This window comes from Lathamus discolor, chromosome 9, assembly GCF_037157495.1.
Source record: "Lathamus discolor isolate bLatDis1 chromosome 9, bLatDis1.hap1, whole genome shotgun sequence".
NCBI lineage: Eukaryota > Metazoa > Chordata > Aves > Psittaciformes > Psittacidae > Lathamus > Lathamus discolor.
This window is the reverse complement of record NC_088892.1, coordinates 17380813-17524991: the sequence shown is the minus strand read 5'-3', so window position 1 is coordinate 17524991 and position 144179 is coordinate 17380813. Positions and strand designations below refer to the sequence as shown.

Sequence of the window (144179 nt, the reverse complement as noted above, 5' to 3'; positions counted from 1 at the left end):
GTGAAAGCCTGAGGAATTTGTGCTGCTGCTTTTATTAATAATCAATGCTATGACATATTTGAGATAAAGGCAAATCTTTGAAAAGTTATGAAACAAGTAAAAATAAACTGCTATATCATTTCTTTTTTACTTTGTTATTGCTGAATAGCTCAAATGACAGGCCAACTGCTGGCCAAAGCAGGAAGTCCTTTTTTCAAAGAAATTACACAATAGGCAAATGATAGGAAACTATTGATCCAGAATGTTTAATTGCTTTTCCAGATACTGATTTGAAACTGTAAGACTCTTCCTTGTGTACTTTTAGTATTTTATGTTTTGTTTACTCAGGCAGAAATGTTGTGTTTATTCAAGTTGTGCCGAGAGAAAGGGGAAACGAAAGTTTAAAACAGTTTTGTGAAGTCAGCAGTTCCTCTCTGTTTGACTCTCTTCATTATATTTTTGCTTTTTTTAGAGGAGAATTCTTAATCTTCTATACTGAAGATGCTTTTGAAATACCCTTTTATGTACCGAACAGAATTTAGTGTTCTTTTCCTGTCTTTTCTCCCTCCAGGACACCATTCATTCTTGAGGTTTGTACATATGTTCAGATAGGGTAATATTTTCAGCATGATGCCACAGCTGTGTTGCTCACAGTTGCTCTGAACCACAGTTTGCTGAGGCTGTCAGCTTCAAATCATTCATTTAAACTATGTATTCATCTCTGCCACAGGTCTCAAAATGAGATGTATAGAGATTTTTACGTTTTTTGGATGTCTAATAAGAATGATATAAATATGCACATAGCAGAGAATGACCACATATTTTAAGTGGGATTCATTAGAGACTCTTGTCCCAAAAGACTTCTCACTTGAACTAGCATCTTCTCTGCTCTCAGCTGCTGCAGCTGAAACTGTATGGATGGGGTATGTAAATTCAAGGCAAGCTTCTTGTTTAGTATTTCTGCCTTGCCAAATGAATCGCAGATAGGAAATCACTCAGCTTGCCAAAATTTATCATACTGTGTCTCCAAAAGTGAAAACAGGTTTTTCATATAGCAAAGCAAATGCTGTGTTTTGCCAGAGATAATATTTTGAAAGTTGGTACAAGGTATCTTTGTAGCACAGATATATTTTTTCCCAAACTGATTGCATACTTCAAAGTACCAAGCTTTTTGAGATCCTCTTAAAACTAATTAATCTACTTTGCAAACTGTGTATCTTCCTTTCAAGTAGAACCCACAATCCCTCTACCTTGGGGAATAATTTTCTTGTTTTCCTAGCGTTTTCCCAGTCTTAATTATTGTGCCCCTAAATAGGAGATTTGTTATTACACAATGTGATTAATTCGATATGTAATTTCTTTATCAGGTGAGAAATCACCAAAGGGTTGATGGTAAGCTTATGAAATCAACAAAGATTGTATAAAGCAAAATGCAATTACTTCTCAATTAAAAATCCATTTGACTTATTTGAGAGATTAATAAACAAATTGGATTTGTTTCTAACAAAAATTAATTTTTTTAATGTGAACTCTAAATGTTCGTGGCTGAATCCTAATATGTAACCTGGCCTCTTCTACATTTATTAACTTGACATTTAAACTTGCCATCTAAACTACTAAACTTGCCATTTAATCACATTTAAATTCTTTGTTTGAATTAGGCATTGCGTTCTTCCCCCTTTAACCTCAAATTCCTGAAATGCAAGTAATCTTTATAACTTTTTCTACTTCTGGGACATCTGTGTACTCTGGATAGAGGTCTGTGATGCGGAAGACAGTATATTCACTTTAAAAATACAAGTATGAAAGTATTATCTACTACATAAAGTACTGTGTTCATTCAGTAAATTAGGAGTTCTTAAAATACAAGAAATCAGCTGTTTGCCCTCCTAAGCAGCTGTTAAACAATCTTAGCAACGCTCAGTGTTACAAAAAGTATGTAGGCAGTTGACAGTGTGAACATTTTGTGTTGCCTCTTAAAAAGTGTATGTATGAAACAAATTTAATCTTATCACCAATATAAATAGCGGTGTCAAGCAAAGATCCTCTTGACTTAATCAAACATCCTGCTTCTTTCACTGAGCTCCTACCTGCAGCCTGATTGACACTAGTTCTGTGTACTTGCAACTTCCACCAATGACTTCTGTGTGACACTGGTGACTTTGTGTCACAGAAGTGTGGAAGTAGGGTCAGACTATGCCTGTTCTCTGTTACAGAATCAAACAATACATTTGATACATTGTATCTGAATCCAGAGAGATATTTAAAGTAAAAGGATATTTGCCCATTTTGCAAAAGTCTGTAGGAAATAGAAACCTCTTTTTATAGATGTGGTACTTAAATGTGATAGAGCTTATTTCCACTGTGTTTCAGCAGAATTGAACCTTTCTTCATGCCATGCTGTGGCTTCTCCAGGGAGAGCTGGTTGTTACAGCAAGACTAATTTTTTGACTTGTGAAGAGCCTGGAAAGCACGGATGAATGCTATGGTAGTAATTGACCATCTTCTGCCCCCAAGAGAATGTGTCTTACACAGAAAACTTGTTCTGAGTTTAGTCTTATTAATGCAAGTTTCAGGGTGTGAGGAAAGCATCTGAAACTGTAGGCTTTTCAATCAAAGAAAACTTTCATCATATTCAAACATTATCTGGAGAGCCATATGGATGACTCTCTGGCAATCTGCCATTGATCAAGCACCTGATCTATCAGTTTCTGTGTCTTCTTTCGAAAGCCTTGTAGTAAAGGCCCACTGATTTTTCTTTTCAATCCTTAGCGATCAAGTAGGCTTTAAAACAAGAAAAGACATGATTTCATTATTTTGGATTCATAAACTCACAGTGAATAGCTTCTCCCAGACTTTAGCTTTACAGAATGGCAAAGACTTTAATCATGATATGGACATCATAGCATGTCAGGAGAAAAAAAAAAAAAATCTGGTAGGATTTAATCCTGGATTTTAGTCCTAATTAATCTTACAAATACTGTACAACAGAAAAGCAGTCATATTTGTTTCCATCATTTTCTCTAGGCTGTAGAGCATGTGGAATTACTGACATTCTTCTATTAGACTTATTTTTGGAGTAAAAATGAAGATAGGAGCTGGTCAAAACTGTTTAAAAGTTTGTCAAATTTTAAAAAATATTCTAGATGAAAAAGATTTTTGCTATAGAGAGAATCCAAATATTTGATGCTTTCAAGTAAACTTAATTTTAAAAGGGTTAAAAGAATTTAAAAAGGAAAGGAAAATCTTTGTCACTGATGTGGGTCTTTGTATAGCTTTTTACACACCAGTTAGCAGGCTGTGATGTTAATAATCTGCCTTTTAATTTCTGTTTGTGCTGTATGAAATATTTCAGCTAATGAGTTTCAAATACAGGTGAGCAGTGGAACCAGTCCCAGTTAAAAGCTGAAATGGGGTGCTTTTCAATTCTTCACTAGCTGGAGCTCGACAAATATTCAAGACTAAAATATTCCTCAGTTGTGAATACCTTAGTTAAAAGACAAGTAAATAACTCTGGTAGCAGGCTGTCTCATCAAAACATGAAAGTCCCAGTAGAAAAAGCGTCAGCCTTCCACATTGAAAATGTATTACATAGCATTCACACTTCAGCTGCTGATAGAATGCTTTAGCGACAGCCACACAGTCAGCAGGATAGATAACCTTGGGGAAAAAGCTTATATGAAATTTCCATCCCTCTGCATGAGTCATATTTTCTGAAGATGCACATCCAGCTACACATGCCCACATATTCTCTGGATTTCATCTTTCCAGTATGCAGTAGCAATAATTGGCCATGCAGGAGAATAGGCTCGGACTGTTACTGCGTAACCAAAATGGCCTTAATCGAGAATGAAATGTTAGTGCAAGGTAGCACATATTTTCATGTTGTTTTGTAAAGGGTCCCCTGTATTCTTAGCCAAGGGGCTCTTGTGCTCTTCAGGCTAAGTACAGATATCAGTCAGGAGGAACGATGGTGGAAACCCAGGCATGATGTTCTGAGCTAGCCAGCATTTGACTAGCAGCTCCTGACATGACTACAGGTATCCTGTCTGAGTGTGTGTTCTTCATTAATAATTCCTAAATTCTTGTTCAAGTAGAGAAAATTTCCATGTCTCTGTATATTTCTTCCTTCAAGAATTCAGGCTTTTCCACTGGGACCTGACTGTGGTTTGCATATATTCTTGCGTTACTTTCCTCTATTGTATAGGGTGTCGTTTGAATTTGATCCTGCATTTCACTTGGACCATATTTCACTGGATATGATAGAAAGCCTGTGCCTCTGAATGCTGTTGCTGTTTTAGGTGGCTGTTTGATAAATGGCAACATGTACAAGTGTTTGGGGATTTTGTGTCATTTTGGTTTAATAAAAGGTCTAAAACAAAACCTGTGGAGGCAACAGAAAAGCTTTTGTCATAGGACTGGGCCCTAAAGAATTGCCAGTATCTATTGAAAAGCCATGTTGTACTTTACAAATGATAAGATCAGTCACAGTTCCTAATTGAGTGCAGGAACATATCAATTAAAATCAGATAACTTGGTATTTCCTATTATTATAAAATCAGAATTTTCCTTTTGAAACTTCACAAGGAAATACAAACTTAAACTGACATTTTCTGCATGTGAACTAATCGCATTTTCTGTGTGATCTTAATAGTCTAAAGCTCTGGATCTTTTCTCCTCCAGTTTCAGCAAATGAATAATACCTGGAGGGATAGAAATTTTGGGGTTTTTTTCCCCCAAGGGTTATCAATTCTGCTGACTGTGTGGCTATCTCTCTAAACCGTTCTATCAATTGCTCAAGTGTGAATGCTACATAATATGTTTTATATCTGGAAGGTTGAAGCTTGCTTCTCCTACTGGGAGTTTTATATTTTGATTAGATAACCTTAGTTTCTATCTTCTTTTACCACCTAGGAATTCCTAAAAAATGATCTTGTCATACAAATAATTTGGCAACTACAACTTTATAGTTGCTTATGTAAATCTTACTTTCTTCAGTAAAACAGTAGAACTATCCACCAATTTCAGTTATCTTCCACATCAGTAATGGCAGGCTATGAGTTCCTCATCATTGCAGTAAATATTATACTTACATAAGTATTCTAAAATATTATCTCCTCTGAAGGTTTGGATCTTACAAATATGTTAACCTGTTTATTTATGTTACTTGTGCACTGTTATACTGTTTAAACCTCTTCTTGGTCAGCAGCAATCTAAGACTAAAGAAAATAGTCTGTAATTTAGTGATGCTGGATTGCAGTTGTGCAACAGCTGATCTGAGAAATCTGGTTATTCTGATTTAATACCAGAATAGAGGACTCAGTTATTTTGTGCAAAGCAGAGTAATGAGTATGTGATTAAATGTGATAATGGATTTAGCAGTTATCCAGATAGCAGGAACTATGTTACTAATTCTCGTCACTTATGTAGTGAGTAGATTTCAGTGATGATTTAGACATACTTAAATGCTTTATATCTGTATAATCTCAAAAGCTGCCAAAACTATTTTCTGGCTACGTTTGTAGCTGCTCAGAAGATACTAGACAAGTTCATGCCAAGGAAGTCCTGAGAGGGTTATTAAGAGATGATGTGGAGCCCAGCAGGCTGCTGAGCTGAAAACAGTTGGAGGCAGAGAGTGAACAAGGGGACAAGACTGTATTCATGGCCTGGCCGTGTACTCATCAGAAGACATTCCTTTATGGCTGTTAGGGAGAAAGGAAAATGAGCTCAGTGAACCTTTGCTTTGACTCAGTAATCCTGTGCTTTTGTTTATCTGTGCTGTAATAGGAAATAGAAGATGAGAATTATTATAGTAGTTAATTGAATTCAGTTGTAGGGACTTGTTTGGCTCTTTAGTTTTGAGTGACTTCAGGCACTTGTCTGTGGGTGTTAATTAAGGAAGACATCCCATAAGTGTCTGCATCCCATAGTGCTCAGTACCTGCTCAGACAGACTAGCAAAAGAGCAAGGTCCCTGTTTCAGGAGTCAAGCCACCCTTGCCCAGGGTCCTTCTGTGCTGCTGACTGGTAGATATGCTAGTAGGGGTGAGGCTGTGTCACAGCCCAGAAGTTGTTTTTTGGCCACCAGCAATGTTCATGGTCATTACTGCAAAGGGACAGTTTTGTGTATGGACTGGTGACTGTGAAGGGAGTAGTTTGTGTCTGACAGAGGACTCCATTATGTGTGTTTTGTACCCAGTTTGAATAGATGTCCACATCTTTTCTAGCTGGTTTTACACAGGATTATATGCAATTAGTTGCAGAGGTAGTTGATGTAAGATGGAATGAATAATTTAGTTTTTTTTAATATTTGAATCAGTTCTGTTTACTGTCATCTTGGCCTTGCAATCAGGCCTTTTTGATATATTTTTTTTTTTTTTCATGATGCTGTGATTTGTTCCATGCCATGTCTTCTGTGTATAGCATCCTTTCTGCTTTCCATGGGTTTGGATAGGTTGTTGCCTGTACTTTTTCAAATGCTGTGTAGTTTACAGAGTTAAATGTGAGAAAGAAGAAAGATGCTTTCCATGAAACAACAGCGAAATGTCTCTTTTGACTGATGTGATTGAGAGCAGAAAGACATAATTCCTGAAACACAAATAGCTTTTTAGTTTGCTTTTCTGAAGAAAACAGATGTTAATTTTAGAAAAGAGGACTATTACTTTCATACTTAGTACAGAAATAATAACCCAATTTTAAGGACTGTACTACTTATAAATAATGAAAATTAGAACTCTGAAGAGATTAAACCCACTCATAGCTTCTGCCACAATAAAGGAATGGAATGTAAATTGATTTGATTAAGCAAAATATAATGTTGCATTCTTTTCAAATACCTGTTATGTAAATAGTCTATTTCTCATTTAAAAGCAGATTTTTCACCTTAACAGTGCTTGCGATGGATGTATTTGGTTTCAGTATTTTTGTACTGAGAATGCACTCATGCTATAAAGAACATCTTGTGGGGGAAAAACATAACACCTGGCCGCTTTATATATTTTAACATAAAATGAGCAGTGTGTTGGGTCCTAAGTGTGATTTGAGTTTGCAGACAAGGAGAGCTATTCATCCCAGAAATATGAACCCCAAATATACCTTAGTCAAGATCATCTGAACTCGCCAGTTCCTGAAGCTAGTTCTTGAAACTACTCCTTTGCCTTTTCCAAACATCAGTAAATCCATCAAAGGTCTTATCTGTGCTCCAGCTGCCACAGTCTTGTAGCTCTGTAGTCACAAGTTTACCAGCTTTTGCTGGTATGGCTATGCAAATGAAATGCGTATTTTGAATGGTATCAAAAGACTGTCCAGGGTGTACATGAATTTGAAAGCAGAATGTTTGGCCGTGAAGTAAGTGGGATGGAGATACTTAGCTATAGCTTTTTAGGAAGCTAGCAGTTTAGACTCAGTTATTTCTTTTGAGAGAGATGAAGAACTTGGTAGCCAATGCAACCATGTACTTTTCTGTGCACAAGTGGGATACTGGCATTCTGCAGGAACACGTTGATATAAAGATGCTTGTTTTTTTGGTGCATGGGGAACGTATGATTTTTAGTGAGTGTTTGGCCATTACAGATAGAAAGCTAAAGAACTTGATCAGAAAGTCCTCAAATAAACAAACCTGTTGTTTGTGTTTATGTGAGATCTGACAAAGTGGTGATGCATTTTGTTTTTATTTTTCTCTCCCAGAACCATATTGTTTCACCGTGCTGCTGAGTACTTGTGCTGTAGTAAACCGTCTGCAGGGCTGCTGCTAGATCCACCCCTTCTGAAGCCCAGGTACTGCAATAGGAAAATTATCATGTTGCTCTAGGGTTCTCAGAAGTCTCAATCTCTCAGTTCTTTAGGGCAAAGCTCCTAATGAAATCATAATATTTGGATGGCACAGTCCCCAGGATATGTAAACATGCTGCCTAAACAGCTGTTAAATAATTGTCAATGTTTACCCAGGCTCTAAATCAGGGAGAGGTAGAGTTTAACACACTTTATGGTGGGATTCCCATAGAGAGCAAAGTTAATCCTTCCTGCTATAGATGTATTTCAGAGCTGTCACGCTCTTTTCTGATGTCACTGGTTTACTGTGTGCCATCACAGTGGTTTTTATCCATTTGCACTCTAGTTTGTTCAGAACTTCCGTACTCATGTTGGATGATTATTAGGTACATTCAGAAAACTGTGAAACTCTGTGCTTTCAACAGACGGTGCAATCAAACCTGAAGTCTCTTCACAGTGATCTCTTAAACAAGGCATGTTTGAACCAGTTTGTGTCCAAAATTGCATACAAGAGTTTGCAGTTGTTCAAATGCCATGACACAGCGTGTAATATGGATATTTGCTGTAATACATCTGTACAGTTCTATGCTGCTAGATGCCTAAGGTTAGGCTTGATGCTTCAGACAGAGCATAATTTATTTTCAAACAGAAAGATATTCTAAGTGATAGAGCATGAAGTTGGGAACAATGTGTGAATCCACTGCAAGAAAAACAGTTTTTAGATATGTATTGCACTTTGCAGCTTTGCACTTTGAATTCGGGTTTTGTGATGTGAAAATAAAGAGGGATAAAACCCAAACCATTCCCTGGATTCTGTGGGGAATTCCTTTAAAACAGAAAGATCTATTTTCAACATTAGTATCAAGTATTTGATGGCTATTTTTGGCCAGGTTTGCATTGGTGTAAAAATTATAGGTTTATTTTATGCTTTAATGCACTTGTGAAATTTTTAAGAGTTAAATGAGTACAGAAAGATAAGACGACATGCTTTCATGTCATAAAAGTCAAGATCCAAAAGGGTAAATATAATATGAAAACTGTTACTGAATACGCGATCTAAATATATGCAGTGTGATTGCTCTTTTCTAAATATTAGCTGTCTGACTTAGTACTTTGCACAGTGGCATCATGACAGCATGAGGCCTGATGTGATATAAATGATGCCAATCTATGCACTGTTGGCATGAGCATCTGTCTCCTTGGCAGACTCCAAAGGCAGCTTCTGGCAGCTTTGGAGTTGCCTCTAGGTCTGTCATATGGTTAAGCTTCTGACTTTTCTTCTTTAGCTAAAGTCCACTCCATCTGGAACTTATTTAATGTTCTTTCACCTTTGATTCTGGAGAAACATGTAACACTGTACATTCTGAACTTAGGACTTTGGAATTATTTAAATGCTCATGGATGTTACATTTCTACTGAGATCTGAGACAAACTGTTAATGTTATGTACTAGAACAGACATCTGAAAAAAAGATGGAACCAAAAGCACTGTTTCATATCAAAATAACAAGAAATTACAATTTCTCCTTTTGTTTGTTTGGTTTGGTTTTTGTTGGGGTTATTCTTCAGTCATTTCAGTACTACTGTAGTGGTGTTTTATTTCTCAGTGCTAGCTGGGCTCCCAGACAAAATCTGAAATGCAGAGTCAGCATCAAAGAGCATGAGGAGGGTAAATCCAGGCACAGTAGGTCTCATAGAATTCTGGATTGACCTAAGCAGTTGTCACAGATCAAGGCAAACTGCAGCCTGAGATTTATCCAACTTATGCAGTGGTTTGATTCAACTATGGGCATTCATTCAACCTTAAAAGTTCTAGTGTAGACCAGGATTATATTGTACCACATAATACAAAATTAAATTTCTCTCCTTGCTTCTTGGACCAGTTTCTTTGGTCTAAGGACAAAGTACGAATAGTTTCCCATCATAGCTGTAGTAGGATCTGGCCTTCTCAGAGATAAACCAAAGAGAGCTTTCCAAAGAGATTAAGAAACTGTCAAAATCAAGTGGTCCTTCATTTTTTAGCAAGTCCTTTTCTTTTTTCATGATCCTATTTTGCCATTTAAACCCGTTTCCTCAGAGTGTCCTGGTAACATCAGTGTCTAGCACATGAAAAGGGGGAAGGGTCATCAAAACTGGAATGTTACATACTCATGCTTACTGAAATTCAACACTTTTGATCAGAAGTACAAAACAACAACAACAACAAAAAATGGTATCTATTAGGAAAAACAAAGACAATGGAGGAAGGGAGGAAACAGAACTTCTGCGTAGTAAAAGCAGACAGCTTGTTCACTCATCCTCTGGATTCCAGCATGCTTCTTAAGGTCTCTGTGACATCTGGCTCACTTGGTTTGGTTTCTCTTCACTTTCTCTCTCACACCAGGAGAGGGCTGTACATGCTGCTCCATCCTGCCATGCCAATTACAGCAAGGGGATAATGACACTGACTCCTTTCCAATGCTGTCTCGGCTTACAGCTGGTTAGACAGATGGGCAAAAATGTGGGAAAGACTTGACTGTGACTTTAAGGACTGTGATCTGAAAAGCCAAAAGCTTATTCTTCCTTCTTGCTCAGGTATAGATAGCATAGATTTTCACATGCTTTTCTATGGTGGAGTCAGATCTTCACCAAAATTCCAATCCCTGGCTCTTTTCCTGGCTTGAATAGATTTCATTTTCTCTGTCTGTGAAGATGACTTGTGTAGAGAAAAGAGAAAATGGTCTTGGGAGCTAGTGTGTTGTTAAGCCTTTCCTGAAGTTTTTCATTATGTCCTCCCAGGTACAAACAGTGCATCTGAATGCCTGAACATTAATTTTCTCAGTACAACTTGAACCTCATTTGATTCTTCTAACCTCTGAGGATCATTCAAATCGGTCCAAGCAATCTATGAACCTTGACATCAATTTGTCTGTCAAAGTCACCAGTTCAATAAATAATGGTATTAACCAGGTAAGGGTTATGTCCCTTTAATATTTGTAAAATACTTCCCTATGCATTTTTAGATCATGTTTGAGCAGTCACTTGGAAAGTCAGCAAGCTTGAAAAGCTTCTTTTGAAGAGAGCAGTGCTAGATGCCAGGTTGTCACGCAAGATGTTGTTTCCCCTGCTCTGCTGCCTATCTAGGAGGTGAGCTGCTGCAATGGAGGTGAGTGAAAAAAAAGACAGTAATTTGGGGGTTGACATTTGACAGACTAAAAGAGATGCAAAAGAAAGAATGTTGTCACAGGTATAAAAATAATCAAGAAGTCAGAATGATCAGAAATGGGAAGAAGTAGGTGACTGTCAAAGAAAGGAAACCATTAAGGATAACTTACTTTTGAGTCTTCTCTTGATGTACTTTGGGGCTTTCAAACCACTGCTGATTCCTCTTCTATGTCAGTTTTGATTTTCTTGCTACTTGGTAGTGAAAACCTTTTTCTTATTCCACACTGGGTTTTTATTTACTTGTAAATGTAGCTGCCAGATTATTTAACTGCCAGATCACACAACTCCTACACAAATTCCCAGCACAAGCAGGATTAATTGAGCAGGTAAATACTTCAGCAGTTAATGTCTTTGTAGACCACAACTGGCAAAGGTACAACAGAAAACTTACTCCATAGTTTTTAGTCTCTGCATTGCTGTCTTGTCACTGCAATGTAAGAAAAGATTTAGAAAATTATAATAGCTTAAAGTTATCATATAAATTACCTACCACTTGTAAATAATTGGGAGATCAGAAGAATACGGTTACAAAGCAATGTATGCATACCCTTTAAATATGAAGTTGGCCTGTTTCATGAAAAACAGATATTTAAGAAGGGAAAAATATTGCAAAGAACCTAACAAATAGTGTTAGAATACTGATGACTCTCTCGTACACTCAACCTGGGAATCCTTTTGGGTAGGTCTGTCACTTTTTTCTTGACAGATGTGTTTTGTTTAAGGCATGTTCTGGTAATAGATGCTGTAAGTGCAGCCTGCTGCACAACACGAAGGGCCATCCCAGAATAATAGAAAGTTTAAAGCTTGAATCCATCCATCACAAGGAAAGATTACCTTGTGAGAATCAAATAAATGTCTGAATATGACTCCAATACTGATAGTAACTTCATTTCTGTTGTGCTTTTAAGAAGATTAGGATAACTTTCACTCTAACTTCAGCAAAACAGCCCTAGCCTTTAAACTTGGTATCACTAAAAAGCAGCAGCATAAAATACACAAGCAGGTTTTTGTTCAACAAATAATAGTCCCTTTATGTACCAAGAGGATAAGTCAATTTGTGTTGAATAGGAAAGAGGAGGAAAGGTGCCTAAGGATGTTAAGGTTTATTATTCTGCAATACATGCTCCTGGTCATTTCTATCAAACAACTAAGAAATGTTAATGAAGTATGCTGTCCAGTTTATATTTATTTGTCGATATTCATCTTTTCCCATTTTGCTGGAGTTCTAAACTGGAATGTTCAGATCCTTGCAGTTATTATGGCACAGTTCAGGCATGTTGTGACGTGGTCTGACTAAGACAACTCCATGAAACCACTATCCAGTTAAAAGAAATGGTACAATTTAGCTCAGATTTATGATTTTTTTTCCAAAAACAGACGAGGAAAGTGCTACTTTTCTTCTGTGTGGAGTTATTTTCAATTCTTAAAGTGGCCAGGTAGAAGTAGGACATATTTCAAAACACTGAGAGTTTATTAAGTATCATCACACATATAATAGTACCCACATAATTAGCACAGATTTTTCTATAAACTGGCAGTAGAAAACCTTAAGTAAAATGCAGTAAGCCTCATGGACTCTTGCAGTACAAGAGCAAGAACGTATACCAAACAGACTATACACTTTTTCATACATTGTTTTCTGTCCTGTACTTTAGAATAAAAACCTCATCCTGACTGACTTTGAAGCTCTATGAATTGCCATTTTTAAATGCATTTGTTATTAGAATTTATTATTTCCATTGTCAATATCTGCAAGGAGCTCAAAACTACCCAGTCGTTGCCCCACAGATCTCACATTGTAGATGAAAACCAAGAGAAATAAGCAAAAAAAGGCTCACTTGCAGCAGGGATACAGGAAAAACACAGCACAAGGACAATTTCTTGAATGTGTGTGTTCTGACTTGTTGATTTTATAGTGGTTTGAAAACAGGAGGATCTTAAAGTAGTTATAATTGCCAAAGTGTTCCTCTCTTTTTGCCGTGGAAAACCAGTTTCAGTCTTAAAAAGAAAAATGCCTCAACACACGCTGTTACAATTCCTTAAATATTCCTGATACTTTGTATCTCCTTAACTGTTTCTGATAATTCCAAGTAGTTTACATTTCTAGTTTAGAAGCGTATGAAGAGAGGAAAATAAATATGAAACCCCAAAACCAAATCAAACAATGATATTCTACCTACTGTGTGTTGTTTTGATTAATAATTTAATTGAATAAATTTAAACAACTGGGTTAGTAGTTCTCTTGTCATCACTAAACATATCTATAAAAAAGCTAAGGGAGAGATTTAAGATCTTTAGCCTTATTAAACATGTTTGGGATTGAGAATTTTTACAACAATCTTGACTCTGCCTGGTGTACTGCATTAAGGGTGATATATGCTAAACTGATGAGTCTGTGGCTCGGGTCTTTTACAGAAGAGGGATGCTCTTTCAAACTTACTGTTTCTTCATACTAGAAGTCAGTGGAGGGTGTGTCTAGTCTGAGTTCAGGATATGAACAAGTTTGTTCTGTGATCTTAACTGTGGTAACTTTTTCCTTGGGGTGGGGGGTGGGAGAGGAGGGGTATAAGTATCTCCTTTTATGCTTGTTGAGAATGAAAGAGTAAAATAAATTTTACTGGGAATAAAATCTTGATGCTAAGTACAGGTTTACCTTTGGCAAATGGTCCATTTAGAAAAAGTAGCTTCCCAGTGGAAGGCATTTATAGTAGAAGACAGAGTTCCAATTTTGTCAAGTGTTTGATGAGGAAGAGCAGCGTATATTTGGAAAGGCTGAAGGAGTGTTGCCTCTCTTCTCTTAAATGCTTAGATAAACAGCAAAGATCCTACTAAGCCAATGTTTCTTTCTAGATGTAGGTAATATGCAGTTTTGCCTTCGTGTTTCAAAGAAGTTATGCTGCTTGTCGATGTTAGAATTCCTGGCTTTCTATCCTACAGTATGCTCGTGTCACTGTCAAACAGGGTTGTACAGCAGAGCTCTGCACTTGGGTTATTTCATTCTTTTGAAATTATTTTTATTTCCTTTGAATTGTAAATCCTTTTTTGTCATAATTAATCATTGTTGTAAGGTTTTTTTTTTCATCAAAGATGGAAGAACCATAGGTATAAAATCCATATGTGGTTTTGGAACTTAGAGGGTTTTTTTCAAATTAAGAAAAGTGAATATCCATGTGTCTAACCAGGTCTGTCCTCTAAAAATTAGAGTGGAATTAGAGTGATAAAGAAAGAATTGAGAGGAAGTGTGGAATTTGAAGTGAGGTGAAGAGTGTATGCTAGCATATGGGAAGAATTGTATGCAGAATGTATGGCAATGAACTTTCTGCTAAAAATAGGAGGAAAACATAACGGGGAGTGGTTGAGTTTACTGAACAAATTTTCCCTATGAAAAAGTTACCTAACATGTCAAAAACCAAATCCTTAATCAGCTAGAGAGCCTGCACAGCCTGCAGTTACTAAATGCTCTATAAACTCCCTGTCCGCCAAGGACAGTGGTTTATAGATAGCTTTCACAGAGCCCAGTCACTACTCTCAAGATCATGTATCAGTTTGTGTCACCTTGAGCAGTAAGTCCAGTACTGACCTTGCAGGGAGGGAAAAAGACGGTACATTAGGAAAGGTTCACAGGAGATAGTGACCTCTGTAGGGCCCTTTTATCCCCATTAAGACTTTACATAGACTTCTCATAGCAGTGCTCCAAAATTATCAGCTTTGCATTAAAAATAACATTCTACAGCACCAGTTAGTACCTCTAATATTCCTTTTTTATAAAAAAAAGATAGGTAGTTATTTTTGCTGTTGCATGTTTCTGAACTATGAATTCCTTATTAATCAGTGCAAGGATCATAGTTACAAAATAAGAACCAAAATACTTAGTTTCCCAGTAATGGGACATGAAAAACCCTACGCAGGATCATCTATATGGATAAAATTTAGCTTAACTTTTTCGAGAAGTCTGGTTAGGTCACATACAAATGGCTGTTGCCTAAAAGACTAGTGTCAGTATAATGGATTGGGACAGCAGTGTCAAATTCAATTACTCATTTAGGTTAGACTCAGTTTACTCAATGACTGTTGGATCGTTAGGGAACAGAAACTGGATATGATAATGAAAATATGTTTTGATATAGGGAGTAAATTGACAAATCACAAAAAGATTATATTGTGGCTAGTTGACACAGTGGCCTGTTGTTAGCTTAGTGACCAACTTAATGCAGTTTTTAGTAACTAATCACATTTGGAAATTAGTGAAAAAACTCTTGCAGACAGGTAGCATTTCCCTTTAACTCTAGAATTACTGAGATAACAGACATTTGAGGATATAAACAAAGAAACAGCAATGTTACACAGGAAATACAAAAGCATTGTGAAAAATCTTTCAGTTGTTCCCAGTGTACCAGGAATGTTAAAAGGCAAGGTAAGTCTGGTATGGTGTGGCCATTTTGTGCTGTGGAGAGATCCAGCTAAGTTGGGAAGAGAAAAAAAAAAGTCTCCCAAACTTCACACTTTAGTCTGTGACCTCTGATAAGAGACTTGAGATTTTGACTGAGTACATTTTTGTTGCTGCATATTCATTACTTCATTTCTTTAATTTTGAGAATTAACATACGTGCTTCTTGCTTGCATGGCAGTCTTTCAGCCAGTTCGGAATCAGGACTTCAGAAATGGAGCTTATTCTAAAAATGAGTAAATCTCTAGCTGTTTCTGAGCTAACTATTTTTATGCTAATGAAACATTGCTGGTTTACACTAGCTCTGAAGTGTTTGGGCTATAACTAGCAACCAAGAAGCTAGTAACTAATGTGACTTATTTCTTCTCTGCGCTTAGAAGGCAAATTGTCTTCATGGCTATTTGTGAAATATGTACATGTCTGGGACCCATTCCTGACTTGTTACATATTCCATCCTTTTTTAGTCATTAGAAGATGACCATCTCACATAATTCTGGTGCCAAACTGACCAACCCTTGATCGTAATGAGGGCTAACAAATGCTTGTTTCACAAGAAGGATGGTAAGGCATTCTCTTTTTGATTCATACATTTGAATCCTACTAGCATTTTTATATCCTGGCACTGCATAGCATAGAATGTAGAAATGAGATTACCTGAGAAACAATATTGAGAAAACAAGACAAGAAATGACAATGTATAGAGTGAAGGCCAAGGAGACATTAGAGTGTGAATCGGAAGAGTGGAAAGAGGTGGATATAGCTGATAGATGATGTCATTTTGTATTTCAGGAGTTAGTGGGCTCTTGAGTAGTTCAAAATAAGGTGACTATACAGAAACAGCTTAAAGCCATTATGTTTCCTGAACAAAAAGCTAATTTCATTGTAAAATGCAATCTGCAAGTGTATGCACTGCATATCTTGGGCATATATTTCGCTTGAGTAGTTATTTGCAAACAGAAGGAATCTTCAAGGGAATCAAAGGATTTTTTGATTCCAAAATGAATTCAAGAGATGGTTTCAGTCCAAAATGAAGAAGGAAATTGAAAACATACTGTGAAAGAATTGTGCTTTCGGTTTGGTATTGCTACACTGTTTCATTTCGAAGTGTTTTGCAATTAGCATTTTAACCTGCAAAATAGTATTTTTGTTTTAAAGCTTAACAAAAAGAACAAAACCATATATATATATATATATATATATATATATATATTTAGATCAAAAGAAAATTTTGGCCCTAAAATTCAATTGTATGAGATTTTGTTTTGGATCTCTTAAAGAGAGGGAAAAAATGCTTCACTTCCATAGCAGAATTGTTCTCCGTGGCCACAATTCTCATATTAAACTTCACCATTTAGTTGTTTATATGCAGCATACGAACGTGTGGAAAATCCAGAAAAACTGCCTTTTTCTGGGAAATACTTCAAAAAGAAAAGGAGGATCAGGCTGCTGAATTGTACAAAGAAAGCTAAATGCTCATACATGATATTTTGAGTGCAGTAATAGTTATCAAATACTGTTCTCAATCTTCCACAGTACAATAACATCCTTAAAATAGTGAAAAAGAGCAGGAAAATAGATCGTATTTCTGGGAGTTAGGAACTACTGGGAAATACTTTAATCCTGTCTTTGTACTGAACTTTTAAACTTCATAAAAAAAAAAGAATCATCTTTGAAGGAGCGCAGACTGTTCATACATCACGGCACATTCTTCCTGGTTTCTGTTTTCTCAGTTATTCTAGCTTGAGATGTCAGATCCATACGTGTTTGGAATAACGACAGCAGTTTCTATTATGATTTGCAGTTTATTCTCCATGAGCTCACATAATTGTTCAAGTCAGGAATGATGCACCATTGTTAGTGAATTGAATTGGGTTTTTTGGTTGGTTGATTGGTTATTTTTTTTTGTGTGTGTGAGGCTTTTTTTTTGTTGTTGTTGGCTCTTTTTTTTTTTTTTTGGTGAAAAATACCCGTAATTGTGAGGAAGCCACAGACTCAAACAAATTACTTGGTTTTGTAAGTATTTTACAGGTGTTTATAGTGAGTCTCTCCCCAGGCTCTGCACGCCTGACATACAGCTAAGAGCAGAGTAGGTATCATTAGCTACAGTTCTTAAAGACATTTTAATTGTATCTTCTGGTGGTGAAGGGTCTGTTTTACATAGTTAGGTCTGATCCACTGCCAGAGCAGTCATCTCACCATCATCAGTGCTTCTGGGGGCTTCCTTCTGGAAAGGACAGACAGCATTTACCTGAGAACTCATATATATGTCAGTGAAAAAGAACTTGATCTATCTCCTGTGTTAACTTAGGCATTTAGCTGTTCTAAATGAGGAAGTCACTGTCCAGTGTGTTTTGGATTAAAGCCTTGGTAAATTCTTTGATTTTTATGTTGGCTTCTTAATTAGCAAGAAGTAGTAAGGGAAAAATGAAAATCTTAGTTTCTTCCAATGTAAGAGATCCAGAAAACCAATTCTTCCAACTGTTTTTGTGGATCTCTTGTAGCTTCTTATTTTTCCCTTACACTAAAAATAAGAAAACAGATAGACCACTGTAGTTACATGTGCTTGCTTATAAACTGAGCATCTACACTCACAAAGTCAGAATAAAAAAAATGTGATAAATCTGTCAATTCTAATACCATAGATAAACTAGATGTTCTGATATTAAGCAATTAAACAAATATTTTAACCAGTGTAGTTTCATGGCAAAAAATAGCCATTAAATATTTTCATATTTTATTAAAGATACATAAAACCACACCAGCTAAAAATTTAGAACTATTGTATTAAATTTGCACTTTAATAGCACCTCTTTTTCTTCAACCATGGCAGGTTTTTGTATGGACTGAATACAAACCACTCCTCAATTCTCTTCCTTTGTTCTGTTTTGACAGTATTGATGGTAGTAGAATTTGCCCTTCTGGTGGAAAGATAGGAGAAAGACTGGAGTTTCTTTGTTTAATTTGAAACCTTTTACTACGAAGCTAAATGTACATGAAGCAAGAGTGTAAAGAACAAAGCAGATGAAAGTGGTTTCTCTTTCACCCATATCCTTCATCACTGCTGTGATGGTGAAGCATACCGTCTTTTCAAGCTTATAGAGACCTGGGAAATTTGTTGCAGAGCAAACTTGTTTAAAGTAATAATCCATACTGTCTTTCTAGTAAGGAATTCACAGAGGTCTGGTGAGAGCTGGCTTGCTAAGCCATTAAAATTAGACTGAAAAGAGGGAGGAGTAGAAAACAATAGAGGAGAAATATAGTGTAAAGAGAAGAGACTTGAGGATAAAAGGTGTAAGAAGTAGCATAAGGCTTACTTCGTCTGTTGTTTAGAAAGACTAAGGCAGAGCAGTTAGCAGTGATGCTTGTGTGATACCTCTTTATTTCTGTGAAGGTATCTCTAAACATCATATGATAAATGAAGCAGTAAATTCCAGAGTCACAAAATTATCACAGACCTTGCTGTGTTAGTCCATTCATTCTTTTCCTCCTGAATGCAAAGAGCAGTGATGAGAGGCAACAGAGAATCCTCATATAGTATTTATTTGTGACTCACACATTTCAGGTCATTGAAATCCAGCTCCTCATTCCTTATTTTTAAAAGTTGCAATTCTAAGTCATCTGATGCCCATAGCAGATGGATTTGGATATTTAAAGTTATCTAGGACAAAATATGTAGGACAATTTAAAATACAGACTTGCACTAAAAAAAGCAGACTATTTAACTGGAAACAGATGTCATTATTTTTTTTTTTTGCTAGTCAATTAAAATTTTCTCTAAAATGATCACAGTGTAGCAATAGATTTGACCTACTGAAATCTCTTAGATTTCAGACCATATTTCTTTATTCCCAATCTTATTATACGTGTGTGTGTGTGTCCATTAAATTTAGATTTCTAACATAAAAGTCTATTAAGATAAGCAAAATTTCATCTTTGTGTGTATAATGTATACATGTTTGTAGCAAAGTTCATGAATTATGGAGACATAAGGGCTGGATGGAATCGCTGTTTTTACGTAATCCATTATATAAATATGATAGAAAAAAATCTGGAGCAGAAGGAAAGCAAAATGAAATGTCCAAATGTTAAATGCTGTCATGAAACAAAGTTGTGAGTACATTGGGGAGGATGGCATGAATCTCCCTATCAGTTTGCTGTAAAAAGATTAGACATTTTCACTTAGAAATAAATTAAGAAGTAAAGTAAGGATGATTCACAACGTGCAGATTTAAACTCCTGTTGTTACCAGTGCAGAATGTGCTGCAAGTAAGAACTTTAGCTTGATCGCATACTTGAACATGCAGCTCTGCGGTCTGTGAAATTGTTCAGTGGAAATCATGCCGAAACTCTGCAGTGTGCTATGGGAACAGTGGTGGAGGGTGGATCAGAATGTATATATGATTAAAACTACTTTGTAGTTTGAAGAATGAATGGAATTCAGAGTGGTAAAACAAGCAGTCAAATAATTTGCATCATCCTTGCAATATCTGTGGTACAGCTTCTAACGTTTCTAATGTGTCACAGATGGTCTGGTTGGGCAGGACTGCCAAAAAAGAGTGTATGAAATTAATCTCTTTTTCACCATATCATACCATCTGTTGCCAGTTCATTGTGTCTGTTACTAATAACAAATATTAATAATTGCGCTAATTTAATTAATAAGTTCTGGCTTAATTTAAAACAATTTTTACTGGGGTTTGCTGTTTTAGTCTTATTTTTTCATATGTGTAAGTTAAGTAAAAAAGATTTAACCCATTTTCTGGGCGACCACACACATACGTTGTGTATCTACTCTTAATGCTTATGTATAAGCTCCAGCAAAGTAGCTTTGTCTAGAAAGTCACTGTTGTCACAGTAGCCGAACAACAGACTTTAAAGCCAAGCTGCACAAAGGTGGTGATCTCTGACTAGTAATAACATTGTTTTAATAGTGTTCTTTCAGAGAAAGAATTTTATTCAATTTGCAAAAGATAAAATTCTTTTGAGTTTATTCTCATTCCACAATGTATTTCTAAAATATTCCCTTCTGTTTTCTCTTTTTTTTTGTTTCTTCCCACAAATATACAGTTCTTATTTATTTTTATTGTATACATTATCCCCCTTTCTGTGTTTTCTGATTATTACCATATAGAATCATAGAATAGTTAGGATTGAAAAGGACCTTAAGATCATGTAGTTCCAACCCCCTTGCCATGAGCAGGGGCATCTCACAGTAAACTGTGTCACCCAAGGTTTTGTCCATCCTGGACTTGAACACCGCCAATGATGGAGCATTCACAACTTCCTTGTTGTGAACTCTTATAACTCTTCACCTTCTGTTTCCAAACCATTGCTCAAAAATTTCTGATACCATAATTTTGTATTGGTGCTAGAGGATTTTAGGCATCTAAAATAATTTATTATGGGTAATAACTGCTACTTTTGGCATCTTTTTCTTGTAGGCATGTTTTCAAACTTAATAAAGCATAACCATATTTATAATAGGTTGAAAGGTTCCTATAGCAAGTACAAACACTGTGCCTCATGATTTGACTTGTTCATATATGTATGTTAATTCAGTTATTTCCCCCAGCCATATTTAGTTACTGATTTTATTTCCTTTTACATTAGATTTTTATTTTGCCTACATAATTCTTGATATCCATTTGCTTTTTTTTAATACCAAGGCATTCACAGTTGTGTCAAACTGTAAAATAAGCTGACCCATTGTCTGGGGTGGAGACACAAAAAAGATGAAAGTCCTGCTCTTTCCTGCCTGGGTGTGCACCAGCCACCACTATACTCATGCAGTAAAGAATATTGATTAATTCTGCATTTTTACTCTTTTATCAGTAGGAAAGGTCAGGATTGAACCTTTCCCTCATATTTTCTCATCTTTTATACAGTCATGGTATATTACTGTGGTATCAGTTTTTAATGTCTGAGCCTTGTTTGCTTTTGGCTTATATTAAAAAGTGTTCTGATTGATGTCATGTGAAACTGGTAAATGATTCTTCTTTGATAGCAGCATCTGCTTCTTTTCTGATAAATATTTACATGCAGTAATCATAATCCCATTAAACCCCTCTTTTTTAGAAGACGGAGATTATTAATTTTGTAGTCCATTCGGTGGAGCTTTCTTTGTCGTAATCAAACTCATCTGTTTCAGTTCAAGGTGAAGGAAATGCTGAAGTTATGTATCAGATATTATGTCTGGAAAGAAAGTTTCCCTTCCTCTTTCCTCTGTGACAGCTGAATTTAGCGCCTACCTTGGGAAATGGTGTGCAGGTTAACACCTGGGTGGAAGTTCTTGAGAATGATCAGCAGGAGTTCTGGGTTTGAATTTAGAAGTCCCCAAAGAAAGTTTTCCTGGGATTGTTCTTTTTAACCTTCAGCATTACATTTGCCCTCGGTATAAATGCAGTTTTTAAAATTCCACTTAGCATATGGCCTAGATACACTGCGGCAGTGGATCCCACATGTTAATTCTGCATAAACCAATACAGAAAAAAGGTGGTAAGTGTTCTAGGTGGGGTTTGCATTGCATTTTTCCTCTTTTTTACGTGGTTTCTTAGGCATGATGGTGCAGAAAAATAAGGTGGGGAAAGGGCATTGGCCAGAAGGCTCAAAAGTTCTTGTTTTTATCTTCTGTAACAATGTATTTTAATGAAATTTGATGACCGGTGTACAGGGATTGTCAATCGTATGCACTTTGTTTTCTAATTGAAGTCTTGTAAAACAGGTTTCTTGTCTCACCTTTTGCTTAGGTTTTAGTAATATCAGTCCCACATAATCCTGGTTTTTGTCTTCCAAGTCAGCTGAGTTTTTACCTCTACATGTTCACAAGAAGTGTATGGAGGGGCATATCAGAGTTGAGGAGCAATGTGAATTGGATGTAATTTTCTTTGCTACTTGTGTAATCTGTAATAACAGAGGCATCTAATAACATCCATTTCTCACTGACAGCTCACTGAGCTGCGAATGCAGGTTCTTGCCGCTTGCTGGGAGCTGATTTGTTGGCAGAACTCTGAAGAAGTTGTCTTAGGTTTAAGGGTATGCTGAGTTATAACTGATTGTGCTGGTGGAGAGAAGCTAAGTAGAAGTCCTCAAAATCTGTCTTAATTATAGATTTTACCAATATATGAATGCACTGAGAAAATCCCACTCTTTCCATTTGCTGACGTGAAAAAATACAAAGAAGCCTAGAGTGTGGTCAGTTATTACACTTCTGGGTTCTTCCTTGTGTGGCAGTAAGGTAATTGTTCCACAGCCTGTGTATTGCATTTTGTTTCTGAAGTAGTGTGTCACCATGCCAGCACAGGAAGATGTGCCTTTTGTACTCTGTTATGCCGGTTTAGTATTGGCAATGTTAGCTTTATTTTTTTTCCCTTAGACATTAATAGAAGAAAATTGGAATTTGATTCCAAGTCTTGATAGCAGGACCAGACAGTTCAATCATAGACAGAAGTCCCATCTTGGCGCACAACCATGTATATGTTGTTAGGGTGCTATAGCATCCAGTCAGGGGAAGTGAACAGGAAAATTGTTTAACAAGTTTTTTTGAAACTTTGAGACTGGAACAGGTTATCATTCATAGCAATATTTACTTGGCATAACATTCCCAGCCAAGAGAAAAGTATCAAGCAATATACTGTGATCTGTAGATGTAAATATAACTTAATGGAGCCACAAAATAATGTGTAACAGCACTGTCTTCTGTCAGTTTGAGCTTTTGTGGAGACATCTCAAAACCTGGTTGTTGTCTCTGTAATTTTGTACGGCTTGTTGCATTTGTGATTTGATTCAGGCCAGAGGTGCCTTTGAAACTCGGCATTTTCATTTGTTCCATTGACATGGATGAATAGTTCACTGCATTCTGAGGGCTGTGCTTGTTCTATAAAGTCAAAGTTCTGCCTGTCGTCTGCTCTGTCTCATTCCTTCACTGTGGCCCAGATCTTCAATGCCTGCGTGCCTGGCTGGCTGGGCTATCATATACGTGGCATCCTCAGGGTTCAGGTGCTGAGAAAGTCAGAGTTATGACTGTGCCATAATCATTTTACTTGCATACAATTTGTATTTCTTTTTCACACACTCTTATTTGGTTGGTTTAACAGCTGAGCTGTTCTCTTTCTATTTGTTTTTTTTCTCCAGAAAAGTTAGTAACTGATTATCAGTGTGCCTTTTTAACTGTAGTAGTAATGATGTAGTAATGTTTCATACTTGCTACAAGTATGAATACAACCTTTGGCTTTATAAAGTATGGTATTTGATTTGTCATTCTCAGCTCCTACTGAGACCATGCGCTGCATAGAAATGTTTTGCTAATGTTACAACTGGCAGGATCACAGCAGAGGCTTACCAGTCCTAATAACAGGTTCTAAGATCTGTTACTTGATGTGAAGTAGAGTTGGCAGCAAACCCTAAAATAGCTGATTTGTCATTGTATAATAATAAAGTTGCCAAGTATTACACTGAAGTTTAGTAAAAAATGCATGTTAATCTGTGAGTTTAATGGAAAGATACACATTGGAATGCCATTTGACGTAGCAGCTTTGTTTTTCATTTCAGCTGAACATTCTTACCTATCTCAAGAATCATGGTACAATGTGACATATACCTGACTCCTGTAGGACATTCATTTTACCTTAGGTAAAATCATAGAATATGAAATCATAGGTAGAATCATAGAATCATAGAATAGTTAGGGTTGGAAAGGACCTTAAGATCATCCAGTTCCAACCCCCATGCCATGGGCAGGGACACCTCACACTAAACCATCCCACCCAAGGCTTCATCCAACCTGGCCTTGAACACCGCCAGTGATGGAGCACTCACAACCTCCGTGGGCAACCGATTCCAGTGTCTCACCACCCTAACAGGAAAGAATTTCCTCCTTATATTCAGAACAGATACTTCTAGATACTAACAGTTAGATGATTGAATTCATGGCCACTGTTCCCAGTGTTAATTTTAGATTTATATATGCATTTTATACTTATATGTATGTATGTATACACAGCTTTGTCAAATGTGGACTCCTTGTCATCTTGTACACTGGGGTACTAAGTTATTCAGGTAACGTTTGAACAGTCTGCTGCTGTTTGAAGGAATCTTGCTAGAGGCACTGCTCTTTAACTGCAAAGCATGGCAACTCAGCATAAAAGTTTGGTCAGTTGTCAAGAGAAAAGAGCTCAATTTTTGGCATATGAAAAACAAACAAAAATAATCAATATTTCAAAAGTTTTTAATAGGAATAGATTTGCTGATGAATTTGAATTGATATGGCAGTTCAGTTTTTCTTAGGACTTTTAGCATTGCTCATGGCTATTTTTTGTGTTCAGCCGTGTTTATATGTACATACATTCATTACCATTGAAATGCTCTTGAAATATTTGAAGAACAGGAATAGTGACTCAGGTAGAATGTAAAAAAGGTTTAGTGCTTTTCCAGCTTCCTGTGCCTGTTTTATGTGGAAGTAACCATTCAGTTATTAATTCATAACTTGGTTCTTTATAAGCCCCACCAAAATGACAAATAAATATATAATTGTTATAAATAGCTTTGTGTCATGTAGGTTTTTTTCCTACAGCTTAATTGTGGGTTTTTTTTAGATGTTGCCTTTGTATTGTTTTATCCTATTAAAAACACGTTTTGAAAAGAAATTGCCAACGAAGCAAACACTCCGTTTAAGTCTGTCATGAGGACAGGTGTTGCTCTTATGTTAATGCAGGATGTAATTTGACACACTTCACTTTATGCTAAATCAGAGGAAATCACTATCTTGTTCCATGTTTTATCTATCTGGACTATCCTGGACTTATTGCTAATGTTCCAAAATCCCCCATTCTCTGAAGCTAAAAAAAGGTGTGTGGGGGGAGAGGCACTGTCAGTGAAGGAAATATTTGATCCAATCAACATGAGCAACTTCCAAAAGTAAGGCAGCATACTTAATTTACTTGTACAATAAGTTTCAGAGTGATTGCTGCCTGTTTGATAGGGCTAATAGAACTGTGGATCTGGAAACCCAAATCTTCCTATTCTGGCCATTACTTGTTTTCAGTTCAAATGGCTATTCTTGCTGTATTGATAGGATGAAACTCAAACCATTAAGGTCAAAATAAATGCTTTAATGGGTAAGTTTTCTACAAATTATTTCACACTTAAAAGGTTTTTTTTTTTTTTTTCCTAGGAAGGACTGAAGTGTCACAAAGCAGACAATTCTAGGTTGCACATCCCGTTTGCTTATAATCCTTCATTACTCACAAGTTGCGAAAGTAATGAAAAACTGTTTGTTTTTCCAGTTAGAATTAAGGTAATAGAAGAATAGCAAATCATGAAGATATAAGGAAATATTTTCCCTTACAGGTGACTTTCAGAATTAAATTAGTAGCCATAATCTGTCCACAAAATTATTTCTCACAAAAGCCTCTTTAACATGACCCACTAGATATATTATTCGAATATTATCAAATAATATAATTAATATTATTGCAATTGAAAAATATTATTAATTACTTTAGTGTGAAAATAGGTTTTGCTGAAATACTAACCTGAATGTCCCTGTGCCGTCTCTTCAGGTACTCAAAGATGTTAGTATTCGCTAGATCAGTTCCTTCTGTTAATCCATTTTTTTTACCCCTGTAAAATACACATATAATAGCAATCTTGTAGCAGTGGATGGTTGATTGATGCGGGCTGGTCACTAAGGATCGATCAGTGCTTGCTGATTCTCCTCCTCAGCTGATGAGAGAGAGAATCAGAAGAGCAAAAGTGAGAAAAACTTGGGGTTGGGATAAAGGCCATTTAATAAGTGAAGGAAAGATTAAAAAAAGCATCCGAGCGATATAAAGGCAGTCATTCCCCAGCTCTCACAAGCAGACCACTGCCCAGCCAGTCTCTGAGCAACCTCTGCTTTGGAAAGACTAATCCCAGTTGTACTGCTGGGCAGGATGCTGTCTGATGTCACATGTGATGTTACACAGCTTGGACTAGCCTGTGAGTCAGGTTGAGTCAGCTGTCTGGCCTGTGCTGTCTCCTGCCCTGGCCAGAATCCAATTGCAGTGGGGCAGAGTGGGCAATGCAGAAGGTCTCCAGCTGGGCAGTTGCTGCTTAGCAACAGCCACAACACTGGCATGTTCTTAACACTGTTTCAATCAGAAATCCAAAATACAGTGCTATAGGGATGGCTATAAAGAAGATCAACTTCATCCCAGCCAGTTTCAGTGCGCAGTGCCATAACTCCCTAGCACTGCAACACTGTTTATTTTGAAGTTTTTACTTTTGTGTGCAGGATACAAAGCTGACAAGTTTCATAGGGGTGTTTTAAATATTAGGGGGAAAAAACCCCTGATGTAACAAGGAAATAAAATGAGGTTGAATGTGCAAAGTACGTTTCCTTTGACATGTAATATTGAAGCTGTTTGTTATTACTCTGAATGGGGATGGTAATTTGATCCTTTATTGAGGAAATTATAATTTTTAGATTTTGCAGGAAATCTCACGCATTTTACAAAGACATAATATTGGGTTTTGAGCACTTGTTGTATCTCCTTGAAATTCACTTTTGAAATGAGTTATTGTCTTGTTTTGATGGAAGTAGAACATTTGGTTTCCTTGTTCTTGAGGCATTCTTTGAATGCACTGCCACTTTTGCATAGTTATATTGAAATATTGTTCATATATTTAACATTTGTTTCTGATATTTCAAAAAACCCAGCCTGAATATTCTAATTCTGAAAGGTTTTTTATGCTTATTTGAGCATTTTCACTGGCACCATATTAAAATGCCTTTGTATTTTTACAGATCATCTTACTCCCCCTCGCTTATACATGAGGAAGCATTGCCTTCTAGAATGTCTCTGCTTCCTGGAAGCATCTGGGTGGCTAATTTACATATGCAACTTCAAGTTGATTGATATTTAGACAGAGAATATGGTTTGCAAACTCTTTTTTTCCAGAAGAAAGGGTTTGTTTGGTACCTCTTGATATAATACAGTTTCTATTGTCACATAAAATTACCTCAGTCTGTTGTATATAAAGAGGCTGAGGGTGACTGTTGAGTGGGATGATGAGTGAATTTATCTCTTCAGGTTTCTTGGATCTAAGTGATCTACATGACTGAAGCAAATGTTTGCAGCTGCAAAATTTCGACAACAGTAATTTCTACCACACAGAACTGAAGCATTTGTAAATTATAGCTAAAAATTTGCCTAAAAGATGCATTGTAAATAACAACTGGGAAACAAAATCTTTTACTTCTCAGCTGTTTGTAACAAAGCCATTCCTATACTTTTTTAAGACATACTTTAGTGGCATGACCAATGTGTCGTGCATGGAAGGCAGTGGAAGATATATGTTTTTTTTCCATGCGGAGTTATGTATAATACCCTGATTTGCATCTACTGTTACAGGTACTGAGAGTTTTCAGTTGTATATCCATACTAAGTTGATAGTAATGATGATGATGATGATTTTATGCTCTTTCTCACTTTTAACTTCTGCTTGCCTCTAGCTCTTTCCTTTCCATGTATCCTCCATTTGCTATAGGCATAAGAACTGTTCCTATAATGAGAATCGACTGAATAGTATTTAAACTCATGCATTTGCCGACCGTTATTCCTCTTTGATTTTAGTAACTTCTGTAGGGCTTGGTTGTAATTCTTTTCAACTTAATGAAACATTTATCTTGTAAAGGCAGCAATGGATAGGAACACTGGGGAAAAAATGGGGTTAATTACGGCTGTTTGTAAACTGGGAGTTTTAGTCGTATAAATCTGCAGGAAGTAGGAATTTTAACTGAAACTCCCTTTCAGGAAAGAACCAGGATTTTTTCAGGAGTTATGTATTATTGATTATTATGTTTTCTATGTGACCATTGCTGTATCTGGATTTAACTTTGATATTAATTAGAAATACGAATAAGCAAAGTATTTTTAACCTAAATAGACCAGCACTTGAACACTGGCATCGACTGGCTTAAAATGTATCAATAGTGCTGCTTTCTTGGGATACCTGCTCACCTGCCTGGAAATTTGTGCTGAATTTACTAAGAAATCTGAGAGAAACAAACAAAGCGATTTTCTGTATCTTGTGCTTGCATAAACACATTTCTTGAAAAAGCCCTCTTTCATGCCTAGCAGGGGTTCTGGGCCCAGAATCATCTATGTAAAGCGGTGGTTTTGAAAGGCATTTTAGTAGGTTGAACCAAATACAGGGATGATTGGAAGGGTAAATTGGTGCCATTTGATCAGAAAAAAAAAAATAAAATATGTATCAATGCATGTAAATAAAAGTCATCTCCCCCATGCTGGTGTGCAACAGTACAATTGCACAATTTACATGATGAAGACAGAATTGAGGCTGCTACTGAGAAGTGCTATTGAGACGCTGTAATAAAGGTATTGAAATACAAAACTGCTGAAGAAGTTTGAGTAGCAATAAAACTGCTTATTGTGTTCCATAAGAGGAAAAAATAATGTTTGTTAAAGGGAGTAATTATTTTTATAACGTATATAGAATCATAGAATAGTTAGGGTTGGAAAGGACCTCAAGATCATCCAGTTCCAACCCCCCTGCCATGGACAGGGACACCTCTCACTAAACCATCCAACACAAGGCTTCATCCAACCCGGCCCTGAACACCGCCAGTGATGGAGCACTCACAACCTCCCTGGGCAACCCATTCCAGTGTCTCACCACCCTAACAGGAAAGAATTTCCTCCTTATATCCAATCTAAACTTCCCCTGTTTAAGTTTTAACCCATTACCCCTTGTCCTGTCACTACAGTCCCTGACAAAGAGTCCCTCCCCAGCATCCCTATAGGCCCCCTTCAGGTACTGGAAGGCTGCTATGAGGTCTCCACGCAGCCTTCTCTTCTCCAGGCTGAAAAGCCCCAACTTCCTCAGCCTGTCTTCATACATCATGAAGACACTGAAAGAGAAGTATTATTACAGGAGATGATTCTGTTGGATTTCTTTAGATAATCGTCTACTTAAATGCTAAAAAAAACCCCTTGACTTTTGTCAATGTACTGATTTCGAATCCACATTTCAACATAGGAGTTGCACTCCAGCCTGGACCTTTGGTTCATTTGGCTGTTTAGTGGTAAAGGTCAGAGATACAACAAAACCATAATTAGTGAAAGTGCCTTTATATCCCTTCAGTTTTCTGTCCAAAGACTTAATTCACTTTGTTTTCATTATTGTGTTGTTTTACAGATCCTTGCTGTAATTCACCTCTGCTACAAAACATTCAAATTCTGTGACTATATGCACATTTTTGCCAAACCTAATCGGGGTCCAAGCTTATTTGGAAATAGAACTGTTCCTCAGCAATATCTGATTAAAAAGTAAATGAGGGTGAAGCAAAGTGAAGTTGTGCGTGCACAGTCTTACTTTGTAGCAACAGTATACCATGATTGCCCTATTATTTATTGAACACTAATTGCTATAAAATACAACAAAAAATACACATTCCCACATATTCTTCTGCTACAATCATTTAGTTGAGGTGCTCTTGTGTTATGATTTTAATAATACTCATTTTGATGCCGTCTAGGATTATGGTATTGTTTCTCTCATGCGGTAAATGAACCATAGAATAGTTAGGGTTGGAAAGGATCTCAAGATCATCTAGTTCCAACCCCCCTGCCATGGCAGGGACACCTCACACTAAACCATCCCACACAAGGCTTCATCCAACCTGGCCTTGAATACCACCAGGGATGGAGCACTCACAACCTCCCTGGGCAACCCATTCCAGTGCCTCACCACCCTTACAGTAAAGAACTTCTTCCTTATATCCAGTCTAAAATGACTGATACCTCATCCTGTACAGTCAGGAGTTGTTCCTGTTTTACCTTACTTGTGTGTGTTACAGGAATCCACACCAGCTATTTGCTGTTCCCTTAGTTCAAAGGAGAAGATATGCTGCTATGTGACCATATCTTCTTATGGCCTTATTATACCAATCTTCACATCCCAAATCTTCACTGTGACAAACGCTAGCAGAGAATCTGGCATCTTTCTGTTCTTCACAAACAGAGTGCATGTTGAATGCTAAAATACCCCCTTGGGTTTTTTATGAATTCTTTATCATTGGATATTTGGAAGTTGAAGTATAAATGATGTTAATTGTTGATTTTAGGGGTGACTTAGCAGTTGAGAACATTATGTCTGAAGTCTTTACTGAAATTATAGGCTTGTACTTAATGCTTGAGAACTGCAGCATTTGAGTGCTGAGCGTTGTGGTAGTCAGTCATTCAGTGTACTTTTAGAAGTTCCAGGACTAAGGAAACGAGCAAAGGAGTGAGCCCCAGTAGGTCCAGCATTACAAGATCAATGAAATCCACCTTTCCTCATTTTAAATACCTGCCAATTTTAGTTGGATATACTGTAAATATTTTCTGCTGAAATGTAAAAATATTTTAGTTGTACAGAATTTTACAGTGTCTTTTTAGTGGAACTATTTCTGTTAGATAATGCTAAGTCAGGTAACAAGTACTAACAAAGGATGAATCTAGCAATTCTATACAGAAGGGAATTACTAATATTAGGATTAAAAGAACCTGATGAAAACAAACACATAAGAAAGCCTGGTCTTTTGTTAATTTCAACTAAGCAGTCTTTTGGTGAATAGAATATGAAGATTTAGAGCTAAAGAGTTCAATCCTACCTTACTTCAAGCACTTATAAATATGCAGTATGCTGTAAAGACTGGAACTGTAGAGAGAAGGTGATAAAATGTATTTTTGTAGTGTTTTGTCCTCATGTTATTGCACCTTCTTCAGCAGATTACTTATTATGTTACTTCTTAATAAATAATTGATGGAGAACTGATAATACACAATTTACTGAATATGTAGAGTGTTTTATTGTAACATTAATATGCTACAGGTGTGTTTTATTGGTCAATTAACATATGCCTCAAGGTGTGGTATGATCTATGAGGCTGCTGGTTGTGTGCTGTGTGAAGTTTGGATTTGCAGGCTGGTAAAACACATCCTGGAGGGTCTTAGTGGTGTTGTGTAGTGAGGAAAGATGCCCTATATAGAAATTGCACTGTGGTTTAGATATGTAAGCTAACTTTAAATGAGGAAGCATGAGTTCTGGAAGTAGGCTAACAATAGCATTGTGGATCTTTTATGTAAGTTAATTTACTCTCCTATTTGGGAGAAACTATCTTAAGGCTAAGGTGGTTTCCATTAATTTCCCAGCTTTCCTGGAAAAGTTGTAAAAGTTAGTTTATCTCCCTCATACTTTATTTACAAGGCCATGTGCAACACAAGCCTACTTCTTATCTCAGAGTGCTATTCTTAAGCAAATAAGGGGGGGACACTTCAGCCTATCTGCTCAAAGCTGTTTGTTTCTGTGCTCTGAAGGCAAATGGGCTACTTAGAAACATTATTTTTACTTCAGCAGGTGATTACCCGATTAAATACGATACCTGATTAAATTCTGTAAAAGGTATTTAAGATCATTAGTAGTAACAGCACTAGCAGAAGAGCAGTAGCGTGTAGAATAAAAAGAACCTGTTGTACTATCCGCACACCCCCCCTCCCAACTCTTCTGTGAAGAGACTGATTTAAAATGAAGACTGTGAAACAAGAAACTGGACCAGTATCCAAAGCAGTATTTCAAATCAGGAGCCTAAGCCAATAAGCAGAATAATGACTGTTAATAGAAACTGCTTTTCCCTTTGTGCGATGAGAGGTCCAGAATATAAATGCTATTGCTATGACTGGAGTGCTCACTTCATGTATAGAACTGGACTCTATGTGGTGATTTTTCTGGTTGGTTTATTCTCTCTTTGCCCTGAAATCAGTGGAATTATTTAGCAAAAAGAGGGTTTGAGTAGAAACTGGGGGTACCTGGGGTTTGGATGGGAATACTACCTAACAGCTTAAGTGAATATAAGGCTGAGTCCTTCTTAAAATTAAGGTAGTTGGAAAGAAAACAAATGTTTCAGGGTTCAGTTGAGTGTGGTTGGTTGTGGGCTGCAAGCTTGTGCTTACCTGCTGTGACCTGAATTCTTGCTGCCACGTGTATGGCAGCCGCTGCAATTCTCCACTCAGCTCCTACCAGTCTCAGTTCTGACTCCAGGCATGAAGACAGTTTCTTTAATTTATTCCTTAATGCATTCATTTAGTTTTGTCGATTGCTTGGTCTTTTCTGGGAGTTTTGTTTGCGCCACTTTTGTTAATGATACAAGTTGTGACCACCAAGCAGGAGAAGCTGACCTCTTGGAGTTACGTGTAACTTCTTCATACTGTCAAAAGTTTTGTTGTTGTTGTGTGGCTGAAATTTGCAGGCTCTCTAGGATACAAAAGTCACATACGAGTTACCTGAGTTACTCTGTTCATTGAGATCAAAACTCTACTCAATTAACAAAGTTGTGTTCAGATGATTATTTGAGACTGCCAATTTTTTAATGGGGGGTCTATGTGCCAAAACAAGGTACGATGTAAGGAAGTACTTCTAGCAGAAAAAGAATGCTGCTGTTCATTCATACAAATCATGCTGTGACTAACTTTAAAATGGAAAATATTGTTGATAATTTATTGGGCAGGCAGGAATCTTTTCTAGCCCAAGACTGTCTGAAAGATGAAAGGGCATGATGGGAAGGTGGCTTAGCAGCGGAATGTGAAATCTAGACGAGATGCCAGTACTGCTCCTGACTACAGATGAGCCAAAGTTGTTTATAGCAGATACCTCTGAGCAAAAAGTTTTTTGAGGAAGGCTGGTATTTTGCCTGTCAGATCTGCTTCAGGTCTAGTGATTATCAACATCTTAGCTGCTTCAACTCCCTGATGAACTGCCTTGAAAACGTGAGTTTTATAAATCACCTCACAACACTGTACTACAAAGCCCTGATGATCAGCAATGCAGTGACCACATTTATGGGAAGAAAAGACATCGATTTGGGGAGTAATATGAGAATGTATCAACTCCACACATCTTGATTGCAGACTCTGCAGGTAGCCAGGGTTTCTGTGGCTTACTCCTTGACCTTCACCTTCGCTTTCACAGACTGCAGACTTCTCAGACATGAACATAGTGTGAACTGCATCTTAATAGCTAGACTGCCTGATGGAGAGATTTCCTTCCATTCTTAATTGGGCAATACCTGTAGCTCTGTCACCAGCATTATAAAGATCTGCTCCCAATTTGCAGTTGTGTAATATTTCTGGGGAAAGGATGACAATTTGTAACAATGAAAAGTGACTTTAGGTGCATATTTACATTAGAGTTTTCTATCAGTATTCTGTCACTTTTGACAAATGTTAACTTGTATTGACTTTGCTTTGCTTTCTACTTTATCTCCTATCTGTGTCCTCTCTTAAACCTGCAATAATCTGTGCTACTTATTATCAAATAATAAATAGTAAGTTCAGTCCAGGTTGTTCTCACAGTATGCTTTCCTAAGGAGAAGGCATAGATTAGGTGGCAGACTGGATGCCTTCATTAGACATTCATCTTCACCAAGACAGGAAGCACCAACTAGCAGGTTCCAGATTGGTCTTTTCCTCAACCCCTACAGCACCATACACATTTCATTAGTGATAAGCAGAGTTTGGTACTCTGTCCGTTACTGGTTATTTGGTATATTGCCACTGTTGCCTGGTCTGCTCTCTATACTTCATTCTTATTTGTATATTCTTGCTACTTTTTAATTACATTACTTACTATAGTTACTTAATTGAATGCATATTTAATCCTTTTTTATTTGACCTTCACATGGATGCACTGCTCTGCATGTGTTTTGACCAGTTGTGGCTATGCAGCTTTACATTCTAGTAATTTGAGGACTGAGGTGTTGCTTTAATTCACATCTTTTCAAACCCAATCTCAGAACCTCATAAGGAGAAAAAGAAAAAATCATGGATTTTTGAGAAGAAAAAGATGAACTAGGCATTTGGTGTCATGCCCATGCTGAAGAAAAATTAGGCTGCTTTGTTTTGGTAGTTTGGATGTGGTACCTTGAAATACTGCAGAAAACAGCTATTTCATTTTTTTTCATTTTATCATAGAATAATAGAATAATTAGGGTTGGAAAGAACCTCAAGATCATCTAGTTCGGTCAGGGACACCTCACACTAAACCATCCCACCCAAGGCTTCGTCCAGCCTGGCCTTGAACACTGCCAGGGATGGAGCATTCACAGCCTCCCTGGGCAACCTATTCTGGTGCCTCACCAACCTAACAGGAAAGAATTTCCTCCTTATATCCAATCTAAACTTCCCTTGTTTAACCTGTTAACCTCTTGTCCTGTCACTACAGTCCCTGATGAGGAGTCCCTCCCCAGCATCCCTATAGGCCCTCTTCAGATACTGGAAGGCTGCTATGAGGTCTCCACGCAGCCTTCTCTTCTCCAGGCTGAACAGCCCCAACTTTCTCAGCCTGTCTTCATACGGGAGGTGCTCCAGTCCCCTGATCATCCTCGTGGCCCTCCTCTGGACTTGTTCCAACAGTTCCATGTCATTTTTATCTTGAGGACACCAGAACTGCACACAGTACTCCAGGTGGGGTCTCACAAGAGCAGAGTAGAGGGGCAGGATCACCTCCTTCGATCTGTGTCATACAACATCTCCCATTGAAATTCCTGGACAAGTTGGACAAGTTGCTTTGCTTTCTGTACTTGCAAAAGGGATAGAGTTAAATTTCTTCATAGTGGCTGTTGTCGGGCTGTGTTTTGTATTTGTGATTAAAACAGTATTGATCACACAGAGATGTTTTAGTCACTGCTGAGCAGTGCTTACACAGAGTCAAGGCCCCTTCTGCTTCTCACACCCCCCTAGTGAGGAGGCTGGGGGCAAACAAGGAGTTGGGAAGGGATACAGCTGGAACAGCTGACCCCAGGGATATCCCAGACCATAGGGTGTCATGCTCAGCATGTAAAGCTGATATAAAGAAAGGGGGAGAGTGAGTTTGTCTTCCAAAGTAATGTCTAGATATGATGGAGCCTTGTTTTCCTGGAGATGGCTGAGCACTTTCCAGACCATGGGGAGTGGTGAATGAATTTCTTATTTTGAATGAATTTCTTATTTTGCTTTGCTTACATGTGCAATTTTTGCTTTATCTGTTAAACTGTCTTTATCTCAGTCTGTGAATTTTCTCACTTTACCTTTTCTACTCTTTCACTTATCCCACTGGGATAGAGTGACCAAGCAGCTGTGGGGCCTAGCTGCCTTCTGGGCACAAGACCTTTATAAATCTCTGTTCCCTGGTCACGGGCTGGAAAGAATAGTAGCTGCCTCCTCTGTCAGATGCTGTGAAGTCTATTGATGAAGACTTTGTATTAACGGTAGATAATACTGTTCAATTCATGTATGTGTGCAGCAGAGGCCATGATGCTGTGAGGTGACCTAAATAATATTGTTTTCAATGATAATGTAATTAGTTTTCTACTGTTTTTCTTATTTCTACAAAGTAACATAAAAGAATAAAATTTTTGGAGGTGCCTTAATTAGCTCTGTTTAGTATCAGTATGGCAAACTCCATTCTAGAGATGAAAATGCTGCTGGGCTTCCTGTCTAAATTTAAATGAAAAATTTCTGAGTTATGTTCTTGTGCCATGTGTTACTGAACTGTGGTATCATCACGTATGCCAGATTTCAACATACTGTTAAAAATGCCTCTTGTAAAGACATTGGATATCAGGGGATATTATGTGCATTACAGTAGCTCTCAGTTCATTAAACCCCAAGATTAGCAAAAGGCAATGCAATGGAAAAGCTATAGGGAATAATCTGTTTCATCTTAATCATCTTAAGTTTTTCTTTCTCTATCAACAGTTGTCATAATTTTTAAGTGACACTGTTGCTGCTGGATCAATTACTTTGAAAACAGGGATCAAATTGTGTAGATCAATAAAAGAAGATCTGACACTATCGGCAGGAAACTTTAGAAATAACCTTTCATCCTGTAAGCTATCATCTTACAGGTGGTTTGTCATATTTACTTGCTATGATTTTCTGTGTAAGAGATCTTGGGAAACAAATGTAGGCTATCAATTTGCACTTACTGTAAAAGTTCTTTGGCATCAGTGTTGACTTTTAAAGTATCTCCTCTTCAAAGGATACTGGATCCTGTTTCATTTTCATAGATGAAGACTGTGAAGACTTCTTTGGGTAGAGCAGAATATCTTATTTTGATCACTTCCTCTGTACTAATGTCTGTCTCTACAGCTTTTCTTCAAGACTCAATGATGTTTTATTAATGAAAACTTCCAATGAAATTCTTTTTTCTGCAATTTTTTTTTTAGTAAGAATATATGGTTTACCCATGTTCCTCACTAAAACATATTTTGTAAAAATGTATATACATACACTATAGTGTATTTTTACAAATCATTCTGAAACATACTAATCTACCTGAAAGTATCTGTCTTACATGATCTGTATATAACTGTAAGAGCTGGTGGGTTATTGTCCTCTCAATTTACTCTGCTGTTACTCTCATTTCTCCCCTTTATGTTTAGGCCTAATAAGACTAAGCAGAATCATCTGCAAATGAACCCGGTAAAGTGAAAGAGATAAATGTAACTACATTACCTTGATCTAAGAATAGGAACCTGCAAAAGGAAAGGAGACAGGAAAAGGATGGTTTGAGTGTGTGAGAAATCTTCAAGTCTTCAGCTGAGTGTGTGAGAATTCTTAGACTGGTGGAGCTCCTGAGCAGATGCGAGTTCAGTTACCTGTTCATCCTCATCCCCATGGGATACAGCAGAATTTAGGAAAATGTTTTAGTCAACAAGTGTCAAGAAACTTTAATTGTGTATCTGAACAGCTGTATATTGTTTTTTTTCCAAAAGCTTTATTCTGTCATGAACTGAATGTTTACAGCAGAGCTAAATACCATCTCAACAATAAAGTATCAATAAAAGTGAAAATTTCTGAAGGTTGAAGAGTAAGGCAGGGCTAAGGATATCTGTAAAGAAGCTAAAAAATGTTAAAAATCAATTGTAGAGGCACTAATAAGACAATAAAGACACTTCAGTTCTCTTGTGCTGCAGTCTAACTATGCTGTGCATTTTTGACTAGAAGGTAGGTTAGGCAATGTGGCTCTGCGCAGCTGCTTCTCCTCCTGACAGCTGAGAGAACAAGATTGAATAACCAGGGTCCAACCGCATGGTACTGAGTTATTTTCAAAAGAAACTGTCATGTCTCACCTCTTCTAGATTTTTTTTATTACCAGAATCTGTAACATTCTTAATAGGTCAGGTTACAGTTTTTTGCATGGTTTATTTGTACACAATAGTTAATCAGATCTTTTGGCTTAATGCTTCTAGCCTCTCTAATGGCTCGTCCTACTTCAAAGGTACAGTTCCATATGTTAACTAGACATCAGGTTAATGGACTTTAGCAGTCTGCAAATTACATCTCTAAATCAACTTTACGCTTAACAAAAATGCATCATGTCTGCTTTCTTTTAAAAAAGCTCTGTTAAAAGCCAAGTAGCATACTAAAATGGCAGTAGTGTATTTCAAATGTTCATTATGTTTGTGGTATTTTCTGCATGGGTTTCTATTTAGATAAGCTACAGGCAACACATTCAACCCAAAAAGAGAGTCAATGATCATTACGTGTCAGAACAGCAAGTTCTCTCAGGTTCCCATGGAACTTGTTCCCATGATGAAAGCTAGAGACAAAAATAAACAAGCTCCTGAACTAATCCTAAGTAACAGAATCTTCAGAACCTAATCTTCCTGCTTTTTTTTCTTAGCTTGAAATACATTTTTCACTTTTACAGTTTTTATATCTTAGTATTAATAAGGTTTATTCATGTGTTGTTAGAGTATCCCGTTGGAAGTGCTTCACAGGCTATTAAAAAAACTAAATGAGCAGACCTGCCACACAATGAATGACCTCCTCTGATACATTGCATTTTGTGATTTTCAATCCAGTATTTCCAGCTTGACCATTAAAACCATATTTGTACCTCAAATGGGGTATACTGGCAGCTGTGAGGGGAGTCTCTGGGGTCAACCTCTGTTTCCTCCATGGCACATGGAAATGGGATAATCAGCAGTATGCTTTCAGACCTGGTGCCTCTGCATGTTGCTGGTTGTCAGTTTCTGACATACCGTCAGAAGTGAATGATATATTATTCTTTGCCATTTGTGAGGGCTATGGTATACCACAAAAAAGAGGCACTGGCAGCAAACAGTGATGGAGCCATGGTAAATGATTTAAGATACAAGCAAACTTCAGTAAAGGTATTTGTAGCTTGATCAAAACCAGTGTTTTTTGGGACTGACCTTTGCTGCTCCAAACCAGAGGGTGTTAGGAAGAGCAGTGCCCTGACATCAGAGTGCTTCCCATTCCACTCAGACCTCTGTTGGATACTATCACAGTGCTTCTTCTGTAGCCATATTTTGCTGTTTAAAATGTTGTGTACCTCTCCTGGCACCTGCTGTGATCAGAGAAAATGGGATTATGTGTAATCCTAACTCCTGTGGTACAGGCAATGAGATTATACATCTCCTGGAGCTATACTTTCTTGCACTACCACAAATTATAAAAAAAGAGCCCTGGAGACTAATCAGTCATCAAACTCCTGCAAAAACTAGGGAGAGAAAAAAGAAAATAACAAGAAGATTTGTGCCGCTGTCTTAGTGATAAGCATTAGTAGAATAACAGCTAAATTCTTCCCTAGAATAGTAGCAGAGGGTAAAATAGCTTTCTCTGTAAATGTTTCCTGCTAACAGCAACTGCAGTAGTCCTGTTAAAGGAACAACCCAGAACTTTTTCAGAGGAAAACTTCCACTGCCCTTCTTTCCCTCAGGAAAATTTGTTCTCTGTTTTTTTCCCTACTGGTGTTTTAATTGGAGTTCTAGAAAATATCTATCAACCTGTATATCAGATAATAGCTAGCTTAGTTTAATGATATGAATCATGCACATATCGTTGTGATGTGTAGCAGTGCTGGAAAAGAACACATATACACATCAAACTGAAGAAATTTGGAAATTTAATAGATTGAAAGAAACTTGATGCTGAAGACTGCAGTGAAGACGAGTCTGATGACAAGTCTGTCCCTTTGAGATGCTGAGTTCTCTTACAAAGAGTTTAATAGGAGCTGAATATACAGAATTGGGCACTGAGTGATTTATTCACTGGGTTGTTTTCTAATGAGACAGAAGAAAAGATCATAGATGAGAAAAGTAAAATATTCAATAGTTTTGTGATTGCTCTCCAGAAGATAATCCTCTCAGTTAATAAAACATGGTGATTGCTCCCTATTTAGGTTAGGGAATTTTTTACTAGGCTCTTTCATCCATTTAGTATGAAAAAGCAAAAATTAAACATGAAATAACTTTTTTTTTTTTTAGTAAAAAGTAAGATTAAAATTCAAATTCATTAGGTTTTCTTGTAGAGCAGAGAGGCTTTGAAACTTATTTTGGTAGTCAGTTTCTTATGTCTATTCCACTAAACTGGGGTGTTAGGAAGAAGAAGAAATTATTTTAGGAGAAAAATCTTAAAGTAATCTTTTTAGTTTTCCTTTGTAATAATGTCACAGTTACAGGGCTTATATATATATGTAATTTTATACATGCATATTTAAATATATAATATTTATATGTATATATATTCAGCTGTATCCACAGAAGGGAGTTGATAAGTATTTTGCTGGATCCCTTTGTAAAGTTCTCGGTATAAGATAGTCTGTACTTTCTAAGTGTTCTTTAATTCAAACATACTAGGTAGCCCCTCTGCCAGCCAACATTACCTCACCCTAGGCTGTCAGCAAAGAAGGCTTGTCTTCTGTTTTGTGCCTTTTTCTTTCCTAATGGAAAATCTGGCACTAGAAAAAAAGCAGTGAGGGTTTTGTGGTAGTTAGGTTAGTATGCACAGTGCTGTATGGCTTTTCCCTGTGCATTTATTGAATGGTAGGTACAGATACTGAAATTTTTATCAGACATTACTTTGCAACTGTACCAAAGTCTTTTTTTATAAGACTGATGTAATACCAATAAAGCAGTGTTGCATTATATAAGCAAAACCAGCTTCCTTTGATTCTTGCAATAGGCAGTGGAGATTTTATCTCAACCCGACTTAGCAAAATGATAAAAGTGAAATTGGCTTTTTCTAAAGGTTCTTTTTTCCCTTTATTCTGTGTACAATTTGCAGCTGTTAATGTTGATGAAATACATCTATAGATGAAGAATTGAGGAGGAGCAGCTGCACTGTTGCCCCAGATAGTCGCTAAACTTCCAGAGAAGTTTTCTATGATAGGATTGAAGGCAGCAGCACCTTAGGATCTCTTGCAAAACTATATAAATCATTTCTATCTGGCAGTCACACATCAGCACCAGAAATTCAAATGAATTAACTTCATCTGTTGAATAGCAAGTGCTATGATGATAAATCAGGTAACATCATAAACATTGTTCTGTCTGCCTTGCTGCTGAAAAAGTTAAGCTCCATCGGAGAAGTGCAGTATGAACATGTGAGCTGAAGGGTAAGAAATTCAGCAAATCTTGGGCCAAAATAACTGACTAGCATGTTTACATTTCATTCAGCAGCCTGGTCTGTCGTTCTGCATGCCTTTTTTATATGAATAATGTGAAGAACAAACTTACCAATATTTCTATGAGGATTTACAAGCTCTCTCAGAATCCCCTCAATTTTTTGAAACGCCATCCTGGTATCTGCACTCTGAGCAGCTAATCGTTCATCTGCATCCTCTCATTGAGGCTGCTTCCCAGCAAAGGTGTGTGGTTGCTGGGGGAGAAGGGAAGGAGAAAACCATCTTTTATGGCAATCTGTAGCTGCAAGTATGATAGCTTGTTCAGTCTTACACAGTTCAGTCAGGTCATACTCACTAATCTTAGCTGGAAACTCAGGCAAACCAGACACCAACCCATGAGGATGCATTTCCTGAAGGCTGTTAATGTCTCATTCTCTTCGGGATCCTTCCCTTTAGAAGAGCATTTAATAAATACTTCAAAAGTACAAAGTGATCATGTTCTGTGTTAGATGCACTTGTGAATACGCTAGACACTAGGTCTCTCCAAAATTTAGGGATACATGGGTTATAACCAGGTGTGAAATCATTCTGTCTGCTATCTCTGATTTGAACATTTTATTTATGGTTGAGATCTGACAGATTAGAAAGTAGTTGTAGGAAACCTGAAGGTGCATGAAGAAAAGCTGTTGCCCATCCATTATTTCCATTGCCGCTGTTCCCCCAAATCCCCCTTTCTGCTTTCCATAAGGTATATTTAAATTAAGAACTCAAGACTGAGATGATGATGATGATGTGAATGACCATCAGCACGTCCAGTATCTGACTTGTCAGATCAGTTATTCCTCTACTGCTTCCTCTCTTTCTCAGATTGTCCTGGCAACTGTCACCATCATAGCTGATTTATAGAGTGTGCCCATCAAGGAATACATTTTTGCCCTTAGATAGTATTCATACCTCCATGATTAGACAATTGTGCATCAAAGTGTTTAAAATAGTTGGCAGAAGAGGAAAATAAACTATGTGTGACTGATGAGCCAGCTGAGCAGGTAAAAGAATATAAATGGGAGGCTTTGAGATTATTATGTGATGTGTACTTGTATCAAAGCCAGTTTCTGTTAATGGTGGAATAGCATCTAGTAATGGCAGCACCTTATTGAGTTACTGTCAATCTCTGTGAAATTATCAACATTCCAGCCAAATTTTCAATTTTTGTATGTTATTAGGGAAGCCTCACAACTTGAGTCTATTTGCAAGGAAGCAAAGAAGATGAATTCTTCTGGAAGACAAATGAGTTGGTACATTGTGTCATATGGATATGACTAGAATTTTATTTCTTGTCTGCAAGCAACAACAATAGACTGTATGGGTGTATCTGGCTGAAATTAAGATGTAGAAGAACGAGGACTAGCAACAAAAAAGGACTGACAGATGTCTGGTGTCATGATCTCCTAGGGAGAAAATTCTTTATGCTTTCAAGCTTTCAGATTTTCATTATCTATCCTTCTGTAATTTGTTACATCCCTGATTTTGTTTTCTCAGTATTTCTCTGAAAAGTTTCTGATCCATCAGTTTGGAATTTGTGAACATAAGTGTTGTATCTGCCATTCAGCAGGGTGTTTAGGCTTTGTTAGCTATGGCAGTGTCCTTGCTTCACCCACCCACTCTTATCTTCCCTTGGAGCTGCTTGGGAAAAGAACTATTTCCCTTAAAGACATGTATTTACTACATTGTTGTATAGTTTGATAAGGGTGATCAGTGCCTATATAGACAGCAAATTCACAAGCAGCTACTTTTATAAAGACTATTGGAAAATAAGGAATAGATGAAAAAATAAGAAGGCACTTTGAAAATAAATTGGTGCCTCGGAAAATGTCTTGTGCAAAATATGCCTTTGAAACTGCCATGTCTGGTACCATTCTTTTCTTTAAATATGCAGGGTTTGCATGTAAATGTATAGCTTAAAGATATTAAAAGTGGTAATCAAATAGCATTCCATTTTAAACACCTTGGCAAGTCTTCACAATGTCATTTATATGAAGGAGGAGTTTCTTAATAAAGAGATGCCCTTGCAATAAGGCTGCTAGAAGATCTCAGATTCTACAGTTCCTTATCCTTTTTGCACAACACAGTTCCGTCTGGATTTTTCTTCTTTTCAGGCATGTATGTTACATGCACATCATCAAAACGGCTGCTTGAATAACTCCTTGACACTGTCTCATACAGCAAATAATTTGAAAACCTAGATGTTTTAATTGTTACACTTTTTAATGTTTATGTTCTGTTTTAGTGTAACTTCTGATCATTCAGCTCATCAAATGATAGGAAGTATTTCACTCTATCTCACTCCCTTCATCTGTCCCTCCATCTCTGCTCCTTTACTTAGCTAGATTTGCTGCAGATGCATTTAGCTACTAGAAGAAGAAATTGCAAGTGTATGAATAATTGTTTTTAAGTCCTATTTAATGTACTATATGTAGCATGAGTTTCCTGGAAATCTTTCCATATACTGTTTGGTAGGAAATAGTTTCCAAGCAAGTTAAAATGTTGATTTGATAGCTAAACCCTTCCCAATAGTCATGTACTTGATTCGTTTATAAAAGGAATCCTGTTTTAGGCTGAGTGATTATAATCAATTTGCTGTTACCAAGTGATCAGAGAAAGGAGTCATTCCGTGTAATAATATGAAAACCCCAAAACAATTAATGTTAGCAAAAGCACTCTTAAAATTCAATTCTGGAATACACAATTTAGATCAGTGTTTATCACATATCAGTAAAAATCCCAAGATAGTTTAATATGCTAAAATATGGGGCTACTTAAGCTGTTAATTTCCTAGCCATGTTTAGATGAATATCATAGACTGGGACGCTAAAAGCCATCTAACATAAATGTTTAATGAACAAATAAAGCTGTCAAAGGCAAATGTGCGTTGCACATTATGTTTGTATTTGATTTGGGTAGACTGTGCAGTTAGAATCGTTGTCTGATCTAGGCTTAGAGGAAGTCTGTTTTCCACAACTTGGAGCTTTACTATGTTCTGATTGTTCACAATCTGATTGTGTGGGTAACTGGAGTGTTGTGTGGCTTGGCTTTTAGGCCAGAAATATAGAACCAGTGATCTAATTCTTCAGACTTTCCAAGCTTGCACATAGTTTTATCAATTAGACTAACCTTCAGCTGTAAGCCTTCTACTGAACCTTTAAAAAAACACAGACAAGAGGACAAAAATCTCCTTTTGCATCCAAGCGGCGAATCTGATGATGGGACTTTCTGAACCTCCAATATTCTAAAGGATCTAACATAAAGAAACATATTCATCAGTAGAGGAAAATTTTGTTTCTACAAATACCTAGAAGATCCATCTATTAAATAAGAAAGCTCAAAGTGATTTTTACAGTATGTTGTTATAACTCCCTAGAACCCCATGGTTTCATTTCTGTTTGGATCTATTTCATATAAGGCATTATTGATTTTTCAGCCAGCATGGATCTTTGGCCAAAAAAAAAAGGAATAAAAATGATCAAGTCTTGCACTCTGGATTTTTCTCATGTTTTAGAGGCTTGTAGAATGCTTTTGGAATGCTGACTTGCTGAGGTTTTTCCCAGGGAGGTCTAATCCCTAGCAAAAGCCTATGTATTAGGCAGAAAAAGATTGTGTGCTGAGTGAAAAAATCTGTAATAAGCTCTGGTGAAGGTGATTATATGTATATGCTTCAACACATTAGTGGAAATCTTAGGAAACCATAGTAATTTCAGCAATTCCTTCTGTATAAAAGGGCATAATTTTTATCGCAGCCCTCCTGCAAATGTTTTAATCAAAAGAGGTAACTTTGAGCCCAAGGACTTCATTTAACTGAGACCTTCTAAAAAGAAGATGAACTTTTCTTTGGATAAAAAGATAATGTGACATTAAAATCTGAGAAGTTGATGCTCAACGGCATAGAAATAAATGGCCAAAGCCTGGAAAACAGCATGTTCTACAAGAAAATAAATTAGACAGACATAAGTATAGTGACTGCTGAATTTGTACTAATCATTTGTAAATGAAATCCTCTTTTCATTAGCATTTCCATGCTCACATGCATAATTTACGACAAAGGTTTGCAGGCACTAACACGGCTTTCATAAATTAGTGGTAATTTTGTTGTTGCTGAAACCTAGGAAACTTTTTTGTGCAGTGAGGTTTTATATATGAAGAAAACCATAACCTTGATTGCCTTAAAGTCAGATTTAGCGCTTAAAATATATGTAATGGGCCTGTTTTCCATTCTGTATTCCTTTTCGTAACTGTCTGTTTGAATGCAAAGTAAGTATAAAAAATGAGCAGAGCTACCAGAGCAAGATTGTAGGTTTAGGCCCTATGTCTGTAAAATGCTGGAATAATTTGCTAGGAGGGCATAGGCTGAGTGTTTTATTTGTTTGCTTAATGGCTGCTACAAAAACAATTAGAAGTCTTATGTGAAAGGTGTCTCACTAGCAAACCCCATATATTGCTGTCATTCACCTGGTGCATGCCATTTTTCCTTTTCTTTGTCTTTTTTTCCAATTCCTCAACCCCATCCTGTTCATCCCTCAGAAATCTTTCCTTTCCACTGGATTGGGGCACACTGACACAGTGATGTGGAGAGACGGTAGAGCTTCTCCTAGCTCCTAAATCGGAGAATAGAATTTCCAAAGCAAATCTGACAATATGTCCTCTCACTGAAACACTATGAATTAAATAAAAGTCAGCTCCGTGAGTGAAGTAGCCAGGAATGCAGCTATCTGGAGGCAGAAAAGACATAGGAAAATTGAGGAAAAATAATCCATTGATTGTTGGAATAGTTACATAGCTACTGTAAAACATTTGGAGTAGGTAAGCAGGTCCAGGTGTTTGGTACAGCTTTACCCAATAGGAACCAGAAATTGAAGAAGCTGCTGTGATTTTTAAATTATCTGATGTTGAGAATGTTGCTGGTTTTCTGTTATTCCTGTAGCCATTTTAAACGGAGAAGTTCATTTAGGGAATCTGGCCAACTTTATATTTTGGAAAGAAACCTTGCATTGTGGTTCTCTTCCAGAAGTGCTGGACTGTGCTTACAGAAATACACTGAAAACTGTAACCATGAATATTCATTTGACCATTTTTTGCAAATTAACTACATATTTTGTTTTCATGGGTCATGGTCCCTTTGTGCTGCTTTTATTTGTACAAATGCCCTTGAAATAATGGGGCAGCTTCTCGATGCTGGGTGCTGCACTGTCAACATGGTTCAACAGGGGCAGATGGCTGAGTTGCTCTTTTCTGCTCAGCTCTCTCTTGATGCTCCCAGTAGTTATGCAAGGGAGGAGAAGAGAAAATATTTTCCTGCGTTCCCATTTTCCAGCAAAACCTACAGTAGACCAAAAATGGCTGGGACTAAATGGCTAACCTTATTAGAATGAATAGAATTGCTTTACAGTAGAGAACATATCTAAACCCTCTGTAGTGTTAGAAGGAAATGGCTGCTCATGTGCTTTGTGTGATTAGAGCACTGCTCTGTGAACTGCTCGGGAAAAAAGTGCAAAGTCCGTTTAGAATTTATAGGATGTCTGCACCATTGGTTTCAATGGATTTTTGCTTAGTGGAAAAACAAATTAATACAGTAGTGTAATAGCACTGTGGCTGCTTCTGCATCTTATGAGATAAGAGAAGTATTCAGGCCCTTATGAAGTTATGTGTACATTAAAACACAAAGGAAATTAAAGACTGGAGAGCCTTTAAAATAGCATTATGGTTTGATTCATGAAAGTGAAGACACTTTGGATTATAGAAAGAGCAACTTCCTGACAGAAAGTGCTGTACAGAGTGGTGTACAATGGATTGTGTAGACTGGGAATGCACATGACGTTTGATACAATACCTTGCACAATGTGGGTTTTTTTGAGAACTGTTTGGGATCCTTCTCATCTGCTGCTTTCACTCCTTTTTTCTCAGAAATTTTTATTGGAATAGGTAAGACAACAATATTACTCCAGAAAGAAAGCAAATGTATTTATTCCAAAGCCAAAAGAATTCAAAAAAAATTCCGGAAGAATTTTAATTTCATAAGGAAAGCTGGAGCAAGTCCCGCTCTACAGCTCTGACTGGGAGTGGATGAGGGACAGTTGTAATGCCCCTTAATCCACATCTGTGCTTATCCTCTCCCTGGGAACCAAGTCATCCTGCCGGGCAATGCTCTGCAGTGGTGGTTAAGGCAGGCTGGGGTCTCTCACAGTAGTTATGGTTATGATGTATTGCCAGCTGGCACAAGAGGCTGTGCTGGTATTGTGGTAGTGGTGGATGTAAATTGAATTGTGACAAATACAGAGGGAAGTGCATTGCCTGAGGACTGAAGTCAATGCTTGCATGTTCTCAAGCAAAATTATTTTTCACTTGCACCATTTTTAAGCCAAGTAATTTTAAGGCACTGCATATGTTATGTTTTATATACATGGCATTTTTCCCGCAGATGCATGTCAGAATAATAAATCATCACTAGAGAAGTTTTTGCCATGCTTAGTAATTTCCTTTGAAATGGTTTTTCTACCTATGTAATATGCAAATATTTCTTGGGAATATAAGAAACAAGTAAATCAGCTCATTTTACACTGAAGATGTGAGTGTAAAAATTCACTTTTTTCTTTTGCTGGACTGACTTTACATACTGAAGTGGGTAACAGAAATGTGTCAGTGGAATTTTTTGTGAGGTTTAGAAGTTAAATTTATGCCACTAATTACAATCAGTGAAAGATTTATGGGTTTTGGACATGAAATTTCAAAGTATTATTTGGGCAGACTTAGTATAGGGTAATAAGGAAGGATTTTAGTATAGCGGTAAGATCCTACAGCTAAGGTAACAGCTTTATAGGAAAGACTAGAAGTCGGTTTCTTAAGCAGCATAGTGTAATGTAGAATATTTGTGAGATTTGTTAGAAAATCTAACTTAAAAAACTCATTTTCTTTTGACAGACACTTCAGATCACTATACTATTAAAAAAGAAGTATCTCTCATGAAAGTTAGTAGAAGGAGCTCCCCCTGAAGTGTTCAAGCAGTTTAAACTTGTTGTTTTTAAAATTTATTACTTCAGCGGAGATAAAACAAAGCTAAAAGACCTTCATTCAGGTATTACAAAACCTGAAAAATTAAATTGAACACTGAATCCTTCCTCTTGCTTCCCTTGAAAGAGTACCAGTCTTCGACTTCTGAATAGTTTAGGAACAGTTTAATGGCCTCTTAGTATTCTTTTCTTAGTATTTTAAATCTCAAAATACCTGTCTGAATATTAGTCATGATTAGTTTTCGTGTGACACTTGGCAGACATTGAGCTGAAGTCTGCCTTCAGAATGACACTACTGTACCTGGTGAAGCTGTTAAGCGTTAACGGAGGTAGACCATTTTGGCACTGTGACATTTGCTATGGAAGAGTCCTGGAGAATTTATCATAAGATGAGAATAACATTTTGAAAGCATCTAAGTAATTCAGAAAGAGAATGAAGTGGAAGACAAAATCTCTGAAAACCCACTTTTGGGAAATATTTTTGTTCTCTGCTCAGAATGGACACAGAAGCTTGTCTTTTCATGGAAACCAAATTGTCTTAAAGTACATCTGGCTGTGTTAGTGTGTCCGGGCTCATTGACTTAAATCCTTGAAAAATTTTCCCTAACTGATATAATTCCCCTGAAAGGATAGAATGGCTGTGTAACAGCATCTGAGGTCAGCCCTAGTGCTCTGAATCAATCTGTCCCCTGTCTAAAGGCATGAGAAGAGGAAGTGGGTTTAGCAGAGAAATGGTAACTACATCTTTCAGCCACAGTTAAAAACAAGGGCATAGAGCGGCACAAGAAGTGAGTCAATGTAGTACTTTGCAGCATAAATGCAATAGGATAGTGGACAACAGTTATCATACCAGACATAAGCTCGTACATTTAATGAGTTTTTTGAGTGCGGTGAGTGTTGTTGCACTACATCTGAGAAGCGGGATTCAGGCAATTACAACCTGCACTTAGCAAGACAGCCATCTAAAAAAGACTGATATCGAAGCTAGTATGTAGGAAATTACATCCTTAACATAAAATGCTCCCCTCACCCCATATTAAATTAATTCACTAAGCCAGAGGCTTTTTTAAACACATTCTTTTAAGCTTTGATGCTTCAAGGAGAGGAAATGCCATGAATTTTCTTAATATTCATCTTGTGATTCTTTACATTCTGCTTTTCTGATTTCCTAATATGAAGAGTTGAGTGGTTAGTTAAAATTAACAGGAAAATCCCACAGCAGTAGTGATGATAATTATAGTAACAATAATAGTAATAATAATATGGTTATTGAAATGTCACTAAATTTGGGTGCCCAATTTTAGACTGTTTTGAAGACATGTGTTTCAGTTAAGAGCACAATTGCTTCAAATATCAAGCCTTTTGAGGAAGGCTCAAGGTGCCGACATTAATCTGAAGCTTGTTCTTGTGGTTTTGAGACACACCCCTTACATTAAAACCTGGCATACTGGTCTTCAAAAGTACTCTTTTCCTCTTATTGCTGACCTTGCTCGTAAGTAAGAAGAGTTGAATGAAATTTATTGGCAGCTTTTATAATTGTTTTGAAACCACTCTGCCTTTTGACTTTGTAATCGAATAAGTTGGCAAAGCTTTTCAAAAGAGCCTAGAAGGTCATTGGAAAATAGCTGACCTCAGCCTTACTTAAAACTACATTTGATAACATATGTTAAAAACAAATTAACAGTTTAAAACAATGGTACATTGATTGGCCAGTTATAATGGAATTTCTGTGAAGTATATACAGCATTACCACCTCATTAATAACGCATTAGTTCTTCATTATTGCATCATTACAATGAACATCAGAAGAACTAATAATGTCTGGCCACAGCAAGTGTTACCAAAATCATTCCCAGTCTTTGAAATTATGTGGCCCGTGGTCATTCCTGACATGCATTTTGTTTCAGTGATCCAGGGTGCTCTTAACAGCATGGCAAAACATAGAATAAATTAAAGCACTGCAATCGCATACCTTCTGAGGCATTAGCTGTATCCTACCCAAGGCAAACAAACTGCGAGTTAGTGCTGGGTAACTGTGAAATCTCTTCGACCCTTTCTTTTACTTTAACCGAGGTCCAGCAGGGCTATGTGACTGGAGTTTAAAATGCATTAGAAGGAATTTGGCCTGTCTTTTCCTAGCAGAGGATTTTCATTGGTCTATAAAAAACGAGCAGTGCTTAGACAGCTATTGAAACCAATTCAGGGCAGTTTTTAAAAAACAGCAATTGCTGTCAGAGCCTGTTTTTGTGAGGAAAAAAAAAAAAAAGAAAAAAGTTTCTATAAGCATCAAAGCAGTTGAAATCTCTTGTGCATTCCACAGCATTAGAAATGATTGGGGAGCACAACATTGCATTTGGAAATAATAAATATAACACGGTTTGAGTAAAAAAAATCACAGCACTTTCTTGTGTGAAGATGAAATGATTTAATCTTTTTGGAGTTGTTTTGCCTGGTTTTCTTATAGAAATGTTTTAGCAAACTATTTTAATCAGTCATCTGATCAAAACCCACCATTCCACTCCTCATTCTCCTGTCCACATCCACTCTACATTCCCCTTCATCCAGCTGATGGATTTGTAGGCTGTGCAGTGCTCTTAGAAATGCAGTCTGTGCTGCTACTGATGTGAAACTTTTAGGATATGACCTAATCCAACAGTGGGTGGCAGAGTTAGTAGAGAAGGTAAAAGTGGCAGTGCTAAATGGCTTCCTAGGAAACTATAAAGATGCCAAGGATGTCCCAAACAGCCAAATGTGCATTCTAGGACCGGAGGAAGCTGAGTTTGATTCCTTGGTGCGCTCGCATTCGGTAACCTCAGGTGTGTCACCTGAGGAGCTGAGGCATGGGGTTACTATCTGCAAAACAAGGGAAAGTGTGTTCCTGGCTCATGCATTAGCATCACTGCTTTACATGTGCCAGTTTCCTTGTTAGAACACTGGGGACTGGAAACATGCAAACAGAAAGGAGGACAAACACCACAGATGAGAGGAAAGGAGACCCTGTAAGTGGGGCACAGGACTTGAAAGAAATGGTCCTCCAGCTCTGTGACAGGCAGAGTGAGCTTGGCAGAAGGAGATGAGAGGGAGAATGAGCCTGTCATCTGAGAGGGAATGAGAGCTGACCTGGCAGCCAACAGAGAACAAGGGCAGGAGACCTGCAGATGTAGGAAGCTGCGGGGAAGGGAACTGCCCAGCTGCCTGCCAAATAACACTGCAGAGAGAAACAACCCCAGGTGATCTGTCTGTTTGAGTGTCTGAGATCATTTGTATTTTTATTCATTCCAGGGGGCTGGAATTTATGGAGTTCATAAGGACAGGGTAGTTATCGTGACTCCATTCTCCAGGATGCCTTCTAGAGAAGCTTTTTGAAAAAAAGAATCAAACTGTTTCCTAACAGTGCTTCTAAAAAACTCTCAAATAATGTTTTTTCCTCCCGGCTTCCCTCTTTACTCTCAGCAAACCACCTCTTTGTATCTCTGGTTTCTGTCTTCTGTATCATGGAAATTCTAAGCAGTAAAGCTGCAACATTATCAAATGCATGAAATAGGAAGTAAAGTGCACAAATACGTTCTCTTAACCCGAATAACACACAGATGGAGGATTTCTGCTTAAAAAACCCATACAGAACAAACTCAAGCCAGTGAATTGCTAATCCAAAGCAAACTACTCTTTGTTTTCAGATGTGTTTTCTAAAATGTTACAAACAGAGCCTGGAGGAGTTATAATTCATGAAGGAGTACCTGACACAAATACTTGCTGTTTGGGTTTTTTAATAACGAAGCACACTTTGCTTTTTTTCAGATCTTGATTTAATTTGCCTCAGATTTGATATAAATGATTTGAACTTGTTTACAACTAGCAGAAGTGTCAGAACTGATACATTAGTTGGAAAACCCCCTATATTTTCTCCAGTAGTAATAGGGTTTTATTATTATTTTTCAATTTTTCAGAATATGTAGCAAGAACCAGCGGTATTTGGTGTTAGTAGCGTGGTGAGGCAGTCATAACAGAAATGGTGTCTTTCTTGCTTAAAGGTTCCCAGGAGAAATATAAGGAGAAAAATACTCACCCTAGATATGGAACAAATCAGACTAACTCCAGGGTAGATAAAACAGTTTTGAGTGGTGGATGATGCATAAGCTTAATTAGGTTTTAGAAAAGACAAACTGCAAAAGCACCCCCCAAAAATAATAGAAATATAATTTATTGTCAGTTTATGTCTAGGAAATCTAGTGACAGAAATGCAACATGTCTAATGTAATACTGTTATTTGTATATGCCATGATTATAAGCTTAACAGTTTCATGCTGCTGCAACCTTTTGGTTTGTTACCTGAATTACACAGAGGAATTATGGAATTATTCAACTGTCTGAAAGAATGCTAGAGAGATTTTCAGCTGAGTTTCCTAACTGAAAGAGCATTTGCTAAATCTGGTTAGAATTGAGCATAGCCACGAACATATTGAAATGCCATCAGTTTGCAATACTTCACTTTCAAAAACTCTCCAGAGGTAAAAATAGTTGCGACTTGGAATGCCTTACAGACTCCTTGTTTCCATATGCCTAATTCCCCTAGAGCTGGAGGCTGCATGTTGTAGAGTAATTAGGATTATTTCAGGCTAGATTGACATTGCCAGTGGAAATAAAGAGAATATACTCAGATGAAAAGGCAGTACTAATAAGGTTACAGAAAGTGGAAACCATAGGGAGCATCTTGAAAATAATGGTGTAAAAGAGGGTGATTTCAGATCAGGTTTATGTCTGACCTTTGGTTTTGTGCACAGTAAGAAGTTTCGAGCAATGGCTAACGTAGTCTCATGGTTAGACATAGTTACAAACCCCAAAATCCTGGGAGAACAAGAACTGGTCATTTAATTCTTTCCTTTAGCCTATGGTAGAGGTGGAGAATAAAGAAATAACTCTTAAAGGCGATGCAGAATTTTTTGTCTCTGTGAGAAAGACTGAGGAAAAAATTCTCCAGCTTCCCATGAGACAATGTTATCGGGGCACCCTTTGTATTGGCTGGTGCCCGTAAGGCACCGTCCAGTTGTTATTAATAATAAGTTATCAAAATTAATAATAAGTCGTAAGCAAATGTGCACTAACAGAATTCTATTTATTTATTTATTAATGTTGTGAAAAAAGATGTTGTCATCTCAAGTGACATCCTGAATCGTAGCATCAGTAAACTTAGTGTCAGGTCATTTCCGTAGGCTTCTTATAAATCTGTGGGGGTGAAAACATAAAGACACATTTCTATCTGTCTATACATACGTGTACATAAGTATGCATGTGTATATTTTCTTGGGGGAGACAAGGACATGATAAATCGTTATAGAAACATTGCAATGTAAAACTTCCCGAATTTACCTATTAGAAGCCTGGCCAGACTGATCATATAGTTGCACTACAAGCTGGACACTGAACCACAGTCTTTTTGGCTGCGGGCACTGTCAGCATAGTAAGAACAGATGGAGCAGATGTAGCTGTAAAACCACTCCAAGTGCTTTTGCCAAGGTGCTACTTGCAGATGAGAGCCTGGTTCTGGGATGGCCAGGAAGGAGAACTTCCCTTCGTTTTACTGGGGTGGTTTAAGTAATTTGTAAACCGGAGGAGTACAAATTTTTCAGAATAGCAGGTGCTCTAGACTTCACAGAGTGTGGCCAGAGCCAGCAGCAAACGGGAATGAGGATAAAGAAGCTGGCAGACAAATCTTCGTGTATTGATTTTCGCCTGCCAGAATGTATATTGGATGAGGCTGGAGACCTGCTGACTCTGTCCTCTCCTAAAGACTGCTGGAACATTCAGATTATGACGCCTGTGCAGCAGCAAACTCAGAAAGCCTGATTCTTATCTACAAAGTCATTCTGATTTTAAATGATAAATCACATATGCAGAGATTTTCATTCCTTAGACCATAATATGGGCTAAGCAGTTACTTACTTTTCATTGTCTTTTTGGATGCAGATTACTGTTGATGCTACAGTTCAGGTAATGATGTTGTCTTTCTAATTAGCTGCTCAGGATTGCAGTTTTTCCCCGTATGTGACCGTAAAATTTCCATTAATTCAAATGGGAAAAGATTACGTTTATTGTAGAGAGTACAGAGTTCATGGCTTTGGTCTTGTTATTGTACCCTGCTGCCAAGGACCAAGGTAACCATTCTGGTCCAGAGCTTTTATTTGTGGTTTAGTCAGTCAAGACACAACGTCTTAATGGGACTTTTTCAGAATGAATATTTTCAGTGACTGAAGAGAAGCTGAAGATTTCTGTCTTGATTTCAGTTTTATTGACAGATCTGGTCCACGTCTTTGAGAACACAAGGGGAATTCCTCACAAACCAGAGATTTTTGTGAGTAATCATGAATGGGAGCTTATAATTTTGATAAGCTTTTTTTAAAAAATTTTAGTTTCCTTTTTATTGAGGTATCCCAGTTTAAATTATCCTGTGTTAGAAATTAACATATTAAACTGGGGAATTGTGAAACAGTATTTGCTTATTTAGTGTGTCTTAGGGTTCTGTCAGTGTAAAAGGGCTGTAGTCAGAATGTGAAGGCCACTTAGGTTTCGTTAGGTGTCATTATCTTCTTAACAAGTTAAGTAAACTATCCGATTCCTGTTAATTCATCTGTGTAGTATATAAGGAATAACTGAGTGATTCAGAGCCATTATTTAATTCACATAGTTAGGGAAATTTTTTGAGTAAGGTCCTGAACTACAAAATGGTAAAGGTAACCTGGTCCCATGGATTGCTATTGAAATTAATGCAAACCTAACATTGACCTCCACAGGGACAGGCTACCTGTGATTAATGGGTTTAATTAGGCTTCACTGGCTTTCCTGTCTGCTCTAGGGGTCTTCTTTTTTTCTTAATTCTAAGTGTTTAAAGTCCTGAATAATACTCACCTGTCATCTTCCACGCGGTCTTTTAAACAGCCTTTGTAACACAATCTTAAATGTCAGTCATGTGTGTTTGCATTCTGTTTAGCAATTTCCCTCCGGTCAGGTGGTAAAATGTGTGCTTCCTTTTAAGAATAAAAGCTTATTCACTATGCTCAATTAGGAAGCACAGGTGAGAAGTCTTCAAACAATTTCTGTTTTGGTGGGTTAAAGCAGCAGAGGAAGAGATCCATGCTTGGTGTATGTGTCTGCTTTACACCATCAACAACTATGTATTGATGAGAGCAACCTATGTTATATTTACAAGTTATTTTGTTACACAGGTATGATTACATGATTCTTTCTCAATAGCCATGGATGTTCTCTACTCTAAAAGTGAGTTCTTTCTTACTTTACTACTGTAGACATGATTAAATACCAATGGTGTTTTGTTAATAAAGGGTGTTGTTTTTAAAGGGTCATCTAAGTAAAATAGTTAAAACTTGCATGCTGACATAGCTGAGGTTAGTATGCCTCTTGTTAGCGAAAGTGCTGTGCTGCTCAATGAAGCTACTTGTACTTTAGAACTCTCTCCTTGTAACTGTTTTTGAATAGTCTACCTGGTCAGAAAAGTCAGGTTTCTCTTTATGTCCAGAGTTGCTGCCCAGCCTAAAAGGAGTATAGCCTTTTCCCACAATTAATAGTGGCAGTATGTTGTTCTAAAGAAGCTTTCCTTTTCACAGAGATAAAACTATGTTGCATTGGAGACCAGAAGTTGGACCAATGTGTTTTTGTTTCAGCTGTATCTCCTAATCAAACCTCTGTCACTGAAATAAGGATATTTTCTAAATTGTACAGTACAGGTTTTGTTCCCTTATAATGAATAAGAAAATTGTGTATGAGCTGGAGTTTCAGTACATCCTGTGCTTTTCAATTTAGGTATAAATCATATGCAAATTATATTCCTGCTGATGGACCTTTAGGATGGCAGGGGTATTGTTCATCAGTATTGGGAAAGTAGTGTAATGAAACAAGTATTTCACCCTGGTATCTAGTATGAACAGCTGTCTCTTCTCTAATTCTATACTAAATGACTCCAAATCATCTGACTGTAGTTAAATCATCTTTTGAGTTTGCATTTCTCTTTGAAGATGTCTAATATTTAGTGTCCTACACAGTAAGTGGCCTGGAAGAGAAGTACCTCAGCAGGAATATTTAAGTGGTGTTACCATAGGCCCATTTGATTACTCATTTCTGAGAAGGGGGTTGTGGCAGCTCTTCATGCATGGGACCCTGCAGTATCCATAAAGTCAGATAGGTTCTCTCATGTAGGTGGAAGAAACATGTAAGACACTGAGGGAACCACAATGGAAAATCAGGGTGATGCTGGTGGGGAATATTGCTGGGGCAGATGGCTCCCTGGGCACGAGGGCTGCTTGGTAGTCACCCAGCAGTGCTCAGCATACTGGGTGAAACTCAGCACTGTTGGTCTGCTTGACTTTGCCTGATTGTAAGGCAACTCATAAAAGATCTGTGAAAGCACAAAGAACTGCAAAAACTTGAAGTATTGGGATATTAAGGTCCATCTGAAAAAAATCTGGGATTTATTCTTTTCTCTATAGAAGTTTTTTCTTACAGAACATTACGCAAAAAAATATTTTAGAGAATATTTCTTTGGTGTATAGAGAACTGTACCAAGCTGAGAAAGAAAGTAATTATATTGTGAGTAGAGGATAACAGAAAATGAGTGTTTAATAACATCAGAACATAATGGTTAGTGACCGGCAGTTTAAAACAAGTTTTCAAAGTCGGCATGATTGCACTCTATGATGATATGTGGCAGCATCTGGAAATCACCTTAGAGCAAGATTTGATGAGAATTGATTGTAGCAGCATCATTGCAAGTTTGTTATCTGATGGGTGCTAACTCATGGCAGGTGTTTGTTTATCTTGATTAGATAATGCTGCAAAGACTTTTACATGGCTGGAAAAAGGAGAAGATTGTTTCATCGCAAGAAGGGTATGCTGACAGGGGATGTGTCAGAGCTAGTTAAAAGACAAGGAAAGTTTTGTATTTTGATGCATTTTAAGGAGAAGAAAGGAATACATTTGGAAGTTACATTGATTGGACTGTTTTGAGGGGTTTTTGTCCATGTTTTCAACTTAGGTTTAAACTACTGGTGTGTTTAGTGCATGCATCAAATCCAGTAATACTGTCATATTTCAGTGAATGTTTAGCAGGTATACTTGTGGAGGGGGTTCATGTGCATACATTAATGTTATGATGACCATGGTAAAAGAACTTGCTAATAGAGCCAGAGAGATGGAAAGAGTTGAGAGGAAGTGGATAAGTAAAATAACAATTTTCTTGTGTATTTTTGGCTTCCTTATTAAAGGTTTCTGTACTCATATCTTCTTGGAAAGCATGAATCTGACATGGTGAAAGATAGGAAATGAAGGATACTCTGCAGACTAATGGAAATCTACTTTCAAATCAAGTTTCTGGCGTGGTAGATAGCTGTATTACAACTGAAAGCTGGTGGCCATATTGCACTGCACTAGCTATTCCGATGTGTTTATATACCATAGTTTAAGTAACTGTCTTTTGATGGATAGAGGCTAATTAGGTACGAGGTATTCCTAATCTCTTAATAGATGACCACGTTGTCTCAGAAATTGAAACACAAGAGTTTTATTTCAAAGAAAAAATGTTATTTTCCCTTAAATAGAAAGAGGTTAAAAACTGAACCCATAAAAATGGAGATCTATTTAGATATAGATATAGAATAGACAATTATAAAACTCCCATTGCTTTGGTTTTTTTAAGAAAAAAGGAAGCTGTAGAGCTGCACTTTATTTTGCATGAATTGTAATGATCACAGTTGTTCATTTAATAACTGCAGCCGCTAGCCAGAGAGGTCTTTAAAAAACTAAAAATCTGAGTATTTCAGAATATCCCATGTACTCTGTAACTGTAATTAAAAATGAAGTCTTTTAAATTAGTTCTTAAGGCAAGGTTTTTTTCTATGTTTATGAAGTACAGAGGGGTAGAATTTGGTAAAATTTGATTCATAAATATATTGATATCATTTCTGTAAATGTTTATGTCTTTATAAAGCACTTATTAAAGTAGCAGCTAGGCTGTATTTGGGGCTAGAAGAATGACTCCCATCAGCCTCCTTGGGATTTTTTTTCCTGAGAAAATATCTTTTAGAAAATGTAATGGTACTTGAACCTACATTACTTGCGGAAGTATTGCCTACTTATGCCTGCCTGCTCACTCCCTCCATTGCGGTGTCACACAGATACAGAAAAAACACTTCTCTTTATAAATTCAACTACCACAACACATTTGTCTTAAGTCTTATTTTCCAGTCTCATTATATTCATGTGCTGAATGATATCAGCTATGAATTCCTGATGTTTCATTCTGTGTGCCACCCATAGAAAGCGAAGAACAGCTTCTCCTGAACAATATCCCAGAAAAATAAAGCAGAAAAACTCCAGAAACAGATATGGTTAACCACATGCTAACCGCAGGTTTTCTCAGGCAGTCAGTTTGTAAAAGTAAGATTTAAAGGAATGTGTTGTTTTTTCCTCTGATGGCAGCTGTGTGCAAATCTAATGCTTACTATGTCCATGGAATAAAGTGTTGAGATTCCTGCCAGATATATCTCTTTGTGCCCTCTAGAAATATGTTTGAAGAATGTATTAAAATGCAGTATCTTAGCAGACTTCATAGGAAATAGAAAGCAATGGAGTTACTTTGCTACAGGTCATGTTTGTTGCAACACCAGGAAGACATACTAATGGTGATCTTTGGAATCTCAGGTTGACATAAGAACTAAAAGAACCAAACTATAGAAACCAGATTCCCCTGTGTCGTAAACTGGCATAACCTGAATGGCTAAGGGCAAAAACCATACAAGTGGGTGATGAGATTTAAAAAGAAATGGTGGATATCCCAAAGAGCTATCAAAATGATCTAGAGCTAAAGATCAGAGGGGCAAAATGGTTCTGCTTTGTTCACTGGTGTGCTTTCTGGTTTTGCCAGCCAAGGCCTCTCTGAACAAGTGGGGCCCTTGGCAGAATGCTTTGGATATCAGTGATACTGCCTAGTTGAGCTCTGTTATCTTTTACAAGTCCTTCCAGCTTTGCTGTGGTTCTTTGGTACATTAAAATAAAAACAAACCCCCTAAACCCCAGCTATTTCTCCTCAGTTTGATCCTGCAGCCACTGACTACTGCCCTCTCATGACTTCAGAGTGCAGATAGTCTTGTGCTTTCTTGTTTTAGCTTGATGCTTTCCATTTCCAGGATGAATTGATTGGTTTAGCCAGTGTTTTGTTTTTGGAGCAGCAATGAATGTTATGGGCTCTTTGTTTAGAAAGTTGAATTATTGCTTCATAATAAATAGACCTATATCCCAAACAAAACCTGGATCTGAAAGTCCCCTAATTTTGAGGAGGTTTGTGAACAGGTTCTGTTCTCAGATTAGCTACTTTGTTGTTATTAGAGGTACTCAAATACTTCAGCTTCAGAATAATTACTATTTTCCCCTTTTTAATCCATAAATAAGGGCATTATAACCTTTCTGACTGATACAGTTTCTTCTGTGTATTTCCCCATATGTGTTGTCCATCCACTTCCTACCAAGTATGCTTGTATTTCTATGCAGACTGAGAAAGTGAAGTCCCCAGCAGAGTCTGGATTACAGCAGATGTAGCTTGTGACCTCAGAGATACCTTTAGATACCTCAAGTATCAGCAATCAAAATCTTGACCCATCTTCTCCAGAGAGTGAAACGTAATAGTAGTCACAAAGACTACTCTTCAGCCAGGACATTTGGTTCTTCCTACAGTTAGCAGGGACTGAGAACTTCCTAGGGACAAAAGCTAGCTCCTGAGTCATTAAGGAAGAGATGATACCTATGGTAATTGCAAAATGTCCCAGAATTTATCTTTCTTTTTCCCCCTCTTATAGTCTTTCTATAATCAATATATTTATTATTTATTATTAGAGGCTTCCTCCGAGAGCAATAATATAAGAACTGTACTGGGAAAACCCAAAGTTTATTTAGTCCCCAGAATCCTGTCTCCATCCACAGTAACCAAGAAAGACATGTTTTTGTGGTGAGGTGGGGAGCTCTAATCTATATCCTGTACTGAAAGGTTGCAGGCGCTAAAATGAGTTTTAATTAAATTGGCTTGTGTCTTCCCTGTTAATTGATCATGGAAATCCATGCTGCCATAGTTCATATGACAATGAATATAGCTTATGGCTTTAAAAAACATGAGAACTACTTGAAATGTCAACATACCAAGGTATTTTGTCTGCTGTGTTTATTATTTAGTTACTGATTCAAGATTTTGCATATGGTTTAGATCATTAAATTCAAATAAGGCTTAAATATACCTAATGGCTGGCTAAATTGGTTATATGGTATTTATGTCAATAAAGAGTAAAATTATATTACAGAACAACATGAGTAGGCTGAGAGAGCTCAAATTGTCAATATGATGAAAATTACTCAAAGAAAGCAATTAAAACTCAAATCCATGACTAAATTGCTATTGGTTCTAAGTACAGTGGATCCAATTACACATTATATTATAGTGTACTTATGATCATGGGTGCTGTAGCAGACTGTCTTGTCAATATACTGTCAATAGAGAATTAGAAAAACAAATTATCATGGCACTGAAATAATATGGAAATTTCAACCAGCATTCCTCCAAGCTATTAAATGGCCAGAAAAGAACTGAAATCTGCATATGAACTAATGTTACAGCCTGCAATTTTATATTTTGCCTTCATCACAGAAATGTATATAAACTCATAAACCACAGGTTCTGATTGCACCCCACTGTAAATGAAAGTATGAAAGAATACAGAGGAGAATATTAGTAAGAAATTCTGCAGAGATTAGAATTAACTGAATATTAACTTAGTACATAAACCTTGAGAATCATAGAATAATAGAATAGTTAGGGTTGGAAAGGACCTCAAGATCATCTGGTTTAATTAAGGGTCTTACAGAAGGATATTTATATTGTTTAGTATAGCTACAGTCTTGATACGCCTCTATTCCTGAGGCCTGGTAGCAGAAGAAAAATGTTCGCGGCTGGGGCAAAACTGAATCTTGCATCACAACAGATCAATTTTGGCATTTGATTGTGTTCTGCCCGTACCAATGGAAGGTACTTGCACAGTGCATATTGCCAACCTTGCATACAGCAGGGCTGTCAACTAGACAGTGATTCTTCTCTTTCAGTAAAACATAAACCCCATTGCCATCAGAGTCCTTTTACACATTTAGGGTGCTTGAGCTTTTCAGGGTTGGAAATTATATTAAATACAGGAACCTGAAATGAATGACTTAGAATTCCCTTCTTGACTAAACACCAGGGCTGTTACTAGCTTTGCCGTCAAGATAGGCTCTATTTTTAACTTTATCTTCTCTTGCAATCCATATTTTTGGTATCTTGAGGTTTTTTTTTTGGTTTTTTGTTTGTTTGGGGTTTTTTTCCCCTGTGCTTTACACTCCCAGACTTTCGCTTATGGTCATTCCCATGAAATCTAAGTTCCATGTTAGCAGTGGTACCATGCAAATCAGTGATTGCAGTGAATGGAATTTCATTTCATAAATGTAAACTGTAAAGCTTATTATAAATAATGATGTGACTACAGTTTTTATACACTGAAACTCCAAAAACAGCATGGAACACAGCTGCTTGTCATTTTTCTGTGAGTCTTGAGGACGTAGAACATAATCCACTAAAATTAGCATTTGATACAAATTTTTTGGTATTATTTTATGGATTCTCTTTTCGAAAGCGAAAGAGAAGGACCATAGAGCAAAACGTTTAGGTAAGCCCCCAGTCATCTCTTATTTGATTTATAGATTTTTCTTAATGAAAATTTAGTAATGCTTATATTGTGATTGTATCCAAGCATAGCAGGATATGAAAGGATAGAATCCGCAGGAATTCCATGCAATATCCAAAGAAATGATTATGAAAATTAGTTATCAAATCATAGAATGGTTTGGGTTGGAAGGGACTGTAAAGAACATTTTGTTCCAGCCCCACTATAGCACAATAAATACTGATCATTTCCCCTTTAAATTGTAATGGTCTAAAATACTGGAAAACCTGGAACATAGGTGTGGGTAGTTTTTTTTTTTTTTTTCCAAAAGTGCTTGGCTTGGTTGTTTCTATTTAGAGATAAATGTGTACTACATCAAGGAAGTTGCTGTGTTCTTTCTACGCTTCTGCATATCTCTGACATCTCTAGAAGATATATGGTCATGGTAAAGTAACATTTACAACATTAAAAAAGAAAATTACTTCATGGCAGTAACACTAACAAGAAGTTGGACTGTTGTAGTAAAACAGAAATCTTCCAAAGCAGAGATTGCTGTGATAATTCAACATTTCTTGAGTGTCTAGTGCTGTAAAGTGATGCTGTGAACTTGATCTCTAATCATGGTAGTGTTAATGTGTTTTGGTTTTTCTTCAAAATATCTTATTTTACCATTATTCTGATTCTTCTTATACTACCTCCAGATCAGTCAATATTGGGTTGCAAGAACTACGTATCTACTCATAGTCACTCAGTTTAAATAAAGAAGAATTATGTAGCTCTTAATTTATTTTTATAATGTATATTGAATATATTGGCCTAGGGGATTTACTTTTTTTTGACCCTGTGCACAATATAGCTGAAGCTTTTTGTAGCTTTTTCAAGCAGCACAGAGCCTAGCTGACGAGTCCATTCTGTAAACTGGGTTTTCTGTCTTGCATAGATGGTGTCTGGACATAACCCTGGCATTAGAGCAGTTCTGCTCTAAGTGGTTACAAAGTTCTAGCCTGTCTGCATGAACAGAGGTATTTGGAGTATTCCAGGGATTTGCATTTACAACAATAATGGGAGAGTATCTCCCCATTTGTTTGAGAATCAATAGTTTGCATTCAAGTAGAAATATAGAAGAAAGCTAGTTAGCCTTTATAAAACTAATTCATTAGGTTTGCAAGGCACAGCAAACACTAAGAAAAAACAAGCTACAGGTAGCATGCAAAGGAGAATACCTTTCTTCTTTGTTTTTTGCAGGAAAGGATGAGCTTTGAAAACTGTCATTACAGATGTGGCAACAAAAAATGTTTCATTTTCATTCTGTCTGCTTCGTTTACGTTAGTTCTGTATAGGCTTTTTGAATCTTTATGTTGACTCTGAATTTGATTTTTCCTCCAGTATGGAAAGATTGAGTTATGGTAGAACAAATTTATTTTCTTTTCACCTGGTTTACACAATAGAACCTGGGCAAATTGGATTTCACTCATAGTTCAGTCACAGGAAAAAATTGATGTGCACCTCTATTCATAATGGGCATAAATACATCTCCTGATATCCGTTTTCTCTATGCCTTTTCTTAAGGTTTTCTCTTCATTACCTAGATTCCCAGATTACCTAGAAGCCCAGAAAATAATACAAGTGGGTTTTATATTTTATGGGGAGTCCAAGTTAGAAAAGGATGTGTAGGACGTAGCATGAACATAGAACAGCATTTTGAAATCCATGAGTGCACCCGATTTTGAAAAGCAGTTTTTGATATGAAATGCTAGTTCTTATGGCTCGTTAAAGGAGACAGGAGTTCAGAGGATGTATATGGAGATGTTTTACCCACGATAACAACTTTCAAAAAGAAACTTATGTAGCTGCACTGCTAAAATTAAAAGCCAATTTAATCTTGCTTTGATGTGTTATCTGTCTTAGAATCGTCTTTCTTGGCATCAGGGAGATACTGGCTTTTAGTCTTTGTGTCCAAAGTTCCTGGAAGTGAGTTTTCTTTGTGTGTATCCTCTAGCATGAATGTAAACGTGTCATTCATTTTGTGTAAACTACAGAATACATAGTTTTTTTGAGCATTTTTGAGCATGAGTGCTGTTGAAGCTTCTGTGTGTCAGGTAAGTGAGAAACCTGATTTGAAGTACTGAGAGCAACAGGAATTAAGAAAGGCCTTCTGAGAGTATTTCTTTTACTTACTGATGAAAAAACAAGCATCTTCTGTGGCTTTTTGGTTTAACTTTTCATTAAATTCCTCTGTTTAATTAGCCGCTCAAAGAATTAGTTCAAGACTGTCTTAATTGCGCTTAATGTTTATTTATTTTCATCTCTGTTTGAATGTACTACTGCTATTGAAAAATTGACCTCTGCTGGGGGTATTAGCAGATTGGCAGTTGTGTGATAATTAATGGGTGTTTTGTGGATGTACAAATAGTTTGTTGAGAGAGTAACAAGATTACATTGCTGTTCCTTGGAGTCCTCCAAAACTGTAAATATTTAGCTGGCAGTAGATGCCAAAACAAAGATTAAGAGAATTTGCTGTCCTAAATATCCTGATGAGTCCAGACCTACCATTCTGGTGTTTGATCAAGCAGAACTGTCCCAGCCAGAAACAGGATGATTTGACAGTGTTTACATCCCCAGTGATCTGTTATATATGGCTCTAATTAAAAATAATCCCAACCTATCAAAAATGCTTTGTTTCCTGTTACTAAACGTTCACAACTACATTGAGGTGTCCACTCTTGCCAGCTGATTCTTACAATAAAGAGGCTTCAGTGGATGATGCGCCTAAGGGTAGATTTTTTCAACAGAAAGCGGTACAGCGTGAATCCAATTAGCCAGTTAGGTTTTGGTTCTCTGTTTTCTACCACACACAAACTATTTTGTGTGACTAGATCCTCGTAAAAGCTTGATTATGAATTTTTCTCTCACTTGAGTAATTTATTTATTTTTTATATCCGAAAAAGGTACAGAGCCATCTGTGGATCACAACCAAAATCCTTTCCAGTTGCACATGGCGAAGTGACTGGGCTGGATTTCAAGTGGTTCCAAAGGGACTGTGGAAAGTGCAAATGAACCCTTATAACTGAGGATTAGTGAGTGTTGTCTAACCTTTGATACCCCAAATAGCTTTAGGACTTCATAACCTACTGCACATAGCTATCAGGTGTGATAAAATGCATGTGCAGCATGTACCTTATCTTTACCTTCCTCCTTCATTTAATATCAGAAATGTAAAATCTCTTTGTAAGGCACATAGTGGTGTGCAGGCACTTCTAACACCCTATGGTCCCCATCTTTTCTTTATATTGTGTTGCCACGCTTGCCTGATTTTCGCCATGCATTAATCACACTGAACTGTCCCCGAGTTCATTGCTTGATAGTAAAATTTCTGCTTCAATTCATATTGCCACTGTTTATTGTATGCAGACATGCTGTTTCGCTGGAAAGTAACAACTTTACTGTTTGCTAAAAGTAAATATTTGAGGGATAAAGTGATACAGGATTATTTTCTACAGATTTAACATTGTTGAATAACAGTACATTAGTTGAGGCTGTTTATAGTTGCATTGTGCATGAAATACTTGATGCCCCTTCTGTTTCACCCCTAAAATGTAAGCAAATAATCTGATTTCGTAGATTTAAAAAAAACATACAAAGCCTATGCTACTGTACTGCTTCCACAATGGTCAGAACAGAGCAGGCCTCCTCTCTTGTCATATATAGGAGAGAACTTCTGTACACTGTTTAATCTCCCTTACATTACAATAACCATATAAAAACTATGTTTATCTTAGTTTTATATTGTTAGAGGCTGTGTTCTGGTTCAGTTCCTTAGACCTTGGCTCTGTTTGGAGTCATGTTTTATCAATAGTGTATGATTTGTATGAGTGTTGAGGTTGCAGGGTGTTCCTTCACTGTAGAATTACTTCAAATCTTTAATCTTCAGCCTTGCAGGCTACTGCTGTGAGGACAGTGTTTTATTGGTTCAATACCCTTCTTGATGGAGCTACGTTTTCCCTAGCTGTGACCACTGGATAATTCTCTCAGTCTTCGTGAGCTCATTGTGCAGCTGCAAGTGAGGAGGGGTATACCAGGTGGACAGGAGAATGTCAGCTCCTCCCCACCCCAAAAGAAGCTAAGAATACAAAAAAAATAATCTTGCAGAAGAGGTTAAAAAAAATCATGTGGAAGGAAACAAAGCAAAAATAAAAGAGTATTTTGACCTGAGCTAGAATTCATCATTCTTGTTGCACACACTGCAATAGTAGAGTACTGGTCCTCAATCTGTTTTCGTTCTACAAGAGTCTTGTACAGCGCTGTTCAACATGGTGAAACTTCCTGTTGCAGGAAGAAACCTACTTCATTCATTTAATACTCTTAATAGTTTTAAAATGTTTGGATTAATATTACATAAACCCAGTTCCATCCTGTTCTTGGGAATGGTATCCAAAGGCAAAGAATACATTTTGTTGCCTATATGTATATATTTAAAGTGCATTAAAAATTTGAAACTGAAAATGCTTGTGGAAAAGCTGGAACTAGGTCTGCTTGCATGTATAGGTATGGCAAGTGTAATGTAAGAATTAATGTCCTTGTATACATATATGAATTAGAAATGCAGTAGCATGGAAATTTTATAACTTCTCTTTGAAGGGAAAATATTGTTTCTATCTGAAACTAACCTAGACTGCTGAGTAGTGTGAGGGATTAATACAGGCTGTCATTTGAAAGTGCAAAATACTGGAAGAGCCTGCTGTCTGAGTCCTGTACAAATGAAAATATCCTCGTTTAAAAATGAGCAAGAATTACTGTCAAAAAGAAACGGGCAAGAGAGGAGAGACAGCTGGAAGTGTTTCCCTGTTGAAAAGAATGGAATAGAGTTTTCTGGGTATGAGGAAAGTCTTTCTGCTAGGAGGAAGAGGCACAGTGTGTGTGAATCTGTGGGAGAGATAAAGTGCAATCACCCTTAAGCATGTTTAGAAAGGGATGTGCTGAAGTTTCAGGAGTGCTGCTGTCACAGGGATGTGGATGTGTGTGTGTCCATGAATCTAGCCAGGCAGGATGTTCACAGGGATTTTATGCTGAGTTGAATATGGAAAGAATCAAAATACTGTTTGTATCTGAATGTCTCACTGAATAATTCCAGTCCAGGGTACTGTGTAACCTTACTTGAGCAGTTCACAATCTATTAATTTCTTCATGTGTATTAATAAACTATTTGTTTCTTTGCAAGTGAAGGTGTAATCAGAGGTGAGAACTTCAGGCTCATCTGATTTTAATTTGTTTTTTTAATTCCCTTTTGGAAGTTTTTGCTAACAGCTCTAAAATGCTCCTGTTAAGCTGCATTTCAGAGATTTAAGGTTTGAAGCCCTAGCAATATTGTCTGTTTGCTACACACGAAGGTTAAGTTTGCTTAAAGAAAAGTAACAGGTTTACCCTAGAAACAGCTTCTGAATTTTGTTTTAATTTTGAGGGTGCAGGGTGTTCTGGAAAGCTGTTCTGATCTTGCACATTTGAGTTTGGGAGCAGGGGAGTGGGTAGATTGTAAAGAGGAAACTGTTCTTTTTTATTTATTTTGCATGTCACACTGTTTAATTCTAGATGCCCATGAGAAAAAACAGAATTAAATCAAAGGCACAAGATGCCAAATTCATTTTAATAAGAGTTCACTGAAAGCCTGAAGGTGACAAACTTCAGGAAGTGTTAGGGAATATGTGCAAGCAAAAGGAAACTTGCGACTTCAATAAAGAAATCTCAGCAACATGCCCTCCGAGGAGTCTGTAACAGCTCCTCAAAAGATTTATACCATCCCATTGCTTGAGCCCAGGCATGCCATACAATGTGCTGTGCAGCAGTCACATGGAAGCATTGGAGACGGAAGAATCTTTCCGCCTGTGACCAAACGTGCAGTGTGCTGGATTGTCAGATAGCTCTCAAGCCAGATTTTGTCAGCATGACCACTGTCTGGTTATTGTCCTTGCACTGCAGCTGGTTCAAGCTGGGCTTGAGGAAAATAAAAACCCTGTCCTGCAGTTCTGCTGGTGTTAGATGGCACAGAAGGAGAGATTTTTGGCATGTGTAGCTGTCAGCTCACCACATGGGAAACTTTCATGCGCTGATGCACATTGTGTGAAGGTTAATGTAAAAACTCCATGTCGAATAGCCAAGTTTGTCTGGTGGAAAACCTTAGGGCTCACTGTTGCTTGATAAGGCTGATGTAGATAAACTAATGCTAAAAGACTGCACGGGGGTGAGGGGGCTGTATGTTGTGCATAGTCTTTTTGAACACACGAGTCAGCCTGCCTCTCTTACCAGCTGACACAGGCAATCATTTTATTGAAATAGAAACACTTAAAGAAAAATAGCTGGAAAAAAGCAATTGAAGACTCGTTTCAAAAAAGTGGTTGTTTATTGCTGGAGATTAAATGTAAAATATATTTAACAGGCTTGTTTGGTAAGCAAAACCAGGCTACTTCAGTGGTTCTGAGCACAGAAGATCCGTAATAACAGGGTTATAACAGGGTTTGTTCCAGACCCAGATCTGACGAAATGAAAGTCTCTACGTCACCTTCCATTTGAAAACTGGAATATATTAAAAAAAAAAAATCAGTATAAGCCTTTATATCTCACCAAAGCTTTCAACAGATCAAATGCATTTTCCAAGATAAAGATAAAACAGAATGTTAGTTGTGAAGCATTGAATCATTCTGTATTTCAGCCACTTAATGTACTTCAAACACACATAGACAATCAGGACAAGAAACCAGCTTGGAAATTATAAGCAAATTACAGCTCTTCAAGACATCCTATAAATTTTTTCCCCCAGCTGCATTTAAATAATAAGAGCTCTTCCTTGTTTTGGACATCGTTGTTTTCATGTCTGCTTTGAAACCATTTATCCTAAATGTAAAATTGAATAGGCTAGTAATTAGAGCATTTCAAAGCCATGTCTGAACTTTTCTAGTAGTCCTTAGCTGCAGAATAGCCTTTGCATGTATCTATTCTGCATAAAATTCTAACCAGAATTTCATCAGCAAGTTGGGCAAATGCCATCTAGTGAGACACATAGGAATTATAATTTAATAATGTGACTTTCAGATGGAGACATGAGATACTCACCGAGTACTTCTCATATAAAATAATTTGGCCATTTATATATATATATATATAAATATATAAAAATGTGAAACTTGTAATTTCAGTTAATTTTTCTTTAATGGATCATAACCTGCAAAACTATGCAAAGGCTTTCAGTCAAATGTAATTTTTGGTTACTAAGTAGGTTTTCCATCTGTAAGGGGCAAGGTAAATTCTTAAATGCTCAGTCATTATCTGTGCTTCTGAAAAAATTTGCCACTTAGTGAGAACTGCATTATTTTGAGGGTAGTTCAAATGTTATGACACACAGCGCTGGTTTTAGAAGCAGTAAAATGAGAATTAGTTTATGAAAAAGCTACATTTTGACTGATGAAAACTCATTACACCTTAATTATAAATCTGAGTTTCTTGGACAAATAGTTTTTGTGGGTTTGGTATCAGGAAGTGTAGACAAACATGCTTTGTGGTGGCAGATACGGACATCCCATATCCGAGAAGTGAGGCGAGATTGCTTTGAGTTGACTGTATTTCTGTGGCTTTTGGATTGTCTGGCTTCTTCTGTGATACCCAGCAAAATTACTTTTGTAATTAAGTTTGTTCTTAGTAATTCCTAAGGCCCCTGTAGCAACCTGAAAAATCTTTTCACATTGAGTGTCTCTCCTACATCAACCTTCCACAATGAAAGTATTTGTCTGTGAGGACACTTCCAGATACCAATTAAAACTGGACCAATTTAAGGTTTTCTTTGGGCATTGGGCTGCACACCTGTAGCAGGAGAACCAATATTTAGGCCAGATTTTCTTTTAAATTAGCCGATACAGTACGGTAGATTAGATTTTTTTAATTATTTCAGTAAATTAAACATATATGCACAAATACATCAAATACATATGCAGAGAGAACTCTTGTTCAGTTTGGAGATAGTCCGAAATGTGAAATCCTTGTGATATAAAAGCAATTTACATGAAAAAAACTATACAGACTTTTTCTTCTGTACACTGTGAAGTGTGTAACTATACAACTGTGAATTTAGTGAAAGGCATGAAAGAAGAGAGAATCATTACTTACTGCGGGAGGATTTTATTAGGCAGAATGCAGTTATGCTGCTGGACAAAGTGCAATAGATCCCTATGAACTGTTTAACAGCTATCCACAACAGCAGACACCTTTTAAATTAATAGACATGCTCAAAACACAAAGTGGCTGTAGAGGAAAAGCTTAGAACAGGGTACAAATCAACATCCAATGAAGTGGCCGCTATTTAATATCAGGAAGCACACTTCTGTCTTTGCTAAGAAGCAGAGAAACATCTTTTATTTTTTGGTGGAAAATGCCAGAGATGATCCACTTCTAAGGTGTGTTCAGTAGCTCATTTTACTAAATATTGAGTGTCTAAGTCGGACATAATATTTTCCAATGAGGAATGCTTCATTGTTCTGCAGAGAAGGATGCAGCTGCAGTGTGAAGGGGTAGTGTAAGTGACTGGTGTAGTTGGGATGACCTGATTGGAAACACGTGTGCCACACCTGGCAGTGCTAAAAAAGAGATGATAACTGTAATTCCTGCCTGTTGTTTAAGGTTAAAAGTAGGGACATTAAATTGTCAGTAATTAATTATAGCTATACTGAGGAGTTAATTATTACAACTTTTCTGAGTGCAGATGGCCGCATGAATGTTACATGCGGAGGCTTAGTAACTGAGATGCAGTGTAGCATTCCCATCCTGACACTGAGCACAGTGGAAGATACTGCTTTATAAGCAGAAATGATGATACCCTCCTGTACCCTGCATCAAAATGAATATCCTACTTAGTTCCAGTGACTACTTCCTCAGGGAAAAGGAAAGGACTACTTTAATCAGGAAAAGTCAAAGCAGAGCAAAATACATTCCTGTTGGCACTAGCTGGAATGGTTCTTAGTGTAAAAGAAAGATGAAAAGAATGTGTGTATTTGAATAAACTGTGGAAATACTGAAACTGGGACACTGGATGACACCTCTTAAAACATACCCAATCTCTTATGAGGCAAGGACTACTTGAGAGAAAAGTTAACTCGAGGCAATGGATATTCTGACAAATCAGAAAATGGTTCTTATGCAGTTAAAGGACTCAATCACTTTTGAAGGAGTAATATAGCATTAATAATAAGCTCACAATTAAAAGCATTAGAGCAAATTGATGGTAGTGCATTTCCCATTTGTAATAAGAAGATGGTACAGAGATGCTACTTGTTCATGTGTCAAATCATCTGGAAGAGTTTAATTTATGTTTGTATTGTTGGTCTGACACATTGGGCTGTGTCAGGTTCCTTAGCCATGTGGCCTTGCACCACACAGAACACAGGGATACGTAGGGTGCAGGCTGGCATCATTTGCTTTGTAACATGAGTTGTACAGCTTTTTAGTATGGGGGTTTTCTTTAACTTTGTTACCGAATTTTCAAATCTCTGACTTTATCACTTTATCAGTCCATCAATTATACCATTACCTGGGTTTTGAATATATCACAGAGATGAAAATCTTTTGTAGAGTATTGAAAAATGTAAATATGTAAATGCAAGGAAAGCAGACCTGGAAGTTTCTCCTCTGGGGTGGATTTAATGATTTCAAACATAATTTGATAAAGCAATTGTCTCAACTGCGTCTGAATTGAGAAGCTGCTCTTAATATTTTAATTTCAAGGGAATAATCGTAAGTGGCTAATTTAAGTTTTAGAGTGATTGCTACTCCAGACTCCCAGTTGAGCTCATTTATGTCAATAGAAAGTCTCCTACTGACTGTATCATTCTTCCTGTTTTTCACTTTTTCAGTTTAACTTTAAAGCTATAGTTTTCTAGCTATGCCTCTTTCTAGAACTGAATTTCTTTGATTTATTTGTAGAAATATTGGCCATTATCCTGTCTTAGGAGATGGAATACGTTAGATCTGAAAAAAGAAGCCATTGAGCATAATCCATCGGCCAGGGGAATTTTTTCCGCACAACAGCCGAGTACTGGGGTATTTGTTTCCTTCTGAATGGCAAAAGCCAAAACAGACCCCTGGTCATTGTGTTTGAATTACTTTTCCAACAGGAAACTTGACAAGTTAAATCTTGAAAAGTTCTGTTTCAGAAGGAAAGCTAAAGGTCTCTTAAAGTCAGTTTTCCTAAGGGAAAAAAGTCCTCTCAGAAGAACAGTCAAGCACTTGCTAGGAGAACAGGACTGAGTTAGAGGTCTTAGACTAATTTAGCAAGGAAATTTAGCAAATTTTGTTCGTAGTGAAGCATAAAATTATATGAGACTAAATACAAACATAGCTGCTTTGATTCTTGCAGTCTTTTTTGCTTGATACTTACTCCATCTCTGGAAAAAAAGCACTTGGCTTTAGTAGAACTGATACGTTGCACGATTACAGGATTCCAAACAGGGAAGAATCCCCCTGTGAGTGCCTGCTGGAGAAGCAGCACGCTTAAATGCTGAACTAAGAATACAGTGATTTTGCTGGTCTGCCCCTAGACAAGTATTGTCAAGAAAACTTCAGCCAGACAGTGGCCATGAATGTCCTCAAAGGTGGGTAGGAGTGAGGCAATGTGCCAGTAGCTCTGAGAAACACCTCTGAGGCTGTCGCGCAGACCAGGTCTGTTTGAAGCCAAGAAGCAGGGGAGTTAAAAGAGTTTGGATGGGAAATAGTAGTGAGTGTGTCATCCCCAGCTGCAGGTCATGCTGTCTAGACAAAAAGAAAATTCTAGCTGTCTATTCCTTCTCTCCTTAGTATTTGAATACGGTGTTTTAAACTGATCAGGAAATGCCAGAAAGACAGATGTTTGAGTCTGGGCAGACAGATACGGGTCTAAAGCAGAGAATTAGATCAGCAGATGATCATTGTCGAGATAAAAGTTGAAATTATATTTCTGAAAAAGATGATCTGAGACAAGATTTAGAGCAAAAGAATCAGGGAGCTGAGCCCAGAGCCTGCAGAGCCCCAATGAGTACAGTCATTCTGAGGGCCCTGAGGGTTCAATTAACCTTGACAACCTGGAGTCTCTTAAAAGGAGTGGCGCTTACAAATGAAATGCAATGAAAAATTACTACTTTTAAACTATTGGCAGTTTAAAACCTTGTCTCGACAGCAAAACCTACTCGGCAGACACCTCTAAAATGCTGTACACTAAATGTGCTGTAAATTTATTCTTCTGGCAGGTTTATTTCTTCATTAAATATTTATGTTAGATGGGTTTTAGCATATGCATGACGTTGCTGTAAATTGAGTTAGAAATTTATCAGGTTAAGTCATGTTTGAGTCTAAAGGTCTCATTGTTGAATGTTCAGTCATTCAGCAAAGAGTGGACCTACAAATAGCAGTCCTCAAAGCAAAATGTAATAAATTTGAAGAGACAGCTCTGTTTTTCAGTCAAATTATGTAGGTATCTGTTTGGGGATCTGTTTATTCATTTATCCTCCTTCCCTGTTCCTCTGTGTTGTGCCTGATTTGGTACACTTTACTCATCCTGGTCTGTGAGAACTTGTAATAAAATCACACTTGTGCAGTTAGAGTACAGTAAGAGAATCTAAATTTACAGTAGCGTGTCTCTTCTGTAAGTAGAAAGAATGGAGCTATTAGCAAGTTGTTCTCAAATAACTGTTTGTTTTCTGTCAAATGGAGGACTTTCCAAGATCTTAACAAATAACTCTTTGCCTTGCTATGATATGTACAAGTATTACCAAACATTTACTAGATAAATAGTTCTCTGTCAGTGAGTAGTGCTATGAGTTTTCATTTCTATTGGATCTATTTTCGTGCTGTATAGCTGCCATCATATCTATTGCACTGCACTGCTTATATTTCATGATTTGAGAAATTACATTTATCAAGTACTGGAATAACAAATGGCAGAAACAGTACACAGCCAATTCCAATATGGATTTTCTGCTAAAAAGGCATGAAATGTTGGGAATATATGAAAATTTTCTCTAATGACCAACAGTTGTATGGATATTTGCCAGTAACAAGGAACATGAGCCCCTGAGTAAAAGCACATCAATTTATGTTTTTATGTGGAGGAGTGAAGGGGGAAGGAGACATTCACAAATCAATGCATTTAATATTTGGCCATCTCTAGTTGATACTCTAGTGAATAAACTTTGCAGCTAGGAAACTCCTTACAGGATCTTTGCAGAATGAAAGAATTTTGTAACATCTAGAAATCCCATCTGTGTTTCTGATAATATCCTGGAACAACTTCAGTGGTGATCTTAAGATCCATATGGATCTTGTGATCATCCTCCAGCTTGCTATGGGACACTCTGGGAATTGAGGTAGGTTGTAAAAGATCATTAGCTAAACTCAATGAGATTAATTAAAACTTCAGATTCCTAGCTTTAGTGTCCTAATGTGTCTTGTTAATTAAAAGGAAAAAAGGTTACTTGAATTCTGGTAATTTTTTAAGAAACATGTAATCCTCGTAAGTGGTGCTTTTTTCCCGTTCCTTGGTAGGCAGATATAGGACAACTAGAATAGAATATGAAGCATTTGGTTGTTTGTGGGTTTTTTGGGGTTTTTTTTACATTTCCTTTAACCAAAGAACTTCTACCTCTTATTTGCATTCAGTACATGAATTGTTAATATTCAAATGCATTGGCTGACATTGCCAGCAAAAAACCCTATGGTTCTACCTTGGTAATTTCTACCTGCTTATGATTTAGCAAAGTAGTAAAGTTTAGCAAAGAACCAAAGCATGAACAGAAGGAACTGACTGTAGAGGAAAAAAGGGTTTGTTTAAAGTTACTGCTTGTTGAAATCTGTGCATTTTAATTGTTTCAATTGAAGTTGTTAGAATTTAATTATTTGCAGCTAATACAGTGGGTACCTCACATTCAACTGCAATGCAAAACGTTCCTGTTATCTTCTTAATCTCTCTCCTGAACTCAACCTCTCATTCCCTGCTGGATTCCCACAGACTGTCATGTTGTATCATAGGAGAAAGAATACAGAAATTGACATCATGATGTTCAGTGTAGCAATTCCGTTTCTGAAACATCCAAGCTAATTTTCTGATGAGTATCTCAAATTGGTGGCATTCATAGTTACATTCAGGCTCAAAATCTGAACGTAGGGTCTTTCTTGACTTGACTTTTGGCACTTTTTTGGTGTCATATGAGATGTCATGGTGCATTTATCAGGCAGTAGCATTAAAAGGAAAAAGGACACATTCAATAGAGACACTGGGTAATCTAAATGCCTAGACCCTGTTCTGGATACACAGTTATTCCATATACTGGAGTATATGTGTGATTTCCATCAAAAGCAAACCTTTTTCTGCAGCTAGGAGGTGGAGAAGGGAGTGGGCACCATGAGCATCAGTTATATCCTCCAGTTTCCAGTGTAAATGGCACAGTTATGGGCTAGAATACTTCTGCTGGAAAGTCTTCTCATTTTTGTTTCAAAGAGCTCATGGATAGAGAATCCACTGTATCTCTTGATATGTTGTTCCACTAAGAACAGGAAAATGGCTAATACTTTATCCTGCTTTACCAGAATCCTGTCTCAGATAGCAACCAGGAACAACAAGAGCATTATAAGGTACATCCCCAGTACTTTCACGGCTTTTAAGTATTTGACGTTTGGGAATTTCCTAAACCAAATGGGAGTTCATGATATGTATGAACCTCAGGGGGTTTGTCTGATCTCCCCAGGCATTATTAGTCTCCACGGTGTTTCAATAGATGCCTTAGTTCCTATATGAATGAATTGTGTTCTATAACAGGTACTGCTTTTGATGTTTGAACATTTTCAGACCTCATTTATTAAAATTTCTAATACAGTAGCAACTGAAAATGCTGTATTGCTGCTCTTTTTTGTTATATGAAGCCAAGAAAAGCTTACTTGATACATGAGCCTTCTGAGGAAATTAGAAGAGTAAAAAAATTGACAAATGCAACAATTTTCCCTGTCAGAAAGAAGGGAGTGTTTTTGCGTATGTGCAAAACATTGACAAAATAGGCAGCCAGGACCGTGAGAATAGTGAAATAATGACTGGTTTCCTTTTCATGTGTTTCCTTTGTTGTAATTACACTATGTATGTAACTTACATCATGCAAAATACCAAGTACCAGGAGGTAAAACCCATTTGTAGCTGTAATACCTCATACCTACGAGCATCTCACACTTGCGAAGTGCAACTTGTTTTTAACAAGTGGTCAGAGAACAATGGTTATTGGAGCAACATAGCAGGCCAGAGCTGAAGTGGAAGTAAAGGAATTAAGGAACGGATTAGTGCTAATAAAGAAACATTTTTCAGGCACATAACATTTGATGCTCTACTCAGAATGAACACTTAAATTCTATGAAGCAATCATTTTCTAACTTACTTGAATAACAAGAGCTAACAATGAAAAATAAACATAATAATGATCTAATGTGTGCATCCAAGGAGGTCTTGCATGCATTATTTGCTCCTAATCTCTGTCAAGAAGATAAATGTTACTCGGGTATTATGCCATTCATATTTCTCCACTTACTCAAAACTGTTAGCATTAATTGGCCGAAGACAAGAAGCTAGTGAGTGTGATACAAACCAAATCAAAGATTTGCTTACATGCATTCTTCCAGATAGGCTGTTATTTTTCAGAATTAATGCAGTATCTAAAAAACTGCTATCATTTCTCTGACCAAAATAAGTGTTTTCTTTATAGCACAACTAATGAGTGGGAGTATTTGTCTTTTTGGAAAGCTGATACTCAAGTCATGGCATTTATGATCTTTACATCTTCTGATCTTGGTGCCTTCCTGCTTTTTGGTGCCAATAATGAGTCCTGCAAAGGGAACTCACATGAATGGCGTTTTGATTGGTTGGTTTAGTGGGGGTTTTTTTGGTTGGTTGGTTGTTTGGTTTGGTTTTGATTTTGCCGTGGTGGTTTGGTTGTTCATGGCTTTTTAATTTTTTAATTCTTTTTTTTTCTCTTTTGTTTGATTCAGAAGCAGTTTCAACACTTCACAGTAAATCTAGGCTGGGCATTGTGAGTCCATAAGCAGTTGCATAAATATTTATCAATAAAACATGCCTGACTTTAATTTGTTTTATCACTTAGACGGAATAAGTCATATGAAGAATAACTAGATATATGTCCTCTTTATGAGATTCCTGTTAGCAAGAATTTAGTTATGTCCTGATAGGCAGCATGTTTTGTGGGGTAAGAGATTGAGGCGGAAATCCAGAGACTTATATTATGTTCTGTACTAATGATTTGTCATTCATTTAAGCTGTGACTACTTGATTTACCTCTGCTTATTGCTGTGTTGCCATCTAATTCTTTGTCTTGTCTAAAAAGCAGAAGTGCTTTTGTTGCTACGTATGTGTTCAAAGGCAGCAGTGTGACAAATGGAGCTCGGTTAGACTCACTGTTATTATGTAGGTAAAAGCATTAAAAGACTACAGACTGACTGGATGAATGTTGGAGGATAGCATGTGACACACAATAGCTATTCTTCATCTCTTTCTCACATTAGCCAGTCTGTACCTCCTGTACTACCTGATGGTGGTACAACAGAAAAGTGTTTTCATGTTGTGGTTTTTCTTTGCACGGTTGTCTTTGCCACCCCTGCAGGGCCAGTTTGCTTTCAGAAAGTCCTCTGTACCTTTCTCAACAGCCTTGCTTCATTTGAAGATTATACTTAGAACTAGTTCATTGTATGAAACAGTCATGATAGTAATTCGTTCAGGGGAAATTACCTTTCCAAAGGTGTAGAAGTTAATTAAGTGTGTAACAGGAGGAAGCTAAACCTGACTAATTAGTTGGAAGGGTAACGATTATGGGAGAGAACAGATGACACTTGGCTGAAGACGAACTCTAGAAATTGTTTTAGCCAAAAGGAAGTTAGAAGAGTGAATAGAAGATGAGCTTTAAGAAAGCAAAGACTGTCACTGGGTCCTGACAAATTATACCTCATTTATAGTGTGTCTGCTAGGTATTAATCAATAATATGCGGGGATGATTCTTCACTTCTAGGCACATAGCCTGCTTTCTTTTATATAGAATTTCACTTAAATCTGTGGGCTCTCCCCAGGAGGTTGTACTGAATAAAAAGGTGACAGCTCTTACAAACAAGTGTAAGAGTGTTTCTAGGGAACCTGAACTTCTGCAGTGAGGAAACTGCAGCACCAGTGCTTTGCCCTACCAACCGCTTGGAAAGGCAATGACAGTTAGACCTGGGAGGCATACCAGCAGTACCAGCCATATCATACCAAAATCAGAAGCTATGTGGTCCACAGATTGCTCATCTCTCAGGATGCTATCTTTACCTCTGAACATTAAAGATATTTAACATTCAACAGAAATAATTACAGCCCTTCTGCTTTAGTAGGTCCCATTCAAAACTCACTCTTTCTTGTTTTAGCTTCAGATAACAACTGAGTGTGGTATTCTATAGTCAGGATAAAAATATTTTACATAGATTTTGCTGTTGGGGGGGAAAAAAAGACTTATTCCTTATTGTTCTGCATGGAACTCAAAAGTTTGACCCTTGAGACCATGCTGTAGTTGTTCATCTGGAAGTATAAGAGCAGCATCAATCCACTTGTGTCCTCTTGTAAGGGGGAGTTGTGTGTTTAAGTAAAACATTTAATCAGTTTCTTTGTGCATCCTCCAGTGCTGGGTTAAATTTGTATTGGTGAAGAGGACTAATACAAGGTTAACACGCTGCTAAATCCTTATTTTTGGATTTAAGTGGGTACTGCTTTTATGCTCAACACAAGTTAGGGTCAGCCTTCCTGGTTTACATTAGTTAGACTGCAGTAGTGTATGAGCATCTGTATGTCTCTCTATATAAACATTTATATGTTTGGGATTTTTTTTTACATACAAAAGAAATATGTTCTTTAGCTTAGGCAGAGCTGTCTAATAGAAGTCCATAGTAAAGTTTCAGATAGCTAAGGGAAAAAAATATTTATTTAAAGGAAAATTGTTTCTGTGCTTTAACATTTGCTATTTAATCATAAATCAACTTCATTATCTTTGAGGTAAAAACTTATTGAGCAAGTCTTCAAAAAGGTTAAATACAGACAAATGTGACTATCCATTAAACAAAAATAATGCATAAAATTTATTCTCTTATCACACATTTGCATTATGCTGTTAGCAAAATCAGAGGAAACTTCAAGGCTAAAAGGCACATTGTTCAAGTCTTCAAGAGATTAGTTGTCAAATTATAAACAAATTAATCATTAAAGGAGTAAGAATGTACAACTGGAAGTTTAGGAATGGATATTGTCTCTGTTTCTGGCCTGGTTACCCAAGTGTTGTCCATTACTTTCACCCTTTCTGTTCAGAGTGGTGGGAAGATTGCTTGAAATGTGGGGTATGTGTTTGGTCCAAAGTAACATTTTTACTTGTGGTATGAATTCAGAACTAGTCATCATTCACACCTCACCTTTCATAGGGTTGTTCTGTTTAATACTTTTTTGCATAATATATGCAGTAATGTAAATGTTGAACAGGGAAATAATTTACTCGATTGGCAGAAGATTACCAATGAGAAAGACATGCTATATCTACAGCAAAATCAGACAGTCTTAGATTTCATGTTGTAACTTTCAATGAAGGCTTTTGTATATAAATAGTATTTTATAGTACAATAAAATCTTCCTCAGCATTTTCTTTCTGTTCTCGACTTAAACTCTGTGATAAAGCTTTATTTGTCAAAGACTATGCCCATACTGCCTTCCCATGCTTAGCTGTATAACCAGATGAGACAATTATGAAGCTGACCTACATTGTTATAATGAGAAATCAAATTCAAACTGCTTTAGAAACACAGGAAACCGGTAGCCTGATTTTTGGCCACATGAGTTCAGCCTTCTTTAAGGCCAGTGCTCAGACTCCCATATACCGTAAGCAATTACCATCACATGCTTGCGACCTTTTCTGGTTTTATTCTGTAGCCGAAGGTGCCTAAAAGCAGTTCACCTTTTGGTTTCAATATTTCTTTCCTTTGAAGCAATAGGTCTGGCCTTTCATCACTCCAGCTATTGGTACCTCATACTTCAGACAGCTCTTTGTTCTTTTACAAAGAATTAATTGATTTTCAGTGTCCTGGAATGAATGAAAATAGAAAAGAGAAAATCTTTTATCTTGGCTTAATGTTTAGCTTGCAAAAGAGAGTCAGTAATGTTACAACATGGAAAAAACAGATACTATGTTTTAAACTACTAAATTTCAATTCTCTCTGTTTGGAGGATGTTTTACCCTGTACTCTTTTACAGCATTATCTGTTCTGGATTCAGTAAATTCATAATCTCTGTTAAATGAATAAATAATCTCTACTTAATGAATAGGTTTTGAGAGATATTATTAAATGCCCAAGGTGGCTTGGCCTTGCAAAGGAAGAAGAATGCACTTAAGACTTATCAGTATTGCAGTGCTCTGAGGCAATTGCCTCGGTGAGGTGAAAAAAACTTTCAGGACACACTTTATAATTTAAGTCTAAACCAGTTTCTTACTAGAACCGTTCCTAATGGAATGTGAGGGTAAGGAAAAAGTAGTCAGAATGTATTAATAATTTAAGCTTCCTTGGAGTCTGTAGAACTACACTTTATAAATAGTAATGCCAAATAATACAAAAAAGTTTCTGCATTTGGTATGCATATAGGATGTGGAAAAGCTTTGCCAAACGTAACACATAGTTCAAGTGATGCTTACTATGTCAAGATAAGGAGCTTAACATGGCCTATTTTGTGCCAATCAGTGCATTGTTACAATAAATGACACTTGAAAGGGATTTTTAAGGAGAGAAGGTTGACTTTAGAGGTTCTTTTTCATTTACTGAGGGTTTGTAAGAATTCCTGTTTACTCACATTACCTTGTGTGGCCTGCTCTTTATTTGTATTACTGTAGTGCCAGGAAACTTTTCTCACTTTACATAGACAATATTTTTTGTGCTAGATGCCTAATAAATGATGCTTCTGTGAAGAGAAAAGGATTAAGTATGCATATATGTGTATCTACATGTATCTGTGAAATATTAGAGAAGACTGTCACTTGTGTTGATCTGAAATATGGCTAATGGAATCATTCTTGTTTTTCCATTTCTGTACCCATCTTTATAAAACTCTTCAAACCGTCCTTTGTCTGAAGGCTTTAGTAAACATGCTTGATAACATACCTGTTTGATGAGAGCAGAAAGTGCTTTAGGTGCTAAATACAGTTGGCAAAAGTCCATGGGAGACCACCTGTATGTAATAAGGCTACCATAATTAGTGAAGGCGATTGTGACAAAAGAGGTGCAAATGCAGAAAGTATCTACTCTTATCAGGGTGCATGGTCATCATAAAGAACTTAAAGATACATTACTATCATCTAGTTGAAAATAAGCTCCTAGAAAAATGGCAGAAGTCATCCGTTGCCTTAAGGAAAACTTCTGAAATGGGTTATGAGGTTTATTCTAGATTCTAGAATATTCTAGTATATTCATTCTAGATACGAGCATGAAATCAAAGTAGAAAATGTATTCCGTGTGATTTCCAACAAGCATTTAAAGGTCATGTCACAGATCATCCTGTTATATAGTGAGAGTTTAAAATAGAAACCAGCTATGTTTTACTCTGTGCATACATGGAAGTAAGACTTTTAGAACTGTCTATTTTGAAATCCTTTGCAGTCATGTCTGTCATGAGAAATCTAAAAAAAACCTCATAGCATTTAAACAGTTGCTGTTGCACGATGTATGAAGGAACAGTAAACCTGATTATTTTGAAATGTATTTAGGGAAAAAGTCAGAGAAAGGAATGAGATTAACAAAATAACCTAAATATGTCTGCAGATAATAGGATTGCATCAAGGATAAATTTGGCCTGCTTAATTTCCTAAGCTTTTTATATCTGAACCGTGAGTTCCGATCTATAATAGAGGGAGGTATAAGATGCTTGTGAGTTATAGGACGTTGCAGTGTTACATGAAACGCGTTTATGTGTTTTAATTTTGGGATTGTGTTACAGTTGTAAAAGATGTCTCAAAGTCTTTCACCTCTCTCCTCCGGCTCCCCTTTTGCCTTGTCATAAAGCATCTTGACACTCTTAAGTGCTCTGGTCAGAATTTTCTTCTTCAAGAAAATTCTTCAAGGCTAGTATAAATGGTGCATGTGTAGCCTATTACTGGAATAGTGAACTGGAACAGCAAGTCAAAAGACCATAAACAGTCTTTGCTGCTCTGTCACATTTTCTGGCTATTGGAACATAGCTAGAGGAAGAAATGAGGCTTCTTGCCAATTAAAGGAAGTCAGACACAGCTCTTCTTTTTATGGCCTTGACTGATCTTAGATTTGTCCCTATAAATGTTACATGCCACCCTTGTTCTTTGCCTTTCTTCTCTGGTCCTCCAGAAGGCACAGAGAAGGAAGTATTGACTTTACAGAATGTAAGATAAAGACATCTTTCATTTGAACTACTTAAATCTGAGGTTTGGTCTTAGTGATGATTCCCCTGCATTCTACTTATATTCAAACAAGTTCTTCCACCCATGGCCAATGAAGCAGAGTTTTACATTTTGCACATTAAAAAAAAGAAAGGAGATAAATCTCTAACGCTTTGTTTCATGTTTGCAATAGCTGCCTTTTTCTCTGGCTACAGTTACACACGATAAATTTGCTAACATGGGTGAAAGTAATTCTCAGTACTCTGTGGACTTTGCCTGACCTTACAGGTTTTTTGTTTGGAATCTGAAGACTTCTAAGTCATCTTCCTTTAAAGTGGAACTGGGTGCTTATTTGTTTTAGTTATTTAGTTTTGTTAAACGTTGCCATCTACAGCTATTTGTTTGCAGAGAGGGGACATCTCTCTTTTCCTTGTAAAGATAGCCAGGTAGTTTGCTCCAGGATAATGGAACATGTTTGTCTAACACATTAGGCCATAGGTCTTAAACTGTATTGGAAGAATTCATGTTAATACAAGGGATATATTTGATCTGATGTCATCTTTCCTTTCAAGCATCACTGTTAGTTGTTATTGTCACTTGTTAAACTCAGACTTCAGAGTGGTTTGAGCTACTTGACAGGGGTCTCTCAGATGATTCCTTTCAGCAACCACTTGATCGAACATACTCATGCCACCCCCAGGCATGGGATAGAGAGGTGACCAACCAACTGACAGGTGCTTTACCTGGCAGAGGTGGAAGACAGAAACAAATTGCCTGAAACAGGAGATATCCTCCATCATTCAAGTTGTTATTTAAGGCTGCCTTCTAAGACCTTTGGAAAAAGTAAACACTTAGAACAGCTCTTTCAACTGTAATGAAAGGATCCAACTTGGTTTTTACATGAATATGAGTGAAAGAACCCTTTGTCTCCCAACCATCTACCCTTGCCAGCCTTTCTGTGAGGAAATCTTCCAGGATTAAAGTTCAATAAATACACAGGTAGAATAGCTTGGGTAAACTTGCCCCAATCCTGACTCTCTTCCTGAGAGCACAAGGTTCAGAAGTTCAACATTATGTCTTGCTGAAGCTTCTTCTGTTATGTTTTCTTTTACAAGCATTATGTTTACCTACTGAATAGAAAACAATGGCAAATAAGAAAGAAGAATGAAAAGAAGTTTGACCTTTTCAAAGCTGGAGATGTACAACACATGCTCAGAGCTTTTGAAGGTTATAGACATTACTTTCAATAAAGCTGTAGGATGTAATTCAAGCTTTCTTCATTTTATCACACGAGTTTTCTATGCTGAGAAACTGAATTCTTCTTTACCTGAGGCATTTGAGGCATGTTGTAACCGCAAAACTCAGCAGTATGAGTACAAAAAGTTTGTCCTATGATTGTAATTGCTTTTGTGTTGGATTTTCAAAATACCATTTATCACCAGTCAACTTGACAGCCTGTCATTTCTATTTGAAGAAGTATTTTTGCATTTAAATAGTCATTACAATCACTGAAAACCATAATAACTTAAAAGCAGACATAATTCCTTGTGAAAATTGCCTAGAGATGATTTTGGTGCTTCAGACTCAGAGAAGTAGATAAAATAAAATGTCCAGGTTCTTGAGTCCTTAGCATTTATACCCTTGGAGGAAAATCTGGAATCCTCTGCCAGTGAAAAGTAGTGCTTCAGAGTGAGAGTCCAAAAATCCACCAGAGGGAAAGGTGTATGAAGACACTTGTATCTACTTGGCATCTGGAGATCAGCGCTTTACAGAACATGCACTAATACAATTTCTGAGAAATGATTGAATGAGGTTTAGAGATGTCTTCTGAGTAATGACCAGAAAGGACAGTGGAGAAGATGTCACGTGCTATTCTGTAATGGCAAGGGTCTGAAAACCCAAGGTAATCCATACTCTGGCTGAAGGGGTTGACGTTTTCTACTCACATCTTCTAAAAAGCATCCTAGCATCCTGCAAAAACTGTGTGAAAGTATTCATTGCACAGGGGAGGACAAAATACTGGGCCAGAGAGACAGCAAGGCAGAGTGGGAAGCACTGTGACTCCAGAAGCTAATGCAATGGCCCTCCCTAACAGAGGGAGTCCTGGCTTCTGTGGTAAGATTTCTGGTTTAGCTGTAGTAAGTAGATTGCAGGAAAATATCACAAAGCTTTGTAGTTTAGTAGGTGGATATTCTCTGTCTCTTATAATGTGTGTAAAACTTTCACATATATTTCTTCCAATATTAAGGCCCTTTCACTGGTTTGTAATTATTTTACCCCTTATAGTTGAGCCTCAGACCCACAGCAGCTTTGGTTGTTTCCACTCATTTAAAATATACTGCAAAACTCCAACTGTTGTCTCGTAGCTCGGGATAGGTTTCTGGTTGAAATGATGTGATGGCCTGTCTGAAAAGGCATAAGGAAACAGGCAAAGAACAACTTTGCAGCTTACTTTGATGATCCTGTGTCATGTTTAATCAGTGAAGATTGAACCAGTCACCTTGAGATTCTGAGCGCATTGCTCAATACCATTTAAAACATTGATTTTCTGTAACTATGAATCCTCTCAAGTAGTCATTAGACGGGAAGCAAGTTACATGGGGTTTTTTAGTACAGAAAACGTTAGAAAGATAGAAATCTAGCCTGGAGGAGGCAAGTTGAAAACTGAGGAGCAGTTTGTCAGACCTGAAGCAAAGGTCTATCTCCCAGGACTGGCAGGGGTGATGGTATTCAATTGATTCTCAGAAAGAGCTAGAACAACTTTTTGACCTTACCTCTCCTGATAAAAATACTTTAAATGACTAAGAGTAGACAGAAAGTGGTAAAAAGCACCATATAGATTTATATATATATATATAAAATAAAAATCTTGGTAGCTATGAAGAAGAGCTAAGCCTTGGATCTCTTTTCCAGTGCTAACATTAGTTGTGAATTTTTACTGTCAACAGATGTTTCAGTGTTGAGACAATTACTTGAAAATATTCCCCAAGACTGTAGGAACCTTTACTTCAGCAAAAAATTATTTTCCATAATCTTTCTTGGTGCTTGAAAATGTTGAGCTAAAAAAAGAATGGTTATTAGAGGTGTTTACTGGTGTCAGTCTGTTGGTTAGAATGGTGCAGAAGTACAAGTAAAAACATTGTCAGATGATGTTCAAACTACAGCAAAGACATAAGAAAGCAAACATGCATGCAAAGATACCAGCAATAAGGAAAAAAAAACCCCACGTATCTATATATTTCTCTTTTCTACTATAACTTGTATTAGCATTATTGGCAGGCACTATTCACCTAAATTATCCAGTACCAGAAACTGCTGGAATATTGCTAGTCTAAGAAAAGCCACTAAATAAAATTGTCTACTGCTATAATTAGATGTAATTTATAGGGGTATCTGTGTATATACATCTAAGCTACTGGGATTTTATATTGATCTCGTCACTGTGGTATGAGTGTGGTCTGAATTTGGTATTCTGAAGTAGAGCAGTGTTGACAGAAGCTACTGTTGGTTAGAAGGCTGACTTGTACTATGGCAGAAATAATGGAAATTACTAAAATAGTAGACGTCTGCAAAATCAAAGGATGGTTTTGAGGACAAGGTTTAGATGTAATTAAGTTTTGTATTTCACACTGAAGATGATCTGTTTTGAAATTTATTTTACAATAGTTTTAGTCATTGAAAAAGTAAGCAGTTTGAAAGGTAACAGTTTTATTTCCATTTGCCCTTCCTGGCTATACACACATGATGCTTCATGGACATTTCTGTTGTACTGGAAGAACAGTTTTGGTGGATGACTTCTAGTTATTTTGTGGGTATCTCAGCAGAAATTGTCTAAGCAGAATAGACATAAATTGCATACTAACAAATTCAAACGTTTCTCTGTCTCTGCAGTCAAACCCAAAGTATTTCATATTATGTCAATATTGAAATGTAGCAAACAGGGCCAGTTTATCTGTAATAGGTTCTTATGTGAAACTTGTCACCAACTTTCTTTGCTGTCCTGTTTACTGTCCTGTAGAACCTACAGACCATAGGGAAGACAGCGCGTCATAGTTGGTTTCTGGATTGTTAGAAATGCCATAAATTCACCCAAACCAATTAATTTGTTAAAGATTCTGAACACTTATTTCCCTTATCCAACATGATTCTGGTGATTTTACATTTATCTTTGAGAAGCTGCTTTCCTGCAGCATCTTTTTTTTAGCGTGAGAGAACAAACTTGCATAAAATTAGCTGCAAGGAAATTGGGGGATTAAAAAGTAATTTAATAGTTAATTTAGAAAACTTTGATAATGCAATAGTTTTTTTGTGGCACGCTTAGGTATGCACTGGACAAACAAGTGAAGATACTGTCTGATTGCCTCTTTCTGATTAAGGAGCTTGAAAAGTAGGTTTGGAAAAGCTCCTGGTTATGAGGTCTGGTTATGGGGTCTTTGCTTATTGTGTGTACTGATTCCATTGGCACCAGTGGGAGAAAATATTTATTTCAGTGTCACTTTATCTGTCAATGATCCTCTGTACCTGCTTGAGAATGTACCATAAAACTATTTGTGAGCAAATACAACTGACCTCATCAGGGACTAGTTGCTTAATTAAGACAAAAATTAAGGGAGTACAAAAAAAGAGGGCAAAAGAATGTTGCAGTTACAATTGACAGTGTTTTAAGTGTTTAAAAAACCGCAAAAACTATTAGAGTCTGAGGGGAAAGTTGGCAGTGGAAAAAAGGTTGAGAAATGGAAATATTCTATTTAGAAAACATTAGAATGAAAGGCATTGAGAGTTCTTTTCATCAAAATGAACAGCTTGGTAACAGTTGCATGATTTCATATAAGCATTTGTTTTGTCATAGCTTTAGCTTAAGAAGACATGAGAAAATTGAATTTTGCTATAAGACGCCAATCTGATTTATTTTCCCCTTTTTCAAAAAGGCCTTTTTGCTTTTATTTGCTTTAGACAGGCATCAAACTTTTTCTCCTTGTTTTTTTTTACTGACTGATGTATCTCCCTTGCTGTTCTAGAGGTTGCTTTGCTGGAATATCAAGTTGACACCTTATTTTAGCTATCTGGGAATGAAGGGCCGGTCATTTTTCACTTGCGCACGTATCTTGGAGAGCATACAATTAATCTATCATTAACTTTGATCAGCAGCTCTCAGAGATTGTGTCTGCAGAAGACCCAAAGAGGCCCCACAAATCTCTTAATGAAGCACGATTGTTTGTCTTTTCTTCTGGAATGCTTTTAAAGCCACCATAAAGCACATCACCTTATTTTGAATCATGTTCATGAAACACTGCTGAAGTTTAAGCAATGAAATACATGTGTCTGGGGTCTGGCTCAGTGCTTATTTTCTTGTGGTTAGCCCCGCAGTATGCGTGAATCCATGGATAATAATTTATAACACATATCCCTCTTCACTACAAAATAAAACTTTAATCTACAATAAGAACCATATTTACCATGTGTGATTGAAAAGTATTTGTATATTAACAAAAATCAGAATTCCATCAGTTATTAATTCATTTTAATATTTAATATTGAAATTAAATTCTCATTTGAAACTAGATATATGCATACAAGGTGAGCTTTCAAATGTTTTTGAACTGCTGTGTTATTCCTAGCTATTTTCTCAAATGAATGACTGTGCTTGTGTACATATAATATTTGTGACCCATGTCACACTGCCTTTCAATTCATACATTGGTTTTGTACTGTGACGCTTCAGCGCTTAAATCTGATTTAGTTACCATCGTTGCCTGTAATGAGTCCCGGTTTCATCTCCAGGCTGCCCTGCTTGAGTGTGAGGTAGGTGCTAGGGAAAATGTTTCAATCATGCTTCAACCCTTCCTTCCCAGCATCAGCCTACTTTGTGTTTGTTTGTTTTGTAAAGCTGATCAAATGTTTCCTCTGGGTGTAGTGCTTAATATTAGGCCTGTCCTCGGTTTTTCCTGTTAAGTAACTCTGCTTGTTTCTAAGTGCATTCCCCTACAACATTGTGGCTATTATGATTCTTATTAGACCCTTCTGTACTGTTTTGGTATTGTAGGTGTCTCACTGGCTGTCAGTGTGGCTTGTTTCTATGCCAAATGCTGTGTAACTACCAGTTACAAATGACAGTAGTTAATTTTTAACTATTTAAGTCTTTTGGTTTCTGCCATTCTTCCTACTGCTAAGTAGTACTTAGACAGCAGTACTTAGTAAGCACTTATCTTTTAATGGTCATTAGGAACACTTGTACATGAAGGTACATTTTACAGTTAGGAGGGGAGGGCTGGACAGCTGGACCTTTAATCAGACTAAATAATTCTTGTCATTCTGGATTTCTGTGGAAGTAAGTACATTCATTTCCAAAGTAAACCTATCTGTCTTAAGGATAACTGGCAAAATCTGGCCTAGATGTGAAGTGATGCTGGTGGTACTTAGAAATGCAAATACTTTACCCAGAAACATGTAATATTAATTAGATGTGCAGTTATTTCTTACATTAAAGTCAAATATGCACGTTGACCTCTGTTCTGTTAAAATGCAGATGTTCTAGTAATACCATTAGCATTTTGATATGTCATCAGCTGTTCAGCAGTTTCAAGTACAGCATAATTCTACCAGAGACTTTCTAAAGATGTGCATTTAGCACTCAGGTGTATCTGTGGAAGATGCTACAGGAGAGTCATGGAGCTTTATGTCTGTATTTAATAACTCTTGTCCTCTTATTGATTCATTTTTTAATTATTATTTTAAACTATTGTGAACAATGCTGTTGAATTGTCAAGCTGTATCTGCCATGCCGTGAGTCATTGAAAAAACAAAGAGAATTACTTTGGCTGGGCTGTTTTTACTATCAGTTTTAGAAATACATTTCCAAGTAGTCTCCAAAATATTCTGAGAAATTAAGTGATTCACAGCTTATGTTCACGTTTGCTAAAGACAGCTGAAAAATTAGCACGTACCAAATATGAGACATTGAAGCCTTAGACTATGCAAATATAAGGTTGGACCCTTGAGTTCACTCAGAACGATTGACAAGGCTGGGGCAAAAATTAGTACAAGGTCTCTGGCCTGGAAGGTGAGGTTGCTGAAAGGTATTCCATTATTTTGCTGGTGATATGACAGAGCTATAAACCAGTCTATTTATTTACTGGTACTCGTTTAGCTATCTTTGAATGTATTATAACTAGTTGTTGGTCCAGCTACATCTGTACACTGTGCTGGAAAGGTACTCCTGGCATGGCAGCAGCTAGTACAAGTTAAAACCATTCTTAGACAGTGTGACTCATTGGAGTGCCCTGCTTAGTTTCCCTTCCCACAAGGCACAGCTAGCCACGGGAGCAAGAACGCAGGATTTGCCATTACAGCTAGCTGTACAAGGAGCATGGTTACTTTGCTCACAAATCACATTTCACTACAGAACTCTGCCAGAGGAACTTTTTAGTGTAGAATTTGACTCAGGCGCAATGTCTCCAAAAGCTATTTCTGGGCTGGTATGGTTTATATAGCATCTTTTGTTCAAGGCTGCGAACCTTGAACCTAAACCCACAACACAGCCCTTGCTTCTAAACAAGGGAACACCTTTTCTCTTTTTTGTAACGTTTCCATTTGCAGCTCTGAAATTAGTACATTCTGCGGCTTCTAGGAATTAATATTTAAGTTTTAATGTTGTTAATGGATCAGCCTTTACCTGTGGTGCAAGAAGCAATTAATAATATCTTACTGATTCCCCATGAATAGCATAAAATATTGATATAAGAGCAGAAAGACTACTTATAGTCCCTGAATTATAGACCCTTGTTCTACTTGTCCATAACAGACAACTTTAGTAAGATTTTGGGAGGAGAATTATGTTGGAGTCTGCTATATCTACTAAAATACTTGTTTTTAACCTGGAGTGTTGTATCAATATCTTTTAGCCAAAGAAAATGTATTGGGTTCACCCAGGAGTAAATGGGTAAATTTTGTTATACCCATCTTCTATAGCAGGTCATACCAGATCTTAATGTGCCTCATGCCCTTAAACTCTTCAGGGCAACTGGCAGACTTTCAGTTTTGTGACCAAACTGAAGATTCTATAGTGGAAATGGATTTAAGTCTATTTTGAACATAAAATTGTTTAGGGGAATTTGTCAAACACTATAGATTTGGAGATGAATTTTAGTAAAAAGCACTTTTCCATAGGATAATGGAATTCCTGTTTCTGTGAAAGCTTTACAGGTAAAGACTAATTGAGAATGAGAGAAAGGTGGGGTACCCATTCTACTACCACTGCTATTGAATAATATATGCCCATTTGACAAGCAGTGCTCGCAGATCATCTTGCAGAACAGAACATGATTATTGTATGAATAGTAGTTGGGAAAGGAGAAGAGAGATCACCCCATCATTCTGAATAAGTTATCAGTGAGGGCAAAGGGAAGGGATTACGTCCTGAAGGTTTGTCTCTGTAATTCCATGGCAATAAGAAAAATGCAGAATTCCTTGTGATTCCAAGTTTTAAAATCCCTAGTTGACTACCCTTCTGTTCCACAAGAATTAGGCACAAATTACCTGTTTTCTTCAAAGCTCCTTTGTAAGTATATTTATTCCTAAAACCTTTTCATATGCATGTGTTCTTCCCCTCACCCCGTCCCCTGTTTAAATTACAGCTGGAGGCCTGAGGTCAAAATCTAAAGTTGTTCTGTACTGAGACTGATTTAAATATGAGTCTTCAGTTTTAAATCTATAACTCAGTTAAAAGTGAGGAACCAAGAAGAAACTCTTAAGTCGTAAAGAAAAGCCAGACTCTCTTATTAAAAGTCTTCATTACTGCAATGTCTATTTGCTAAAGTCCTGAGATACAACTTCCTCAAAAGCATCAATGGAAAGATGACACATTCAGACATCTTACAATTCAAAATATTACTCTATTACTAAACTAATTCAAGTTAAAAATATCAAAAGGAGTAAGAAATGGGACTATGCAGTCTCTGTATGTTTTATTACCTTGCCAGAAGATGAAGTCAGTCTTACATAAGACCTCTGAAAAGCCAACAGTGTGTTCTGTAGTATATTGCAAATTCTCATAATCTCAGCAGCTGGGCTCTGTGAGAAAGGATGCTCCGGTGACTGTGGACTAGCCTAAGGCTTGTGACTGTCACTTCTGCATTGTTTTATCAGAAACAATTTTGCATGTGAAATTGGAAATGACTTACTCTCCTTGTGCCTCAGTCCTGTGTAGGTGGAACGGGGCTAATAGAGTTTTTGTGTTTCACAGTGAAGATGAGTTATGAATGATTGTGAGGTGCTCAGATTCTACTGCACTTGTGCAAGGTGTGAAATATACCCAGGGAGAGATAGTTAATGTTACTTTAATAATATCAAACCAGGAACCTTCACTGTCAGAGCAGGCAGAAACTGCACATAATAATTGTACTGATGTATCACTGATTGCTATTGTTTCAGTTATCTGGTATTTTACACTGCCAGCACATTCACATTAGATTTATTGTGTCAGAAAAACAGCTTATCCTGAATTATGGCAGGCTGGTTGCTCATGATTTTTGTAAGCATTAAAAAAAAAAAACCCAAACCAAGTTTTGTTGCTTTCTTGGCATAAGGACAATGAAAAAGAACATTATTTTCATATATATATATATATATATATATACACACGAAAAAAAGGGATTGTGACATTTTAAGCAATAGAGAGAAGTTTCTCAATAAAGCCTTTCTAAGGAGCTCCAGGGATCCAGGAATTACATGTTATCTTATTGAATGGTGCAGGTCCTACATACATTGTTCAAGATAGAATTTCCTTCCTTTACCTCCCCCTGGAGCAGATGGTTTCAGTGTTTTCTTTCTTTGTTTTCTTGTGGATTTGTTACTGTTATTTCACTCAGCTGCCAAAGCTTTGCTTCCAGGAAGTCTGGAGCTTGCCCTTTTTTTTTTTTTTAATCAGGCTTAACATATCAAAGAAAATGTGACCTCAGAAAAATACTCGTTTTTGTTGTTTTTTTTTCTTTTTTCCTTATAGAGAATTATTCTCTTCTTTTTATACAAGCCCAAAATTGCATGCTAGCATGACTTGCTCTCAGCATCCATGGAGTTAAATCATGAAACCAAGCAGAAGTGAAAGGAAGGCTTGCAGAAGAAACAGTGGAAGTGTAAATGGCAGATAGAAGCTCAATTCCCTTGGAAGGTAATTTTAATGTCTCACCCAATATCTTTTATTTTTAGTACCATTTTTGATAGGGTCAATAGGAAAGAGCCATGTGAATTTACATAAATACACTGGGAGTGCAGGTTGACGTGAGTAGGGCTGTGAGGCCCATAGGCACAGTATTCACATCCTTTGAAGTTAAAGCTTTATTTTTCTGCTGTGAGTGTGGCAAATCTGCTGCTTATTCTGTGGTGATGTATGCATTAGCATCTGGGGAGTGTCAGGGATTTGAGTGGTCGCCCCTGCTGTCTCCAGCAGGAAGCTTGGCTAGTTTTGACATCAGAAGAATGGTAGTCGGGATCCCCTTTTATTGATAAATTACTTATCAGAAGATGGCTCAGTGGAGTGATATTTGGCACCCATGGAAACATCTGTGTGAAAAAGAAGGTCTGGTGTTAGACAAGTTACTGGACTGTGACATCCGTTTGGACTTCTCCTTCTGACACACATGGAATACTTTGACTATCTAAAATTTTATATAAAATACTCTGTACTTGAGTCAGGTATCAGAGGACACTCAGTGGTTCTAAATCCCGGTAAATTAATTCACCTTGTCGTCCCTTTTGGGCAGAAATGCAGGAAGTGATATTTAAGTAGATTTTAAAATAGCAGCAGTATTTTTCTTCCTATTATTGCCTTACACTGTGTGTCAGATATGATAAAGAGAGAAGCATGTTGTCTGTTTGTGAATATGGCAATAACTTTGAACAAATCCAGATAACTTCCAAGCTGACAAGTAAGATAGACAAGTGTCAAAACCTAATACACGTTAGACTAGCAGAAAAATGTCACATTCTGCTCATTTCCACATGAGAGATTTTACTGTAGGCTTAGTTATTAGGAAGCATCAGGTATATTTGGGGGTTTTGACAGAAAAGTTTAGAACAGATGGATGGATTAAATTTGTCAAGTGAAACACTCCCATTTTAATTTGCTGTTGTTCAGCCTACAAGAAAGGCAAGGTGAATTTATTTTGCTTTTTCTATGAGGAAGAAAATTAAATGCTAAAACAAAGGTTATTTAATTACCTGCATAATTCATAATGATAAAGCAATCAAATGCTAAGCAAGAGAGCACAAAAAGGAGAATAATTGAAAATGAGAAATTCCCATTTTTGTTAAGGTTTGAACATATATAACATCTACCGAAAATACCAAGGTTATTTTACATGCTAGTTATAAATGTTATAGTATTGCCTTTCTAAAACAAAAAAATGCTTATAGAAGTATATTTATAATCATTAAAAAAGTGTAAATTTCGACTAAGGAGCATCCTTATTTGTTTTATTTTGATTTGTCCAGATAAGCCCTAGAGTCTCCTATGTCACTTTTCCCCAAACCTTGTTACATTCTGTGGTGGTTTCCGAATTTCAGCTGACTTCAGTTCATATTGGAGTGTGTCCCAAAACAAAACACAGTTAGTCCTTGAAACCCTGAGAATAGTTTTGTAGCAAAATCCTGCTGTTCTTTCTTCCATATAGCACCCGGAAATAACACTAAGCTTTCAATCAAAAATGAGTGTTTCCTATCAAATTCAGTTTTTCCTTGAAACAGTGATAAATTTTCACACCAATATGATAACAATTGTACAAAATGTACACTCAGGTTCCAAACAGACGTTTTCACAAAAGAGTGTGGTTTTGTAGCCTTCATTTGTTTTCTGTGCTTGTCTGAAGCAGTTCATTAAAATCCCACAGAAATGTGACAGTAACACTTCGTAAACTTATTTGCAATACAGGGTATGGTTTGCATTTTAGAGAATTGCACACATGAAGGTTTGAAAGACTCTGGCTTAGTTTTGATTGTGAATTGTCTTTTCACAGGTAGTCACTTGCATAGCCTGTATCATGTAAAATGGATCTGATAAGTAAAATGAAACCAGCTCAGAATTTTATTAATTCACATAGAGTTTGGGTAGTGTTTGTTTGATAAATCCCCAGCTGTAGACTGAATGTTTATTTCTTTATGGATTACCATTTAGTTTAGATAGTCATATAATTTAAATTAAATTTCATGACACACTCATCTGTATTCACAAAGGGGGAGGTCTGCCATCCAGACTGAGAATATCAGGGTGCTGTATTTTGTGCTAGGACTGACAAAGAAACCGCTTTTAACACAGCCACTCTTGCAAACAAGTCAGAGTACTTTTATAGATTTCCCCAAGGTTATCCTGTTTACAGGTGTCGGAGAACAATGCAGCTTTTAAAAACATCATGTATCTGTGATTACTTCTATTGCAAAATTACAGATGATGAATTCGAAAGAAAAGAATTAAGCATGTTACATGCTATGACAAATCCTTTCATTTCCCTTTACCCATTAGGAGGGTACATAGAAGAAGTAGTGAAATTAAAGCCTAATAAAAGTTGTAAAATACTGAACTTCTGAATGACTTATTGAAAGCCTTTCATTAATCAAAACATCAAGACCATATATGTAAAATAGATCTAAGAAAGCAAATAGGTACATTAGGTGTTTAGTTGTGAAACAGAAGCATATGTGAAGACCTCTTACCCATTTTTCCTATGGATTTGAATGATATTTAGCATTGTATCCTGTAGCCTCCTATAATCTAGCTTTACCACTCTTTCTATGCTGTCATGGTGTTCCTTATAGAGGCATCTACATCCTGAGCGTACAACTGTAAGTGACTTTGAGTATAGCTGCATTGATAAGAAGGGCATAAAGACAAACTGGGCCAATTTTGGAATGATCCTGAATAGACCATTGCTCAGGGACAAGGCATTACCATGAAAGCTGTTCTGTCCTTAATCTGAAGTGTATGAACAGGAGAATTCAAAGGCATTAAGGAGTTCCTGCTGCCACTGCTATGAACTTGACTGGATTAAGGATAGTAGAGATAGCAGGCTACATCTCTGTGCTTTTAACCGCCCCAGTCTGTTGCCATACCAGCTGAGTGAGCTGTAACTGCGGAGTGTGCGACCCGTTAGACATTGGTCTGAACTGAACAAGAATTAAGAGAAAAGGGGGGTGTGTGTGTGTGTGTGTGAAAGTGTGAGGAAAATAGGAAATAATTGGAGTTTTTTTTTCTGCTGGAATGTATCTGTTTGAAGGAGCTCCTGCCAGCACCACATTTGTGATCAAAGTGTGAAATGGATGGAGTCCCTGTGGCCCTAGAGTGGAGAAGCCAGAGCTCAGGGCTGTGGCCATATTGGAGGAGCAGGGTCAGGCATTAGGCAGTCGCTGAGTTGTCCCCAGAGATCCCCTTCAACTTTCTACTTGGTGAGCGACCATCTCTATTAGTAAAGGCAAAGTCTGCAGGAAGAAGTGACTTCTAGTCCTCACTTCAAATAAGACAGAGCAGGATTTCAGTCCAGACACTACAGACAAGTGCTCTCACTAGCAAGCCTTCTGGCCGTTCCTGATGAGTTTTTCCTGTCCTATTCTGCAACAAAGAGCGTTGGTTTCTTTCTGACAAAATATAAAAGCTTCAATTTTGCTCCTATGATGGATTTCATTTTGCAGCCAAAATCTATTCAATTTAATAGGATTGCCCAATTTTGAAAGCAAAGGTAACATGTAACACTCCTCTCCGATACAATTCCATTGATACCAGAGGACTAATATTTGATCTGAATTGCAGCAATGTATATATTTTCAATCCAAAAAGACAGCTCATACCATTTATATCAGCTTCTCTCTTTGGATTTTTCATTGCTTTTTTGTCTTTTTAGCACCAGAGGGGATAAGCACACTGCTCATCCCTGCAGAAAAAGACCCATTATAGAATGAACCTGGAGCGTGCATACAAGGAGCACCCCTAATGAGCAGCAATTGCTACTGGGCATTCAGTCCTCAAAACCACATCAAAACTAGTCGAAGTAAATTATCTCCAGCATCTATTATGTGGCCATTTCAAAACCCTTCAGACCTACTTCCCATTGCAGTACAGGTATGTCCTGAACTGACAAGATTTTTGTGTCAAGTCCCACTGCAATGAAGGTTGAGACATACAAAACTTTTTGGGGTAGCCGTTAAATGCATTTTGAAGTACTGGGAAGGATCTAGGCAGTTGTAATGATGATAATGTTACTTAAGACACTGGTTATACAGAACAGAAATCGGCCTCTGAAATTTGAAATACGAAGCTTTAGCTGGACAAGGTCAGCATTATTTGTGATGTACTGCAGTTCAGTTCAGTTCACACACTGCAGTGTGAGACTGACATAAAGTGTAATTGGTATATACAAACTTCATGTGTATGTAAAGGAAGCCCATACTGCTAGATTTATTTGTTAATACAAAGAGAGCCATTCTTTAATGTCAGACAATCCTTAGAGGAGGGCCTCTGTGATGAAATAACATTAATCCGTTTCTGTTCCTTTGTCCATTTTTACATTTGTATTTTTACATTATAGTTCAGTATTATGTGTCAGATGAAATGTTAGAAGTACCTTTGTTTAAAAGTTGAATAATCAAAGTGCCCTAATAGTGATATGTTTCCATCATTTAATTAAACCAATTAACAATTTCTGATTGAAAAACTGCTCTTCTCTTCATGGGATGTATCTATCTAATCTCTCATTTCTGCTTAGATTTGACTCATTGACTATACACTAATGCACTGTCAACTAAAAGAGTGTGTGTAATGATGCTGCTCTTTATATTATTATGGAGTTTTCCTTCTATTATACTGTGTGGAAGAATTTTTGAGGATCATGCAATCTGTGCGTGGAAGGTACCTTAGTCTGAATATAGAATTGATGTTCAGTGTATCTGACACTGATAGAAGAAAGAGGATAGGTCTAACCAAACAGCCACAGATTGTGCCTAGCTGAGGTGCTGGAGACACAAAAAAACGTGCAAATCCAGACAAATTTCCTGCGTGCTTCTATCAGCCACTTCTCTAATCCCGGTGATACAGACATAGTGTTGATTGTACTGTCAGACGGCCTAGGGAAAAAGCCACAAGAAAACAAAACAAACCCCACTAAATCAGAGCACCCTGCTCCTTAGGCAAGGACCTGCTGTTTCTATCTTCTTTACCTTGTATGAGTAGGCTAAAACGCCAGAAGTCACCAGATTCTGAAAGACTGTGAATTTTAGTGGAGTTAGAGCCTGGATTGTTTCTAGTGCACTTCAAGTACTGATAGTCAGTTACCCTTTCTAGTACTTTGTCCTATCTAAGTTATCACTCGTTGCCTGTTTTGAAGAACCTGTTTAACAGAATTGTGAGAACACCATGAAAAAGAGCAGTGATATTTCAACACCGTGTTTCTTCCTCAAAGAAAGTTTTAGGGGAAAACTAAAAAATATCTGTTAGCAGAAAAACATTTTGGGGACTGGTCGGATCTGTTTGGAAATGGAAAATTTTGAGTTTTGCCCTGATATATTAATTTCTTACATTTGGCTGTAGAAAGTAAAAGCTCATTTTTAAGGTAACACATTTTTGGGGTAATAATATTATTGTCTCCATATTATACCAGCTGAGAAACTTAAGGGGGTGTTTCTTTAACAAAAAAAGTGGGGGTTAATAGCGTGAATATTTTTATTTGAACTGAACTTTTAATGACAGAATTATTTCTGTTTGCAAAATGTAATTCTCTTCCTGTTCTTTTAATCAGAAAAATTATTTGAAGAATATATAGGTTTATGATTTTAGCCTCATTGTTATCACAACAGCAGATATTAAAGTCATGTTTAAACTCATTTGTTCCTTGGGAACTGTTTTGGTAAGGTCGCTTACCCTTTTTTATGCTGTGTTAGCAGATGTAATTTTTTGGTCACAGTTTCCTTTGTGTATGTGTGATATTGTTGTTTAATTATAAAAAGCATGAATTAATTTGAGTTTTCATCTTGAGAGGCAATACAAAAATCTTGCAAACCTTCTCATTAAATTCTGCTGAAGTAGGTCAATCTTTATCAAAATACCTATTCTTGTGAAAATCCAGTGTTCTTCAGATCCTGTCTGTAGTTCTGGCATCATCCGTCAGCGTGATCATAGAATCATAGAATAGTTTGGGCTGGGAAGGACCTTGTTATGCATGGCTTTATATTGATTTTATACTTTAGAACTCTCATGGCTCTGTTTCAGATCTGTTTTCAAAAGGACAAGGCTAAAAGTTAACTGGATACGTTTTCTGTGCTTCCGCTTCAGAAACAATGAATTTGGGCAAATGGAGGACTCCACTGTACTGCAGTATAAATCGTTTGAGTAGCTGCTGGTTTATGCAACATTTCAGATCCCTCAGATTCAGAAACAGAAGGATTATATCATTAGCTACTTGTATTCCTCATGATACTGTGTGCGTGGCTTGCCAAGGATCACCGTTGTTGGAGGAATGTTCACAGGATTTCAAAAAGGTAATTTTGAGTTGATTCCTGTGTCATTACTGCTGAGGAAGTTTTAAAAGGAGAGAGAGCATGCAAAAAAGAAGAGCACGAGCGGTTTGACCATTATTAGCTTTCCATCTTTGGCTGAAGTGTTTCTGACTCGGTCATCACTTCCAAATAGTTAAGTACTTCTTTATTTTCTTTTTAACAATTGTGTACCAGTGTTTAAAGTCATGAAAATCAGTTCCTTACTGAGTTTGGATGTGTGTGGTTGTTTGGTTTCTAAATTAAAGGTACTAATTTAGATTTCAGTTACATTTTGGTATGGGTTCTTTTTTAACGGAGAATAAGGATTTACTGCAAACCTCAGGAAGGCAAAGGATCACTTGTCTCCTGTAACTGTGCTGGCGTGTGATATGTTTTTAATGTTAAAATTAAACATAATAATTCTTCCAGAGATTCCTTAATCGGCTTGACAGGTGGGGGTTCTCCTTTAGAGCTATCTGAAACTTAGAACTGTTTTGGAGCACTGAGTTTAAACCTGTGTTAAATGCTTGTCACCCAGCAGTTACTTGCCAAAGGACATTATTTCATGCGAGTTACAAGAGCATTAAGTTAGAGTTGTGCTGAAAAAGTGAGCTAGTTTATGAGAGGCAGAAGATAGGATCAGTTATATCTAAATATTTTCTGGCACATGTCAGTATAGTGTTTTGCAAAAATACAAATTGAAATGCTACAGGGGTTTATGTTTTCTTTTGTTGTTTTTTTTTTTGTTGTTGTTTCCCCCTGCTCCCCCTTCCCCTCCCCTCCCATGGAACTTATTCCTATTATCAAAATTAGGTTTCTCTAAACCTAACCCTTGTACAAATAAAGCTGATTATGCAAAGTCTTAATGAAGCAGAGATATGGTACATTTGGTCACAGACATCTTACTGGTGACATTTTAAATACTGGAAGATTGTTCTTATGTTTTTATGTTCTTGACCAAAAAGCCTGGAGTTCTTTGAATATTTTCATGGTGGCCGTAGCTTAAACTTGTCCAGTGTCTGCTGCTCATTCTTTAAGATTTCTTAAGTGGACCCAGGCTGGTGATACTGAGGTTTTATCTAAGAATAAACACTAAAGTCTATCTCAGGATAAACCTTAAAATAGTGAGTACATTGTAAAAAGTATCTTCTTGATACAACATTGTCAAGGTGTGTACAAGCTGTTTAATAGATTGTTCTGGTATCTTTCATCAAACTAGTTCCCTCAATTGGATTGCAGTTTCCTCATACTTCTATTCTGTCCTTGTACTCAATACCATGTTTGACCTTCTCCAGTCTGTAACCACGCTTACTTTCCCTACCCTTTGAGAGAGATCAGTTTGCTCTTTAAGACTTGTTTAGCTGCTTCTTTGTAACGAGCTTGCTTGCTTCTTAAGAACTTGTCTGTAGTCAATCCTGAATGTATTCGCTTATTTGTTTATATGCCTTGGTAAAAGTGTCACAGAAAATTGTTTGAAATAATGTCTATGTTCAGTTTCGCCCCAGGTACCGTTATAGGAAGGTCACAGTGATACTGCTCAGTTAGGAAAACATTATTCCTCTTTTTAGCACAAAAGCATGCAAGGTTTAACACTGTTCCATTACACAAATCCCAGGCCCCTAATGCTTTTGTCAACCTGCTCATAAAATAGATAGGGCAGTTGCCAGCACAAGTAGATCAAAGGATTAAATATTTAATCTTTTAGAGGCTTTGCTCCTTAGGTTCTACAATCAAATGATAAAGTCACTTACCTTTGCTTTGAATGGTGAATTCCTTAATTGCGAGTGTCAGGAGATGTAGTTTGGAGAACAGATGAGAAACAGCAGTTAGGAATAAAACTAGGACATGCTTAGTATATGTAAGCTTGATTAAGGTAGCTCATGGAAGCAAGGCAGGCGACAGCTTAGCTTCTCTGTCATACATGAAGGTGAAACTAAAAACTGGTCATACAGGTCGTTAATTATTCATCCATCAAGGGCAAAAACAAAACCAAGGGACTGTATACTCTCTTGATAGCTGTGCTTTTCTGATAAAATCTGTTTTGTCATTCCTAATTTATACAGATTTAGTGTAAAAAAATGTTCTCAAAAAGCTACTTAATGCTTGTTGTGCAGCCTTTACGGTTTTGTGTGTGAATATTTTGTGTGTCTGAGCACACACGAGAGGAACAAAGCTGGTCAGTTCTTACATTTTTGGGAGTGAAGCATAGTCCTTTGGAATGAGAGGGAAAAACAAGGGGAAAGAAAATAATTAGAGTTGCAGCAATTTACATACCAAAATGCAACTGGTGAAGCATCTGTAGTTGCTGGAATGGACTAGAATCATGTTTGGGTGAGTAAGGGCACAAGGCTTTAAGCATAAGAAGTTCAGTGTGGGGCATTTTTACACTGCTCTGTTCCTTATAGTATCAAAACCTATGGAAATGATGAATAAATTTCTCATGTCAGGTTAATAGGGGTAGAAGGATTTGCAAGTCTCTAGTGATCTGATCCTGTTTACAAGTGGATTGTAATGGATGCATGTACTTAAAAAGTGTGAAAGAATGTAAAGAAAGCATTCTAACCCTGGAGTATTCTTTAAACTTAATTTACCTGAGGAAAAATTCTCTTCTGGTCAGTAAATATAGATATTCATTAGCATTTAGCTAACAAACTTTACTTAAGAAATGGAGGGAGGGAAGGGGGGGAAACCGGGTTGTGAAACACAAAAGCAGACTCGATTTAATGGCGTCTCTATTGGCATTGAGTATTTCCAGCCTGTGCATGGGCAGATGTTATGAGAGCCCACCAAGCCTCTGCTGAGAATCTGTTCAGTTGTTGAAATTTTCCATCTCATTAAATCTCTATGTACAGAAAGCAATTTCTTCACTGTAGATAATAAATTTATTACCACAGCTATTCACACTACAGACTCTGACAAGGAAACCCAAGTGTTAAAGATCACTTTCTAAAAATAAGCAGGTTTGCATATGTTATAATAAACTCGTAACTAAACCTTCTTAAACATGAGAAAAAGGAAAAAGGACTCCAGATGAAAAGAAACTAAAGGTCTAGCTAGGAAAAGCCCAGACATATTAGGATGGCAATAGGATTTTCCTGCCACTGTTTTTGAACCTTGGAAGTTTAATGAGATTTAGTACAAATAATCTGTTGCTCAATAATATATCCTGGAGGTGTAATTCTTCTGAATTTCTTATATATTTCCTTATACTTTTTTCTCCTGTGTGTTAACACAAAAAAACCCTCAAAATCCCCAAGCCAACCAGCCAAAACCACCACCCCCCAAAAAACCAAAACCCAAACACTCAAACCCCCCCAAACCAGCCAAATAAGAAAACCCACAAAACAACCAGAATCAAATAAAGTATAAAATAATAAAAGGAAGTAATATGACCCTATTAGTCTCCACAAAGAAATTTTGATATATTGAACTATACCTTCATATTTATTTTTTCCTCCCACTGCCCTCATAGGTTTCAAATAGAGATCCAGGCAAGTAAATCAGATATTGGCAATATGACCTAGAACTCACACATATTTTTGTATTTGTAGAGGAATCTCTTTCGGATGTGTGCCCTTACCCTTTCAATGTAATATAGAGGATTTCTTCTACTTACAGTTTCTATGTGTTTGTCTCCTACTCTTGTATGTACAAATCAATTAAAAAAAGAGGGATTAGCAAACACATTTCCCATTTATTCTCATTTGCTTAATACTTTATAGCAGTTAATAAAACAGTGGTCAAATATTCTGATTATAGGTGTCGACATTTGTTTTTCTGAAACTCAGGACCTCCACAAACAAGCAGCATGCACTAGGGACAACAAGGCAATACAGAAATTAAAAACAAGCATATTTTTTCTAGTTCTGAGTAAAATGCTTTTTCTTTCTAAGAGATTATAGAAATTAAAAGCTAATTGCTCAGAAGGTGTTCTTTTCTGATATGTGAGAAATACAGTGAAATGACACTATGTTTGTTTATACCTATATATACACACATTCACATATGCATACACACACAAACACAGAGACTCCCAAATATATGTTCACATGGTGCTAACAACCTAGACTAAATAAAAAGCAAGGAATATAAAATTCAAGCTGTTTGCTTTGCCTTATCTGTTTTCATTATGCATGGTAAATATTGCAGATCATATGGCCTATAAAATCACATGCTGTTTGGAGACTCCTTCAGAGTTCTTCCACAACAGGGGATTGGAAGAATAAATACAGTACCAACTCTGAGTTTTCCAGACTTTTCTATTTAGTTGGGCTCTTCATGATATCTAAATTTACTTTTTTGCATGTGAAGCTCTTCTATTTCCTGTATTTTTGATTAAAAAAAAATACAAAATCCCATAGAAAACCCAATGTATGTCAAGGGAGGGCAATGTATGGAGGGATTAGGTTTTTCTTTTAGGATGTTTGATCTTCAGAAGGTAATAGCACCAGTGAATAAAAGTGGTGATTAGATAATGAGGCTTGATACCGCTCATTGCTAGGAATTGATGCCTACTCAGGGTCTGCGCACCACTGTGCACATATGAGTTCTCTCAAGTCCTGGGGCAGCTCAAGCTTTTTCATATTATAATACTTAGCCTTTAACTGAATATCCAAAATTTCATGAGAACTCTCTTATGAAATGAAAAATAACTTTGCAAAAATGTAAAATAAATAAAATATAATTAGATGGATAACAATATGTAAGGCAGGAATAAGAACTTTGTGCTTTGCCTAATGGTTATTTCACATACCCAAATCAATTTAACCTTCTCTGCCTAAGATATAATTGTTGTCTATATGCCTAGAAGAATGCTGCCATTATCTAGAGTATCTTTGCAGTAATATGGTTTTCAGATTATTTAGGGGTCAAGCTTTGATTTAAAGCAAGAAGTTATGGTAAATTATGATGAGTTAATTTAAGGCCAATATTTATGCACAGGAGACCTGTTAAGAAAGGCACATCATTTGACGTGCTAAGCATGTTATCATTAATGTTATTTTTTAAAGCACGTACTATTATATAGTGGGATGTAATATTTCTTAGGCAGAGTTAATAAGATTATGATGCAAAAAGTAGAAATGACCTTTGGCTGGTTAATTACCTTATATTATGATGTTCATTGTATGACCTTAAATTCAGAGAAGATTAAAATTAGCACAGATAGCATACTACACATTTTTTAGATGATTTGTCAATGGGTAAGTCTGTCTGCATCCATAGCTGAGTCCATGATGTTGTGGACCATCTGAAGGACTGTTTGGGCTGCTGCTTGGACTTAAATAAGAAACTGTCCTCAGCTGGTCACTATTGACTGCTCTCAGAAGCTGAGTCCTGGTGATTTTACCACTTGTTTGATCACTGACTTATTTTAAACGTGAGTCCATTTGCAAAGCCATCACAGATAGTAAATTTACTTTTTCTACCTGGGTTCAGTGACTCTATCAGGCTGGTTCCTAACAAGATAAGAAATTCAAACTGCAGAACTGAGGTTGCTCTCTGCAGCGACCAGGAGTGTTCAGCTGTGCACTATCTTTTAAATGGTGCTGATAGTTTCTAAATAAGCCTGAGGTTTTCACTTTGCTAAATCTACGTTGTTTACAAAACGTGTCTATTATTTTGGGCAGAGAACAGTATCATTTTCAGGTGAATGCAAGTCGGTCATCAGCAGTTTATTGTGTAAAAAGTTCTCTTCATGCTGACTGTTCATTGCACAATCAGTCATTTTCCATAAAATATAAATATGTAACAGCATGTTCATGTGCCGTGTTCAACAAAGGGGAAAAGGGAATTATCAAAATTATGCCTACATTATTTTAGAAAAAAAAAAAGAAGATCATACTCTTGTGGAACAGTGCAAATCAGAAGTTCTCAGTCTGTGTGACCAGCACTGGCAATCTCAGGAGAGGGTCTTTTTAATTAAAATTCTATTTTATTTGAATGAATAATGATTGCTAAAGGTTCCTACGATTACAGTTTTTTAATCTAATGGATTACAGGAAAAGAAGACATCTATTTTCTACAGCTGAATTTTAGCTTATCATTACTGCACATTTTACCAATTCCTGTGGTTCCCCATCAATCTATATTTTTTCTATTAGCTATAAAAACACTGAAGTCCATGTGCATAAATTAGGAAATAGTTTGATTTTCTCAGTCTATGAGAACATTCTCTCCTTTTACCAGTAAAAATACCTGCATATTCAATTTTCTTCTGAGCTTTCCAGCATCACACAGCTGAACTCAACAAAGGGATTTTTCACGGAGTTAGCTTCCCTGACTTCAGAAGCGTTATGTCAAAGTGTGTATCGAGTCCTTAACAAACAGCTAAGCAGAGAAAACCTTTAGTTCAGTGCTGTCTCGAGGCTGAAGGTAATCAGTTCTATTCCTGCTGATGACTGGGTGGTGATAACACCACTGACTACACACTCAACTACAGTAGTGAAGGATGATTCCCATAGTGCCAGAAAAATGGGAGAAAATTCGGATACAGTTTGAAAAGGTTCAAAGTTGTTTTGTAGTACCTACTATGTATTCTGTTCACATTTCCTTTGCAACAAAAATTGGGGGGTGAGGAATGGCTAGGAAGTATTATAATTAACTTTTAAGATGTTATCTGGTTGAGGAGCTGAAGTAGACTTCTCTAAACTTTGGTCTATTTCATATTTTAAAATGCACTGGTTCACAGCTCAGCTCAGCAGGCTGCATGCAACTGGGCAAAGCTGTCCTTCGAAGCATCAACAGCTACTTTCAAAGCAAAAAGTCTAGTTCAGAACGACATCACTGATAGTTCACTCAGAAAATATGCAAAGATGTGTTTCTCTTTGTAGTAGTTTCCTGCATTTCATCTAACATAGAATTCATTAGGTCTGTACCTGTGACAGGAAAAATATAGTGGTGTGAGATCCGAGACAAGTTATCATAAAGATTAAAAGTTAGCAATGCTGATCACCAACACATCCTCTTAAATATATAATTGCAGAACACATGGCTTAGAAGGAAAGTGTGGCAACGTATTTGCTGGTGGTTTTGTATTAGTGAAATGATGTAGAAGGCTGGAGACTCAGCTGGCAATCCCAGTTGTGGTTCTGGATGGCTGGTACAGAGGGTGAAGTGCCCTCTAAGACTCTTTACTGTATTTGTTGCCTGTGTTCTGGTTTCTGTTAATGCCAATTATGTTAAGACTGTAGCTCTGCTCAGCCTTTATTAAATTAATAAAAGCCTGTTCTGTCTTTGAAGGTGCCATTAGAAACACAGATCACCTTACCATCCCTTGGCAAGTGACATGAATCACATCACTTGAAGGTGTAGTATAGTGTTCTAGATGTAACAGACAGCAGTTTGCTCATGTGTAAAGACCTTAAGAGCAGGAGTCAATTTTCTGAGTTCTGGTCCTATTTTAGAATGGCATTCTATAAAATGAGAGGGAAGAGTCTTGCAAAAGACACACTAAAAGGAGAAAGGGATGGTGGGTGTTTCTGATAATATTTGCTGAATATTTGATGTCCACTAAAATACACCGAGCACTTCCATGTGCTCCCGCTCATCTCGTAAATAGGAAACATTTTGAGTGGCTTTGATCTTCGGCAGTATTTGTCCTTAATGGGGAGTGAGAATAGCACCTTATCTTGCAGACAGTTTCAGACATGTAAATTGTGTGAGAAATGTGGGGATAGAGATAATTTCGAAACATTATTCTGCTAAGGATACCTTTTATCAACTTCAGATCAAACTCTAAATTACTTCTAAGCTCCTCACTTGGAGGAACTGAATCTACATCAGGGGAAGAAAACAGGCAGATTAAAAGAAAAAAAACCAAGCCAACCAACCAAATGAAACCGAAACCCAACCCCCCCCCCAAAAACCCAAACACTTCAATTTGTTTTAGGTGCCTGAATCTTGTGGTCTGCAAGTGGAAATGAGATGAGAAGAGCAATTTTGTGAACAACTTGTACAGAGGGTGCTCAAAATTTCACCAGTATCTAGTGTCCAGACAGCACAGGACAGCATAGCACAGACCCTGCAAAAATTGTAAACACACACAGATTACACAACCATGAATAATTGTAGTTTATTCTAAGAATAGCCTTAATTACTTTTTTCTCCCTCATTATTAGTATGTTATAACTGTTCCTATAATAGAGGACAGTGCTGTTCGTTTGTCCGTGCTGTCACAGTAGTGATGACAGACACTTTGAAAGAGAAGCTATTTTTCAGTACTTATACTTGGATTGTGCTGGGCTGAGACAGATGTGACAGGGCTTTGTTCCACCTGGAGCTCCCACTTTAGACGGGCACATCATTCAAAGGTAATGGTATTTTGTTTATACTTGGCTGCACATTGCTGCAGGCGAGGCACAGACTGGAAGCTCGTGTGCCCAGTTTGATGTCACTCCTTTCAGGATTGCTATTCATACGCTATGTTTATGTACAAAACCTCATGGAGGCTCCATAATGGAAGCTACTTCCTCTACATCCAAAAGTGGCTTCTCGCTCTTGGCTGCAGATTTGATTACATGTTGTACCTGCTCTAAAAACTGGCTCCAGCTACAGGAGTGTCAGAGTATGTTGTTGCAGAGAAAAGGAAACAGACGGTGCAATCAGTCTCATGACTTTTGATGCACATGACTATGTTTCTCCCTGCCTAAGTGGCATACACAGGGTGATTAAATAATCAGCACCATTACCCTGGAGGAATATAAATCCCTGAAGCAGCCACTCAGAACACGGTGCTCTGGTCTCTGAATTAGAAGAGGCAAAGAGGCAGCGGTGCATGTTCCATGTGCAGGATGAAAGACGAAATAAATTCTTGGTCCCTGTGTGGCCTAATGTCTGTCACCTCTCTTACCTGTTTGTGTCAACTACTGCTTAACCATAAAATACTTATTTTTCTTTTGGTATTAAACGAAATTTATACAGCAGTATATTTTAAAATGGGATATTATAAATCCTCCTAAGTTAGTAGGGAAAAAATGGATTCAATTCCCTTAACAAGGATGGGTTTATCGGTATGTTTAGCATCAACCTTTAAAATGTTCCCAGAGCATGGTTTAAACTTTTAGGCTATTTTTAAAAATTAATCGGGCAGAACTGCAAATCCAAAACATAAATTGATTTTGAATGCATGTGGATCAAACTGCTTTTATTAGCATCATATTGGGCAATAAAAGTAAATGCATTTTACATGTTGCTGTATGTACCTCAGTATTTTTTTTAATGTGTACTGTAATATTATTGATTACAAACCCTAGATAGTGTTCAACTGAGTTCACTGATGGTCATTACCCAGATTGCAGAAAATACATCTTATACAATTAGCTAATATGGAAATCAGTCATGTCTTCTCAAAAATAGACTCCAGTCAGAGTTTTACTCATGGAAAAAACCAAAGGCAACTCTGTCATCAGTGTTTCCCAGTTGCACAAAGCTGTAAATTTCATGCTGCCAATAGCAAAATCAAGTTTCAGTAGGAGAAAGAATATTTATTAGGGAATAAAACAGTTTGGGAAAAAAGGATTGAGATTTATTTATATTGTTTTAAAGAAATTTCATTTGAAAAGTTAGAGTGATTTTAAAGTAACATAACAACAAAGTCATATAATTGTCTTTGTGTACTCTAAACTACAGCATGCAATTAGCAGCTGAGAGAAGATGGAAACTAAAGTGGGGGTTTGGGCTTACAATTATTTTATTGTCCCAACTGAGCACTTAGAAAACCACAAAATCTAAATTAAAGGTCCTTGGGAATCTGCCTGAGTTATAGCTGTGCCTCAGGGCTGCTGTACAAATAGCATGCTGCCAGAAACTCAGCTATATGATATGCTATGGTTTTACTTCATCATGCACCTCTTAAACTGAACCATAGGTGGAATTAGAAAATTTTTAGTCTTTCTTGTATTTTTGCCTATGACAAATTCTCTTCCATAACTTGTAGGCCTCTTTATCCTTTTGGCGCTTGCTGGTGCAGAGGAAGCATTTGGGCTAAGACCACCTTCCATGGACAAGAAAGTATGAGATAAACTTCCTGAAAATACTTGTGCCAATATAGCAGTTACTTTTAGAAACAAATCCCCTCTATTTTTCTGCATTGGAAGTGCTGGTCTTTGACAGTGCAGTGATTAACACTATAACACATTTTGGACTTCAGAATGTTTCTATGTACCCAACACAGATAAATCCTTTTGTGGCTTTGTGTCCTCCTTTTCCTCTGGTAGCTATGCAATTTCTTTATTTTTATTTTACAAAGAAATTGCTTGCAGAATGTCTAACTAAAAAGAGAAGTGTCTGAGAACTCTTCCATCAGAACATTGTCAGAAAGCTGCTACCGAGACAAATCAGTTACTTGGACTGAATTCCTCTAGATCTTCTTTCTTGTGGATTAAGAGCTTCTGTTAAAAGTGTCATGAAATTATTTGAAAGGGTAGATAGGGAAAATACAAACATAGACAATTACAGTATTAAGAATAAAGGGTGGGGGGAGTGATTTCCTTTGTTTTCTTTTGTGGACTATGGGATTGAAAGTGCACACCATGGACTGTGCGTACATCCCGTGGTACAATCACCTGTTTACTTATTTTGCCATCAGTTAAATCGTTATCAATATGTTTTAACTTCTCTGCTTCTGGATGCTTCTTTAGTGTCATCTCTCATTGTCCCAGGATATTCTGATGGCTGCTAGAACCTTGAGTTTCATTTCGATTTTGTATGCTGCTTTGTATGTTTGGTTGGAAGATTTGGGAGTGAAATGTTCTTTACTCAAATAGCGCAGAACAAAGTTCTCAGCTCTACAGGCATTTACAACTCATCCAGCTCATGCAAGAAAAAGTCTTGTAAAGATTAAATATCTCTAAGGTAAAAAAAAACAAAGCAGTAATTTTTCAACACATTCAGGAAATTGGTCCCTAAATAGCTTAATTATGGAGATTAATAATTTTTGTTACATTCAGTGCATAGTTGCAGTCAAAATGCTTACCCTTTAGTTAAAAAATTGCTTAATTTAGGATTTAGAAAAGGTTCATTTATCGAAAGAAGAGTGGAGACTTCATTATAATTGTTAAGGCATTTTGAGTTGTCTATTTCTGTTAGCAGAAAAAATAGTGTTTTTCTTTGGCTCAAAAAATATATATATACACGTACATATATTTGTGTATGTTGGTTTTCCATTCTGGTTTGCCAGCAAACTAAGAAAAATATTATCTGCCTGACTTTACTCTGAAGGTAGGAGACTATTATTCCCATGGCTATTCCCTTATCAGTTGTCTTCAGTTGAGACAGCTAAACACAGGACCTAGTCATCACCTAGAATTCCTGCAGGATAGACATTGTTCATTAGAAATTGGATGACACCATCAAACTAACTTCCAAGCCATCAGATAGAATTTATCAGGCATAATCACATGCTCATTTAGGTGGTCATATCTCCTGTTTCAGTGCTTACCAAGCAATGAATGGCTCCATCAGGCTGGTCAATACCGTAGTTCCCTGTAAGGCAATACAGCTTTGGAAAAGAATCTATACATTTAGCATGTGTTTATTTTTCCCTTGTGTGACAGTGAGCTTTAGATCATTAGTAGCACTGAAGTCAATGAAATTAGAGAAGTGCAAGTCCATCATAGTTAAGCAGGTTTCTGTATCTAATATTGTAACACTATAAAAATCTCTTTATTCTACAGAGCTCTTCCAAAGACACTGTTTCAGCTTGCAAGCAGAGATATTTCTTTTGTTTGATAAGTTATCCTGTTAATTCAAGAGGCATACTGAAAAAAAACCATTGTACATAAAAAGGAAAGTTAGTAAAGTCTGAAATTTGGCAAAAACAATACAGACTTTATTAATGCATATTGAGAACTGAAGAGTAAAGATATGTTTGGTGTATTTTGGTAGCCTATTAGTCAAGAAAAGAAATGTTGTTTGCTGAGAATAAGGGTAAAATCACTTGGGTTGTTACTGAATAGGTCTTATCACCTGTAAATAATTCCTATTTACATTGGTTTTATAACAGTCTGCTAAGATATACTTTCTGCAGAATCACTTTGGAACCACTAAGCTGTTTTAGGTAAAAGAATATTAGGCAGTTCCGCACATGTCTTCTGTTTTTCATTCTTATCATGAAGAAGTAAATTATAGTGAGTACTGATCATTTACATACTAGATCTGTATTTTTTGGAGGCTGTTGCTAAAACACAGTTATATTACTGCTTCCATTGAGTAGTGCGTTAGAATTTTTACTGTATCTGCAACTTTAATCATTACTTCTGTATGCATTGTGCAGTGGCAAATAGAAAATGAAGACTGGAATCCTACTGAAAGCACTCCCGTTGCCTTGCAGAAGAGCTATGTCAGGACAAAAATACACAATTATGAAATACAGTGTTAATGCTAAAGGTTGAACTGTCAGAACAAAATTCATCAGTTGGAGTTGGTTACATGTGTTAGGGTTCTAAAAAAGAAGTCTCCTAAACAAAACTATGCTATGAATGATAGATAGTATCTTTGCCCCCCCATAGGGCAGAGTTTGCAAATATTTTAAGAACCTGTTATTGCTAGTGACAGTACTGAGCAGTGCTGCAAATAGGAAATGGAATGTTTTAAACTCCACATCCACATTATGAAGCTAGAAAATTATGTTCTTTCATAGAATCATAGAGTCACAGAATGGTTTGGGTTGGAAAAGACCTTAAGATCATTCAGTTCTAACCACTCTGCCATGGCCAGGGATGCCTTACCCTAGATCGTGTTGCACAAGGTTCTGCCCAACCTGGCTTTGAACATTGCCAGAGATGGAGCATTTACTACTTGTTTGAGCTACCTGTGCCAGTGCCTCACCACCCTCACAGTGAAGAACTTCTTCCTTATATCCAACCTGAACTTCTGTCTTCAATGGCTTCCACTTTGGATCAAGTTGCAAATAAAAGGACTACTGCCTTCAGTTCCTTCAGTCTGCCTTCTGCTATTCCAGTTACCCCTGTTTCCACAAGAAGAAAATATTTATTACATTTAAGTATGCTGAAAATTTCAGGAAGATTGTATGCTAAGTGTTTTCTTCCTATTAAGCTTCACATTAATATGCTCAGAAAGCAACAGGTATAATGCTACCACTATACTTGCAAGATTAAAATGTATTACTGATTTTCTTAAAGGAGACATATCAAAACATAATGTTCACTATAGGGAGCAATTACATCTAGATGCTCTTGAAAAAGAATCGAAGAATTCAGTTCATTAAAAACAAGTTGCCACGTGAAAATAATCTTGGAACTGAAAAACAGGCTAATGAATAGAAGCTGCTCATCATGTTAGGTTTATTTAGAGAGCCAATAGCCTTGACAGGACTATGCTATATATTTCTAATACTAAATATTTCTTTGGTAGGAGTATGCAGAAGTAAAATTTCTTAGCCAGAGGCACCCAGTTTGCACACACCAGATTTAGCAGTAATGGAAATAGTAGTGGTAAGATAAACAGGGGAAACTTAATGCCCATTCATCCTCACCCGAATGGATTGTGGATTAAAATAGCATGTAACACACTGCATTCCTCAGATGCTCAAATTTCTATAATTGTGTAAATTGACACAAAATGAAGTGAGCACAATTTACAAAGGGAAAAGGGGGAGTTAGTGTTGAAAAACAGAAAAAGAAAAGAAAGTAAGAGAATAAAACAAAGCCTGTTCCCTACACCCTGGTTTTCCAGATGCATGTGCATGATAATTGTTCTTTCCCGTATTATATGAATTATTCACTTCTGATATATTATGCTAGACCTATGTGAACATATTCATTCGCCATTGATGCATGCATTCTTACTAACTGACACATCATGCTTGACTTAGCACGAATCTGCATCTGAGTGATTCAGCGATTTCTTTGTCAGATGTACTAAGAAGCCTATAAACCATCACTCTGTTAAAACAATTCCTGGTTTTGGTGGCCTGGTTCAAAATGAATTGAGGAAAAAGTGGCTGTATATATTTCTGGAGAAGAGAGAAAGTGGAAAAAGAAGGAAGTCTTTTGTGAAAGCAAATGAAATATTAACAGTGTAGTATATCATAATACCTTAGTGGCTGGTTTAGTGATACTATCATAAGGAGTTATTGTAAATCAGGGTAATTCCAGGAAGAAGTAAACATTATGTAGAAAGCAGTGACCCTTCAGAACTTTATACTTCTAAGAGAAGTATGTTTCTTCCATACTGAGTGCCTCCCCTTTTTTAAAAAGAAAGCCTCCTTCAGTTGTGGATGTGAATCAGATCTGCACCATTTTCGTTAAATAAACCTAGTTAATTCATTTTTATATAAAAAGTCTGTGAAGAAAGTCTCAGGGAATTGCTCTGTGGGCAGCGGTGTTTGTTTTTTCTTTTGCTGAACGACTATGGCAAACATTCAGTTATCTAGTAATGGAAATGTATGTGCGCACTCACGATTAACACACAGTGCACAGTGTAAAAAGTGAAAACCAAAAAGCCTCTAACCATTGTATGTTCCTTAAAAAGCACAGGGTAGGAAAACCTCTACAAAAAAAACTGTAATTTCTGAAGGCTGTAACATGTAATTTGTCCCAAAGTGTTTTAAGTGGTATGCTATTTTCTTGGCTTAGGTTAAGAATGGTCTGCAGGTGTGATGTAGATGAGGCCAGCAGAGTTACCTCCCTGGAGCTGGATCAGTTGCACTAGCTGCCAATTCTGTCATAAAAGCATTATGCTGATAGTTTATAAGCGGTGTATAAATATTTTTTCATTATGGAGATTGATAGATACTTGGAAAATGTGTATACATACACAGGCTGATACAGACATATATTTAATATGCTTAGGAAAATACAGATGTTTAATATCTCATGATGCCACAGGTCCGTATTTGTTATCTCTACAGGGCTTGTGTATACAGTAGGTGTTTCAGCAAGAAAGCTTCTTACAGTCTTGGAGGCAGTTGTCCCTGGTTTTACTGTTTGAAAGCAGTCCTGACTGAATACATCCTCATGTCTAAACTGAGTCAGAATATGAAGAAAAAGGTGTATAATAAAAGTATGCGGATTGAGAAAACTGTGGAACAGTTCTAATTTTTTTTTTTTTTTTAACGGTTTTCTTAGCATTGTTTTATTCAGTAGTTGGTAAATCCTGGCTTTATAACATGCATATCATTAAGTTAGCAAAGTATACATTTAGACCTTCTATATCTTTTTCTGCAACCAACTGCAAACTATTTTTTTTAATAATTGGTGCTTTTTTATTGAACAGAAATAGTATTAATAAATATTTTCAAATATTAATTAAAGCATACTATTAAAAACTATCCAGATTCTCTGGGAAAACACTTCTTTTGTAAATGTAGATGATTTAATTTTGTCTCTGACCTCTATGAGCTAAAAGGTTTACAAAGATACAAAGATTTGGTAGAAATTGTAGTGTCAGAGATGTGTAATGTTGGGACTGCGAACTGTTTTATCCTACGAGTTAAGTGATAAATATACAGCATGCTTGGAGGTGTGAGTGTAGGGCTGGGGAAGGGAGAAGTTGGGGTGAAATTAATAGCTGCAGCTTCTAGGGTGACAGCAAATTTCTGATGAGCAGCAGTCAGTAGTATCTAAAGTACTGATCTCTTGTGCCACTATGCAGGACACAGGGCTGGGTTTTTCCCTTAAAAAGCATAGCACTTGTGCTTCATGCTCTGCAGATACTCGCTGCGGTAGTACCCTGGCTCAAAAATATCTCCAGGTATTCTAGAGAAGTGACAGGTCAGCCTGTGGGTAACCAGGCTCACATGCGGATCCAGAACCATGTGCTCTCTCAAAAGAAGCAGTGAAAGGTACCATAAAACTAAATATGTGTATCTCATTTTAGCTTTTAGAGGAAAAGAATTAGTAACTGTGAGCCCTTAGTGTGCACATAGACATTCCTTTAGTCAAGACACCTTCTGTGAATTAGCATAAGAATTATGCAGATAAGCTCTTTATCTAGCTTCTGTATGGTGCTTTGAAGTCTTTAGAAGTTTAGGAATTAAGCGAAAGGAAAGTGAATAAATCAGCGGCATTTTGTTTGTACAAGAGATTAACTTTGCTAAATATAGGTATTGCTTCACATCAGTGTCTGCTGACAATCGTTTTTCCATATGCCCATATAAAAAATAATTTTATATCTAAGAGGAGTTTTACAATTCACAGTGTATTACTGTGAGTTGAATTCAAATTTATTTTTAATTTCTTAACAAATAGCGGTATTGTCACGGTAACTTTGGAATAGTATTATTACTCCTGGGACTCCCAGAGACAAGAAAACAAATGATAGTTTTTAGCAGCCAAACACTACATGTACTTACCAGCAGCTACAATTTGGAGACAGGGAAGTTCTTGTTCACTAATCTATTAGTTATTTTGAAAGTGAGTCACATTGATTTTGCTTTATTCTTTTCTTGGTCAGGAATCTTAATTTATTTTTCTATGTAAAAATAGTCTTTAGCAAGAAGAGTTATTAAAAAGAAAGGGTAACCTGATGCTTACTCCAAAGTTGGCTCGCCTATAGCACAGGCAACTGATTCATCTTATTAGGTAGCAGGTAACCGCCTAAAAGAAAACACCCAAAAAAAAACCCCACACCAAACTTAATATAATTCTGTTCTAGGAACACAGATTTTCCACTGAATTAAATTTATCAAAACAGATTATCAAAGCTTTATAATTAACTTCCTAGCAAATAAGAATTAGCATACTATTATTTGCTTAATGCACATTACTCATATAATATTTAGTGAGGCACCCACCTATGCATGCCCAGGAATTACAAACTTAATGAAAGACAGCAGTACATGAAACTGTAACTAATTAAGCAAGACACAAAAAAATCTGTAGATGCTTGACTGAATATCTTAGAATTTGCTCATTATCATATTTACATGGCAAATTTATTCCCATGCTTAAGTTTGGCAAACTGAGCTATTTAAAGTTAACTTTTTGCCTTCTATACAGAAGCTCTTTACGTGTTTTTCAGCTTCTGTATTTTACATAAAAAACTTTAAATACCCAAAGGGTCCTGGTTTAAAAAGAGAGAATAAGAGAGTAAACAATGACATTCCTTCCCAGTTTCTTTACCACCACTGCTGTGCAGCTCCCTTCAGGCTCTGTTACTGTATGACACACGCAAGTTATATTACACCTTTTGTCTCTAGAGTTGACACTAGAGCCCCTAGAAGCCGAGCAGAGCTGCTGCTACTTACGCATGGTGATGAGCTGCTTAAAGTAAGCACTATGGTAGGAATATCGATAACATAGATTGTGGTATCATAACAGAAGAGACTGAGCTTCATGGTTCTGATTCTAAGGTCTTAAGACATTGCAAAATTACAACATTTTATAGCAAGGACCCAGTGGTCAGCTTTCTAATTGGGAAGTATCATGACAGGGGAAAAAGGGAGAACAGGTAGCTTGGTCTTGAGCATGTCACAGCTCAAGCAAACTTGTTATTACTGCTATCACTAATGTACCACCAGCAGTAATGTGTTAATATTCAACTATTAAATCTGCTCCTTAAACAAGTTGTTTAATCAAAAGGAGCGTTCTGCAGAGGGATAAGGCTTAATATAGCACTTACTTATAAATTACACTTCAGTGACTGTGACTGGGTTTGGGGTTTTTTGTTGTTATTGGTTGTATTTTTTTTTCCTTACAGAACGGTCTTTCATATTTAGAAAATGCCTAATTGCATTCTAAAAGACTTAGAAGATTCATCCAACAACCAGCATGAGTGGTCTGCAAAGAAGCGCATGTCAGAAGTCTCCTATTAAGTTGAAAGTTGAGTTTGGGGAGTGAAGTATTGAATGCAAACAGAACTGAAGGCTGTGCTAATCAGTAGGTGCCTTTTGTTCTGAATGGTTTTTGCTGTGCTTAAATGACAAAAGAAAGCTTCCAAGTGCTTTTATTTCCATAGCTATTTTATCTGTAGGTCTTTTGTCTCTATGGATTAAACAGTAAAGTGTTTGACAAGAGGTCTAAGCACACAACCAGTTCCTGTGACCTGCTGTTTTATTTAAGGACTCAGAGAAGTTGGTGTGTACAGTTTTTCTATGATTAACATGGAATTATATTTATGAAGGCTGGTAGGCTGCAAAGAAAGGACCCATCATTAATGTGACATCCCAATGAGAAATGCTGTAAAGGTCAGTGAGTACCTTTCAGCTTATTAAATATTGCTGATTCTAATACATTTGTTAAAATAATGACATACAGAGTTAAGTTCCAATACAAGGGTCTCCTCAAGAACACAAGGCAATTAAATCCTCAGCACTGGTCTTGGTACCTCAATCACAACTAAAGATACAGAATGATCATTAAACTCTTAAGGTATGTTAGTGTGGCTAAAAAACTATGTAGGAGAGCTAGAAAAGCTTTTCCAAGTGGCAGTGTAATACCGATTGCTTAACAAATGGATGCACAAGACTGACAGAGAAAGTGCTGTTGGATTGTGGAGAAGGACATCATAATGATATTTATTAAATTTATTAGGATTTTATTTAAAGAATATCCAGTTCCACAAAAGTAAGTCCTTTCCTATTTGGTCTTAGAAAGGTTGATTCCGCATATTTTGAACTAATGTTATGATAGGCTGTTAATCGCCTGAACTGGGCCAGTGCCCTTAAAATGACTGTGAATCATAGAATCATCGAATCATAGAACGGTTTGAGTTGAAAAGGACCTTAAGATCATCTAGTTCCAACTCCCCAACCCCCCTGCCAGGGGCAGGGACACCTCACCCTAGACCAAGTCCAGCAGCCATTTCATCAGTAAACATCTGAAAACAGGCCAAGCTGCTGGGGAAAGACTGAATAAAGGCAGGCACAATAAAGGCAGGCACAATAAAGCACAGGCTGCCCAGAGCGACTGTGGCTGCCCCATCCCTGACAGTGTTCAAGGCCAGGCTGGACAGGGCTTGAAGCAACCTGGTCCAGTGGAAAGTGTCCCTGCCCATGGCAGGGGATTGGAACCAGATGATTTTTAAGGTCCCTTCAACCCAAACAATTCTACAATTCGTACCTGTGTTTATGAAGCCCTCTAAATGTCCAGAATTATCCAGCTGCTACAGTGCTTGGGAATCCCATAGTCTTCATTAGAGCTTATTTTTGGATAGTACTTGTATATACATTAAAAAAAGAAGGTGAAACATTTGAGATTCTTAGTGTTGTACTGTCGACCCCAGTCATGGCTAATGGGGGATAATGCCACCAAATCATCAACTGTCTGTAGATAATCAGTAGTACAGTTAGTATCTGAAGTTCAAGAATTCGCATTGTGCTCTGTCACATATACTGTTTCCTCCACATGTACAAAGGTTATTGTTTCTGTCTTTAGTTTAAAATCTTTTCTGTATTTTATTAAACTGCTTATAAGTTCTGTCAGCATACAGCAAGGTACAAGTGACCTTCTTTATAATGTCTTTATTCTGAACTTTACTTGAAAATGAAGATCAAGTCAGACTTTTTTCCTTGTATACTTTTTCTAGTGGTTTGGGAGGAATAAAGCAAAGGTCTTTCCAAGTGGGGTGTCTTCACCTGGGTTGAACAATGCATTTGGCTGTGAGGCCTTAAGATCAATGCTGTTTGTTGAAAGTAACCTCAATTTCAGAAAATGCATGACTGAGATGTGCAGGTTGAGTTGAGCTGTATCTTTATGTATCCACTGGCCTGTGTAGAGGTTTTCCAGCAGAACATTAGAAGACATTTTCCAAACATTTACTTTTTTTTTTTTGCCATGACCATTAATGCAGTGTTTTGTACTTCACATTTCAGGCTCTAATTTTTGCCATTCCACAGGAATTAATGCATTTTCCCAGTTTAGTAAAGAGGCAGTAGGAAGGGCAGTGGTGATAATTCCTAACATCACAAACATTTAAAATATTAGACCAGTGGATGCAACACCCTAATTTTTTTTCAGTAGGTGTCACCATTTTTACATCTGTTGCCAATTCTCTGGGTTTTTTTGTTCTCATGACTTGCATGGAAGGTGGTGTAATACTTGAAAAACCGCCTGTCTGCAGGCACTTGATTAAGAATCTCATCTCTTATAGTTTGTACATAAAAGAGAGGATGAGAAAAGAAGTGTACTTATCTTGCTGCTGCAGTTTACCTTGTCATTATGCTACAAAAAATGAATATGGTATATATTATTTTGATTTTTGAATATCACTTTTTGCATATTTCCATTCTATTATAGTGCAATGGAGGCAAGGTGATGAAGTAGAAAAAACTCACATCTGAATGAGAAAACAGTCAGAGACAGAAAGGTAAATCAGTGACACCATTTGTGGTTTCCGCAAAATGTTAGATAACACAGAACCAAGAAAGCAGGTGATGGAAGTATACCAAAATGGAAAAACAGGAGGCTATTGACATATGATCTGAATTAATATATCCTGAACAGTTGTTCATTTTTTAAGCATGCACTTTCTGCCACTTTCAAAACATAGCAACACTGTCTCCAAAAGAATTTAACGCTTTAGTGTCTGTATATTATTATTCCATATTGTATCTTTTCTTATTAACAGATCAAGATAGAATCAACTTTATGCTTTCACTAGCTGTATTGCTAATTCTATCCTTTATGAATCAGCGTAGTATTTATTAATAAGCTTTTTAAAACTTGGAGAATTTTGTGTTTAATGGTAGTATCAAAGACTGAAAAACACTGAAATAATTATGTATGTTAAGTATCATTAAATCATGCCCTACCACATCTTACATCCAGAGCATACATACTGAGCAGAAGGTCTGTCCTCATGAAATTTAACACAATGACTCTCAGACTTCAGTATGTATGCTTTGGATACAATCTTTGCAGATTAATAAAACTCAATGAAATATTTACCTTAATTGCACTTCAGCCTCTTTCTTTTAATCATGTTTAATAGATCTAACAGCAAGGACTGCTTCCCACTGGTGGTTTTCTCATTAGCACACTATTGGAAATGAAATTCGAAGATGAAGGTTAGCCACTAAAGCAGCAGAGAATTCAAGATAATGGTTCCTGGGTTTTTACATAGGACATTTACATAACCCTGGTACTAAAAGTTATATCACAGAACCACTGAGGTTGGCATAGACGTCTGCAGATTGTATAGTCTAATATCACTGCTTGGAGCAGGGGCAGCTAGGACGTTCCTGGACGTTGTCCAGCTGAGTTTTGAATGTCTTTGAGGATGGGACACCATGACCCCTCTGGGTATCCAGTCCCAGTGTGAGACCTCCCCCCATAAAGAACTTTTTTTCTTACTTTTAAGGAGAATTTCTTGTATTTCACTTCCTTGTATGAGAGAATCTTCTTGTATGAGAGGTGTTCCAAGCACCTAATCATCTTCATGGCCATTTGCTGGACTATCTCCAGCATGCCTGTGTCTCTTTCCTGCTTAGAAGCCCACAACTGCACATAGCACACCCGATATGGTCTCATATGAATGGTCACCACCCTTGGCATGCTGGCAACACTGTGGTAGCTCAGACTGGGATGCTGTTGACCTTTTTACTGAAAAGGCACACTGTTGCTCATGGTCAATTCAGTGTCAACCAGGCCCCCCAAGGCCTTTTCTACCAAGTCATTTTCCAGCCACTTGCACCCCAGTGTGTACTGGTTCACACCTCTTAGAAGATCCCCTATTAAGGGTGACATGCTTAACTTTAGTGTAAAGTCTGTCTCGCAGTGTGGACACAGTTGCAAGAAAAAATTATTTCCAATAGCCCTTTTAAGATTTTCATTGTGGTTACGGTAGGGGTTTTGTGCTGCCCCAGTGCTGTCTTCTTGCTCTCTTCTGTCCTACAGCTATGAAATAGATGCTCATAAAGTGTTTAATGTTGCTTAATGTCACTGGGGAGAGTGAACTTATTGTTTGAAAGGTAGAAGTGTAATACATTATCCTGGTACATCTCACCACGTCCTTCTGATAGGTATGTGAATAATTTTACTCTCACAGAGAGAAACAGGTTTTTTTTTTTCCTGAAGTTCAAAGCATCTCCTTTTCTTTATGTTTTGGATTCAGCAACAACTGTACCACATCTGCTTGTGGACTTGGGAGACATGCATAAAGAGTGAGCAAGTGACAAGCAAGGAAAGGGAATTAGTATCTGGGTTTGCTTCAGTTTTCTTGCAAGGGAAGTTGTAAACAAATGTGGAGTTTAAAGGAGGATTACAACATAGTGACTTACTCCATTCTGCATGTTTGATATTAGTAGTTTAATGCCAGAGAGAATAATATAAATATAGTAGGCAGATCAAGATTAGATCAGGATACCAACTGTTTTCACCTGTATTAACTCCTTAGCCTCCACCTTTTTTATGGTGCCATAGAAGTAATGATTTTTTAACTTTTTTTATCAGTGTCTGCAGATTGGGTGAAAACTGGGAGGTAAGAATGAACATCAAAGGGACGTTACATCTTCATATATATGTGTGCATATATAGAGGGATGTGTATGTATATAACTTGTATATTAGGAAAGTGCATGAGGACATTCTCTGTCAGTCTTCATCAATACTTAAAGTTTCTTTAACACAAATTCAAGAACCATTTATTAACTTCTCATGTATGTACAAAGAGACTCTCAGCTGCACTGAATAATTTGGAGAAGTGTACCCAGAGGAGATGACCTCAGCTTGAGCGAGCAACAGGGCTTTGGGCTCCCTTAGAGCAAACCACAGAACAACCCCACCTTTCACATCCACTTTTGGAGCATTTCTGAGGCAGTTACAGCTGCACAGGGGACATGGTTGACATCATCATGGCAGGGATCTGAGGGGAACCTTGTCAGTGGGAGGTGGTACCAGGGTCCATCAGCAATGTCAGGCACCACAGGCAATGAACCAGCTTTCCCCCCATCTTCAATTCATAGAATCATAGAATCATAGAATAGTTCGGGTTGGAAAGGACCTCAAGATCATCTAGTTCCAACCCCCCAATTTCCTGATATTATTCTTCATAATGGTCAAGTTTTGATCTTTAATGTTTATTTTTATATTTAGCTTACTTATCAGCAATACCTCTGTGTCAGTGGCACTAGATAATGGTCCGTGGTGAAACACACAAAAAAATAGGGCAGTACTCTTTGGCATGGGTTGTGGGAACATAACCTTGAAAATAGGGGAGTTAACACCGCTGTTAGCAAAGGGGAGTCTCATACCAGTTGCAAGACATATGAGATAATGGTCTGTGGTGGCTCCTTCCCGAAAATCCCCTAAAAGTTCTGCAGTTCACTTTGGAAATCCTCGAACAGAGACCCATTTGTACTAACTGCACAGTCATAGCAAATAGCCATAACTGGCCACTCCTTCCGATATAGGCTGGCCCTCTACATCAAAATGAGTGGGCCGTTTTGCTAGCATAAAAGTCCGAGCCTCATGCAATGCGGAGACGCAGAACCTCATACCACCCAATTCAACTTTGCCTCCATGGGGATGCCCACTAAGGTTGAGCCTGCCACCTTGCACTGCGATGAGGTCTGTCAGAGCTGGTTTCCTGATCATTATCACATGGTCTTTGGGGTTTGTAGTATAAACACTCGCTATAAATAACCATCGCTGTTTCTTTAACTCTTTGCTGGCTCTTCCTCTCTATCTTGTCCTATAATAATAAACTAGTATTTTTGTCCATTGTGTCTCGCCTCCCTCTCTCTCAACCTGGAATCCTTTAACTCTGGAACAACCTCTGACTTGATCGTATGACTTTCAAGCAAGAAAAGTCACCAAGGAATCTTTTAAAACTTGTAGTGCTTCAGAAAGGTAAACTTCAGGCCAGGTTCATCTCTTGTTCTCAAATCCCCCCAGCATTAAAATTGATGAAGAGATGATTTATCAGGATGGGAAGTATTCAACCATAACACAGAAATTCAGAGCTCCATGTATGTCCTCGTTTGTCATTGTCTTTAGTCATTCGTCATTTATGATCATTACAGTTTTATGCAGCAATGGTTCAAGTTCTGTTTTGAAATAGCTCACATCATACATTTGTAAAACCCAATTTAAAATCTCTGAAAGTATGAATTTATGTAAGACAGAAACTTAACGAGGCTCTTTGCAGTCCCAAATTCACACTTAATTTTCATGTGCCAAGCCATGCTGTTATATAGCATCTTTATGTCTTCTTCCAGTGAAAACTTTTTTCTCCTAAGCAGGAAAGCAAAATTTAGCCCTCATTATTTTTTTTTTTTTTCCTCAGAGAACAAAATACTTGAAAATAACTTGAATTTTCTGCTGCAATCTCGTAAATTTTCATAGTACTTTATATTAGGGCTAATCAGTTGATAAGAATCAATGCAGTTGATCATCTGATTAGCTGAACTAAATTGTAATTAGGTGCTAATGAAGATGATCTGTAAGCATACAGCATGCATATAATTCTGAAGTTTGATTCCTAAAGCTTGAAAGTATTCTGTTCTAATTTTTATTTTCCTCTGTTTTGAATTGGTGTATTTGAATGCTGGATTACCCTCTGTTAAGATCGTAGAAAAAAAAGGAATTTAGGCTGTTTTGTAAGGAGGTTGAAAAATGTTTGTGAATATCTAAAAAATTGCTTGAAATATATTTCACACTCTGATGGATAAGGTGGGTAGAAAATTGTCTGGAACACTGGGCTCCAAAGGTTATGATCAGGATTACAAACTCTGGCTGCCAGGTAGTTACTTGTTGTATCTCTTATCAATTTATAGGGGTGCTAGTATTGCTTAACATTATTAAGAGCACAAAAAACTTTGTGGATGATACCCACTCAGAGGGAGTGGCTGATATGCTGGAAGGTAGGACTTATTCATAATGTTATTATGTTATTAATATTCAGTGTTATTCAGAAGGACCATGGTAAGGTGGAGAACAGGATTGACAAGAATCTCATAAATTGCAACAAGGCAGATGCACAGTCCCTCCTGAGGATGAAATAACCCCATGCAACAGTATGGCTAGAAGCTATATGTGAAAACCAGAAAAGCAGAGAACTACAATGGCCTTTGGTAAATGTATCATCATTTTGGAGCAAAAATAATAATATTTGAAAAATGATAGAAACAAATCAACCCTAAAGAGATAAAACACTCAAATCCCATTAAAATTCAATGCACTCTTATTTCACTCACACAAACAAGGTTTCTAGTTCTTAAAATTAAAGGTAATTAGCATTTGTTTGCTTATTTGTTTTCAATTAAAAGTAATGATGTAGAAGTTAATTCTCTACTGTCTAATATTTGAGCCTTACACACACACACAGAGAATCTCATTTCGACCAAGACCGTCTGATAATGATTCCAGAGAATTATAGTATTAACTCCTGCAAAAACTTTTTGTTGTCTTGCTTACACAAGCTGTAGTTTGTTTTGGTAAAGGGGTAGGTTGCTGTGCATTTTGAAGAACCAGCTGTCATTGAAAAACAAAAAAGACATTGTTCTGTTTAACATAGTTACTGTTCAACAGTTACCGATAAGAATAGTTTTAGGCTTTCAGTAACTTGAAACTCCTTGGAAAAAAACAGTTACAGCAGACTCAACCCCTCTTTAGTACGGGTTAGCATGCTACTCTGTCAATAAGGCAATAATAATAATAATAACTTGAAAAAGTAGCAGAGCAATTTCAGTATCATGATAAATGTTGCAGATAAATTGCTAGCTTATGCATTGACCTTGGTGAGCGCTTTTGTGGGAATGTAGGCTGATTATATACAACTTGTCAAACAAAACAATAGTTTATGATCTTAAAAATTAAATTGCCTCAGCATAATTGTAAAAAATGGCAAAAAAAAAAAAAAAAAGAGACAATAAATGCAAGTAGCTTTTCAGGTCATGTCTTCATTAATAGCATGTCATTAAGCAAACTAAAAAGCGTTAACTGTGCCATATTTAGAGATTAAGTGGGAGCAGAACCTCATTAGCTCTAACAGGAAATCTCAGTCAGATGATAGCAGGGCTGGGAGCACTTCACTAAGTACATCAGTATAGTCCATCCTTATTAAAGGGTCATGTAGAGAAACAAGGCACCTTAAGTACTACAATATATTGAGCTGGCTGAGGGCCTTGTAGAGGGACTAGAGAGCTCCTCCTATCCTCCAAGAACCCATTTGCCTGTCTGACTTGAAAATGCCTAATGTTTAAAAGGTTAGAAGAAATGATTTGTCCAGGATGAGCCCAGAATGCTCAAGAGCATAACCTCTGTGTGAAACTACCTTAGCAGCCTCTGTGGATTCAGTGGGAGACAAATATCCTCATATTCACACCACACCTTCCCTATATTTTTTAATTTTATCCTCTTCCAGCTTCTAGGTACATTTTGTTTGTTACCTCAGCTGTTCAGCACAGTGTCAGTGTGGACAGCCTTTGCATTCTGATCTGAATGCCGTGCTTCCCGAATCATTTACTATGTGAGCAGTTTCAGTCAGTGGGAGCCAGCCCTATCCTTGCCTAAGTTGAAGGGGAGTGAAAGGCTGTAACAGAAGTGCCCCACATATAATGATGATGAACAGCTAAAGAAACGGAGTAGGATCAAGTTTAAGCAAGCCAGCTATTTTCTACTGCAGTGCTCTGGGCTGAGGTTTCCAAGGGGCAGAGTGCCAATTTAGCCACCAATTTAGCCAGTCACTGTCATGGTTGTGATATGACAGCATCGCCCATTATAACAAGGGTTAACTCCTGTCAGAAGTAACAGAGAAATTTTTTATTCCACCCCTCTTGCCTGGGTCAATTTGAGCTGATATTTACTGAAATACATTAAAGCTAAGACAGCTATTAGTGAAAAGTAATCCTACCAAAAAAACCCAAGAGAAATTAGTTGTAAGTAGGGGAAAAAGACTTGGATTTCAGAATAGATTGGTGATATCTGGATGCTTCTCACTGCAAATGCAGAAAGTATTAAATTCAGTGCTAAGATTTGTTTTTCCCTATAGTAGCAGAAAGATTGCTGAAGCAAATTAGTAGCTGTTGAAGGCACTGTTAATTCACTGTCACTTTTTTCTTGCATCATTTCTGTGAAATTATTCTTTTGTAGCCTTGTAACCCTGGAAAAATGGTGTTGCTCTTGCTTGCAAAAGGCCGTAGTCTTTGTGTTAAAATAACAACATAGGCCTTAGGACCTGTCAAGCTTTGCCTGGACCTGGTTTGGCCTGTGTGTGCTCTGGTTTAGCCTGTTTAGCTCTAACAACAATTGCCTGACAAACAGGTGCTGCTACCTATTTTTTTTTTCTTTTTTTTTTTTAACCTAGCTTTTGTATAATTGTCTGGTGTGTGTATGTGTATATAAATATCCATATATACATGCATATATATTGTTATCGATGTTTGTAACTGGTAGATAGGAAAAGGAAATAGTTTTTCTGTGCAGAATGAACTACCTATGACCCTGGAACAAAAATGCAACATAGAAGTGTATAGGCAAGAGATAACAGCAGGGGGGTTGAATCTACAGGCACAGGATGATATCAAAGGACTGAGAAGTATAAATAACTCACCAATGGCGGATTATCGTTAAAGGAAACAAGCCTGGGACCTGGGTAAAACCAATTTTAAGAGTAGGTAACAAAAAGAAGCAAGAACAGATGTCTAAAGTTCATGGGAAAACACCATATATAGTACATGTAAATGTAACGTGTACTTGCAAACCAGTGAAGAATGGGTATGTGAGCAGGCATGTAAAAATGACCTGAACTAGTTCCAGGGGTGAGAAGAAATAAAAAATGGGTAAGGACAGGCACAATGCCAGTAAGAAAAGCATTGATTTTCAGAATATAAGCATAGATATTTTAACCTAATACATTTTTAGATACAAGTGTGAGTAACTGGACTTAATCTTTAGACTGTTAAGACTTCTCTTACAGTAATTTCTCAGTTTTGCAAACAAAATGTGTTCCTTTTGCTCAGATCTAGATTTTAAGAGCAAGAAACATCAAGAATTTAAGCACAACCCTGCAAACTGGTGGGAATTACACAGCCTGCACTGTAATTTTGCTGAAATAAATTGCTAGCACTTTTCTGCACAGCAGTGTGCGCAGCCTGGTGCAGTAGTGACTCTAAGCTGCGCCTCTTGCCCTTAATAAAGTTCCCAAGGGTTACCAGGGTTCTTTGCTTAGCAGAAGTAGCTGCTATGGTTGTTGAGCAAGGAAGCACCTGTGACTAGGAAATCTACTAAATCTATTTCAAAAAGTATGAAGTCTGTCGGTTGAGCACTTGGAGGTCAAGGTACCCCACTTTTCCACAGGGCTATGAAAGCTAGCAGGTTACAAGCCACTTTTGTGTAGAAGAGAATGCAAGATGAGCCATCATTATTTATAGTCCAGTGTCGTGGTTTGAACCCAACCACAAACCTCGTCCACTCACTCCCCCCCTTCTTGCCCTCCCCCCTGCTCCTGGAGGGACGGAGAGGAGAATCAAAAAGAATGCAACTCCCACGGGTTGAGATAAGAACAGTTTAGTAACTAAGGTATAACACAAACCACTACTGCTACCACCAATAATAATAGTGCTAAAGGAAATAACAAGAGGAAAGAATACAACACCTCAACACCAGCCGACCAATAACTCACCCCACTCCCCCCAGCCAAGCACCGACCGATACCTTCTCCAACCCTCCAGTCCCAACCCTTCCGGGTCACTCCAAGTTACATCCTGGGCATGACGTGCTGTGGTATGGAATACCTCTTTGGCTAGTTTGGGTCAGGTGTCCTGTCTCTGCTTCCTCCCGGCCTCCCCTCCTCCCTGGCAGAGCATGAGGCTCAGAAAGTCCTTGGCCAGACCAAACATTCGAGCAGCAACTGAAAACATCAGCGTTATCACCACTGTTCCAAGGCCAAAAGATCAAAACACAGCACTACTAGCTCCTAAGAAGGAGAAAAATGACGGCTGCTGCTCAAAACCAGGACATCCAGAAATACTGCATCCTAACATAGAGTTGAAATATTTATGCATATAAGTTGCTGATCACTTTGAGAAGAGTGAAATTCAGTAAACCCCCCCCCCAATCCTCACAAATGTAAACACATAAACATTTTTAATAACTAATTTAACTTCACTGCAGCTATGTCCATAAAGGCAAGGAAAATGTAAATATTTCTAAGCTGAAATACTGAACTGCTTGGTATGTCTCATAGCGGCATATTTTAGTTCAGCTGTGTCCAACTACGCATTGTCCTAGCTATAAATACAGTCATTAGATTGCCCACGGAGCCTAACACGTGTCTGTAATCAGCAGTGTTATAATCTGAACACCTTCTGTATTGGTAGTTTGATCTATACAAACATGAATACAATAGTAGAGGGATTTTAAAAGTCAAGTAAATGTCACTGGAGTGCAGTAGTAAATGTGTCCAAGGAACGTGCTACCTTAATTGAAAATTCAAATTACTGAGCATTGCTGCTTTTCAATAAAACATTCAGTGCTGTTGAATGAGAAATCAATAGCTGCTTTATAGTGCATTTTTCTTAAGCAGTAGGCAAGTGCTCAATTCCCCTTCAAAGGATTTTTATTCCTCTATCTTTAGTATTTACATTTCTTCTTTCTCTCGCTTCTCTACAGTGAAATGGTCTTTAGTGTCCTTTGTAAACCAAAACATAGAGCTCACTGGTAAAAAACAGAGCATATGGTATTCAAATTTGGTAGTCATTGTTCTAGTTTAAAGCCATTATAAAGTCAGGGGCCTGAATACTTCTTTTTTCCTTAGTGAACAGTTAATCTAGACTGTGTCCGCTGGGATTTCAGGAAATACTCTGGTTCACATTTGGATAAGGTAGCATTTAATTTTAAGGCAGGAGCTTTGACATTCTCGTAGGGTAATTTGAGATTCGTCCTTGCTAGAGAAAAACAAAAAAAGGTGGCAGAGCAAATATGTAAAGATTCAGCAGGAAATGGTGGTAAAAGTGTGCTGGAGATTTGTAGATTGAAAAGAAATTGTAGGTACCTGTTAAAGCAGAGATCTGTGGAATGTGAAGTTCTTGGAGAAGCTTCTCCATGATGCTTGATAGAGATTGAGTTGACTCCTGTTGCTTTTGATCTTTGAGCCGTACATTTGACAGTCTTCCATCTGGGTAGGATCTAGCATGACAGGACCAGTTTTTTGTGTCACTTTGCCCTTTCTATTTTCACTTGCCTTCTTTCAGGAAGCAGCATGGAAACCACATTAGTATTCTGGTGCACACAAAACAGAAATGGTACCTGCTACCTTCTCTTGTTGTACCTGCTACCTTTTCCTGTACACTCACAGGGCAGTGACAGTGATGCTTTATACCAACTAAACCTGCAGCTTTGAGGCTTTCTGAAGGGACATACTACACCTCTCAGCTATTCCTGCCCCATCTCTGCTCCAGCAAGTGCTTTCGTATCCAATGTGGAAACTATTACAATAATCTGTATCATAGTGATAAGAAAATTTTTAGATTTGCTGTACAACTTGTGGTAAGAAAAGCTATTCTGTTAAAGAACACTGTGCACATAGGCTGCCGGGAGTTTTGAGTCAAAATTATATCTATCTTTGAGGATAAGTATGTAATAGGTCATTAAATTCCAGCGTGTAAGTCACAGATATTGATTATAGCTGGTACTTGAATACACAGTGCCAGCACATATAACATAGCCTGAAGTTTTGTGTATATTGTACATTCTCAAAGCTTTTAGAATTCATTCTAAGCATCCATTGTTTTCCAAAAGAGGAGAGAGCGATGACACTTAGTGATACTTAAGAGTATGAGCTCCCAGGGCAATGTGCCTTGCTAAAAGAACAGGAATGAGCTTTAAGTTTGCAGATCAAAATAATTCCTTGGAACATGGATGAAAATAACGTGTGCAAATGTAGACTCATTTGTTTAAATGGAACTTGTCCCTTCATAACATTTCACTGATGTGACTTAGCAACAAGGATCATTAGCCTCTAAGCTAAAAATGAGAAAGAGAAAAGAGCCAGATCAAAGTATGCGTTACAGCAGGAAAACCACTGCTGATGCGTGCACGGGAGGTACAAGACAAAGATTGCCTTTCTCTCTCAGCCTTGGGGTTGACCCAATACTGTAAGCAGATGCCCCCTTCTGCCCCCCCCCCCCCCCCCTTCTGTTCTGCAGTTTATCGAATTAGCAGATTTGAGAAGCATGTGCACACCTGGAAAATACCAGACTGAGGTACAGACTGGGTGTGGGGACTGCCGCTGAAATTCTGTGTGTAGTCAATCATGGAGAAACTATGGCTGGTCACCCAGAGGCAGAATCATCTGTATGTGTGATAGCAGATGTAAATTCTAGAAGCTTTTTCAGGATCTTGTGTAGTTTGTTTTCAGCTAACTAAAAATATGAGTTTGATTTTTGTCTCATCTGTGAAAGTCAGTGAGTGATGAAAGAACCAAGGCTCTGTTTCTTTGTTCACTGCATAGAAACGTTGTCCTTAACTGACTCCTGACTTTTTCAGTCAACATATGATGCTTTTTCCTTTTTTATGAGCATATCCATGAGTGGTAAATAGGGACTAAATCAAGTACAGGCTGCCTTTCCATCCTCATCTATCATTCTTTTACACCAGACACTCATTTCAGCCTGGTATATGCTGTCCATGTATATCCTGGTTTGGTGCACGACTCTTTACACACTTCCATGTCATGATACCTTTCTGGTTCGAGTATCAGAATTAGACAGAACAAGTTCCTGTTAGTGCCCTTCCTGCAGGCCTGGTAAGTGTCCTCACCATCCGAGTATTGATCATCCTGGTTTAAGGGTTGGGTTTAAAGCAAAGGACAGGCACAGTCTGCAACATCCTGCAGTTTGGTCCATTGCTAGCCCAGTCTGGGGACTTGGCTTGTGCCCATCTGCTTGGTGTCCTTCATGCAGGAAGAGGAATGTAGGATGGGGAGGGGGCAGGAGGGAAGGAAACGATAAAGGGCTTGGTCTTGCTGCAGTGTGGAACTGGGATGTGATTGGAGCATCATCTGGGAGCTCGGAACTGTTCTAGAAGCCAGTATTGGTCAGATCATCAGTCTCTTTATCAGTGTAGTCTATTTCATTTCTTTTCAGAAAATTTCAAAGCTTTTAATTCTGTCCTGAATCAGAATGTATGAAAAGCAGTTATTTGGAATAGCAGCTTGTAAATGGAAGATTTTTCTAGTTATTCCAGTCTCCTGATATTTAAGTCATGATTTGGACATTGAAATGGTATATTATTAGTAGTTTTCTGCTGGGTGGGGTGGGGTGGAAGAAAGGAATGTACCAGCAAGTGCATAGGGCAAGAACAGATAAGGAGATAAGCAACAGAAAATATATGACAAAAAGAAGAAATACATAAATGATTGATAGCATTTAGGCAAGGTAACAGTGAAAGGTGGGTAAAATCACAGTTATTTTGAGTGGGTCTTGTTAACCAAATGAAGAAGTCGATGTCTGGAGGGCTATAGAATTAATGGTTCCTCTTTGGACTTTGCTTTACCTTGGATTTAATTGAAGTTAGTGACTTTGTAAATAAGTTTAGTCAATATACCCTTAGTCTTTTTCTAATGAAAGTCATAGACGTTGCTGTGAAACAGCAAGGGATGCAAAAATAATAGTAATGCCAGCACTTCTTAGAGAAAGATCCAGGAAGTTCTGAGAAGTAGTGAAAGAATGTTAAAAAAAAAAAAAGGTTTTTGGTTTTGTTTTGTTTTGTTTTTTAATTTTCCTTTCAAAGGAACAAGAAATGTGAACACTTCCTACTTCTTTCTTCCTAAAGTTCTTAAAACCTAGGGTTTTCTGTTTGTTTCTCACTCTGCTGTGTTCTAGGTTTTCACTATTTGTGATGTCTGTATCAAACAGGGTAACTGAGAAATGTTAAAAAAAATCAAATTGGTTAGAACACGTTTCCCCAGAGTGACATAAACCCTGGCATTTGAATGGTGTGTTCGGTTTCCTTGCACTAAGTGGGAAAATGAATGGCTATTGCTAATACATAAGCTTTTTCTTGAGCAATGCTGAGCAGCTTCTTCAAAATTAATTTCAGGCAAGACAAATGATACTGAGGAGCCAAGTCAATCCCCTCCTGACCTCCCCTAGGGGCTGTTTCCAAACTGCCACTGCTACTGCTTGTAAAGCAAGTCATGGGATCTGTCAGAGAGCAAGCCAAGTAACTGAGGCAGAGAGCCAGATTCAGCCTCTGGAGGCATTCCAGATTTTGCTGTCTCTGTCAGATGTTTGCTGATAATCTCTCCATGTGTTGATATAGGCTTCAAGAAAGGATTTCTGTCATAACAAAGATACCCAAGCATGATGTTTTAGAATATCGCCTTGTGTTAGATGCCTTTCAAATCCCATGTTGTTATAAAGTGCTCTCGTAGCACACTGAAGCACAGGGACAGAGTTGAAACCCTGAGTACTGCTGGTATTAAAGTGCGCAGATTCCAAGATATGCATAAATAAATTCAGCAACATAGATCTCACCATATTGGTTGTTTATGTTGTGGTACTTTCTATGTCTTATGGAACAGATTCATATATGTTTATGTCCTCCTCTTCTATAAGAAATATTGATAGGAAGGCTAAGAAAGGGGTTTTAATGGTTTTGTGACATTACCCAGAGGATTCCAGAGATTGTTTTTCCCCATTCCTATGAATACTGCAATGTGATCAACACAGAAATGGAGCAATGCTCAATAGCAACATAAACCTTTCACATTTCAGGGTCTGGAAGTAATCTGAAACATCAAAATGTTTCTTCTTTTTGTTAAACTTCTTTTTTTTTTTTTTCCCTATTCAAGCATATGAGGCATTATAGCTGGTTTTAGACCCTACATGGCTTTGTTCTGCTGATAGCAAAATAACCAGAGAAAAATATGCTAGACTGCATTAAGTATTAACATCAGAGGGTGGCCTAGCAGACCACATGCAGCTTTTAATTAGACACGTGCAATTCTGTTTAAGCTGGTTGGCTTACACAGAGTTAAATGAGAACAGAGTTTGACCTTCTGTCTAGGGAGTGCTAAATGCTGTAGTACTCCAGACAGTGTAGTACAAGACACATTGCTAACCTTCCCATCGTATACAGTCCACTGTGGCTGTTGCCAACTGGATCAAATGAACATTTGGAAAGGTGTGTTAAATAGTAGCCAGACCCCACTCTCTTAATTATGCGCTTTCAACAGTATGTAGTACTAAATCATCCTTGCCCAGGGGTAGTATAATTACTGCTGAATGGCCTAATGCTGAATAACTTAATATATTAGAGGCAGTAATTATTCCCAGAATGTGTCTGTTCCACTTTGCCTATTTACTTGTGTTCTTCAGAAAAATTATCCCATGACTTAAATACTCTTTAGGGCAGTTCTGGTTCTTGTCTTGAATATATTGGTCACAAGCTCAGCCCTTTGAGAGTAAGCTAAAAGACTTCCTTAGAAGAGTGAAATGGTAATGGAACAAATATCTTCAGTAGCTCTATAGAACGTATTTTTGATCCTGCCATGGTCATGCTGTTCATTTTAATTTAATCTCTACTGCCATCCCTTTTCTTTTGAATTGCTCAAAATTCGCCCTGATTTGGAATAAAGCTAAACTTGAAAACCCCAATAACTGAAGCCACTTTAATATTTTAATAACCCATCATAGCCTACATTTGCAATGCGAGGAGTTTCATCAGATCCAATGCTAGATACTGCCCCGTTTCTTTCGGGCACGTAGTCCTTGTCCTCCTTGCTCGGTTTCTGCCTGGTGTGAATGGGAACTGTTGATTGCTGTTATCCGCTTCTCTCCACTTAACTGCCTGTACTGCATTTGTGTCGAATATTAGCATGGTGATACTGGTTGTAGAGAGTCTGATGTAAAGTTTGGGAGCAATGTGTGGCCATTTCTGCATTTCTAGACTTTTCATGATGTATCTAAAGGGTTTTCAAAAAGTTTATCCCACAAATGCTGATGTGGGAATGTTTCCTCTGGGTGAGGGGTGTTAGCGTTAGAGTGGCATTAGCGTTAACCTGCTGGAGGGTTTTGCAGCTAAGTTTCAAAACTCTGACCATTATTGAACGTGATTTTAGTTATTTAAATTCTGCGTCACAGTGATGTGACTGAAAATTTTGCACTGGAAGTGTTTAGTTTTGAGTTGTAAACATGTAGCGTCAATCTACCCACTTCTGTTTGCCTGATAGCCTGGCCTCAGTGTTGTATGCTGTTTATCTGGAGATGTAGCCTTTGAATCTCACAGTGATTTGGCGGTTAAGTTTTGCTTAATTTTGGTTTTAAGATATGAAAGATACCAAGCTAAAAGGAAACACCAGGAATAAAGCATTAAGTCTGTACAGCCTCAAGCTAAACTGTCTGTATATGGCCCCTGTGATCTCAGTATTGTGTATTTGCCCAAGGTACAAAGCTCTTTGTGTAAAATCCCAGGCTCTGTTTCTGTGCGTGTTTAAATGTTGCACCAAGCAGTTAAACTCCCAAGAATAAGTGGGGAACGGATTATATAACTGCAGCAGACGCTTACTCAAAAATACATTTGCTTATAACCTTATCTGAATAAAGGCTGCCCTGGTTCTGATATCTATAATGTTATTTCATTACCCTCACATTCAAACATGCATACAAATCTGACAAGCAGTAATTTCATTGGCTGAAAGCAACTTCCACTTTAGCAGCTGTATCTATTTTGGTGCATTGTCTTGGAGGCAGTGTCAATGAGCCTCCGTATTCAAGTGTTCAGTATTCAAGGGCTGAAGTTTTTGATTGGATGCAGACTAATATTAATCTTAAAAAGATCTAATAATCATCAGAAAGTCTAATTCATAATCTGTTTCCTTCAAGTCCCAAAGAACATTTTTTTCAAGTCTGACAAAAATTCATTTTTATTTGCTGAAATTAGGGGTTTTTTTAAACTAAATTACCACCCCCAGAACAGGATATGAAACTGAAGAACTGAAGTGTCTGATGTTATGGCATGTGAAAACAAAATCATTCTCTGTACCTTGGAGACAAGACCTACCAGATGAAAATCAAATAAACTAATTAGTGTTGAGCAAAGAACATTTTATATATTATGGCTCTCTGGGCTAATTTCACCCCTTTCTAACTACTCATTATATAAAACTCCTTAAATCAGTGGGACATAAGGCACTGTACTGAGAGCAAGGTCAATGAAACCAGACTCTTTCAGGATATAATGAATGGAGACAGAATTCTCGGAGGGATCTTCTTAATGTATGTCAGGAGCACAACAGATCACAGGCTAGTGATTATGAAACGGACCTGTAGTTCTTCCTCTCTCTTCCCTCTCCTCCCCTCAATGCTATTTCCATATTTTCTTTTTTATCATTTCTAAACTAAATACAGAGCTTTAATAGCAAATTTTTATTATCTTATGCTGCCTCTTCATGAGGAAAAGGTAAAAGTGGATACATGGAAAAAACAAAAACCAAAAACCAAACCAACAAAAACATAAGCCCAGGAATATGTTCCAGCTGAAATTGATGAGCAGCCATGTAGTATGGCTTGCATTACTCTTTATTTTATGGAGGTATGGTTTTTTAAAGTGTAGCTTTCCTGGCAGAATTCCTTCAAGTAGGTGGTCTGAACATATGGAAGGAAGGGGTCCAGTAACACTCCTGAAAGTCTGTTCTAGAGCAAATGTTCATCTAAATTTACCCACTGTGAAGTGCATGTCTTTAAAAGTAAGGGTTTGGCAGTCACGGTCTGTGAACAGTTCTGGCAGAGGTTTTCCATCTCCAGCTCAGTCAGTTTCAGATTATCTAGAAGTACTGGTTTTCCTTCTCATTTAGAAATGACTGGAATGAAACTTTAGCATAATATTTCTCATCCCTTGAAGTGACATGATAAATACATCTTGCTAAAACTCTGTGAGGTCACACATACTCTCATTTTACACAAAATCACAGTCATTTTATACCAAGCCAGCATAGAGAAAGTCAGGGAGGGAAACAAAACAGAGAAAAGATCAGAGAATATTGGTTTTATTATGTGAAGTAAGTACAAAGTACTTTCCAGGCATGTGAGTTCTTGAACTAACTGGCATGAAACTAACTCAAGTTAGTTGAGTTACTGAGTATTTATGTTCAAAATTTAGCAGCTTTGATAAAGACATTTACACATCACGAACTGTCCAGAGACCATCTTTAGCTGTATAATCCACTGGAAGGGAAATTTTGTAGGTTCTTAATGTGCTGATAATAGCTGTGGACAGTTTGTGTAATAGAGCAGCAGGAATCACTAGACTGCAGAGGTGGAGCTGAGCTGCTGACTCTTTGTAATCAATTATTTATATTTAGTAAAGTCTGGGGGGCTCAGTGTGGCAGTTACATGTTGCATGTTAACTTGTCCAGAACATCCAGAACTGTCATCTGAGATGCATAAGCAGAGAGATTATGAAATCCTGCAGGAAACCCAAGACATAGGCAGGCTTTATTTTGAATAAAAGAGGGATTTCAAAAAGTACTGGATAGCCCAAAGTAGACTTGGTATAATTTATAAAGAAGTGGAACATCTGATAGAAATGCTGGAATCACTAGATAGCAGTCCAAGTGCAACAGTTACATGAGTTTTGGTTTCTTTTAGGTGGTGTTTGTCAAAAATATTTCAGTTAAGACATTTGAGGTACTTGGAAGTATTCAAAGTATTCAAGTATTCAAAGAAAACCACAAAAAAGGATAATAGCTCAAAAAAAGAAACCTAAGCCTTAAAGAATATTACATATTTCTATTGAAATCCATCTAAAAAATCTCAATGGCTGTTTTGGATGCACAAATGCTCATTGACTCTTAAAATCATGGAAAACCAGAGAAGCAAACAAAAATGAATAGATCATCTTAATGCAGATTACCCATTAGGTTTTAGAGTTGTACATGACCTATCCAAATCTCATAACTTGGTAGAATCATTTTTATTCCTTCAGATTAATTTCATTTATTAAAAGCATGACTCATCCATACTGAGCATGAAAACCAAATCTGCTTTATTATACAAAGCACGAACTGGTAATCTGGAAGAAGCAAATATATTGGTTCTTCAAGGGCATTTCTGATTTATGTCTGAAGACAAATCCAGGGACATAAGGATGTTAAATTTAAAATAATGGATTTACTATTGGTGCTTTTGTAACGGTATTAATACAGCACTGCTGGAACTGCTGTTTGCATGGGTCTCTTCTGGCCTTTTTCCTTTTTTTGTTTTCTGTTTGCAAAGGGCAGGAGAACAAAATGCTTGATTTAGCATAACCTTGTCAGTGTTTTGTTAGGCTGCCTTCAGTCATAGAGGCATGCCTGCTAGTGTGGTGTAGCCCGTCTCTAATGATTTTTGATGTGGTTATCCTTAAGAAGCTATTTTTCTATGAACTGCTTGAAGATTCTATATCCTGAAGCATCTCTACTTTCTTCATTCATAACTAAATTGGAACACTCAATTTTGAAATAATAGTTAGTATGATTTATTATTTACCAAGGCAACAATGAAGAAATGTATTTGAAAAGAAGCCAGTAGCAAATTACAATCGATTTGCACAATATAACAAATAAAATGTTTTATGGAGGCAGACTTGTTGTTTCAAGTGATATGTGATCCATAATAATATCTCCAAGATGCCTGCTTCTTTATTATTGTCAACCATTCCCTAATCATCTTTCTACAAAAATACAACTGCACCCCTTTTCCCCCTCCTTCCGCTGGTTCAGACATCTAAGAAAGTGCTGATTCTGGCTCTGCAGTTTCTACCTGGTTTTGTTTCCAAACGCTGTTGTTTAAGTAAAATCAACATACAGAACTTCAAGAAATGCCTTCAGATGTCCTTGGAGTGAAAGCAGGTAAAATTACTTACCCTGTGGTGGAATTGTAATAGGGGTTATGACGATGGACAGTAGTTACCAGACATGTTGAATGGTGGCTGTCAACAAATAACAAAAACTGGAGTGACTAATGATGCACAAATAATTAAATCCATCCTAAAATGATATGTGTAATTAGAGGTTCTTACAGCTGTAAGTTCACTAGAAGGTTATTCATGTGCATTTTCCAAGAAGACAAGAGTGTATTTTTCTAACAAAAACAATAACAAAAAAAAAAAGACTAAATCCTTCTGCTGTACTTCTAACTCTTTGGTTTCCACCCCAAATGCTGCTAACCTGCAGTTCAGTTAACACAGCCTAAGTGCTGTGTTTTTCCAAATACCAAAAATATTGCAGCTAGAAGCTTTTGAGTTAATCCTTAATATATTTTCCAAAAGTATAATTTAGCTCTGAGATCTTCATCTTTCCATGCTTTAGTGTATGTTTTCCTGGCTGTTCATGTATTCCTGAGGAAGAAAAGGCAGCAGAAGAAAAAGATGCTGGAGCTGCAGAAAGCTTTTTAGCCCAGAGATAGTAATGTGCCTAAATTAAATAGGTAACTAGCTACAGAATAGTAAGCTGTACTGAACCCTCTGGAACTCAGTGTGTTTCTTAGGTTGTGCTGGACATTTCACTGCATCCTTTAGATGACATAGATGAGTTGCAGAGGGATGAATTTTTTTCCGCTAGTAAAGTATAAATGAGAGGTTAGATCTACAAAGATGTTTAGGCATGTAAAGATGCAGATAAACGCTGACAGGATCATCAGCAATTCCATGTTTAGGCCAGTGAGTTTATTCAGAATTAAGTGCATTATCCATGTAATTCACTTCTGAAAGTATTATCTATCGCCAAGCTGGATGCTTAAATGCCAGTGTAAATCCGGCCCAGACTAGCTTTATTGGCTAGCCAAGACTGAGGAAGAACACTGCAAAATTTACAGAATACAGTGATAGAAATAGAGCTACTGGTTTACTTTATCCTTGAAAAAAAACACAGACTGCTTTCCAAACATAGCTTGTTACTGTAGAGGAGATCATTCTGCCAAAACCACGTAGTAGAGCAGTAAGTTATCTAAAAAGCCTCAGGAGCTTCTCAACCAGACAGCGCAATCTTTTAAGCCAGTTCTTTGATGGGCTATCAGCAGACAGAGAGCAATCTGTCTGTGTCCATTCCCTCTATTGCTCTCCCAGGCTGCACCTTGGTTACTGTTCCCTGAGTTAGTTGCATTTCTATGCATATCCATGCATTTAGTAATCCTTCATGGATTTGCCTTACATGAATTTGTGCAATCTATTCTGAACCAGCGCACAGTCAGTATGAAAATGCACCCTTTCTTCAGTCAAACTGACCTGGAAGCTGCAAAATGCAATTTTAACACCAATTAATTAAACCATCAGCAAAAGGCTTAACCACTTTTCTTGCTATATTGTGCTACTTACAGAAGGAAAAATAAAAGTCAGCCAGTACATCAAGACTATTAAAGAACAAAAAGATAGCCAGTATCTTCTTATTTGAGAAAAACAAGTTTAATTGTAACCAATGGAACAAATAAAAAGCTATTAAAACATGTAAGAAAGTTTTCTGAGACAGATGTAACTGAAAGCATTTTTATGTAACTGTAAATAACCACAATAATTATATATTAATGTTGCTATTCATTGCCTTTAGTGCAAGGGGTTCAGGGGAGACAATGTGGGAAGAAACCGCATGAAAGAACGCAATTCCACCAGAGCAACATCTTCCAAATTTTTCTTAGTCGTTGAATTTCTATTTGCATGAGAAATCTTTCATAAGAAAAGGGCAGCGCAGGAATTTTTTGTTCGAATGGCAGTCATTTGCTTTTGGAGGACTTTCTTGGGTTTTTCAAGTCTTTCATTTCGGAATTAAACTCTGCCACTTGGACAGGGCAGACAGGCAGCTAATTAGCCAAAAAATGGGCTTTGAGAGCTCTTGGAAAAAAATTTCACACTTTTGTAACTAAAATGATTGCAGAGGATCTGGTATTGATTTGATAGCTTTTCAGCTGAAAATGTTTGCTAATTGGAGAACCAATTCTGTATTTTTATTCCCAGCATAGAAGCAAGAAGCTTCCGAATTAAGCATCAAGAGCAAATACTTGCTGAAGGAAAAATAAATCCAATAAAAACCCAAGATGCAATACTGGATGAAACAGCAGCCTGGCAGCCTTGCTTTGGGCATTCTAAAACTGTCCTATAAATGGGCAGGTAGAAATAGTCATAAAAATGCATCAAGAAATTACAACCTATGAATGCTAGCAGGCGATTACTGCTGGCCAAGCTAATAACATTTTTCAACTATTGTTTTAATCAAAATGGTCTATGGGGTTGTAACTACTGCTGTTGTAATGATTAACAGTGAGATACAAACCCTTCTGATGTGTTGCCCTGCTTTCAGAGACTTGTCTCTCTTTTCTGGCAAATTATTATCATGTGAAGGAAATGGATAAAGAGGAAGACTAACAGTATTAAATGCTTCTTTTTTTTTTTCTTTCTGGAAACCCTTAAAAATTCCAACAAAATACCTGACTAATATGATAATAGATTTAGATTATTTTTTAAATGGGTGGCTTTTAATTTTTCTCTACATAACTATTTCATCAGGCAGTGTTAATCCTAGGGTAATGCTCTGTTCAGGAAAGATAAATCACAGCCCATTTCTGTTTCACATGTTGTTCAAATAGCAAAAAGTGTTTGGTGATCTATAGGAGCTGAATGTTTGCAAGCTGCTGGTAACTGCTGGCAAATGACACCAATCGCTTCCTTATATCTTTATCCCCCTCTTTGAATTTTCTTAGGTTTGTTTGTTTGGGTTTTTTATATATAAATTTTCCTCTCTGTTCCATATCAGATATTGACAGTTCTGAAAAAGTGCCAGGCACCATCTCAGGTAATTTCAATACATATATGGCCAGCAGTGCAAGTAGAAAAAAGAGCTATAGTAAAATCTCAGCAACGGTGCGCTGCCAGCTCATCCCTTTCCTCTTCCACCCCCAAAACTAATATCTATGGAGCTACAGGATGCTTGCTAGGAAGATAACGTAAACTATAGAAGTATGAATAAATACAAGAGTTCTGTTTTCTCCAATGCCTATGCCTTGTTCCGTTCCACATCCCTTTCATGTCCCTCCAGTCATCCCTACTGTCTTGTTCCTTTTATTAATTTTTTCTGCTTTTTCTCCCCTTCCTTTGTTCCGGCCTTTCTTCTTCTGGAAAAGCATAAGTTCAGTTCTGCTCATTCATTTTTGCCCATTCATTTTTCTTTTCTTCATTGTCTCTTGACCATGTAAGTCTCCTTCCCTCTATCCCAGAGATACGTTTTCAGTTCTTTGATTTCCCTGCCTACGATCTGTGTGCCCCTCCTTCTGTCTCTAATTCTTTCTGTTTGTCGCATGCACTCTGTCTTACTGACCCCCTTCCTCTGCATTCTGTCTCTGTTCTTTCTTTTTATGGCCTGATTGACTTCTTTCCTGTGGCCTTCCACATAACGTGAGTTCATTCTTTTCTGCCTACCACAGCACACAGCTGGCACATCCAGCTCTGTCCCCTGTTCTTAGCTCTGTTATATCATCTCAGCTTCAGGACTTCTACCCTTCCACTGCCTCACTGGGCTGTGCCTAATGCTGCTTTGGTTTATTCTACTCAAAGGGTGTATAGGAGACAGTTACCTAAAAGCAGGGCTCATGCCAGAGGCACTAGCTGTGCTGAGGTACCTCTGCAGCTCAGCATCCTCGCCCTGTCAGTTGGAGCATGCTGGGGCTGGCTGCAAGGAAGGGAGGATTCGTAACTGGTGCCTGCTGGGCTCTGATTGTTCTGCATGTCCCAGGGCTGTGAGATGAAGAGTATAATTAAATCAGCAATGAAGCTTTTTACAGTTTGGAGTAATTTGTTAGTCTCGCTGGTGGTTTTGTACAGTGAAGGGTTGATTTTATATAGAAAGGTATTGAGTTACGGTATGTCAGTCATAATAATTAACAAGCTCTAGCTTATGCTTACTACACCAGAATGGTGAAGGTTGTTTTTCTCCTTAGGTCAGTTCTAACTTGGATAACAAATACTTGGAATTTTACTTTCACATGTAAAGCCTCTTCTAATATGTGAAGGTCTGTACTGGATCCAAAGCCTAGAGTAAAAGCCTGGTATTTCTAAAATCTATATGCCCTGGACACCTGTATGACTTTTGGTGTGATGGCTGCATTCCTGAGCATTCTTGTTCATACTCTGAAATTCTGACCTGCTAGTTTGTTTTCTGCTCAAGACTTAACCAGCGTCCACTCCATGATGTCTGAGCACAATTTGGGGATTAGGATAGGTGAGGAATTGCCCCCCCTGCTAGGCAGTTGGGAGAGACCCGCCCTCCTTCAGGAGCAGGAGGAGTTAGCTGTCGCTGATAGTTGGCCTAAGGGCCTGAATATGGTTCCTGGATTATTTTGCTTACTGCTGTCTGTAGCTACATCTCATCTCTTGGGTTCTTAACTTTTTAATTGTAATGTTTATTGCTCCTGTTTATCCCGCAGCTATACTGATTAGTATCAAAGGTCATTCTAATGCTCTGTAACTCCTCCAGAGCATTACTGACTTCCCTGGACAGTCATAGCAGAACTAAGTGACACATTCCCCAAATCATCTGGTACAATGGAAGTGGTCTGAAACTAATTGCCTGATCTTTGAATCACCTTATGCAGAATTCCTGTATGCACAACATCCTTTGTCAGCTGTTACATAGAGAACCCCCTTCTTTATTGCTTGTTGGAGCTTCACTTCCGTCTTCATGTGATGCCATAATTCTCGTGTGCAAGAAGCAATAAATAGCTGACTGTGGTCTGTACTCTGTCATTGGGAATGTGGTGGACAGCACAGGTGCAGCACAGACTGGGGGTAGTGTCCTCTGCTTATCTCTCACCATTGTATTATATGCCCATTCTTGGTTTTAGTTTATTTTAAACAGAAAATATGTGGGGTTTTGTTTTGAATTTCAGTCATATTTGGGAAAAGTAATGTGTTACTTTTAATCTGGTCAAAGTCAATTCTATAGCAGCCTATGGACTTGAGTTAGACAAATCATTCACAGTGATCATTTTGTGCCTGGAGTCCCAGACTTGCAGAGAGATAGATATAAATATGCCAATAGCAACAGAATTTTCTAAGAGCTGAATCAATTCCTCAGTTCCTTCCCTATACTGGTGTAGTATGTGGATCTATTATTTCATGTTGTTTATGAGCTTTGTTAAATTGGTAGGATAAGCAGCAGCAGACCTGTATGAAATGTTTATTTTATATATTTATATATATATATATATATATATAAAAAATACAAAACAGTTTGGTTTTTTTTTTTTTCCCCTAGAGTGATGAATGTATAAATGTCCGTACTGTTTTTGTTTGGATGCTAGTTTGCTTAGATCACTCTCACCCATCTTACACCATTTAAAGTCTATGCAATGTGGTTAATTTACGTCAGGCCAAAAAAAAGACAATCATTGGCAAGGCAAAAGTTTTTAAATTCCTTACAGAAATCAGCTTTTTGAGTAAGAATTTTCTTCTGCCCACTGCTTATTCCATGTGGCTTTGAAATGGGAAAGGCCTTCAAGTGTCAGAAAGTACTTTCCCACGCTTTTCTGCAGGGAGGTCATAAATTGATCCCACATTGTTAGTTACTGAAATAAGTAGCTTGCTTTCCTGCCTCCCCCACCCCCCCACCCCCTCCACCCCCCCCAGGATAATGTTAAGAAACTTAGTTTCTGGGGTTTGTTTTTCTTGCGTGTTACCAATGGTGCATATACTTGTACAAATGCTATTTCTTAAAACATTTGCAGTGAACTTGATGATCTAACAAGAAGTGTTCCTGTCCTCATCAGAAATACATGTGTGTATAGTGTGATTGTCATTGACCCATCTCCTTCACCCTTCCTTCAGGAACAGAAATTATACCAACTATTTATTTTATGTGGAAGTTAGTCTTGGATGTGTTTGCTAAACATTATGTTCTGCACATCTGAGTTGTTAAAAGTTCAAGATGACAATGTGAATCTTGATGTATTTTCTCAGCAGTGATTTCAGCTCTCTATTTTCTTTAAGTACTGTTTATTCTCAGAGATGTATTCCCGTGTGATCTTGCATTTGAAGTAATTCATGTTAGTGTTTAAAGCAGAAAGCATTTGTGTTCTGCCAACATACCAGGTGATAACGTAGGAAATTATCAGCAGATCTTAGCTCAGATTTTCATTTCTGTAAGACTTTCTCAGAGCGCTCTGATTACAAGGCTGTGGTTGAGGTGTCTTTATTCTAATCTCAGCTCTCTCTGTTAGCTACCAAGAACAAGTTTCTGACTTCTTCCCACCCACCCACTCCCAATTTTTTCCTCTAGGTGCTCTGTTACAATGCCTCCTACATAGCATGCTAGTGATGATTCATTCCTAACGTATACAAGGTGCTTCTATGCCTGACTTGGATTCCAAGTGGAAAGTTACCGACAAATGTGGTGATTTTTGTTCAATACTTTGTATTGAAAAAATCTTCAAAGTATATTATAACCTTTAGAGACAGGGTTATCTCTTTCCTTCCAGGAAATTAGGAACCTTGTCCACTTTGATTCCATGCTTGTTACAAGGAGGTGTATAGTAATTTGAAAATACTTTGTGTAAAACTCAGCGCAGAAAATGGAGTTCTGAAACATATATTCATGTCCACAAGGGAACAGGTCCTCTGTACAGGGCTACTGGAACCTGCATTTCTTGGTCACTATATAATGAACACTTGCAAGTCATTATAATCTGATCAAGCAATATCCA

General features: G+C 37.3%; 2 long non-coding RNA genes across 3 annotated transcripts; one reads left to right on the top strand and one right to left on the bottom strand.

The window, feature by feature from the left end:
* Positions 1-54978: 54978 nt before the first annotated feature.
* On the top strand, positions 54979-118841 carry LOC136019557 (uncharacterized). Of its 2 annotated transcripts, XR_010614949.1 has the most exons (5): positions 54979-55042; positions 55126-55177; positions 92110-92274; positions 98416-98621; positions 118814-118841. It is a non-coding gene; the product is annotated as an uncharacterized LOC136019557 (long non-coding RNA). The 2 variants fall into 2 exon arrangements; XR_010614948.1 differs by lacking the exon at positions 118814-118841 and having other exon boundaries at positions 98416-98904.
* Positions 68023-100602, bottom strand: LOC136019556 (uncharacterized). Its single transcript, XR_010614947.1, has 3 exons — positions 100370-100602; positions 79668-79793; positions 68023-68214 (listed from the first exon to the last, which is right to left on the bottom strand). It is a non-coding gene; the product is annotated as an uncharacterized LOC136019556 (long non-coding RNA).
* Positions 118842-144179: the final 25338 nt, after the last annotated feature.